This window comes from Podarcis liolepis, assembly GCF_965112155.1.
Source record: "Podarcis liolepis genome assembly, chromosome: 8".
Classification (NCBI taxonomy): domain Eukaryota; kingdom Metazoa; phylum Chordata; class Lepidosauria; order Squamata; family Lacertidae; genus Podarcis; species Podarcis liolepis.
The window spans coordinates 44,239,054-44,383,232 of record NC_139560.1 but is presented as its reverse complement, the minus strand read 5'-3'; the positions used below and the strand labels follow the sequence as shown (position 1 = coordinate 44,383,232).

The 144,179-nt window shown below is 42.3% G+C and overlaps 3 protein-coding genes across 9 annotated transcripts; 1 reads left to right on the top strand and 2 right to left on the bottom strand.

The window, feature by feature from the left end:
- Positions 1-47,547: 47,547 nt before the first annotated feature.
- On the bottom strand, positions 47,548-71,328 carry SS18 (SS18 subunit of BAF chromatin remodeling complex). 4 transcript variants are annotated; one of them, XM_083517788.1, is made up of 11 exons: positions 70,842-71,151; positions 68,214-68,290; positions 66,838-66,922; positions 61,160-61,313; positions 59,628-59,849; positions 58,563-58,730; positions 57,635-57,739; positions 55,300-55,392; positions 54,477-54,593; positions 50,587-50,720; positions 47,548-49,173 (listed from the first exon to the last, which is right to left on the bottom strand). In XM_083517788.1, exons 1-11 carry the CDS (start codon positions 70,908-70,910, stop codon positions 49,147-49,149), a joined length of 1,251 nt encoding a protein of 416 aa, XP_083373914.1. In that variant the 5' UTR covers positions 70,911-71,151; the 3' UTR covers positions 47,548-49,146. The 4 variants fall into 4 exon arrangements, with proteins under 4 accessions (XP_083373914.1, XP_083373917.1, XP_083373915.1 ...); XM_083517791.1 differs by having other exon boundaries at positions 61,160-63,294; positions 63,654-66,922; positions 70,842-70,988; XM_083517789.1 differs by lacking the exon at positions 55,300-55,392 and having other exon boundaries at positions 70,842-71,177.
- Positions 71,329-81,366: 10,038 nt separating this feature from the next.
- Positions 81,367-84,316, bottom strand: LOC310713517 (malignant T-cell-amplified sequence 1). Its single transcript, XM_083517815.1, has 2 exons — positions 84,184-84,316; positions 81,367-82,226 (listed from the first exon to the last, which is right to left on the bottom strand). The coding sequence occupies exon 2, from the start codon at positions 82,077-82,079 to the stop codon at positions 81,534-81,536; it is 546 nt and encodes a 181-aa protein (XP_083373941.1). The 5' UTR covers positions 82,080-82,226; positions 84,184-84,316; the 3' UTR covers positions 81,367-81,533.
- Positions 82,244-134,430, top strand: TAF4B (TATA-box binding protein associated factor 4b). 4 transcript variants are annotated; one of them, XM_083517737.1, is made up of 15 exons: positions 82,244-82,606; positions 94,083-94,231; positions 94,826-94,930; positions 95,970-96,137; positions 96,226-96,348; positions 97,473-97,562; positions 98,210-98,866; positions 100,755-100,887; positions 102,860-102,965; positions 107,714-107,883; positions 110,899-111,029; positions 112,154-112,279; positions 114,385-114,441; positions 122,534-122,641; positions 132,785-134,430. In XM_083517737.1, exons 1-15 carry the CDS (start codon positions 82,567-82,569, stop codon positions 132,926-132,928), a joined length of 2,307 nt encoding a protein of 768 aa, XP_083373863.1. In that variant the 5' UTR covers positions 82,244-82,566; the 3' UTR covers positions 132,929-134,430. The 4 variants fall into 4 exon arrangements, with proteins under 4 accessions (XP_083373863.1, XP_083373861.1, XP_083373862.1 ...); XM_083517735.1 differs by lacking the exon at positions 82,244-82,606 and adding an exon at positions 84,394-85,187; XM_083517736.1 differs by lacking the exon at positions 82,244-82,606 and adding an exon at positions 84,417-85,187 and having other exon boundaries at positions 100,755-100,836.
- Positions 134,431-144,179: the final 9,749 nt, after the last annotated feature.

Sequence of the window (144,179 nt, the reverse complement as noted above, 5' to 3'; positions counted from 1 at the left end):
AGATATCTGCCGTTCCACCAGCACAATTAACTGTGGAAGGGGTAACGGCAAGATTAATGGGCGAGTTGGATAGAAGGGAGGCTTGTGCCATAAGCACTCCTGTTTCCAGAAAGAATGAGGAACACCATATGCAAACCTGTGGTGATACAACTGCATTTAAAGCTGCAAAGCGTTGTTGGTTCTGCAATAAGCAAGGACATTTTGCAAGGGACTGCAGATCCAAAAGAAAGCAAAGTACTCCCAAGCCTGTTTCTGTTCGTCAATCACGGTCGTCAGCCCAGCAGCCAGCATCGTATAGTAGAGACAGAAACGAGCCGCGAGCTTTTCACGCTCGGACTAAAGATCGTAAAAGAATTAAAGATGCCAAGTGGAAGTCTTTTGTTATCGACTCAGGAGCATCTCAGCACGTCTGCAATGATCGAAGCTTGTTTATTTCTTTCGAAGAGGAAATTGGTAATGTACATTTAGCCAATTCACAAGTCTTGCAGTCACTTGGCAGGGGTACCGTTAAACTTGACTCTTTGAACATTACAATAGCGAACTGCATTTACTGCCCGTCAGTGGACAATTTATTATCAGTAAGGTGCTTTGCTCATCAAGGGATAACTGTGCGTTTCTTAAAGTCAATGTGTGAGTTTTTCGAGGGGAACAAACGTCTATTGTATGCCCGGGAATCTGATGGTTTATATAGACTGTATTTTCGCACCTACTCCCAATCGCCTATAAATTGCAGAGCAGCACAGTCAAGCCAGGAGTTGAGGAATGTAAGGCCACATTCTGGGTGTATCCACGTGGCGCACAGAATTCTGGGACACCTGAATTTTGCTGATGTAATTAAGACAAAGAATATTGTCAATGGCCTCAACTTAAAACCATGCAAATTCTTTATGCAATGTCTATCCTGTTGCAAGAATAAGATTAAGGTTGCACGCAAGGGTAGGTGCTCAGATAGGAAAGTAACTGAGCCATTTGAGCGTGTACATTGTGATTTAGTTGGGCCACTCCCACCATCATTAGGAGGTTCGAAGTACTGGCTTACCCTGATAGACCAGTATAGTAGATATTGTTGGACTTATGCAATAGCTGAGAAGTCACAAGCATTTGAGAAGTATAAGGTTTTTTGCAACTGGGTAAAAACGCACTTTAACAAACCTATTAAGAATCTGTTTTCTGACCGGGGCGGGGAATTTGTTTCTGAGGATTTTGAGAAATTCCTGGAAGCGCAGGGGACTACTCATGAGTTATCTTGCCCCCGAAGTCCCTGGCAAAATGGGCTTGTTGAAGTTGTGCAGCGTGACCTGCAGGCAGGGGTTAAAACTTATTTGCACGATGCTAATCTGCCCAAAGCTTTTTGGGCTGAAGCACTCAATGCCTTTTGTTATGTTAGAAATCGCAGTTATCATTCTGGTTTAGATGTCACCCCCTATGAGAAGCTGTTTAAAAAAACGCCCTAATCTGAAATACCTACGCATTTGGGGTTCAGATGTAATTATGCATTATCCCGCTAAGCAGAAATTGGGTGAACGTAGTGTTCAGGGAAAATTAATGGGCTACCAGCAGGGGGCGTACAGAATTTACATACCAGCAACTGGCAAATTTCATATTACCAGAAGCATGATACAAACTGTAAATTGGAATGGAGTTGCTGTTTTCCAAGATACTGATGGTATAAATGATACTGAGGAAGAAGAGGAAGCAGCAGCAGCAGCAGCAGGAGGAGGAAATGGTGATTCTGAATTAATAGAAAAAGACAAAAAGCCTGTTGAATCTGATAATTTGTTTGATGATTTAAAGTCACAGGCACCCGAGGGGAGGTTAGATTCTCTTGAGTTTTCTGACCGTGAGCTTAGCCTACAGGCACCTCTACAGTCTGACAATGATAATTTACAACCTGAAACTAGTAGTTCACTGAGTCCCATTAAGTCTGAGGAGTCTGACTCTCCTTCCGGACTGAGACATTCAGATAGAAAGAGGCAGAAACCACAACGTTTCGCAGATGAACATTTTAATACTGTGTATGCCAATAAGGTGGCTTTTGAGCCAAAAAGCTACAATGATGTTAAGAATTTACCTAAGCACCAAGCTGTAAATTGGTATAAAGCTATGAACTCTGAGATAGCTTCTTTAAAAGAGCATAACACTTGGTCTCTCGTACCACAAACCCCAGATATGAGACTTATGGATTCAAAATGGGTTTATAGAGTTAAAATGAATGACAAAAATGAAGTTGTAAGGTACAAGGCAAGACTAGTTGCTAGGGTCTTTCAACAAATTCCAGGTGAAGATTATGATTTGTGCTATTCACCAAGTGTAAAATACGAAACAGTTAAGCTTTTGTCAAAAGATGCATCACAATGTGGAAAAGCCCACTATGCAATGTTTCTCTGCTCTTAAGAGAGTGGTAATGTACCTTAAACATACCAAACATTATAGGTTGCAGTTTACAAGAAGCACTTCCAAAGGTTACACATGAAAAACATGTACAAAGTATGCTTTATGTTTTTGTTCCACAATGATGAACCGCAGGGGAAATGTTGAATGGTTTCTTTAAATGTAAAGGTTCATCATTGTTTCACTCCATGTGTATGTCTTTAAGGGGCCAGAGCAAGATAACGAGAGCCAGCTTTACAGCTGTGTAACATAGCAGGTGCTGCTGAGTTGTATTTGATTAAGGTGTGTCAGCATTTGGGTAGAGTATATAAGGAGCAGCATCTAGCTCTCCCATTACCCTGGGGGATGGGTTGGTGGTTGGGTCTGGTTTGTTGATGTATTTAGTGTAAATGGAGTTTTTGTTTTTCTTATTAAAACCTTCTTTAAGTTATTTTTGAGTCCTTTCTTTTTAATGCATGGTCTCCCCAGCAAGCTCTCTGCAGCGTCACTATACTGCAAAAAGCCAACAAAAGCAACAATACAAGTCCAGAATTCTCAGACATTCCTGCTTAACATCCATCTTTGGACTTTCCCACTCAATACGTAAAGGTTGAAGAAGGTGGAGCTAGAGCACATGCTTATGTACCTGCTTCCCAGGTAACATATAAGAATGCCTAGAGCTTAAGTTACTTCCAAATTGGCATGTGTGAAAACTCTGCTCGAGTTCTAAAACTCAAGCCCACCATATAATCCAATAGGCCAATTGCTAAAAATGATGTATGGGCACAGAAATCACCCTTCATATATATATTCCTCCTCTCCCATTTATTATTTATAGTTTTTGTGCCTGTTTATTTATTTATTGCATTTGCAGGATATCCTTCCTTGGAAGAGTTCCGAGCAGTTCTCCCATCACTATTTTTCCTTCACCAATGACTACGGTATGTTAGGTATATTCGGATCTGAGGTGGTGACTGGTCCTAGTCCATCCAGTAGGCTTTATGGCTACGTAGGGATTCAAGCCCAAATCTCCCTTCTGGTAGCTCAGTGCGCTAGCTCAAGACTAGTGAACCTCTTTTGGGGTCAGTGGGCACATCTGGAATTGGGTGCTGGAGGGGTGTGTAGCATATAGGGTTGCCATAGGTCCAGATTTTCCCGGACATATCCAGAATAGTGCAGTCAGTGGCAGTGTCCAGGTGGAAATCGGGAAAATTGTCAGGCGAAATCTGGATGTATGCCAGGCCATGTTAGCAGTGCCATCTTAGCCATTTCACCATAGAAATAGCTCAAAAGCGGCATATACCCCCCCCCCCCCGATTTTTTCCCTAACCCTCAAGCTCAGCATCTTTTGTGTCCATATTTTCAACCCTACATAATGTAAAATGGCTGTCACGTGTAAAAAAGCAGAAAATAGAATTACAAAATAGCGTGGGCCTGTCCCCCCCCATTAAGCCAGCACAAGAAAAGGGCATCTATATGAGCCATCCTCATTCTCACACCTATTCTAGTTTCGCACCTTTCAGAACGTATGCATGCAGTGTATATTGGGTGCAAAATCTGTGGAACTCCATCCCAATGAGATTAGATAAGCATTGTCCTTGCTGGACTAAGACTTTTTTGTTCTGGCAGGTATTTTAAGGTTGTGTTTGGTTTCATGATTCTAATTCTGATTATTAGCCCATTTTCTGTGGATTGTTTTTATGTACACCACTTAGAAATGTGAATAATTAAATGGCATTGAAAGAAAAAAAGAAAGAAAGAGAAGGAAATCATGCTGCCTATCAAACTGCCTTGATTTAAGTGAAGGTAGAATACTGGTCAAACCTAGACAGCATCTTAAAAAGCAGAGGCATCACCTTGCCGACAAAGGTCTGTATAGTTAAAGCTATGGTTTTCCCAGTAGTGATGTATGGAAGTGAGAGCTGGACCATAAAGAAGGCTGATCGCCAAAGAATTGATGCTTTTGAATTATGGTGCTGGAGGGGACTCTTGAGAGTCCCATGGACTGCAAGAAGAACAAACCTATCCATTCTTAAGGAAATCAGACCTGAGTGCTCACTGGAAGGACAGATCCTGAACCTGAGACTCCAATACTTTGGCACCTCATGAGAAGAGAAGACTCCCTGGAAAAGACCCTGATGTTGGGAAAGATGGAGGGCACAAGGAGAAGGGGACAACAGAGGACGAGATGGTTGGATAGTGTTCTCGAAGCTATGAACATAAGTTTGACCAAACTGCAGGAGGCAGTGGAAGACAGGAGTGCCTGGTGTGCTCTGGTCCATGGGGTCACGAAGAGTCAGACATGACTAAACAACTAAACAACAACAGAATACCGGTATCAAATTGTGACTTTTTCAATTGCTGCAGTTGGAGGATCCACATTCCTACATGCATGGAAGAAATTATTTGCTCTATAGCCCAGGTATTTCACCCAGGTAATACTATCTGCCCAGACAAAGATAATCCAAAGCCTCCTTTTTACATGAACTCATTCTGCCTATTGCCAGAAATGGCTTGTCTCTAACCTGAGGCCAATAGATGCTGGGAAGTAATTAGTTGTAGTGCTGCAATAATCCCTGAGTAAATGTAAGGGTAACACATATTTGTGTTGAAGGTGAAACACTTGTGGTAACAAATGCCCCCTTTCTCTGAATAAAAAGGTATTTACATGTATCATGCATCAATCAGGGACTCATTACCAGAGTTGTCTTCAGCTCCCTGAGCCTTGGTCTTTCATGCATGATTTTGGCACATTATGTATGTTTCTGCGGATAATTAAGAGAACATCACAAAATAAACCGAATGCACCAGACTGAACTGAGAAGAAGAATACAGGAGTTCATGGCCCTCATCTCTGTTTACCTTTAGCACTATGTCAGCCTGGTTCACCAAGCTGGTGCCCTCAAGATGTTTTGGACAACAGCCCCGTCAGCAGCAGGTTGAGGAAGGTTAAAAAAATAGTTACATAAAAAATAGCTGGAAGGATAAAAGCTAGCTCTTTGCCTCTGTTTAGGTACAGGACAAAAATGGCAATCCATATTGAATTCCCTAGAATTCCCCCTAGAAAAAGGGGTTCCAGTACTCACCATGATCCTCTTCCTTCCCCCTTTACTCTCTCTCTCTCTCTCTCTCTCTCTCTCTCTCTCTCTCTCTCTCTCTCTCACACACACACACACACACACACACACACACACACACACTCCTGTCCCCCCTCAATCAAAGCCCCACTTTGTGCACCCCCTCTCCCTTCTTCAACCTCTCCCTATTTGCTCTTCTCGTCCACCCAGCATCCTGGCCTACCCCTTCTCCTTCTCCTCTCTTTCTCTCCTCTCAGCCACCAGCCCCCTGCCTGTGCTCACCTCTACAGCTTTCCACAGCCACAGAATGGAGGGTGGTGATGCTAGCAGCAGAGGCTGCTGCCTCCTTCCAGTTCTCTCTCCCTCTCCCTCCCCCTGCCGCACAGACATGGAAAGAGCGAGCAGAGATGAAAGAGAAGTGGCACTTGCGCTTGTCTGGCCACTTGCAGCGCAGCGAGGCAGCGGCATAGCAACTTGTCCAGGGGCAGCTGAGGGGGAACAGTGCAACCTGTTGACTGAGAGCGGTAGCTACAGCCCCAAATAAGGGCCTCCTTTTCCTTGCCATCACTGCCTCAGCCTCCTGCTTTTTGCAGGAAGCTTTTAGCCACAGTTGCTTGCTCTCTCTACCCTCCATTTACCTTATCACAAGATTTGGGGGGGTGGGGTGGGAAGGTTCCTGAACTGCGTTGACTACCACCAGAAAAAAGCGCTGATCTATAATAATAATAATAATTTTTTATTTATACCCCGCCCTCCCCAGCCAAGGCCGGGCTCAGAGCGGCTTACAAGCAATAATAAAAACAAGATGAATGATTACAACTTAAAAACAAAAATAAAATACAACATTAAAATAATGGAACATTAAAATATTAAAATGTAGTCTCTAGTGATAGTGACTAAGTAAAGGTGGTGCCAGAAAAATTAACAGATATTAAGATTCAGTCACATTAAGATTCAATGAAATTTCCAACCCAACTTGGCCTTCAGAGTGTTTAAATTCTTTTGAATAGAAATATTTTAAATATTGTTTCTACTACAGCTGAAGTTTACTGTTGTTTTTCCATTTGAAACCAAGACTGTGTTGTGTAAGTGTATTTGTAAAAAAACAGCCATGACTGGGTCTGTGGTTCAGGTCAAGGGGAGGTTAACCTTCCCTCCTGTGCAACAGTCCCAATGAAAATCTCCCCTGTTATTGGCTCCAAACAGCTTGCTCTCCTGGGGCAAACAGTAGCTTTAGGGTGGCAATTTTCGTGCTCATTGCATGGTGGCCCCTGCTTGGAGAAGCATTTTTGCCTGTGTCTATGTGTATCAAAAAGAAAAGCAACACAATGCTGAGGTTGTTTTTGCACGCCAGAGAAAGCAGAACTGTAGACCTCTCACAAACAGGAACCATGAGGTAAATTTTTGAGGAAGGGCAACACTGGAGAAAATGCAAATGCCCAGAATTTCCAAGCCAAAGTATTACTGACTTTGAGTTAGGCTGTAATCTTAACCTTACTTACCTGGCCATAAGTCCCACTGAATTCAATAGGACTTTCTTCTGAGTAGATATAGTTAGGATTGCGATGCTAGTGCTTTCAGAACAGAAATTAGAGATGGAGGTACAATTGTTTTCATGTTTCTAAGCACACTTTACCCTCCGTCCTGTTTTATGATTCAAGCAATGGGGTTCTCTTCCACACTTCCTGGGAATCTATTCCCCATTCTAATAGATCACACTGTTCAGAATTTTTTTCCTGATGTTCAGTCCAAATTTGTCTTTGCTCAATTTCATCCTATTATTCTTCAATATGCCCAGTGGAGGCTGGTGAAAACAGAAAGAGAATAGACAACCCTGACACATTTTGTGTCCTTGGAAGCAATTTGCAGCAGCAGGCAAAGCAGAGGAGTCAATTCGGAGCATTCTGTTAGCGAGAGAGAGGATCTTAGACTTAGGGCATGCCCTTTCACACAATGTTTCTGATGAAAAACTGAAACGTAGAAAAGTGTGAGGTGGGGAGAAGCCATTACTTGTAATTATGTTGCTAATTATTTTATATCTGAACAGCAGGACACTAGAAAACCCAGTGGGTGTGCCTAGCCTTTTGCATCAAGGCTATAGGTAGGCCACAGGGAAATCAACTTGAAAGCTCATGTTGTGTTTTGGCTAGTAAGACAAGGAAGACCCTAATTCAAATCTCACCATAGTCCTGAACTCACAAAGGCTGCATTCATATGGCCCTTTATTCCATCTGCCTGAAATTTTCTTATATCAATTTCTGTGATCTTTCACATGATGTAAAACCCACTTCTGGAAATGTAGTGGAATCTAGCAGAACTAGTTTCTGTCTTAATTTTTTCCCATTTCCCATTTCAGATTTATTTTTTCCCCCTGAAATTTTCATTTCATTTCCCATTTTTTCCCATTTCTGTCTTTCCCTCAGGAAAAAATAAATTTGCAACCCTTGTAACTCAGAAAACCATAGGATTTTCATGCTGTAATTTTCTCACAGTTTTCATGATCACACCAACACCGCTCATGTGATGAAATTTGGAGAGGTATCCTGGCATACAGGTCTTTCTTGCCATTTAAATTTTAGCATGACATAGAAGTATATAAACCAAAAGCCACAGATTCATAATGCAACAAGCAGTGCTGTATTAGGAACATTAGAAATTGTGGCAGAAGCACTAGCATAATAACCAGTAAAGCCAACACAACTAAGCCCCATGTCTGAATGCAGCCTTGGTGACCTCAAGCAAGTGGTCATCCCTCAAGTTCAGTATATGTGTATATGTGTAGTATTTCAGATCTGTGCTGATATACTGCTTGGTGTGAACTTGCTTCCCAATTTTTTTATTTTTTTTAAACCCTCAACTGTGAATTTTGATGGCAAACATCATCTATCCCTCTGGGCTCAATCTTATGCCCAGAAGGAGAAGGCAAGGCAACTGCAGTTATTCAGCATATTTTCACTGAATATTCAATATATTCAATATTTATTGTCCTTTGACATCTAAAGATTTTGCAGCAAGAGTTCATTTGGCAGTGACTAACCAGTAAGTCCCCTTCATGGATCCCTGCCTTGCCACGGCGAAGGGGCTTGAAGAACTCAGAGAAGCTATGAGCTATGCCGTGCTCATAGGCCACCCAAGATGGACAGGTCATAGCCAAGAGTTTAGACTAAATGTGATCCACCTGGAGAAGGAACTGGCAAACCACTCCAGTATTTTGCCAAGAAAACTCCATGGACGTAAAAAAGGAGAAGCTTTGAGAAGAAAGTGAGAGTTTCCAAGGCATGCTCTGGTTCATGGAGTCACTGAGAGTCGAACACGACTAAGACAACTAAACAACAACAACCAGTAAATACCTAGCATGGTAAGTGCCTAGCACGAAGCAGTCAACATTTCACAACATGGCAGTGAATATGTAGTAGCAATTAATATTTCACAGTATCTGATAGTTATATCATTTAGTAGGTTTTATATTTAACTGTATTCATTCAGTTAAATTGCTGAATTCGTCAGTTTTCATTTTTGAAATTCAGGTGTCCAATTTGAGATCAACTTTTCTGAAATGTTGTTTCAGCTCTGTTATCTGTAAAGACAATGACAGCTCAAAGGAGAGGCACAGACTGGTCGTGAAATTTCTATGATGAGGTTTCAGTGAAGTTAAGAGTTCTAGTGAAATATTGTGAAATGCACACTTCTTTCCCCCCGCTGAAATGACATGAAACAACCTCCTTGGACTTTTCTTTGAATTTGACATTTTTGATATATAAACATTTAGTCTTTATCCTAATGAGTCAGCAGCAATCCCTACAACGCTACTTATGACATATTTTGTCAGTTTGACAATGATGAGTTGCTGGGGTGAAAATAGATTACAACTAGTTTTGCACTCAAATTTCACCTTTTAGCATATATGCTAGCAACTAGCTGAGCCATTATTGCATTGCTTCAATAATATTTTCTGTGAGTGATGAAACCATTGACATAACTAGAAGTGGAGGCTCTATGCTCACAGCATCAGGAGAAAACGATTTCTGCAGCTTCTTGAATGATAGCCTAATGTCTCTTTCATCTCCTATAAAATGTGCAATATACTAAACAAGGAAAAGTGAAGAAGCATATGGATTTAACCATGATACATATTCTTCAAGGAGATGGAGAGGATTGTATCCAGGTTTTTAAGCAAGCAGTTTGAAATGCATATGATAGAATGACTATCGAGAACCAGAATTTCCAGATGAAATGGGGGAAAGGAGAATGCTAGGTTAGGGCTATGATTTTTATTTTATTGTTTTACCCTGATTGGCCATATTTCCTTGTGGGGCAACTAGTCAGTGGTGGACAGGACCAGAGGCCAAAAATGAGTGGAGCAACATGAGCTATAATTCTTAGATTTGTACAGGAGGACATGCAAAGTTCACAGTTCTCTACACACCCCTCTGATTTTCCACCCAGGTGAGCATGAGGCATTGTCCCAGTTCAGGAACACATCTGAGCCAGACAAAACTATTGCGCAGAATGTGGAGCATGGCCAGTGAGATGTGGCCTGTGGAGTGTTCTGAGGAGCAGCTAAAGAGACCTATAGGGCCTCATTTGGCATCCAGGCCTAAGGCTCCCCACCTCTTTGTTGCATCATGAATAATGTGAAATATTTTGATTTGACCTGTGATTATATCCTTAAGGAATTAGGGAATTTTGTAAACTTAAAAAAGACAGCAGCATAGCTAGCTTTTAAGGAAAGTTATATTTAAAAAGAGATCTGAACCAAACCAAGTTGGGAATTTAGCATGTTAAAGAGTCACACTGATATGACATGCACTGGCTTTATATTTCTTATTTCTTGGAAGAACGTTCAGAAGAGCAAAACTGAAGTATATCATATTTGTTACCTTGATAGAATTTATGTTAATAACCATATATGCAGTCTGAAGCTTCTGCTACTAAAACCACATTTCTATTTTGTAGAATGTGATTTCTGTACATGGTGTTACAATGCAATCCTATGCATGCTGACTTTGAAGTAAGTCCCACTGTGTTCAATGATAATTTCTCTCTGGGACATATATTTAGGAATGCAGCCTTAGTTTTTTCTTTTCTTCTTCTTTTCTCTTGGAAACACTGTAACCTCTCTAATGAAAGGGCACAACAAGGCCTACAGTATTTCCAATATGCAGCTATCTGCCAAAAATTCAGCAGTAATTTAACTACATTTCTCTTCCTTTCAAGGAACTCCCATAGCAGTAGAATTCACAGCTTGCATAGCTTTGATCAATCAATCCATCAATGAATTGGCTATGCTTCTAATACAAGGGCTTAGCTGCTGGAGAAACTCCAGACATTACAGAACAAAGCAGCTAAATCTATGTTGCGGGTGTGATCCAAGAATTCCCAGTCAATCAATCTTTAATCTGCAAGACTGGCAACGATCACAGAATTAATACTTTTAAAGGATCATTTATCATCAGTGAGATTTGAGGTGCAGCCATGGGACCATTTCTCTAAAAGCATCCACCCCACATCTTTCTAACACCTACTTCCTGCATAGAAACATAGGATAGGAACATTTTCTCTCATGCCGATATGGGTGCCTCTATTTATCTGTTTCAGGTCTGTTCTTCTCCCCTCACCCAGCTCTGTACTGTGCCCTTCATTGCTGGAAAACACCTGTACGAGCTGCTCAGATTAAGAAGCATATAATTCCCTGCTGGTCATACAGAGTGGTTCTCATTTGTGCAAATGTGCTTCATTTAGATGTGCTCCATTTAAATGTGCTTATTTGAGATATGCATTCTATTCTATGCTGACCACAAGCAGGACTCCAAGGGGCATGATGCATACCTGAGGGTAGCTTTGTCAGAAAACTAGCATGAAGGGTTTGGATGGAGTTTCAGCACCTTGGATAGCTCAAAGCAGACACTTGCTCTGGCAAGATCAGGCTCAGGCCTTCCTTGGGTCAAGCTACAGTACACTTCCCAGGCTGTCTCTTCCTGGCGAATGGAAAACCTTAAAAGGTAAAGGTAAAGGTGCCTGGAGCTTAACACTCTGTCACTTGTCAATCAGCAAATGCCTTATGGATTGCCTTCACTGGTAAACATGAGTCCCCTAGTGTAAATGGGCCTACTTTTAGAGTTGCACAGAAGAGGGAATTTCAGCCAGTGCATCTCATTGTGCTCAACTGAGAAAAGCTGTGGCTACTAAAATTGCCTCTTTAAAGGTAGGACAGCCCTCTAGTATTTTTGGCCACCCTGGAATCTGAATGACATGGAAAAGGAGAGAGAGAGTTTTCTGCTAACTTAGTAGCCAGCTACATTTTGCTTATATATGAATTATTTCCAGTTACAGTATCCACAAAAAGCCTTCACTAGTCTCTTAGGTCTCAAGATATTCTACGTATGTCTCAATTTGCATGTTCTGAAATAAGGGGTGGCCAGCGCAGCATCCTGCAGACATGTCTGGACTCTCATCATTGCTGATCATTGCCATTGCTGGCTGGGCCCACTGGGCACAGAAGCCCAGTAACACCTGGGTGGCTACCGGCACCCCATTTCTATTCTAACCTCTTTCTACTTTGCAAAAGAGAAGAAACGGGAGTGGTTTGGAATTTATGGCTACAATTCCTGCTGCTGGGAAGAAAGAAAAAACCAAGAATGCATTATAGAAATGCCAAATTGAGTAAGACACTTGGACAGGCAAAACTCAGCTAGCATAAGAGAAATTAGCCTTTTTACATAAAGTGGTAACTATTTCTACTAGTGGTATCAAGGGTCTCATCATTCATTGCCCAGAAATGAAAAAACACACACACATACAGTGTCCTTAAGGGTTCTTCATTCATTTGTAATTCTCAAGATTACTCAACACTGTCAAAATCAGAAGTGTGTTTTGTAAAAGCCAACAAACTGTGTTTCCCCATTCTTCAAATGATACATTGCACATCTGCCTTAAGGAAATTCATTATTGTAACTAAAATTCTAAACATAATTTTTGTATTTTTTTAAAAAAACAACAGAAACAGTCCATTGACACCCTATAGAAATTAAATATTAAAGAGCCAAACAACATATGATAGCTATTGCAGAGTGCTCAAGTTGGCTGCGTGGTGGGGGAAGCTTTGTATAGTTTTCTAAAAGAAAGCAAGGGGAACTTTAGTGGACATTAATTGGAAATGAATTTTAAAAACTCGGGAGCATGAAGCTACATATCCTGCTCCTATACCACTGTTCTTCCTTCCAATGAATTAATCAGTCAGTCAGTCTGTGAGCACTTAGAAAAGGATGCTGTGATTAATAAGACCCAGCATGAGTTTCTCAAAAACAAGGGATTGGGAGGAAGGAGATGAACTCAAACTCTAGTTCTTAAGTTACAAAATGCTGATGCAGCCCAGACGAATAATGGCCAAAAATGCCATATTATTTGAGATTTCTTAGGAAATGTCTCAGATCAGCACTGTATACTTCAGGGTGGATCTTATATGTAGATTAGGACACACAGATTTGCATTAACTCACAATATATTTTTAGGGCTCCTCGACATACTCTGGAGCTTACTGTAGATAACAAGGTCTGTCTAGCCACCAAAAGCCATGGGATGTGGGTGGTGCTGTGGGCTAAACCACAGAGCCTAGAACTTGCTGATCAGAAGGTCAGCAGTTCAAATCCCCGCTACAGGGTGAGTGCCCGTTGCTCGGTCCCTGATCCTGCCAAACTAGCAGTTCAAAAGCACGTCAAAATGCAAGTAAATAGATACTACTCCGGCGGGAAGGTAAACGGCGTTTCCGTGCGCTGCTCTGGTTCGCCAGAAGCAACTTAGTCATGCTGGCCACATGACCAGGAAGCTGTACGCCGGCTGCCTCGGCCAATAAAGCAAGATGAGCACCGCAACCCCAGAGTCGGCCACGACTGGACCTAACGGTCAGGTGTCCCTTTACTTTTTACCTAGCCACCAAAAACCCAGCAAATTTAAAGCTCCTTCCTCACCCTCAAACAAGGCTTGTCTTTATTTATATTTGCTTAGGATTTCCTCAATACTGGATGAGAAAAGAAATATGAATCAAAATGTATTACAGGTCCAGTCCATTGTTCCACTGCAGTGTTTATGATTCTGAAATACCGAAGAATAAGCATATGACAATAGAATGAGTGGTGTGTATTTGTGCGTGTGTGTGTGTGAGTGAGAGAGAGCCAGACAGAGAGAGAGAGACCTACTTTTCACTTTAGGGCTTACAAAGGTTCTCTCCTTTCCTTTATATTTATGACTTTTAAAGGTTCCCTCTATATTATCCCCATGCCTCCAAAATTGCTAAAAACAAGCCAAAATAGTAATTCTTATTAACTGCAGTGACACCTGCACTGATATAGTCAAATCTGGCCAACAGCGGGTCCCCCTGCTGTTTTACTCAGCTGGCAGCCTGCTCCATCTGTGGCAGATGCTTCTGTTTTGTAATTCTTCCAGCAGACAGACACTTTATGGACTTTTTGAAATTCCCTTCAAGAACAGCACCCTTCTGTCTAACAAGGGCCATTACACCAGATGAAGCAATGAAACAATCATGCAAGGTAACCAGATGACAAAAAGCAATTTTGTGATGAATGCATTTTTAAAAATAAAATTTTGTTATTTCCACTCTCTGCTCCCACTACAAGACTGACTACGATTCAGCCCTGGTTCTAAAGATCAGGAGTTGCTGCTAGAGCAACTGCTATTAGCAAAGTTAGCTCACTTCCAGCACAGCCCAATGAATGTCTACTCAAATTATTCCCAGGTAAGTGCGAAGAGGATTGCAGCCTGAAGCTGCAATTCCAAAATCTCATACTTCCAGAGAAATCTAAATTATGGTAAGTAAGTGAGATTATTAGCGAAAGTCAGAGAGAGGGCTTGCCTGATCTCAGCTGAGGGGCCTCAGAAACCTTCAGCCAGCCCTGTGGTCTGAACCATCTCAACCCTTCCTTAATGCACTGATTTTGTACACTAGTATGAACAGGTCATTTGGGAGAGGATACTTCCCCCCATTTGTATTTAGGAAAGGAATGTGTTCTTTGCCATCACACTCCTGTTCACAGAGAAGTAAACTGCTTAGCTGTGAGTGTTATTAGGTGTATATACAGCAAGGTATGCTAGAATTCACAATGGCAGAACTGGATGGTGCGGACCTGCCTTTAGGATCCATCATTGACAGGTTTCTGACCTGCAGCCAAGATATACCAAACCCATCCCAATGAATCCATGTAAAGATTAAGACACTATTTAACATGAGTTAGGAGTCTAGAATCCGGCTGTAAATTAGAGGAAAGAGCATGTCTCCTTGGCTGCTGCCAAGCACATTAGTGCTTCATTTCAAATAATTAGAAGTAATTTTGTAAAGGACATGAAAGTTGCCATTAAAGAAAAGTGAGGGGAGCGATGGCTCATCACGAGCTATTCACCACATTGTAAAAGCTATGAGAGAGTTGATGGAGTGGTGCGGTTGGGAATGCTTCCGTACTGTGTTACAGGCTTTTTGCCTTCCTACCTGCACCTTTTGAAAGACAATCACATTGTTGCGGGGGCAGGGGAGGGAGAATACTGGAGTCTAATCCAGATTCAGCAGAGGACACACTATGTTGGTAAATTGAAAGCACGTGGGGAAATTATTGGCCATGCAATTAAAAGCATTTCTAGAATTGTTAATTGCATGGTAATTGAAAGTCAAACAGTGTCTATTAAAAACAAATAAATGAAGATGTCAATTAGGAGTCCGCAGAACCAACTACGTATCAGCAAATATTCAAAAGGAAAGTCACATCTTCATTGTAAGTGGGATACTTGCTCTCATCCTTTTAATTTATTGCCGTCATCACCATCACTGTAAGGTCCTAGGGCACGTTACAGAATTTTAAAATACAACATTAATTAAAACAGTTGAAAGCAAATTACAGTGACAAAAGTAGTGGTCCAAAAAGAGCCCATCTTTGGTGTCGAAGTGTCTTCAGCATCCACCAAAAACTGCACAGTGAAGGTGTCAGACATGCCTCTGTGGGGAGGGAGTTCCACAACTTAGGGGCTGGCCTTCTTTCCAAGTAAACTGAAGTCTGGGTAAGTTTATCTCAAATAACTTGAGCCTACGATGGAGGGATTCACAGCAGTAACACCCCTAAAGGGTCTTGTTTCTCCCATAGCTGCAGCCTTGGATTCAAACAGAAATCAAACATGGCCCTGACTCTCTCCAGCTTGCTGTTTCCTCTGGCTCACATCACTGCCAAACTCTGTTCTCAGCTCTTCTTTCTTTCTGTTGAGGGAGGGTGCCCCACCCATTTGCTGTCTTGCACCAAGCCCCTTAGTCTCCCATCACCTCACCAGGAAGCTAGTTTACCTATTTCCTGGAACTGGAAGGCTTCGTTAGATTTTAACACTTCCTGGATCCTGGGATTAGATGGGTCTGGCACCCCTCCCCCTAAAACCCCCTCACAACAGTACTTTTAATATTTACGGCAGTTTGCTGAAGCGACCAAACGATACTGAATGAGATATTTAGATGATTGCGGGATCCCATTGTAAGCCTTCAAAAAATTGCTGAAATCAATGAAAGTAGACAGATGTTTGGGAAAGTGACACTTAAGCACAATGTCTGCAAAATTTCAGAACCAACAAGGTAGGGCAGCCACCTTCCTAATGGATAAAACTGATTCTGTGTTCATTGGCTATTGATCGGAACCCAGATATTTAGAGGAACCCATGAGTAGCAGTGGGATCATGCCTGCAGGCATGTGTGCCCAAAATGTGGGCATCAGTCACTTTGGCGGGAGGAAGAGGAGCCTAATCTAAGCTTCCTAACAGGGAAGGAAGGGAAAAGATGGCCAAGCATTTGTTCAGGGCTGCCAAAGTTGACCATTTAGCCCTGTATCTGTTGAATATGTACCTGTCACACAGCCGTTAGTGGGTGTATATAATGCTTCAAAACACTATATAGCTTGTTTTCTGCTTTTGAGGGTAAATGTCATGGATGCTGAGAAGGCTCTGTGTCAAAAAGGAGCCTGTCAATGTATGCTATTTCGAGTTCAGTAATAAAAAGAATAGTTTCCAAGTCAGAGCTAGGAAATATGCACGAAACCCCATTTGTTATTGGGGCTGCATGCCTATCATGCATTTATTTAAAGCACATGGCTTTCCCCAAATAATCCTGGGAACTATAGTTTACATCTCACAGAGCTATAATTCCCAGCATCCTTTGCAAACTACTGTTCCCAGGATTCTTTGGGGGAGAGAGGTTCTTCAAGATGGGTGTTTGTTGTGGGGTGGGTGCTTCTCATGCATGCAGTGTGTGTGTGTGTGTGTGTGTGTGTGTGTGTGTGTGTGTATGTGTGTGTGTTTGCTTGCAACATCTACATGTCACTGGCATCAAAATGACAGGCCATATTTCTTTTCTGTTTGATCTAGATAACCCTTCCCAGGGAAAATCAAGTAAGTAAAAAAGAAAAGAAAAGGCTGTTGTCAACAACCCATTTGCAATATCTCTTCAACCTCCGTGCAAATTAAGCTCTCAAATGAAAACGCCCAATACATGCAGCAAATTTTTTCCTATAGAAAATATACAGAATTGTAGCCATTGTTCTTAAAGCATGACTTTCAAAAGTATAGACCAGGAGGAATCATTTTAGAGTGTGTGTGTGTGTGTGTGTGTGTGTGTGTGTGTGTGTGTGTGTGTCTTTTCAGAGTTTTCTTTCTGTGTGAAGCTATTTCACCGCCTCCAGACTTATCTAAAGAAGCATTCCCTCCCCCGACCCTGCCCAATGCATTGGGAAACCTGACACGTTGAACTAATCTTTAATTTATTGATGTACCACTTCACTATGAGATGCTGTTTATCAATAAATGGCTTCAGTTAAGAAGCTAAGGTCTAAGAAGTGGTAGAAGGAGCTTCCAAGAATATATCAAGCCTTGCGGAAAATGAAAATAAAAAGCTTGTGAAAGAAAAAATTGACGTTTAGGAAAGGAAAGAGTAAACAAACAGGACAAACTGACAATCTACAATAATGGTTTTCTACAGAAAAGCAACGTTAGGGATTTTAAATGCTTATCCCTTTTTTTTGCATTGTTGTGGGTAATTGCGGGCACAATCCTGTACTGAAGATCCACCCATCAGAGGCTTTGCAGCATAGCAGACCACAAAATATGCTGCCACCATGAGACAGATGTGTCAGCAGAAATCCACCTGTATGCTGGTGAATCACTCTGTGTCTGAAATGGGGCAGAGTTGTGACCAAGGCATGACAGCACAGGAGAGGAACTCTGCTTCTCGTCCAGACAAGAGATGAGAAATCTGTGGCCCCACAAATGCTGCTTTACTTCAATACCCATAATATCCAGCCATTGGCCCTTCTAGCAGGGGCTGATTGGCACTGGAGTCCAACAACATCTGGAAGACCACAAGTTCTTCATCCCCTTTGTGCTATCAGCAGATCTTAATATCCTGACAAGAAAAGTTACTTGTGGTATTGTGGGTTCTACATATTTCAGAATTTGGGATAAAGAGTTTTCGCTGTATTGGCTCCAGATAAAGAGAGAGACATTAGCTCCTAATCATTAGCTTTTTAAAAATAAATAAAAATAAATTCCTACTGGAGAAAGAATGTTCAAATGTTCATTCCAAAGAAAACTAACATGGGAGATAATAAATATTTCTCAAATAATGAATGGAAATGGAAAAGTGGAGAGAGAAAAAAAGATTTTCTCCCCCATTCTTGCTCATAGCACTAAATACTTGGGGTCACCCACTAAAATGGATTGGCACCATAATAGCTCTTCACATAATAATTATGGAATTCACTGTTGATAACTGCCAAAGTAAGGAGCATCAACTAGACCAAGGACTGGAAATCTCAGGTCCAGGGGCCAAATTCAGCCCCCACCCAGGCATCTTGATCTGGCCCATGGACTCTTCTAAGGCCACACCCATTCCCCAGCCACCACAGCCCAGGACATGCTCCCTGGAAAGTTACCCAGAAGGGAATGCATAGCTGAAATATATTCTCCAACCTGAAATAGACAATTTCATGGAGATTACATGGCTATTAGCAATGATAACTGAGTACATATTAATAGAATGATAGAGCTGCCACCTGGTCTAGCTTCCTCCCAAACCAGAGCTAAAACATCCTCAGCTGATGGCTCTCTTGCCTTTGCCTAGCTCTCCAGCCACTGACAGCAGCCCCTTCCTCTCCCTGGAGCTGGTTCCATTATCATGTTGGCCATACCATTAACAGCTTTTCCTAACTAGACACATGTAATTCTGAACAGGAGTTGCTGAGAGTCAAATCTTGAGGGTGGCCTGTTGCATACATACCCTGCTTGTGGGCTTCTAGAAACATCTGGTTGGCCACTATTGATGCTACTGGACCATATGAACCCAGCAGGCCTCTTTCTATGTTTTCCAACAGACATCCTGTTGCCATTTTGCATGCCCCTACTTCTCCCAACCAATAAAAGGCACCAGCATTTCTATTTTGACAGTAGCATATCAAACTACTGTGCTAGCTATTTGGAGAGCGTTTGCACCATCAGTGCCACAGCCATATTCGAAGAATGCAACAGCATTCTAAACAATCGAAATATTTCTCTCTTAAGATCATTTTAGAAACCTTTGCACTGTTCACTCTCTCTGCAAAAATCCTAACCCGTTTGTGTCCCTGCCTCATCTGAGTGAATGTCAGACATAAAGTGGATTTCATATTACACAGAAGGTATTGCAACTGTTCAAATATTATGGACGTCTGTGTGAAAAGTCCCTAGTTGAAGAGTTCCTCAGCTACACCAGTGTTGTTCTGATTTGTGCCTGTCCCATTTTTGTCTCCCTGCCTCCACCAACAAAGTCCGTCTCTTTCCAATAGGCAGATTGCCTCTTAGCCCATGCTTCTTGTGCTGTCAGTTTCTGTCTGATTGCACTCACAGCTAGCACTTGTTGGTCTTTGAAAAATTGACAGAGATTTCTTGGGGCAGCCTCAAAGATAGCAGAAGCTTTGGAACAGCGAGCAAAGGTGGCAACACGGGTGACTGGAGGAGAAGAAACACTCTGTGTGCTCCCAACATAACATGCATTTTTACTGAACTGCTAACAACAAGCAAGCCTTCTGTGCATTTGAGAGAACATAGGTGTGCCCCTTTTATTTATTTATTTACTAGCATCCTTGACATGTGCATTAATCATGAAATGTTTCGCTGTTCAGTTTGGGGGAGCTGCGAGTTTTAATGCTAGAAATTAGAGTTGTTTTACTTCTTTAAAAGACATTGTGGAAAACTTTCCTTTTTTAAAAAGGCAATTATCATAAATAGCACAGGGATATTGGAGCAATTTAAGAGATGGGAAATGCTTTAGTGCTTTGATTTCTCATTTACTCTTCACCACGACTCAAGCTCCTGACAAGAGCCGGCAAACAAAGGGCCTTTTCCTCCACTTCCAGCTCTAGATTCCCACTGCTTCCCTTCCAGCACTTGCAGAACGAGATACTTCTACTGGTTCTCCCAAAAAACTAAATGCCCAGTCTACAATGCAAAAAATCAATACTAATAGTAATATTAGTATTGTAGGTATTATTTATTTCATTTTTTGCCCACCCTCCACCAGACACACTTTTGTGGGAAGGGAATTCCACAACTTGGGGGCTGCCATAGAAAATTCCCTCTCCCAGGCTGGCACCTTCTGAACTTCTGAGGGCTGCAGAACTACAAAGAGGATCCCCTCTGTTGATCTTAACACCCAAGGAAGTGGTCTTTCAGATATTTGGGGCCTAAGTCGCTTAGGGCTTTAAGCAGTAACATGAGCACCTCTAATTGAAATTTATACAAGTACTGCCCTGCAATTATTTGTAGATCTCCACTGTACATTTTTGGGAATAAATGGTTTGCATGTTGTTTTGTTATCTTAGAGGGGTTGGATTCAGACTCAGGCTGGCATCCTAGCCGGATTGGAGGCACTGTTGCACAGGCAGACAGTGTTGCATAGCCCAAGGGAACAGCCAGCAGTAGCAGTCAGGCCAGTTCCAATGGGAGGCGAGGAGGGAAAAGGGAATAGGGAGAAAATATCTGAACATGTTTATTGTATGTATGTACATGAGGGAGAGTGAGCTAGTGAGCGACCAGGTTTGTGTCTCAACTTCTTATGTGTAAGTGTAAAATCTGTAAAATGGCTTCGCTCTAAAATCTAAGCCTTCCACAATTCCACATTATATAGCACAATTCAAAGTGTCGGTGTTCAGTTTTAAAGCCCTTAACAGCCTCAATACCTGAAGGAGTGTCTCCACTCCCATCTTTCAGCCTGCACACTGAGGTCCAGCTCTGAGGGCCTTTGGTGGTTCCCTCACTGCAAGAAGTGAAGCTACAGGGAACCAGGCAGAGGCCTTCTCGGCAGTGGTGCCCACCCTGTGGAACGTCCTCCCATCAGATGTCAAACAATTATTTGACTTTTAGAAGACATCCTTGTTCAGGGAAGCTTTTAATGGTTGGTGTTTTATTGGGTTTTTAATATTTTGTTGGGAGCCTCCCAGATTGGCAGGCATATCAATAATAAAATTAGTAGTAGTAGTGAACTTTGCCCCATAGTTGTGTTTTGCCCCAGTTTCTTGAGTGACCTGCTCTGTCAAAGTTCCCTCTCCGTGCTCTATTGGCTGCCACTAGGGGAAGAGAAAAGAGACAAGCTTTCCCACCTATCTGCTTATTCTACAGCAGAAAGCAACCCCCGCCCCCCATAATTAGTTAAAAGAAAATAAGCTCCGTAGCAGGCTGCTGTGTGTTTAAGTGCAGAGCCTTGTTTGGCCTTAAGTGTGAATTGACCCTCATCTGGGAAATAAGAGGGTTCTTTGGCTTCATGTTTAATATGTATCCGCTGATCTCTCCTGAGTCCAGCTGCACTTACACTCTAAGGCTTATGTAGTTGGCAAAGCTGTCCATCCACTTAGGACCCGAGGAAAACTAAGCATAGACAAGCTCTTCCTGGGAGAAATTTATACGTCAACAGGTTTTAACGTATTGCACACTTCTTGCTGAAAGGGAAATGGAAGGGAAGCCAAGTTGGGTGAGAGTCTCCAGTGGCTTTTGTTTCCACCATCAGCATATTAGGGATTATTTGCTAAACTGTAACAGCAGCAACAAAAAGGAAAGGGCGGGGGGGGGGGACTCCCTTGGCTGCATTTTTAAAAACCGCTTGGCTCCAGAGAGCTCCATGAACAGTCTCAGAAGACTACTCTTGAGTAAGTAATTTGTAGATTTTCAGCTCATATTGTTAAAACAACAACAGCAAGGCCATTAAGCCATGCGCAAAGCACAGTGTTCATCCAACCATCACAATTGCATGTTAGGCTCAGTTCCAGAACAGGGTGAGGGCTTGGCCTAGGAACATGGGAAATAGTTTTAAAAATAAATAAATCCCTCTTCAGGTGCAATGGAAACACAGGAGAAGGGGCAGTGGGGAGGAGCTAGCTGGTTTAACGGTTAACTTCTGAAGAAGAAAGACTTCTGTACTCATGAAGGGTCCTTGCATGTTTTAGAAGAACAGGCCTCCTCTAACCAGAGTAGACATCCACATGTTTCGGGCTGGGGTCAGGGATGACTAGACCAAATGGTACCTCAGGCAAAGAGCATCTTCAGCATCTCTCCTCCATTCGTGTAACTTTTTAAAAATACCTTATTAATGCCTTGTTTCCCAACGTCAATGCACAATTTGCATGTGTAATTTATTCTGTTACGTAAAATAACACATTCACTCATGGATATATATATTGCACTCACAATCACACACTTTCTCTCTTACACATACACACTGTTTAATGGGCACAGCTGCACGTTTCTAAGAAATAACAACAGCAACAACCATTTTTATTATTATTTATTTAACATATTTACATACCAATTGCCCTGATAGCAGCCCACTGGTTTACATCAGCTGCAACTAGTTTCCAAAGGACTGTCTGAATAGGAAGGTCTTAACCTTATATAATTAATAATTATAGAAGTAGTTTAATGTAATGCTGACTATGCAACTCTGCATTTCTATCTTTCAAGTAAAGATGAACTGCTTGTACTACGTATTTGCTTCACCAGCTAGGCGGATAGTTAAGTAAAGGTAAATGACCCCTGGATGGTTAAGTCCAGTCAAAGGCGACTATGGGGTTGCAGTGCTCATCTTGCTTCAGGCTGAGGGAGCCAGCGTTTGTCCATAGACAGCTTTCTGGGTCATGTGGCATGGCCAGCATGACTAAACTGCTTCTGGTACAATGGAACACCGTGACAGAAACCAGAGCGCACGGAAACACCATTTACCTTCCTGCCACAGCGGTACCTATTCATCTACTTGCACTGGCGTGCTTTCGAACTGCTAAGTTGGCAGGAACTGGGACAGAGCAATGGGAGCTCACCCTGTCGCAGGGATTCGAACCGCCGACCTTCTGATCAGCAAGCCCAACAGGCTCAGTGGTTTAGACCACAGCGCCACTGCCCATGACATGGGCCCCCCAACTCTGGGGCATTTGTCTACCCTTAAATATGGCCCTGAGAAGGGAATATGTTTCCCAGAAAGCTTGAGCCTCAGTTTGCCTTATTTTAAAAATTTAGGCACTACTCCTGCTTTAACATTTTTATCATGCTTTCAAGGGTTCAAAGCACTTCAAATCAGGAAGCTGCCTTCAGACACATCCATTCATCTAACTTAGTACTATCCATATTGACTGGCAGGAGCTCTCCAGGGTTTCAGATTTTACCCATCCTATTCAGAGATGCCAGGGATGACCTTTTGCGTGCAAAGAACATGCTTTACCAATGAGCTACAGCCCTTCCCTTTAACTTTAGCTATTTCAGTAGGCTGTGTACACATGACAGTTTAAGATGGATTTGGTGCAGCCCATATCCACATGCATCCTCCACGTGGCATTTTCCTCACCCAACTGGCATTCCCCCCCCATCCCTATTTAATTCAGATTTTCTCAATCCCAATCCGCAAATAATGCAGTCAGGGGTGGGGGAATCCAACATAAAATTGTATATTACCCAACTGTGGACATCCTGTAATGGATTTTGTGGGAAGGTGTGTGTGGTATTTTTATTTGTGTAGTGACAGGGGTGTGGTCTGCTGGTGGGCTTGGTGAGAGACACATATTTGGGTTTTTTTAAACCCACTGTTCTGTGCAAATCTGGAACATCAAAAAAACTTGGATCGCCAAAATAAATTTTAAAAATGTAAACAAAGACCTCTGCCCACAATGGGCCACAGTTTTCTGAAACGCAGAGAAGATGGCAAGCTACCAATTGAGGGGAGGGGGCAACAGCACACAGAGTGAATTCATTCACACTGTTGTCCACTGGTGTGGAGGGGAAACACTGAGACAGAATTCAGTTAAAACTGCTCAAGTGTGCATGAACCTGCACAACACAGAAAAATCAGATCTGGGCAACTCACGTGTCCGTTAACACTCTTGTGTGTCCAAAAACCTGAAAGCTACATCAGTATAACTCCCAAACGGTATATGTGAGGCTGAGGATACAAAAATAGAAGGTTGCCTAAAGCCACAGAGTGAGTTCATTGCCGAGATGAGATCTTATTCGGGGACTGCACAGTTCATTCACCTAGTCAATGCACTATACTCCCCAAAAGTCTTTCTAAATTTGGAACTGTCAATTTGTTCCTTTTGCAGCTAGAGAGCAATATTCCATATATTTTGAAAACACCCACATTTGAGAGTCTGAAGTTATTTTCACATTGTTACTCCCCCCCACCATTTGCTCCAGATGAACACACATACAAACTTATGACTCCTGCTTTTGATAGCCAACAAAAAAAGATTATCAACTGGCTGAACTCACCAATGCCCAGGAAACAGTTTCTATAGCAACACTACTTAAAAATGCAACAAGTTTTCTCCGAATCATTAAAAAAAACCCTATGTATAAGGATAAATAAAACTTTATTTGTAGTTGTTTACTAACATTTATAGAGACCTAATACTGTTGGATGCCAAATTGTTGCCCTTAAGTCTGACAGTCTTAGGACACTGTTTTGCTTGTTACTAATTAACAGGCTGATTGAATACAATATCCTGCAACAAGTGATGTTTTGAAGTCAAAGACTTTCATCCAAAGACCCTTGAGCAGGAGGGGAAAGCACAAGGTGGCCCTGTGATTCCCACTGAATCCATCTCTCTGCCCCCCCCCCATCCCTGTGTAGACCCTACATCACATTTCATACTGCTCTGGAGTATGCCACCAACAGGTCCTTTGAGTATACACATTTAAGTATACACATTATTTTTCCTGATCCTCAATGGTTTGTTGAAATCAATCTCAAATGCCCTGACTGAATCAGGAGACGTTGCAAACAGATGGTTTACAGCAGTGCCGACATTCCTCAACACAAAGCATAAATAGCGACCCTGCCCACCCCAATGCCAAAAATATAGAAATACAGAAATTAATTGACTACTTCTGACCTGCTTTGTGGTGTAGAAAGGCTCTACCAGGGTGTTGGACACGGTGGGGTTCAGGCTGGATGCAACAGGTGCTCTGGGAAGTACAGAGCTCCGAAGTTACTCCTGCAAAAGAACAAGGAATAGTAATAGCAGGAACAGCCTGATTGTTAGCACCACCTCTGCTGCAACAGGCTGCTCTACGTAAAGGGGCCCAGTCTTCTCTATCATGATGGAGCTGGGACAGGGCTGGTTCGATGATGATTCAGAGCAAGGCATCTGCCTCAGGCAGCAGATGCTGAGCTATGGAAAGTGGACAGAGCTGTGAATATCATGTGGCCTGCCCTGTACCTGCTACACTAGCCAGATGCCCTCAGGTGCAGTGAAGATACTGGCCATATACCAATATTGAAGTAAGATTCCTCTACCAGTCCAATTGGCTTCTGTATGCACTTTGGGGGAGGGCACATGAGTTGTTGAAGCTCCAGTCTTCTGATGACCTTGGAGTCAAAGGATGATGATACCATATCCCTGGGCCAAGAAGTGGGGTGACACACTAGCCCCAGAAGTTCATCTGGTGCGTTTGGGGCTATTCGTGCATTTCCTTCCCTTCAGGTCTGGAGTCTTTGCTTCCACCACCTGATGAAGAGGAATCTGACTCCTGGTCCCTGACAATTTCTGCCATTTTATAATACCTTCCAATCACCCTTCTGAGGTAGGCCATCTCACACAATAACTTAATGGCTGGGCCACATTCAAATGTAATGAATAAATGAGACCAGCACCATCAGTCTTATATGGTTGTCTTTTCATGCAACAGAAAACCACCTGAAAACATTATTTCCAGCAGCTTTGGGACTTCAGGCCTAAAAAGTATTTTTTCAATCCACAATATTATTCAGGTCTTAACTTAAGCAGCATACATTGGCCAACTGGAAGCTGTTCCTTAACCACAACGGCAGTGATTGTGGGAAGGATTTGGCCAGACATGTTCTCTCCCGGAGGCCAGAACCTCATAGTCTGAAAGGCAAAAATGGGCACTTGCATCATATAATACTTTTAACCCTTGACAATATCATATATATATATATATATATATATATATATATATATATATATCCTTGCTGCATTGCTTCATCAACCTGCTAGCTCTAGTTGACACATGAGTAAAAAGAAAATAATACAGAGATTGGGATCTTATTATGCAGCATCCCTCTTCTGCCTCAATCTTGCAGATGTTTGGGTCCCAGTGTTACATCTTAGCGGATGGAGTTAGCAACTGCTATAATTAAGCAATACAGTACCATTAAGTCACTTGAGAGGGAATTAAGAACTAAACTATCGCTCTGTGCCAAGGAAACCAAGACACTGAGTTGATATCTTTATTCAGCATATGAAAAAAAGTTTTCTTTCAAGTTTAAATTTTTTTAAAAAAACAACAACACTGTGGAATTTTATTTTGAAATAAAGTTATAATATAGGCAGATTGTGTGCAGATTGGGGAAAGGGGGGGTTAAGAGGGGGCCTCCACCTTGCTAAAGCCCAGAAGTAGGGGAACAGAGGTAGTTCAGGAAGACTGGAGGCTGAGTGGGAAAATGGAAAGGCACAAGAGGTACCGGCCTGCTCCCTAGGCAGCTGATTCCTTTGAGCCAGCAGGAAGTCTTTGTGTGAGCATTTGTGTGAGCTGCTCAGCAAAGCTATGGATGCTATAAAGGCAGGAAAAAGTTTATGCCACCATAGGGGGCTGCCAGGGTGACCCTGATCAAATACAGGACCTTGTTGGTGGTGGTTCCCCATTTCTGTAATGCCATCCCTGATGAGGTGTGTCCGTCTCTCTCATTAACAACATTCAGGAACAATTTTTAATATATTCCTGTTGACCCAGACATTTGATGGCTGAAAGAGACTGTTCCGGACAACCTTGAAATTATTAGCTGCAAGGGTTTGTGGCTGTCCTTAAATGTTTTTAGATGTTCTTAATGGTTTAGATGTGGAGGACAGAAGTGCCTGGCGTGCTCTGGTCCATGGGGTCACGAAGAGTCAGACACGACTAAACGACTAAACAACAACAATGGTTTAGACAGATGGATACAAAAGGCCAATGAAGAACATGTTCTCTGGCTCTCTGTGATCAGGGAGGTAACTGGAGGGCTAAAGGTACCAATTGTAGCAGGGCTGATTTTATTTGATAGTGAAGAGCGTAAGGAGACTTAACTCTTTCCTACCTCACTGCAATCCTGATAAAAGTCACACGCGCAGACTGCATTGGGGAAGAAAAGGTTAGCCCTGCATACAGACATCCTGAAGACAATTGGGCCTTCCCATGCCTGCTATTGGTTTTTTCTTTATAAAACTGAAGTCATAGCTAGTTTGGCCCAAGAGGTACAGCAGAGAAAGAATGTAGAAACAACACCCTTTCACTTAATCAAGGCCAACCTCATGAGGGTAGGTAAGGAGCGTTTTTTAAAAGTTTATTTTCTGAACCACTATTTTAATGTGACTGTGAGTTTTAATGGGAGCAGAAAATATCTTGGAATGTGGCTGCACTCCTCTAAATCAGGCCAGAATGAAGAAAAGACACCTCTACCCTCTCCCTTTAGAATAAGAACGGTACTAAAGTAATGCCACACGGCTGTATTTGTCTCTTTAAAAGATACACAATTAGACTATTTGCAGTGACAGATGTGGAAAGGACACAATATGAACTCCTGGCAGTAAGCATGCCGCTTTTATTGTGAGCGTTGACATCAGTCAGTTTCTACAGCAGGGCTCAAGTATACAACATTCACAAAGGTGGCAACTGATGGATCCAAAAATTGCTAACGCTAAATGATGCCCTGCAACAGGAATACGGATGAATTGTGCTGATATTTACAAAGTGCAAAAGGCTGTTCAGGTTGCTTTTGCTACTCCATCCATAATACCTGAAGTGGGAGTATATAAGGATCTACTTTGCACTGAGATGGAACATGACTCCCCCGGCCACAATACGACACGCTCTGAGGGCACTCTCAGACAACAAGTGCTTGTTGTAGGATGGGTGTTCCTTACGCATGTCCCTTCCCTTTCTTTGCAGCATCCACATAACCTTGTTGACATGAAAATGCCAATCCGAGCACAATTCAAAGTATTGGTGCTGACCTTTAAGCCCCTAAAAAGCCTCGCCCCTGTATACCTGAAGGAGCATCTCCAACCCCCATCATTCAGCCCGGACACTGAGGGCCAGTTCCGAGGGCCTTCTGGCGGTTCCCTCACTGCAAGAAGTGAGTTACAGGGAACGAAGCAGCAGGGGCAAAGGAAGGGGGTGCGGTGGGTGCGGGCCAGCCCAGGTGTCACGACTGAGGCGGGTGACAAAATTCCAGCCAGCAGTCACCACAGGGTCTGCAGCGTGCCCGAGCCATGCATCTCTCCTGGGAGAGATGTGGTGACTTGGACGAGTGCAGGCTCCACGTTGCCCAAACAGTCTGCCCGCTGCCTCCCCACCCAGCTATAGGGCGGCTGAGTGGGAGGAGGCAGACAGACTCCAGAGGCCCCACAGAGCGTCCTGCCCCTATGGGCGGCTGAGTGGGAGGAGGCAGACAGACTCCAGAGGCCCCACAGAGCGTCCTGCCCCTATGGGCGGCTCGCCTCCCCCTGGACATGCTGCCCCAGGCACCTGAGTGGCTTCCTCCGCCACTGTGAGGCAGAGGGCCTTCTCAGTAGTGGCACCCATCAGATGTCAATGAAATAAACAACTATCTGACTGAAGGCAACCCTATTTAGTGAAGTTTTTAATGTGTGATGTTTTATTGTGTTTTTAATATTCTGTTGTAAGCTGCCCAGAGTGGCTAGAGAAACCTAGCCAGCTGTGAGAGGTGTAAATAAATTATTATTATTATTATTATTATTATTATTATTATTATTATTATTATTATTATTATTACTACTACTACTACCCAAAATGGAATTGCTCAGGAGAGGAAGCACCCACATTTTCCCTCCCTTTCAATGTTGCTCCCATCTAAATGGTTGGGGCTCAGTGTGGTCCATCAGTCCATCCATCCATCCATTGCCTATGAAGCACCTCAAAGCAATTTCTAAATACAGCAAAAATAAATCCAAAACAAACTGCCTGCATAAAAAGCAATTTAAAACAATTAAAATAAATGCAGATATAAAAGCAATTTCAATCCAATGTAGGTACCAACTGTGATCTGCATTGTGTTAGGAGGCCTGTTGATAAGGAGGGCACATGACAGGTATGTGTTGGGAATGAGTTCCAAATGGAAGGTGCCACTACACTAAAGGCCCTGTTCCAACAATGTGTGAAACATACCTCCTGATAATGGAGGCCCTCTCCTTCAGAGGTCAGTATATAAGGAGCTGACTAGGGTTCACACCTACCGGTATTTGCCTTTAAATTGGTCGTTTTCATCTCCCCACCTCCGCCATGTGTTCCTTCCCTTTGTTCTCTCCTTGTCGCTTTTAGTAAGCACGTTTTCATGTCTGCCAAGCAGCCATTTGACACAGTAGTAAACAGTATTCAGATTTATATGTTCAAGTAAAAATTAAGATAAGCAAACATAATGTTGTGTGCAGGATTTAGCTAAATAAACGCTGGGTTAGAGAGGTTTTGGTTCCTGTGCTGTGCCTCCTAGTTCTTCTGGTTTGGCAGATGGACTCAGCAAAGGCATTCTGAAAGTCGTTTGGTGAGGCCCTTTCAACTGGATGTGCCAACAAGGGATGGCCTTTTGAGTTGTGGGTGAAAATGGTGTGCCCTGTTATTGAACTCTGGTCCCAATGATCCTGATGCCAGGATTTTGCACCAAAATACAGAGCTCTTTTCAGCCCACGTTTTGGTTTGTTTCTAATTATCTCCAGAAGCTGGATCCATCCAGGTCCCCCTGCAAGAGTTTTGCAGACCTAACACTGCCTTGCCCTTTGCAGCGAAGCCATTTCAGTTACATGGAACAAACATTCTGCCTGCACAGATATTCTCTTTGCAGCTTCCTGGATTCAGGAGTAACCTGCATTTAACTTCACACAGACCTTAGTATATGCTCCCCTCTGATTTCCATCAACAGTTCAGCATCCCTTCTTGATGGCCATCCAACATGCTCTTAGCTGCCTGCATCCGCTTCACCGTTTTTGCCGGTGGTGTGGTGTGATAATTTTTAACTGTTTGTCACTCTGCCCGTCACTCACCTGCCAACTGAAATGTCGTAGAATCAAGTCTGCCCAGCAAATATCTTGCAGTATTTGGGCTTGCTGTAAGTCTCGTCACACCCGTTGCTAACTAATGAATGTTTGTTTTACCTGAGCCACCTTTGTCCTGATCCAAAATGCTACCGAAACACTTGTTGCATTGTCCTGAAGTTTCCAATTGACTAGTTACAATAGATTTGTGATGGCATTCAATGTATCTGGGTTGCTGTTTTCTTAAAGCAGCCACTGGATGGGATGTGTGTGACAAAGGCTGGGTGTGGAGGCAGAGAGGCGGGAAGGGGGTATAGGGAGGTATACAAATTTAATAAATAACAACAACAACAACCAAAATGGCACCTGTCAGGGAACTGCCATCAGAGGCAAGAGGAGAGGTAAGACGCTCCAATGATGCAGGGGAGGGAACTAGCAAGGAGAGTGAGAGAGTTTCCGCTGGGGAAGGAAATCCAGGGGACACCAGGGAGAAAGGGGATGCTGAGAGTACTGCGGAGGGGAGGCTCAGAGACTCTTCCAGTGAAGTCAGCGGAGAGAGCACAGGACCTCCGCTTGGCACGCCCACGCTGCGCAGAAGGCTTCCGCGCAGAGAATCTAGGAGGAGACTTGGAGTCAAGTAATTTCTATGTTGGAAGAAGTTTAGGAGACGCCCACTGACAGATTCTGCCAGTGACCGAGACAGTCGTGTTGTAAGGGCTGTCAAACCAGGGAAAGGTTTAGCTATACAACCAGCTTGGAGCAGTTTGCAGTTTACGCACAAGCAACCCTAATTCCCATTACAGCACCAATTGTAGCTTTCTTCCCATGGTAAATAGCAGATTCAGGGAGGCAACTGTGAGAGTGTTCACTGCCTCCTTCCCTTTGGTTTAAGACTTTTGGTTAGGCTTACTGACACTCTGCTCCCAGGGGTTCTGGTGTGCACTTTATTCTTCCTGGAGAAAGTACTGTACAGGACTCTTCTCACTACAGGGCACTTATATTTACTGTATTGTATATACCTGCCCCTCTTTAGTTACAGAACCCTCACAGTTATGTCCTTTGTTCATGGGGTTAACTTCACTCTGCTTATCAGTAAGTATCTCACTTGCCTGTGATCAGTTCCTCTTCAAGGTTGGTTCATGGCACTAAGGTACCAAGAGCATTCCCCTATTTATCTCCTTCGAGGGAAACTTGCTCTCAGTTGTGTGTTAAACCTTGATCTGCCTCTCTGCAGCTGCACCAACCCCTAGATATCAGGCCAAGGGGACAGAGCAAGTGCACACCTCAGCCAGTGCTTCCTCACAGCAGTTTTATTTAGAACTATAGAATAAGGAAAGAGCTTAAAACCCTTACCATGTGCCACAGTTCCAATCCTCATTGGGCTCTCCAGCAATATATATGTTTTAAATCAGTCCAGATACATGAAATTCTGCCACACATTTAACATGACAGGGCTTTGGCCTTTAAATTGATCTTTCCACACCTGAAGCAATCTTTCCGCACCTGAGCTAGATTGACTAACGGTTTGAGTCAGTATAAGGCAGCTTCTTATGTTCCTACACAGGTGGAGCGGATGGTCTTAAAAACAGGGCTGGCTGCTCTGCTTACCAGAAGGCATAGTATGAAAACAGAGGAAGGAGAAAGCAGAGGGGATAAAGAGCTTACTTGATTCTAGGCAGAGTTACAGAGCTAAGGAGCCATAAATTAGCCTTGTTGAAACATAGACTGGGCCTCCGCCTCTTGTCACAACATTGTGATGGCAAAAGTGGCTGTTCTGCCACTGAACCCATTCATAGCCTTCTTTCAAGGCTCAGGTAAGTCTCTGACTGCTTTCAATGTCTGGATTTGGATGCTTAAGAACCACCTGGTGTTGAGCTTAGAACAGGGGTTGCTAACCTATGGACCTCCCAGTCTTGCTGGACTATAACACCCATCATCTCTCAACATTGTCCCTGCAGGCTAGGGTTGATGGGAATTGTAGTCCGGCTCCGCCCCCCAATAAATCTGACTAAGGAGGCGCAGATTCAAATCCTCCCTCAGTCATGAAGCTGACTGGGGGAACTTAGTGACTTACCTGTCTTTCAGTCTAGCCTAACTCATGGGGACGTTGTACGTCTAACATGGTTAGAATCATGTTTGATACCTTGAGCTCATTGGAATAAAAGGTGAGATATGAATGTAATAAATTGAATGAATTAAGGAGGGGGGGGAGAAGAGAGATGAAGTAAAATCTTGTACAGATTAGCTGCTTCTTTGGAGCAGAAGGGGGCAATGTATATTCTCCTCTGTTCTTGGGGATGCTAATATGAGTCGGCACTCACGGCATTAAAGGATATTTCTTTTGGTGCCCAAAGTGAAAGTGGTAGCTAATTGCTACAAATTTTGCCAGCGTGAACAGAAACCAAGGGAATCATCATTACAGTCTATTGCTGCTCTGAGGGAACTAATTGTTACATGTGAATTTGGAAATACGGCAGATGAGATGATTAGAGATCAGTGTATTGAGAAAACACAATGCCTCACATAAGGCTCGCCTTTAGAAGCAAACTGGAAAAAGCCAAAGCCAAACTGGGGTGGCTGGAGAAGAAGTAAAAAGAAACAAGGTGGGGAGCAGTAAGGCTGGATATAGGAGGTACAGTGCGAGTACTGGAATCTCTGCAGAAGTTCCAATGGCAACCCAGGCAAATACTTACAAAGGGAACCCCCAAGAAAGAAAGATTGCATGTCTATCTAGGAAAAAAACCACATGCTTTTGTTGTGGACCTATGCTGCATATTGCAAGCTACATAAGGTATCTTGTAATGACGGTTCAGTGCAATCACTGTAATAAGGCTAAATATTCTCATAATTAATAAAAGGGAAGGAAGTGGTCTTTCACATATTGGGGAACCAAGTTGTTTGGGGCTTTGAGCATTAGTGTGAGTGTCTTGAATTGGGCCCAGAAACAAATGGCTATGCTGTAGCAGCTAGTCCAGCTAGCGAGTGCATGCAGTTGTGGTGCCAGATGCTACTGCTTTAAGTTGGGAGAAAATTAGCTCCACAAATATAGCAGGAGCAACAAATTGTGTGCGCTGTTCATGTGTTTTGCCAAGCTTCAGGAAAAAGTTACAGCCTATTGAACAAATGTTGGACACCGGCTCAGCTGTTTCTGAACTACTCTATCTCATCTACTTGCCGTATTTTAGAAACGTGTCACTGACTGAAGCAAAGCTACATGTCATGCTATTTGGAAATAACAGCTTACAACTAAAATAGTGTATGTTGCTATAAATGTGACTTTTAGTGCATGTTATGTGCTTGCAAAGTTCCCCCACCGTCCATTAGTTTCCAAAGGGGCAGGTGTTAAAATAGTAGTAACAAAGAGCATTGTATCATCTTAAAATACTATCTGATGGCATATGCTCACCAGATAACATGGTGCTTTTCTCAGTCTCAGCTCATCAAGGTATCTGTTGCATTTAACAGACACTGCACCTTTTTTTTAGCCAAATGCCACTGCAGTACAAACATCAGTCTTAGCTGAAATGGAGGATCATTTTGAGTAGAAACTTGGTTGAGCAACTATGATGTGGCATCTGTAAGACAGATGTTATGGCATATACCATTTTTAGATGAGGGTGCTATATCAGAAGAATTTAAGAATCTACTAGATACAAACATTCCTGAATGTTTTGATTGATTTGGCTGAATGGGTTTCCTCTATAATGGTATTGGTGGTCATTATATGAAGAGGAGGCTATGGAACTTTGTGTGGGTTTCAGTGAGCTCAATAAACTTGACAGCCATCCACAGACATATTTACAATATTCTATGAAGCAAACATGTTCTCTGCGCTTGATTTGTAGTATGCTCACCACCAGGTTATATTGCATGAGCGCAACAGAAGCCTCATAGCATTTATTACACTTGATGAACTATTTCATTTTAAAGATGTTCCGTGTGGACTTGTATCAGCACCCAGTGCCTTTCAAAGAATGATGTTGCTAATTCTTAAGAACCAGCATGGAGTCCAGTGTGTTATTTGGATGATATTACTGTGTTTGAAAACACTCCGGAAGTGTGTGAAAATAATCTGTAGGCTCTACTAAACTGCATCAGTGTGCAGCAGGTCTGATGCTTATCTAGGTTATATGCCAATTGGTGAAAACAACTATTTTTCCTCCCTGGGACATACAATTTTACCAGCTGGACTAAAACCTCATCTCGGTGGTGTAATAACAATCTGAGATGCACCTCTTCCAAGAGAAATAGAACCCCAATGGTCCTTGGTGGGCCTTATCTCATAGAGCTGGAACCAAATGGCCACCACGCACAAGCCATTTCTCCAAATTTGAAGGGGGTGGGGAGTAGAAATTACAGCAGGATTGTGGAAGGAGAGGGATGATTTAAAGTTTCCTTCTCCCTACAATGCCCCCTGTGGTGCTCAGGTGACTGGGAAGCAGCTGAGGGTGGGAAAAAGAAGGCAGGACAGCAGAAAAATATTAATCTTGAGCCCCACCTCTCTCTCCTGCTGCTTGGGTGATGAGTGGGAGGGCTTGCTGTGAGCCATGTAAGATTACACAGTGGGCCAAAAGCAGTTCATGGGGTGCAGTTCATTTGCATACTTCCAAAATAGAGATAGAAAAAAGGCATGTATCTTGGAGGCTGTGCCTACTGACTTAAGAATGTATATATTGCCCAGAAAATACACAGAATTCAGTTGATATATGCACATTTCTATAGCCCTGTTGTAGATTTTGTACCTGTACTGTGTTAAGGTAGCAGGGGCAGGGCAGTTGCTGTGGAACTGCCCTGCCCATTCCTCTGTGGCTTGTCTGGGCTGCCTGTTCTCCCTCCTGCCTTGGCCATCCCCACCTGCTGTTTTGTTGTCACACTGCAGTTCACATGGCTGCTTATTGGCAGCCACGTGTACTGCAACATGATGACATTCTTACAATTTTATTACATAGTTAGATACGGCAACAAAAAGGCAATTGAATAGACAGACAGAATGGAACATGTACTTCTTGAAACTGCTAGGACTTGACTTATGTTGGGAAATCAATTATAAATATAAAACAACAATGTGCTGAGGCATGCATGATAGGGGAGTTAGCACCAACCTCCCCCCATTTCTCTGAAAGAAAGTAAGGGGGAAATTAAGAGAATTTCTTCATTTAGAGCTGGTGTTGCGAACTGCTCTCATGCATCTAATAACTGAGTTGCTCATTGTGGCATCACTGAAATTTTCTTTAAGGTAAAGTTCTTATTTGACATTTTTCCGCAGGGCCTGCAAGACGGAGCTGTTACGCCAGGCCTTTGAGCAGTTTGACTTACTTTCCTATGTATAAAACAAGCCCGAAGGAGGCCCCCAACCTGCTCACAGGTCCTTGCATGATCAGTGGAAACAGTTGGTCCTGGCAAGTATTAATCACTCTCAATTCCAACCTGATAATTGCCACCTGCCCAGATTTTAACTTGTCTGAATTAATTTTAAGATGTATTTTAATTAATTAATATCTGTTTTTATGCATATTGTGTTGTTTTTATGATGTTAGCCACTCTGAGCCCGGCCTCGGCCGGGGAGGCCAGGATACAAATAAATTATATTATTATTATTATTATTATTATTATTATTATTATTATTATTATTATTAATAATTCTGGCTGTGAGAAAATGCCCCAATAGGATCACCTCTTTTGCATACAGTAAGTCTTCTGTTGCATGAGATTCTGTAGCTAAACCCAAACAGAACTGCACACAAGTTCTCTTTGAGAGACAAAAATGTAAACAGAATTATTACACAAAGGCCTGCTGTAGCCTGGAACTTGAGGTGGGGGAGGTTTTACATTTGGTGAAGGACTGTTGGTTGCTGTGTTTTTCTGTAGTTTTCTACCTCTGTTTATCTAAATTCTTTTTGACCTTACTCACCTGCCTCTTCCAGCATCTTGTTCTCCGGAAGAAAGCAGTAGTTAAAAGCAAATGGCATATTGATCAGCCTGGATAAAATCACAAGCGACACTTGCAGAGCATCCCCAGTAAAAAAAAAAGTAATAATTATTTGGCTCAAAACTCTTTTTGCATAGACCTGGAGAATAAGAAATATGGAGTCAAACAACTTCTCTTGCAGAAAGTGAATATACACCTTTTGAACTCAACTTTTGGCATAGTAAGAAACAGCCATGCATTTTTTAAATCGTCAGAATGTTAACATAGCAAGGTAGACAAACACTGCTAATATAAATAGTTTAGCAGGAGGAACACCAGGGGGTCTGGCAGTCAAAATGAACAGCCATCAAAGAAAAACTCCAGGCCAGAGGTCTCCCAACTACCACAAGCCAACTTTGACAGGTGGACTACCTGTCAGTTACCTGCCCTCTTAAAGACACCTGTAATTGACCCTGATCTTCATTGACACAGTAGTGGATACAGCAACCTCCTTTGAAGACATACTTTTAGCACCAACCACCTGGTTACTGTAACATAAAAATAGTTATAGGGAGCCTCTATGAGATCCATTTACAGGTCCACTTTGAATTTGTCCTTCAAACAAAATATATTTTCCTCTACAAAGGAGTAGCCAATGGCCAGGGATGATGAGCGTTGTAATTTAGCAACATCCGGAAGGCCAAAAGTTCACCAAACCTGCTCTAAATGAAGAAATTCTCTAACCACATTATCTAAATGGAGTTCCACCCCAGCCCTGCAGACACGTGTGGTTAGAATCCAAACAGCTTCTTACAAATGAAGAAAGCAAGCCCCTGGTGTAGTTGATCCCAGCAGGGCTCTCTGTCAGTGCCAATCACCTGAATGACACTGGCAGGAAGCCCCACTTGCAAGTTCACTTTAGGCTGCCAAATGTTCCTACCCAGCTATACCTGCCCTGCACCTGATGTCATGTATGATATCAGGTGTAGGCCAGGTGGGTGTGGTTTGTGCAGAATGACCTTGCAAGCCAAATTGGCACCCATGCTGGGCCTGAAGAGGGCGGAGTTTCCCTAACACAGTTGCAGGGCACAGTGCTTCTTCTTCGAAGATAGTTCTTCTCCCCAGTGAGATTGTAGCATAGAATCGCCCTTCGGAGTGAACTGCCATTCTAGACTCTGCCAAACGGCTTACAAAGTGAAGGCGAATTCACACAAGGAAGCCCATTGCTTGATGACTTCAATATCTTCAGTGGGAGGTGATGTTCAGTCTGTTTTGGATGGCATTGCACTTCCGCTGAAGGATCAGATTCACAACAGGGATGTTCTGTTAGATCCAGCCTTGACTTCACAGGTGCCCAAATGGCTTCAGTTGCACAAAACTAATGCTGGTGTACCAGCTGCAGCCCCACTTGGGAAAAGAGAACTTAGGCACAAATATTTGCACTCTGGCAACACTATCATTTGAACTACTGCAGCAACAGCTGATGCAATGTGTCAGTGCATCAGGATGTTAGCCAAAAGGTTGGTGGTTCAAGTCCACCCAGGGATGGCTGTGGGGGTCGCTGGCAGCTTCCCTCACTCTTGTTAGCCAGCTGGAATTGGATGGGATATGCTTGAAGAACTGCTCTAGACCTATGAGTTACTTCAGTCCCTCAACGGTCTGTACCCCTCAATCCATTCACCAAGAGATTTGTCCAAATGTGAACCTAATTGTGAATAAGTTTTCCCTGGTTTTGTTTTGTTTTTGTAAAAAAAACTTTTCTTGTTTGACCTTGCCTGAGACTTCCTGAATTGAAGTTTCCCTCACACAAGACCCCCACAAGAAAGCTTGTGGTAAATTGTAGAAATTTGTTTAATTGGTGTACTGTGTGGTGGGTCCACTATATTTAATTGGGGACAGTTAGCAGAGTGAGTCTGCTACACCTCCACTCAACCTGAGGGCAGTAGACTAGCTTAGGGGACAAATGACAAGCCACATGGCACACATAGCCTTGTCTTCCCAATGCATTGCCACCACTCACCCCCGCCTCCCCAGCATCTGCCACCTGAGGCAATGCCCACCTTGTGCCTAATGTTATGTCCGGTCCGGTCCTACTTACTGGCTGCCAAGTCCAATTTCTTTTCAGCATGCAGTGTGGAGTGTTTTACCCTTTCAGGACTATTAGTGTAAAGTTCTGTTTTAATGCTAGAATGCTTCTTGCTGCATTGAGGAATGTATTATATCGTTTTATTGATTTTTGGTTTTTTCCTTGTTTTACATTTTCTCCGCAAGCTGTTCTGGGAGTCCTGCTGGACCGAAGATAGAAAATTTTTAGGTAAGCAAATAAAATAAATATGTCTGTTTTGATTGTAAATGTGTAACCACAGCCTATCAAGCTACATTTCAATCAAATATAACATGATAAAGAGTCTTCCGAATATTTTATTTTATTTTATAAAGCCTGGGACATTATAGGCACCATACAAATGAAGGAGTGCTACAATAAAGTGTGACTCATATATGTAAAACAGCCATTGCAATATCAAGAAGTTGATAAAGAATGCCGATCCCATGGAGGATAGGGCTATCAATGGCTACTAGACAAGGAAGCTATGTCTTTCCTCCACAGTTGGAGACAATATGCCTCTATGACTGGCTGCTGGGAATCACAAGTACAGAGACCACCCTTGCACTTACGTCTAGCTTGTGGGCTTCCCATAGTCATCTGGTTGGCCACTACGAGAACAGGATGCTGGGCTAGTTGGTCTTTGGTTTAATTCAGCAGGGATCTTCTGATGCCCTTATAAGAACCACAGGCAGAGCTTGGCCATGTCATCCTTCCCATATACAGATGTCTGTAAAAGAGCATGTGGACTACGCATAAGTTCCATGTGACTGTCACATCTGGTTTATTAAATTAATAGTCCTGCGATCTGGAAAAAATACACCCAAATGGAAGTGAACTTAGTCTTGACCCAGTGCTCAACAAATACATATCAAGGTGTGCTTTTCTTTTTTGCCCCCATTAAAAATGTGATCCTGCTGCACTTGGCTGGCTCTCGAGTTTCTATAGTAGTCGGTCATCAAAGGGTAAAATTGTGAAGTATAGTTTATAGTTCAAAGACAGAGGGGTTGGCACTGCCAGGTTTTTTTTGGGGGGGGAGGTTACTACCAAGTACTATTATTTTATTGCTATTTACAGTTTTAATGTGGAGCTTTTTGATCCTCACAAAGCATACATTCAGAGAATGCTGTAGAATCTATACAGCAGATGGTGGATGATAATCTGATAATGGGAATACCATTTTTTTCTATAAGGGGGAAAAACTGTCTTAAGAGCTGGCAGATTGAATTGTTGCAATCTGGGCCAATGTATGCTATTATTGCATGGTCTATGTTGAGGGAGAATAAACATATTTTGTTTTAAATCCTTAGTGGAAGGTTTCTTATTACTTGGCTATCTGTTGCCTGTGGAGGATACCTTAGTGTAATAAGAAATAAGAACTATTTCATACTCTTTTTCTACAAGAGGCCAAGAAAAATACCGTATTTTCCGCTCTATAACACGCACCCAACCATAACACGCACGTAGTTTTTAGAGGAGGAAAATCCGTAGGCATGCCACCCATATGCATTCCCTCCATAACACGCACAGACATTTCCCCTTACTTTCTAGGAGGAAAAAAGTGAGTGTTATGGTGCAAAAAATACGGTACTTATTTAATCTTAACATACTATACCAAATTTATCCTTTGATGAGTTTCCAGACTTTTCACTTTTAGTCCTGTACCACAAAAAGTGATTCTTCATAGCAGTCAGATAGGTAGCTAGAGTGTGGTCTGAGGGCACTTGATTGAAACTCCAAACCAGCTGCACTCCACTTTTCTGGACCAGAGAACCACCCACTAACAGTGTCTGTGTCTTGTTTTGAAAAGTGAAAGTAAATTTATAAGTGGGTACTGGAAGGTTGAGTAAATTTTCAGGTGGGCTCCACTTCAAAATGTTTGAGAAGCATGAGCTTAAGATGAGATGCTGATAGGATCAACTCAGTCTTCCTCAACTCAGTTCATCAACTGTACCATGTCCAGACTGAATTTATTAGCCTTCATTCTGTCCATAAGTAACTTCTGGTATAGGAACATAGGAAGGTACCTTATACTGAGTCAGACCACTGGTCCAGCAAGTCAAGGACAGGCAGTTGCTCTCAAGAGTTTCTGGCAGGGGACTTCCCAGTCCGATCTGGAGATGCCAGGGATTGAACCAGAGACCTTCTGCATGCAGTGCAGAAGCTCTACTATGACTTTCACTGTTGAGGTTTTTCACTGCCTCGCCATAATCAGTTTAAAAAAGAGAACCTAGAGCTGGGAGTCTCTCACATACCAGTTACACTTCACCCATAATCCACTAATGATTTCTCCAAGCCATTTCATATAGACAACATGAGGGACAAGATATTGCTGTGCTGGATTCTGCAACCAAAATGTCTCTGGGCTGAGCCAAGCTTGGTCGCACCACAACCTTCTGGAGCTCAATCTGCCCTATTTATTCAGCTTTTTCTAGTCCTAGTAGACAAATGATGCAGTACTTAAAATATGAGCCCGTAACCACTTATAATTCTTCTCTCCCACTCTCTTTCGAATGCATAGCTGAATAAAAGTGAATGTGTCTGAACACGGAATATAGATGCCAACTACTATAATCATCCAGCTGTTGCTATCTGCTGTGGGTGGCAGAAGCCATTTGCAGTGTCGTGGTCATTTCAAGGCAGGCAGATCCCTTTGAACCAGCCGTGTCACTTATCCTCTGTGCAAACATACACCCAGCCACAGTTCTGTTAGAGCAGATTGGCTGCCCCTTGTGTTCCATTGAAGCATCTCTTCCGGACGGACCTTTCTCCAGTGAGCATCTGTTTCGTGCCTTTACTTGCTAATATTTAAAGAGCCATTGTTTCACCTTCTGTGATATTCCAGAAGTCCTCTACAGGGTCCTGGTCACTGGAGGCCACTTGGTCAGCCATTTAGGTGCCCTATGAAATTACCTTAAAACTGTCCCAGATGACCTGCTACCACCACATACTGAGTTACAGAGAGCAGCAGAACTCAGGTATAGGTTGGTCTATGTAAAAGAAAGCCAGCTCAGGGGGTGCAATATGCTCTCCCAGAATCCTCCAGACCAGAGCACCTTCAGATATTTAAAAGCATTGAACGTATTTATAATAGAAAATAGCACCTAAAAGATATAGCAATTTGATAAAATAAGAAATAATGGTTCTGAAACGCCTTAGCTTGACAACCAGCACTCCTCTTCAACAGCTATCTAGAACACTGGCCTTTTAATCAATCCTTCCTCTCTCTCGGATCCTGCTCACTAACCCTGAAGACAGTCTCCTCTCAATGTCCAGCTGTTTCCTAACTGTCCTCCTCCTCCTCAATGCTTTCGAGCTATCATTCACTCCGATGCCACCCACGATTCCTGCTGCCAATCATTCTTCCACTCACTCTCCCTTTAAGCTCTCCATCGAGAGTTCAGGCAGCCTTCTATTCTTATTCTGAAGGTTTGGTAGGAAAGATCTCTCTATTCTCGTGGCCCTCCTGCCTGAAAGTGCTGCCATTGCAGGCACATCTCGGTGTGCGCGCCGCTTGCCTCACGAGCAAAACATTGCCCGCACCCACCTCGCTCCGAGAAAGAAGCAGTATCTGGAACTGTAGAACTCAGCTTAAATATTATTTTCATACAAAAACTATGGGGGAAATTGGCAGAGCCCAAGGTTTTAACTGCTTCGTTCTGCTCTTCCGAGCATGAAGATGGTGCTTTAATAGGCATTTCTATGACACTCGGCACAGTAGTATCTGAGCACCTACTGATTTTCAGAGCAGTTCCGGCTTTGCTTTCCATTTCTAATCTGAGCTTTGGCACCATCGGCTCCCTCTCCTGCGTATGATCGGACTAAAAATAACACAAAAAAACACAACTCAAATGGGAAAGGAACACACACACACACACTTTAAGACAGTTATTCACCTGTGCAGACAGACGCTGTTTCTGGCTGCACCCAACTCTGGCCTTGCACACTGTTTCTGCTGCCCAAATGAGGAGGAGGAAAAGGGAACTCATTTAAACACTTTCCTTAAATATCATGTCTGCATTTAAAAAACCCATTAAAAATAAATCATTACAGCCTAGAAGTGTAGTTTTATGGGAGCAAGTCATCTACGTTGCTGGTGAGCTTGTCAAAGGGCAAAAGAATAGTGGAAATCTGTATCAAACTGCAATATTTGTGCTATCACTGGGTATCAAAATACCTTGGCAGTCTCTGGAAGCTTTCTGCATGGCTGCAGTCTTTTGCATGATTATAGATGGATCTATATGGTCACAGAGCATTGATTATAAAGAGTTGAGTAAGCCTGTAAACCAGGGCTTTAGAAATTCGCAAGTAATAAAATTAATAATCATAATACATTGCAGAATCTCAGTCTGTTAGGTTGTCATTTGATCTTGACGAGTAAATTACTTGTATGCATCTTTCTATGTATACTGTTTAAAAGTTATATTATTTTAAAAATTGCATTAAGTTGTTGAACATTACAAAAATGCTCTGATGCACCCCACTTGACTGTAAAAATAAATTTGGAAGTTTAATCCCATGACAGTGAGGACACATTCATATGGCGACTTGGAGTGGGCAGATGTGTCTCGTTCCAACCCCTACAGTCTCAACTTGAAGCCTTTTCTTCCTACTGTCCATTTTATCTAAGATGAACATAAGAACAGCACTGCAGGATCAGATCAAAGGTCCGTACTTAGTCTAGCATCCTGTTCTCACAGTGGCCAACCAGATGACCTTTGGAAGACTTCAAAACTTGAGACCACCTTCTTTAAGAGAAGCCAAATACAATTTTCTCTCTAGATTGAATTGTTTTTAAACTTTTTTTTTAAAGATCAAAGGTGATGGTTGGCAGAAGTTTTGTTTGAGAAACTAGACTTTTGGAGCAGATAATAGTATATATCTCCTCCCCCCCCCCTTTAGAGAGAGCGAGGAGGGGGGGGAGTAATCACTGTTTATTTAAGAGAATCTAAATCTAAACTCTTGGAGACAGCATTTGCACTAATGCATTTTACATTAGTGGGCTACATCAGGAAATCCTGACTTTTAGTGCCAAGGGGGTAATTAATATTAGAACATGTTTGCAAAATGATTGTGTTTATGTGGGAGTGAAGACTAAGTACTAACTTGTATGGATTAAAACAGGCATACCTGCTGTGGAGGTGGTGAAGAGGGAAATACAGAAATAAAGAGTAATGCAAATCAGGATTTTCCCTTCTTTTTAAAGACAGAGAGCCATGATCTTCTTTTGAATTTAGTCTCGCTCTTCAGTGCTTTGCTATGTAGCAGCTTAAATGTTTTCTTGGGGAACTATATTCCTAGGGGTTCAAAAATTGGACATTTTTCTTTACTTATGGGCCTCAGAAATCCCATTAAGAAACACTAAATTTGCGCATTATAACTGTTTTGTAGAACATTTTTCTCCAACCCAAGAAGCCCCACAAAGCACAGCATCAAGTTAACATATGGGTCTTAGAGCTTACCCATGTTTCTGTTGAGGGCAAACTCTCCAGTTAAAGTCTGTGTCAGATTTGGGACTGGTTCCCCATGCAGCTTGAGACTGGACAAATATGTGAGATTGGCTAAGTAGCCACCACTCTTTTATGGGTTTTATGTTCATCAGTGAAGCATGTGAGATTCCAGTGTGGGTGCCATGCCTCTGGTTGGATCCAGAGCAAGTATGGTCAGCTTGGGTCACTGAAAACACTTTCTCAGAATCCAGTCCATTAAATCAGTCCTTCTATTATTTTCTGACTGCTACTTCATGAAAGAGTAAGCTGTTACCTGTAAAATCTTATGTCAAAATATATCAACAAGTCTTGAAGGCACCACAGCATTTTGGGTTTCTTTCTCTCCTACACTGTAACTTTGCTTCAGGTGCTTCAAGAATTTTTTTCCCTAATCAGTGGCACAACGGCAGTTACTAAACTAGGCTAAGAACTGTGAATGACCACTTTGAATAGCAGTTGTCTGTGCTGTGTTTCATTTCATTCATTATACACACAACTACTGGTATATGGCTGCAGCTGAAGCTAAGACTTCATGCATCTGATGAACTAGATTGTATACCATGAAAGGTCATGCCAAAATAATTTTGTTGGCCTTTGAAGGTACCACACATCTGCTGCTTTTGCTGAGGCAGACCAGCACTGGAAACCGTTACAATGGGAAGCATCTATTTCGAGGTCATCTCAGTGATTTTGATCTGCAGAGCTGTAATGATATTATCATCACCACCACCATCATCATATCACTAAACTAGAAGACAGCATATGTGAAAAGTCAATCACAAATAGCTCCAAAACCACAGGTTTGTAGTGATAGACACTTTGATCACATGGTGGTTCTTACACACATTCAATGGCTTAACCTGGTCCATTTGGAAATCTACCAGTGAAAGGGGGAGGGGAAATGACTTCCACAATTTGTATAGCATAAGAAATTTGTTTAGTTTAACATTAAGAAAGCTGGTTAACATTGAGAAAGCACTCTACCTGCCTGGCCATTCTATTTATTTGGAATAGTTTTCAAAGGTTTGCAGAGTAAAACTAGGAAATAATTTTACTCTGTTTTGGTAAGAGTTTCTCTTATGTCCTCTTTATGGAATAGGATGTTCCTTGCGTCTTGTAGGCTTCACTGAGCAGATGGTAGTAACAGCTCCTAGCTCCTGGAACTCTCCGAGACAGCAGCTGTTGTAGATGCTGGAGGAATGGATATATATATATATATATATAAAAACAAACCACCCCTCCATGTACATTAATTTATATGTGGAGGTTACTAGCAACACAACTCCAAAGCATGTTTACCCAGAGAGAAATGTTGCTTTGAACAAGAAAGGCTGCTTTCCTGCCCAAACCATGGTAGGTCCTTTTTGGCGAAACTATGCAGTATCTCATGATCAGTCTCAGGCTGACCTCATTATTACCAGATATCTCCAGAAGACCTTTTTAATGTGCTTATTTCCTGTACGGTTTTGTTTCTGGCAGAACTTTCAAGGGCCCTGGAGAGATGAACTCCTTAGGAGTTCCAAGTGGAATGAGTCTGGCTGCTCAATAGTAGTGGGAGACCTGAGCCTGAAAGTGGAAGCCCATTATCCAAACGTACTAGGAAGCAAGAGTACCAAGGAAAAGGTAGGTAGGAAGCACTCGTTTGCCTTATTATTTATGCAAAAGGAATCTTTCATTTGGATTTGTAGAATATCTTGCATGGAAGGAGGCACCTAGGTGAGAGCCTTAGAATATGGGCACCCCAAAAAGTGTGGTGCAATGGGGCAGATTTTAGCTATGAACAGCACTGGCACTGAAACTACCCACAGTCATGCAGAGAAGAGGGAGAAGTGCATCAACTGTGTCTGCCGGGTCTGAGAACAAGTGCCAGACACCATGCAAAGAATTCATACTAATGCCCTGGACCTCAGTACCTGAGCTCCCCAAAGCAGAGTGGCTAGCACAAAAATTGATAGAAAAGTTAGCTGTACAAAAGTCCAGAATCTTACTATCAAGTGGGATACCTCTACAGGACGATTACAGACACACAAAGTGCTCAAACAAGGAGTCATGCCCCTTCAAACAAAGACAATCATGCACAGCTGCTGGACTTAAGGAAGGACTACAAGATGCAGCAGGAGGGGGAACTTGTTGCCCTCCAGATGTTGCTAGCCAATGGTCAGAGGTGATGGAAGTTACAGGCTATTTCAGCGAGGGCTGATGGGAGCTGCAACAACTGGAGGGCTACAAGTTCCCCAATTCTGAGCTAGACTGGTGAGTATATTGGCTTTTGTAGCACTTGCTAGTGAGCAGGGACCTTGACTACAGAAAAAAAGGAGGCGCAAGAAGGGCATTTGCAGCCTTTGGGGCAAGTTTCTTTGAAGTTCCTAGAGAATCTAGGAAACCAATATGGTTTCATGATCTATACTGTAGATCACAGCCAAGCATTCATAACCAGCACAATCTTCTAGCATCTCTTCCCAGTGATGAAAGCCACCAATCAGGTCAGATATGATTACTGCATCCAGTCCCTCTTATGATTTTACCTGTATTAAGTTCCTAATTATCTTTGCATCCCGTTACTTAATTACAACTCTGTTTCAGTGAAGTTTTCTTCCCTATCCTTGCTCCACTGTGGGCACTGTTAAGTTTAAGTGTTCAGGAAATCACCAAAGGTTTGGTGACAACATGGGAAAAGAACGTTCCAATAGGGAAGGCTGGGAATAACTTACTATAGCCCTACAACCCAAACTGTGGATAAAATTTCAACAAATGACACTAGAAACCAGTAATTATATAGACTAGTAGTACATTTCAATTATCTTTTTTCCCATTAATTCCTCTGTTTTATGCAAAATCCTAATCTTCCTTCATTGCTTTTATTCCAATTTTATATTTTTTTTGGCAAGGGACTTTGTCAAAGGCCTTTTGACAATCTATATTGATAAATATAAAAATCACCAGTATAGCACACTAGAATTCACTTCACTACAACAAAATGGTGAAATCCTATTCTTAACATAGGATACCATGTTACATCAACTTCATTCTGTGTGTGCATGTGTGTATACATGATTGTATAAAACCAAGTTAGTCAACCTGGTGTCCTCCAGATATTCTTGGACTCCCAAGTTGCATCAGTCCTAGTTGCTGTATATATAATACATATCCCTAAAAATTCAGGTGTAAATAATGTACTTCTGTTGAACACCCCCCCCCCAAATTATATACCACTATTGATTTCCTCTGCCCATAATTATGTAATTTATATTTTTCTGCCAATCCTGGCAGAAAATTTTGGGTTGGATTTTCATTTGCTAAAGAATAGCCACTTGCATCAACCGTTTATCACACTTGTCATTTTGCAGTATTCTTCTCTCTTGGTATTTTACTTCGTTTAGATTTCAAAATACATTAAACAAAATGCCAATAATCAAAGGGAAGCCATCTCTTAAGTTGTTGTTTTAACACAATATCATAGGAATAAGGTAATGTTTGTCACCACCAATTAAAAACTTTTACAAAATAGGACCGTTATAAAACAATTAAACCTTGAAAATGCATTATTCCCTTGGAGAGAAACCCTGGAGGAAATTCTGCTTATTAAAACTGCAATTTTAGTTTCCATTAAAACTGAGAGTAAGACAACAGAAGATCGGCTGGAAAGACAAATTATTTCTTAATGTCAGTTGAGCTTATTTTAAATGAGATAACATATCTATAGCAGGTTGGGTTCAGCATGTTTTTTTGTCTCAACTCATTTATCTAATTCAGTCATCTTGATTATAGTCTCATGGACCATCATTTTCAGAGAGAATTTTGTAACAAACAGCCTACGCACAACAACATACTGATTACTGAACAGTTAATTCTAATTAACTTGGCTATGGGAAGAGAATTTTGATAAAGTTCTAGAATACAAATACTATTTGGTTATCCTGCACCAACAACTACAAAATAAAAAACTGCAGCAATGCTTGCAAATGAAATATCAGAGTGAAACAGATCTACTTTAAAGGAGCAAATGGAAAAATTAAAATCACAAATAATTTATTCTTCTGTTAAGAGTTGATGGAGGAGAGTTTTAAATAGCAATGAAGTACACAGTGGTGGGAAATTGGCACAGAACCTAGAAGCATTTAGTTCATACCTATGTTCCTCACATTTTCAGTTCAAAACTTGATTTTAATTTGCAACCAATATAAAAAAGAAATTTGTTCTGAATTTAAAATTATGAATGCATCTTTTTGTCTTATGCATTCAGGTACAGCTTATCATGTAAAAATATAGCAACACATAATAAACATATCTAACTCCTGGGCCAATTTTAGTTATATTTTTAAAAATATTTACCAAGACAGCCTAAATGCATGTATTTCTGTGCAACACACTCTATGGTGATGCACCTGAGCAAACAATTGCAGGTTGATCTCAAACAGTTTTGTGTTCTCTATGGCTCTGCTGTTAATCCAAGTGATGGCTAACTCACACGCAACACTAAAAATTAATGCAGTTCACAATGGAGTTTGGCATTTTAAAAAACCTCACTAGAACTTGGTCTTGGTCTCATATTAACCAGTATGAAAATGGACATAAAACAACAAATGCCTTCTTTCTTAACTCTCATATGATAAAGTTTAGACAAGGGTTTTACAAAAGCGCCTATACTATTTTTGTTACATAGAAATGATCCTACTAAAAGTTAAATACACTTATGAAATAAAATACATGTCGACCTATCTATAATTTGTTTTTAAATACTTTGTATATTCAAGCCAGGTTAAATGAACACTTTTTAAAATTCCTTGTTACTGCAATCAGAAAAAGATCACAGCTTGATTTATGTGAAACCATTACAAGACACTTACAAATCCAATCTGAACATTTTCCTGTTACCAAAATAATAATATTACAGAAAATTGCCACTGCTAGAAACCATTTTTACAAAAGAGCTTTGCACAAAATATTTAAAAATTAATTCTTTATACTAGACTGTGTTATTGTCCATGATCATCCTGTCATTAAATAGATGGGGTATTAATTCTGCATACCAGTCTGTCAAGAATGTATGTTGGGCATCTCTCTCTCATACAACAATGAGACTAACACAATAAAGAATGCATCGTGTGCCAATCTATATGGGTTTCTGACCTTGCCCAGTGCGTAGTGTACTGCCTTGCATATTCCATATGAAAAACATAATATATAAAATATTGCTGCTGTAAAAATTTTCCCCTTCCCCTTACAAAAGAATCTGTGGAAAAATATCAAATTCCCTTAACCTTCATAAACATACAATGCTGTTCACACATTTCAGCTTGTAACAGTTTGTTTGATGTACAGTTCTAAGCTCCTTGCAAAATTGAGTATTCTCTGTCCAATATTGCCATCTAGAGTACAGATGCAAAATTATTTTAGAAAGACTTTCACTTTTGTTTATAAACTAGTCCAGACAGGCAATATACTGAAAAGCAGCCATTTATCAACAATGCAGGGTTGTTTTTTCTTCTGTTTCTCTTGTTTCCCAAACTAGATAGACTAGAATATTCTCTTCAAAAGGAGATGTCCACAATACTGAAGAGCAATACAGCTGCTAAAATTTACTGGTTATTTCCTGATTTTTGTTTTTCTTTCATTGTTGGTAGTTTCCATACTGCCCCTAAGAAGAGAGAGGGAGAGAATGAATGTAAATATACTGTTGGTTTCCTTATTTTCCTAGAACAAAATAACACACCTGGAATATGTCCCAAAGTCATAAGACTTGCACATACCCCTGAATTTTCACTTCTTCTAAAGCTAAAGTAATGGCAAATGGGATATGTTTCAAAATTTCAATTGTAAACTTGACGCTATCAATTTTCTTAGAAACTAGAACTGGCAATAAAGACCTTCAGACTTTAACTTATTGTTCTGGCATTCCAACAAAACCAGCAGATTGAATCTGCTCACCATATTTAAACCCTGCACCTTCAAAACTACAGTGTTCCTACAGTGGCTTACAATTAAAACAAAAATACAGTATATAAATATATTAAAATATAAATAATTAATCTCGCTGTAAACAAGTGGTACAGTGACAATAAAGTATTTCTATTAGTAGCCCCTGTGGGATGTATTCAACTAAGTTTCACTCAGAGCAGACCTAGTGAAATTAATGGGCATAACTTAGGTAAAGGTAAAGGGACCCCTGACCATTAGGTCCAGTCTTGGCCGACTCTGGGGTTGTGGTGCTCATCTTGCTTTATTGGCCAAGGGAGCCGGCGTACAGCTTCCGGATCATGTGGCCAGCATGACTAAGCCGCTTCTGGTGAACCAAAGCAGCGCATGGAAACGCTGTTTACCTTCCCGCCGGAGCGGTACCTATTTACCTACTTGCACTTTGACGTGCTTTCGAACTGCTAGGTTGGCAGGAGGGGCATAACTCTTAGTGTCCATTAATTTCAATGGGTTTATTCTGAGTAAGTTGAAATTAATGAATATGACTAATTTAATTGATTAATTTCAATGTGTAAACACTGAGTAAAATGCAAGTTGGATACAACCTGTATCTAAGAACAGCACCAAAGCCCAGTAGCTAAATTAAATTTATTGTTTTAGTGAAATTGTATTCTTAATTTTACTCAGGCCACTTTGAGTGTTTTGTAAAAGCTGACTAGAAATGATTTTTAAATAAATAAAACAGCAGAGTTCCACCTCTTGATTCTCTGTGGCCTGGAAATATTATAAAAGTCAGAAGACAGATAAAGCTAGAAGTGAAGTTTTTATGGTGTTGCATTAAACCAACCTGCATACACTGCAGGACAGAGGGTTACATGGCACACTGAACAGCTGAGCATTTGTTAGAGACCAATAATGCACACTAACTTTGAATTTTGTTTTAGAATTTGACTTTCAGTAAATTCACTAAACATCAGTTTCGTCAGATTAGCTGTAGCCAATTTGTTCTTTCAAAGAGGGCTAAAGAGGATAAACTATAAGCCTGCAAAGACTGAAAACTGAAATGTGTAATAATTTGTACCTGAAATGACAAATTGAAAGCTAAAATATTAAAATGGGAATACAAAAACTGCACCTGGTCATATCCATAAGGCCTCTGTTGTGGTGGTTGTGGGGGCCCAGGCTGCGTAGGCCGATATCCTCCGTACTGCTGCCCTTGCCCTTGGGGATAACCGGAATACTGAGGTCCTGGAGCATTTTGAGAAGGACCTGAAATATTTTATAGAGCAAAACTGAACAAGGATCAACTCAAACCTTAAAACTACAAAGTCAGAAACAAATCATAATCATCAAACCATTTCTTTCAAAAAGTCAGAACAGGCTGTTGATCACACCCATGGGCCTTCTAATCCAGCTTCCCATTCTCACATTTCCAACTAGATGCCGTGGGGAAACCAGTAGGCAGGACTGGGTGCAACAGCACTTTCCCTGCATGGGATTCCCAAAAATGGGCATTCAGAGGCTTACTGCCTCCATCAGTGGAGGTAAAAAAAACAGTCATTGTGGTTAGTAGCCATTGCTAGCCTTTATCTCCATAAACTTGTATAATCATCTTTACAAGTTATTCAAGTTAGTGGTCATCACTACCTTTTAAGTGAGATAATTCTGTAGCTTAAAAACAACGTGAAATACTTTTGTCTGTCCTGAATCTTCCAACAATCAGCTTCATTGGATACTCTTGAATTCTACTAATATGTGAAAGGAAGACAAACTTTTCTCTATCCACTTTATCCACACCGCACATAATTTTACACCTCTATCATGTCCCTTCTTATTCACCTTTTCTCTAAACAAGGAAGGCCTAAATGATGCAACCTTTCCTCATGAATCATATAAAGTTCATGACTCTTCCTTGCATAATATTATAACTCCAGGTTTGCAAGAATGATTTCTGCTATCCTCCAGGTTTGCAAGAATGATTTCTGCTATCCTATCCAGATTTGAAAGATACAAGTCATTTTATATGGTTATCTTTCTTCTTTTACAAACATGACAATTTTGTTAAGCTGAGCTCATAGCAGTGACTTAACAAGGCCAAATTATAATTACCATGTCCCTCTGTTTAAACTCTGGAAAAAAGTACAAAGAATACAACCCTTCCCCCTCTTAATAAATACACCCTGTTGTTTTTGATTTCTGGCAACCAGTAAGAGTGTGGGTATGAGCCTAGCAGATAGATGCCCACCAAAGACAAGTGAAGAAACTCTTTTCAAAGCTTTGCTTGTCACTTTCCAATCTATCCGCCTTTTCAATAGCTTTTGGTGGCGGAATCTCTTTGTTCTACAATTGGGGAAAAACATTAGAACAAAGCTGTTGGGATCTAGTGTCCAAATTCTTTGATGCCTCCTATAAAGACTCTGCAGGATCCAATTAAACTAAAAGAGCTATGAATATCTAAAAATCAGTAGGGGAACTCTAGTATATAGCCAAGTCTATTTACGCAGTTATTAACTTAACTTGATCCAACACTAGGAAGCATATTTGTTACATATCATATAGTGAGTATGTATCTACAAGCTGACACATTTGTCATTTTGCACTGGTGAAAGACATCGATACCTTCCAATATCCTCTTTGCTCTACCGAGGAAAAAAATACATACTGCTTAAAGAAGTCTGTTCAACAAAAGCTGCAAACGTGTGGTTTACATCCACAGTACTTGGCCTCCATACTGGGTCAGATCACTGATTTATCTAGTCTCTCTCAAATACAGTAATATTAACATTTCAAATAATACTATGTTATTGGCTTGTTTAAAAGAGAATGCTGTTTAGGATGGAACCCAGCAGCTAGGAATTAAGTTAAAATTCAAGTCTCACAATGAATGTAAGTACACTACTGAACACTGCTTGCCAATGCAACAACAAGGGCTGTAGAGGGAAGGCTTTCCAGAGATGACAGATTTGCTCACTTTGTCCTACTTGCCTTATAGAGGATATCACTTCAATGGTGTACCTTAAGACACCTAAATGGATGCTCAGCGTGATGTCTGACAACTTTCCTCTGAACAGCAAACTCTCATGCCGTATCACAAACTACGCTTGGAAGTCCCATCTGTTTCAAAACTAGACATGGTGCCAGCAATGTGGAAGGAAAGACTGGTGTTCAAGGAACACCTGCTAAAAGCCTTCTTGGGCACAAAGTACTAGTACTGCAGTAGTCTGGATGCTGACCGATGTTTATTATATAGCAGTCACACTATAAAGGCTATCTAAAGTTGAGTTTAAGAAGGTACTGGTCCTCCGCAGCAGCATCTGCTCCAGCTGGTATTCAGGGATGGTGGGAATCTGTTTTTCCAGATGTTTCTGAACTACAACTCCCATCATCCTTGACTTACAACTTTATACTGTAAACCACCCTGTGATCTTTGGATGTAGGATGGTATAAAAATTTACTAACAACAACACCCTTACTTTTAGATCTGGTATAATTGAGGCAGTCTCATGTTTGTTTAATAGGCAAGACTGACTGTTACCAGTTGGGTCCATTCAATGCTGTAAGAACAAAAGGATGCTTCCCCACTCTCTCCTTTCTACTGCAGCCCCCTGAAAAGCATTTCCTGAGGCCTGGGAAATGGAGCAATGGGGCTGCAGTGGGAGGCTGGATATCGGAAAGAGCAGGAGACAACAGCTGGGTGGGTATTGCTGCCACTTACCTAGATGCTGCAGGGGCAGGGCTGTGCAGGCACACTGGCAGTGTCAGTCCAATGGTCCCACCCTGCCCTAGCATTGTTCAGGTAAGACGGCAGTGACAGCTGTGTTAGGAGGGCAGCTCCACACCAAACCAGCCACTCTTGGGAGAGTGCAAGTTACCTCTACCCAATTCTCTGCCAGCGCCCCCAATGGCATCTGATGCCTTTGTCTTGGGAAAAGTTTTTCAAGGGTGAAAGGGGCTGCAGTGGGAAGGGGATGTTTCAGAATTCCCTTTATATAAGCATCCTTGTACGAATATTGCATTGGATACAACCCAATGAATTCCTTAACCAGGCAGAAATTTGTTCACAGAAGCTTCACTTCAGTGACCTTCAGTTTGCGTGCACAGATTGCAGTCTGCATCTTAGGCAGTTATTCAATGAGGATGAAAATATCTATATTATGTTTGCTTCATATTGCAAAATGGTTCAGAGCAAGGTTAGGCACTGATCTTTCTATTTATGTACGAAACAGATTAAAGCTGTAGAAAATATTAAGAGATGCTGAAATTAGAAAAACTAGCACACCAGCAACACTGATTTTGAGAGTTGCTCAATTTGAATAAAAGCAAAAGATAAAACACACAAATGCACTCTATCACAGTCTGTTTCAATTTCAGAATTTATAGGAGACCAAAAATATTGTTTTAAATTAACGTGAAGGCTGTGATCTTGAGTTTATTTCACTTGGAAGTTATACAGAAATAAACAAGACTAACTTTCAAATAATGACAATTCAAATGTGTGTATTAGGCATATTCTACCTACGTCCTTCCCAATTACTGTGTAGGAAGGGAACTGAGCCAAAGGATGTCAAAAATGATTTTGAAACTGCTGCTTTCAAATGTTACTTTTAACAGAGTGGAGAAGTGTTATTTGAAAACAATTTTTTTCAAGGCATATGGTTTACTGGTTAGTTTAATAACAGAAGTGAAAACTCCCCATCCTCTCCCCATAGCCACATGGGGAGTGTGTGTATAATCCTGCTTTATAAACTGCCTGTGGATTTGAACCTTCTGTGACTGTTGGTTCATAAATGCTCTATTGGTGCTGGTAAATTGACATTTTGGTTCCACAGGCAGCTACAAAAGGATAAAGGAGTAAACTAAAAGCAGAAAGCCCTGTAATGGGGAAACTGTAGCCTTCCAAAAATGGCTGGATTTCACCCCCCATCCTCTCTCTGACCATTGGCCATGATGGCCAAGGCTCATGGGAGTTGAAGCTCAACTATATAGGGCCATAGGTTGTATACCCCTGACTATATATTTACTCACCATAACCTTGCTGCTGCCCAGGGTAACCTTGCTGACCTGGATACTGCTGCTGTTGATAGCCTTGCTGCTGAGGCGGTGCTTGGTAGGCTTCTTGCTGCTGAGCATATTGCGCGTTTCCTGAAACATGAGGTTAAGCAAGGACAGTTAAAGGCACTTTTTCTAGTTCTTTCCCCACTTGTTTTAATATGCACAGTGAACACCACAAAAACAAAATGAAAATCCAGTCTTGATTTCAAAAACTGAACAAAACCAAGAAAACAAACAAACCAAAACAGAAGGAATTAGGCCAAACAAACTGCAGTTAAAGCCAGATTTTGCAAGGCTAAACTGCAGCATTTTTCAGCATCTCTGCCAAATGAGCATTAAGTTTACTGGAACGTGATGTCATGACTTGATAATGCCATGACTATGCTAAATAAATAAAAAAAGGACAAAATTAAAGACAGCTACAGAGCACAAACTAGCTACACAAATCAGCAAGCTGTTTCCTAATGGCACTATATTTGTATGTACACATACACACAAAATATACAACTGGACCAATGGATTTATGTTTAAATAAAAAGGTACGATTTGAATAGATGCTAACGGTGTTTTAGTCATTTTACTGCTGTTAGAAATGACAAATTAAGGTTTAGATGTTGCAAGAAACTATTTTGAATGCTTCAAGTTCCCTGCAGTTCTCAACAGCCAGCGACTAGTAGTCTACAAGAGCTTTGCATGGGCAGGAAATAGGTTATGTTGTGCAAGATTTCGTTCCTTTGTGGAAGGGAAGAGGAAAAGGAATGTATGTGCGCATGTGTGTGTGAAGGTATATAGATACCTCCTTCGTAGTAATGTTGGGAGGAATCCTCATAAGGCCTATCGTAGCCTTGTTCAGGATACGACGGTTGCTGATAACCGTAATCACTATGACCTACATCAATTCGACAAGAGACAGGAAGAAACGTTAATGGCCTCTGAGTGAAAATCCTAAGAAGTTTTCATCTTACTGAAAAATCAGTGTCAGCTGGAAATACATTAAAAAGAACCTTCAAATTGATTTAGAAGGATTTACCAATAGGATTTCCTTTTATACGGAATTAACACGTGATATGAAAAAGTCAGCTAATGAAGTAGTTCTAGCAACATCACAGTGAGGGATAGTCTTAAGCTTCTGATCATCTTTGTTGTGGGGGGGGGTGGGGAGTACTTTTGTCTTCTTCTTTTTTTTAAAAAAGCATTTAGTCCTTTCACATGTAAATAACCTGAATTTAATTAGAATGAACAAAGAAACCAATTATCATACACCTGTTCTACTGATTTCCAATTCAAAAGCATATGCTGCTAAAAGCAGCATACACTACAATGAACTTCCGAAAAACTTCATTGCTTTTTTTGTATGGCATATCTAAAAAATAATACTTATCTTCCCCTGCCCCAATGTAACTATTATCCACAGCAATCCTTTTTTTTGGGGGGGGGGGACACAAGCAAAAGGACAGCTTTCCTTCCAAATTCTCCTTTATCGTATAAGCGCAATGAGTAAATGCTATGGACACCTGCCATTAGGATCCAGTTGGTAAAAGAAACATCCTACCTGATGCTTGCTTTAAGTTCTCACATATTTCTCCTGCTTGTAATTAGAAATCTACTTCATTAAGTAATATTGACCATGGTCAGTAATAATATGCTTCTTTTAGTTAAAAAGTAGTACTACATTTTTCAAAATGCTTTCAACTTTTGTGGCTACTATCTGTATATAAAATCATTCCTGATTATAGGCATCCCAAATTTTAATCAACTGCATATTCCATATCCTGTTACTTTTTATCAATTAAAAATGCCTTTTCATAATTAAAGACATGATTTGCAGATCATGTTATACAGGACAACTCTTGCATTTGCCAAACAGAAAAGAACAGAGCAGAACATAGTGGCTCTAATTCATCTAGCTGCAAATGGCCTTTCGAAAATGTTCACAAAAGTTACCTATGCCACAGCTGAAAACATAATTTTATGTATTTTATACCATTTATAAGCCACTCTATAGTTTACGTTATCTTGGCAGCTTACACTTTTGGTTTGGCCTTGTGCATAACATCTAGCAGCCAGATAAGACACAGTATGACTTCCAAGGGGGAGGTTGTAGCAGTGATTGATAGAATTTGAAAGAGTGCTTTTGTGTGACTCTGCCTTACCATACTTTTACATGTTACAAAACTGGCTCTAACTTGAACCATAATTAGGGGTGTGGAAATCTGATTTCCTGACATGTGGATTAAGTAAACCATGAATATGATGGTGATGAATGATAAAAATGTGGTAAAATACCAGCAAATTCTATCTGCACACGTTAAAAAAACACACCACACAATTAATTTGCAACAAATAGTTGCTCTGAAAAAGATATTATATTGTGTGCCACAAATTAATGTACAAAGTGTCATGTTAGCTCTTACAGTAGCAATGAATCCATCAATATATTTTTAATTTGCCTTTACTACCATACATTAAAATTGAATTTAAAAATTTCATTTCCTGAGGAACATCCTTGCATTTCCCTATAATATACGATAAGAATTTCTAATTTAAGAGAAAATTTTACAATGCTAAGAGCCAGAATTTGTACTTCCCAAAATTATGTGATTTCCAATATCAGATGTTAAAAGGAAAAATGGAGTTATCTAGAATTCTGCAACAGAAGCATAGAATGCAGCCACGAACTGGGCCAAAGTAATTGCAACTGCAGCTTGCTCTTTAAAACACACAGAGAGAAAATACTTTGAAAGCATATTGGTTGTTTTGTTAACAGCTCTTAAGTATTGAGCTTTAACATTTCTTTTTATAAGCAAAATGATATTGAAAAGCAGACATAGTACATGACTGCACCAAGTGTCCTACAAACAGTGAAGAATTTAATATATCTTGAGCCAAAAGAGGGAATTTTGATAAAATCTGTATCAGGGTACTAGAACTGAAGTTACAAAGTTTATACTTTGAGTGAGCTGTAAAATAAAGTTATCCGTAGGGTTTCAGATTACTGAACTTAAAAGCTTTAGTAAATATAAGAAGTGTTCTAGTGATCAGTTGCTAAAAGTTGTTCATCAAATAGCTTTATATATAACTGGTAATGGGCAGGTATGTAAAATGGGAAAATTAATATTATGAGAAATTACCATCAGGGTAATATTGCTGGTTCATGCCTTCTGGAGGACCTTGTCCACCATGACTGTATTGGTCCCCATAATAGTCTTCCTGGCCTGAGTACTGCTGTGGTGGGCCTGAAAAACCACAACCAGTCAATATGTAAATAACTTATTTTCTCTGTTAGCACGCTCACTAATTTCTCAGTTTACTATGAGAAACAGTCCTCATCTAAGACTTCCCCCACCCGTGTCACTGTGTTTCAGAAAGCATACTTAATGCTTTGTGACTAAACAGGTATGTATTATATATATACAGTAACTTGACTGAATTATATACCCAAGATGATGCGAATATAAATTTCTAAAAACAGAAAGACAATATCTATATATGTGTATATATATATACATACTTGTTGCTCTTAAGAAAAGAAAAAGTAGATAGTTGTTGAAAACCATCTCATCTTGTCTAGTGTGAAACTTGTCAATTCCACTCTACATTAGTACAGATTGTACAGTATTCCATATACTGAACATAGATTTAAGCGAAGTTTTATCTTTTTATATAACTTTTGATTATAAAAAAATAGAACAGAAAAATATATGTTTCAACATTTAATTCCAAAATAGTGACCTTTTGGCTTCAAGTACTATTTTTGGGGAAAACATAATAGTACAGGATTGGAAATAGCCACTTGTTTGGGGATTTGCCTTCATGTTCTGAGGCAGAAAAGCTTTGCAAAAGCTAACTCTTTTAGGCCTGAAATGATAAACAGAGCAGGCGGGTGCACACGTAAAATTGTGTACTATAAACTTTTGTGGCCTTCTCTGAAAAGTTTAGATAAATACAGAATGTATGTCAAGAATATAGATAGAACAGGATATAGGTAAGAAAAGCAGCTGAAAGTTTTTCTTATGTGTTAATTAATCAAGTGGTAAAATTGGCAACTTTGAATCTTACCTTGCTGTGGTGGTCTGTATGGAGGAATCTGCCTCTGTCCTATCATATGGTTTCCTTGGTTAACTTGACCCATCATTGCCATTGGTGGCTGCTGTCCCTGATAATGTTGCCCACCTCCCTGGGGCATGTTATACTGTTGTGAAGGCGGCTGCTGGTGCATCATTGGGCCTACAGTGAGAAAAGCCATAGCAAAATTTTATGCATTCATTCTAACTATAACCTACATTCAAGACAAAAAAAAAAGAAACATTAACTTTTCTAATTATCAGCTTTGACAAATAACAATTTTGGGGCACCAGAAACACAAAATGTCTTGCAAATCATTTTCTACAAGATAAACAAAAAGTAGTTTAAGACTAATATACAAAATATAGTAGTTAATAGACAAAAACAGATAGGGATAGGCAGAACCTGCTCAAAAAGAAGGATGGACAAACCTTATACTGTAAAGTGTTGAATATGCTAGAAAAGTTTCATTGGCTTCAGCTGACCTAGCATAGTACAGGATCTTGAAGACTATAATCTAAGATTTCCTGCAACACAACCTTGTGTTTGCTTTAACAATTTGCTAAAACCCTGCTTCAGGTCCTCTGTGTGAAAGACTTGGAAAACCTGTCAACATATAATTTTAGGTACCTTTTCTCTTTATTATAATCACAGTGGTGTGCCAACTCTACTTCTTCCTACCTACAGACTAAAACCTGCTATGATTTAAACAGTTGTTCACAGAAACCTTGTTTTTACTGTGTGGCAAACTGTGGAAAATCCAAGTTGCTTGGATTCACAGCTGCTCTGTCTGGCTCACTTTGCTTTTCTGAACTCTTAACTGATAAAAAACCCTATTTTTCAGACATTTTCAACAAGTAAAGATCAGAAACCAACTCTACTTTTCAATAGCATAACTCAGTTCCAAATAAACACCTTGAAATCATTTTATCTTATTTGATGAAAAGGAGGAATTTTATGCTGTGAACCACCCTGAGATCCTCAGATGAAGGGTGGTATACAAATTAATTAAATAGAAATAATAAAATAATAATAAAGAGTAGAAATTTATTCATTTACCTTGATTTGGTTGCATGGTTATATTTGGTCTAGGACCATAGTTTGCCATAGGCTGTCCTTGGCTCATTGTCATCTGATTCTGTCCAGGCATGCTTTGAGAGGATGGCACTGAATGATTATAACCTCCCATGGACCCATGACTATTTGAAGGCATGTTCATGGAACTGTTTGTCATGTTGAGCTGGTTCGGTCCAGGCCCCTGCATAGGCATGTGATTAGGTCCTTTGAAGAAAAATAATTTCTATATTAATGTCTTGAAACACACAATCACAGAGCTATGATGCTCATTTAGAAATCATCTAGGCTGCTCAATAAGGTTTGTCACTTAAACACAACACACTTAGAAGACTGAAATTTCCTGCATATTTAGTCATACTAAAGAAATAAGGTTTTGCATCACTGTTAGCATTTCCTACATTGACTAAAGCTTTGTACATGCTGAATGTAGCACTCTATTGATGACCCAAAGTCATGTTTATACAGATTTGAAACATTTTAATTAATACCCGAAATGGTTAAAACAGTGGTATGGTTAAACAATGGAATTTGTTGACACAAGATGTAGCGATAGCCACCAACTTGGATGGCTTTAAAAGAGCATTAGACAAATTCATGGTGTATAGGACCATTAATGGCTGCATTCTCCTCCATCCTTGGAGGCAATATGCCTCCGTATACCAGCTACAAGTGGAGGGAATGCTGTTGTTTGCACATCCTGCTTGCAAGCTTCGCACAGTGATCTGGTTGGCCACTGTGAGAACAAGATGCTTAACTAGATGGGCCTTTGGTCTGATCCAGCATGGCTTTTCTTGTGGTGTTATGGTATTCAAACAGTAGGGTCTCTTTGATGAAAAAACAACTAATGGTGGGCATTCCTTCTTCAATGACATTTTGTGTGCTATTGCCAATCTTTCCCCAGAAAAATACAGCCTAATAAAACTGATAAAAACATGGAATACTGTTTTGCTTTTATCCTGCAAGCACTGACATGTCACACACTTTTATTCTGTAATAAAAACTTGACTTCAAGTTTAGAACGGAAAAAATCATGTTGAGGTATTGTACACAACTTGCTTGATATACAGCCCTCCATTGTACCATACAGAAGATTAGTAGAAATTAGATTTTCTGTCTAAGTGACTTTTCCATCAGCTTCACCTCTTACATATCACACTAACTTAGATGTGATAGCATGAGATAATCTTTCAGTGAGAATTTATTCAACCACAAGCCAGTGCCTTTCTTCAGAAAGCCTTCTAAACACAGCTGTAACTGTATGGTTTCAGACAGACTAAATTTAGCCAGTTCTGTTCAGAGGAATGCTGTGTGTCAGCTACATCAAAGCCCAAGGGCAGCCTGATAAACACAGAATACAGGTCACATAGCTCTGTAGCTAACAAACTTAGAGAGCTTGTACTCAGGGGGCATTCAAAGCAGTTTTGTCATCAACAATCTTCTATCCCTTGAGCCCACATGTTGTTTCAGTTGCTGAGCAACCCTGGTGTTAATGTCTTCTTGGAGAAAAAACTTACCAGGCATCTGGCCGTTCATCTGGTTCTGCATGTGCGGGGCAGGAGGGCCCCCACCTACCATACCATCTGAACCCATATTGTGAGAACGTGGAGGTGGGGGAGGGCCGCTCTGACTCATTCCTCCTGGACCCATTGGCATATTCTGTGTGGGTGGCTGAAAGACAATTTAATGAAACAGAAGAAGTTAGTACAATAAATACCCGTCATATACATGTGGTACATTAACCAAGTTCTTCAGCATCTGCCTTGCTTCTGATATATTCAACTTCCCTCAATACCTGGTAAGGCTTTGCAGCACAGCACTATCTTCCAGTATGACTATTCCAGCACAGACTTTCTCCACACAATTCAGGCTGTTTATAGGCTGTTTATTTAGAATGTCAACCTTTTTATCTGTACCTGCTACAAAATAAATTCAGGATTTTACTTTAATGTTGAATATGAAAACAGACTCCCTAGGAAGGTGCTGGTTTCTAAGCAGTTTGAATGGCCATCTGTCATGGATGCTTTAGTTGAGATTTCTGCGTGGCAGGGGGGTGAGCTAGCTGACTTCAGGGTGCCTGTGGGGAGCATGAGACTCTTAATTGTAAGGTTGTGGGTTTGAGTCCCAAGTTGGGCAAAAAGATTCCTGCACTGCAGGGGGGTGGACTTGATGACTTTTGTCATCCCTTCCAACTCTACAATTCTATGATTCTGCTCAGGGAAGAGCATTCTATTGCACTCAAAGAAGAGGAAGCAGGCAATTTTTGCTGATTCCCCCCTCTACTTCCAACCACCTGAAAAATCTGCTCTGGAGGGTTGAAGAGGTGTGTGAGGTGGTATGCAGAATTACAGAGAAAATCTTCAAAGATCAACTCCCCTATTACATCAACAAAAGGCTTAATGCAAAAGTTTAGAGGGAAAGGAAAATAAAGGTATATAAATGCATGGCAGCCTCCTCTAGGAAAGTCAAAGAAGGGAACTTCAAAGGACAGACTACCCATCATACTTCCCATGAGAATCTCCCACGAACAGGGAAGGCTCTTATCATACAGCTGTGTAAACAGACCTGTGAAGTAATCATGAGACACTATTCCCAAGGGAAACTTACCATCTGGTGTAAACCCTGTATATACAGGGGGCATGATGGTGCAGTGGAAGTGATAAGTGGTGGTGGGAGTCACCATGCTAAAAAAAAAAGGTAAGCCTAGAGAGGAAGACTTTCTGCCCTGCCGTTTGCAGCAGAATGGCAGTATTTGCAATTTTAATACTTTTTAGTTTCTGGTTTTGGCCCAGCAGCTTTAAGTGCCTCTGAACCCAGGGGGACCACATACCCTCGGTAAACTATTTAAAACCCACGCACTCTTACCTTTTAAAAAAACCTACTGGGTAATGGGAAATGTGATGTGGATGGCCAATGCGAGGGATGCAGAGACAGCTGGACTGCCCTATACACTTGAGACAATAGCAAACTGTTAAATTTTGTTTGTTGGATCTTCTATTATACCTAATCCACCAAAACTATTCTTTTTTCACCACATCTACCTGAAGCATCTTGCACCCAAAGACATATATTGTCAATGTGGCACACCAAGGGTGGCAGTGAAACATGTAATCTAGTCATGCCCTATAGTGGCAGAGTTCTGGAAAGACGTCATTGTCTGTGTTAACTCCATCCTGGGAAAATCCTGAAAGGTCCCCTGCCTGAAACCCTGATGAACTGCTGCCAGTCAGAGCAGACAGTGCTGAGCTAAATAGATCAATGCTCTGACTCAGTAAAAGGCAGATTCCTTTGTTCCTAAGTTTCATTTCTAAAATGCATATTAGACCTGAAGAAACTATATAGCCATTCTTGTGGAACAGCTAAGTTCAGGACTGAGGTTTCAAACTTACACATCTTTCACAAACAAGATTATTAAGTGTACTTCTTTACCTAAAGAGTTGAAGTTTCCTTGGTACCCACTATCAGATCATGAAAGTCAGGGAGTGGGTTACTGAATTACCAGCAGCAGACATAACAGGAAAGAAACTATGAGTTTCACTTTTAACTAAGACACTGGAACTAAATGTGTGTAGATAAATACAGAAACAAGAGAAACAAGATTCTGAAACTTGCATCAATTCAGTACATGTCAATTCTTTTAAATAGAGAACTTCTAGTATAGGATAAATAGGGACGCGGGTGGCGCTGTGGGTAAAACCTCAGCGCCTAGGACTTGCCGATCGCATGGTCGGCGGTTCGAATCCCTGCGGCGGGGTGAGCTCCCGTCATTCAGTCCCAGCTCCTGCCCACCTAGCAGTTCGAAAGCACCCTTAAGTGCAAGTAGATAAATAGGTACCGCTTTATAGCGGGAAGGTAAACAGTGTTTCCGTGTGCTGCTCTGGTGCCGGTTTGCCAGAGCAGCTTCGTCACGCTGGCCACGTGACCCGGAAATGTCAACCCTAGAGTCTGTCAAGACAACCCTAGAGTCTGTCAAGACTGGCCCGTACGGGCAGGGGTACCTTTACCTTTTACTAGTATAGGATAAAGATTTTTTAAACATTTTAAAAATCATACTTGGTTTACATGGGTAATAACCATGCAATAAATACAGTCATTCATGCTTAAGGAAAAATATGTTTGGATCCAATTTTCAAAAAGCTAAGGCATCTAAAAACACTAAATAAGCAGGCTATGACTTTTATGGATGTTAAAGATGTTATATTAAGAAAAACATCTGCATAAAAGTGTCAAGGCAACTATTCTTTCAGACATTAGCAGAATGTTTAAGTTTGAAGAATATTAGTTTTCCCAGAGGACATGGCTGAACAAATAATTTGTTTGCTTCAAGAAGTCGATAAAGAAAAACAGGTAAGTATAAAAGAATCTGTTTTCAGTTTTCTTCTTTAGGTGTTCAGCTATTTTTTAAAAGCCCTAGCCTTTACATTTCTTCCACTCTTTCATCCATTGTCTATTTATTGCCTAACTTCTAATTCTTTTGCAATAAGCGTATTTTTTTAACTCTAGGTACAAGAAAGATTTCAGGTAGTTGCAAGCAGAGATGGGCAAATTCCCCATGCCAGGCTTGGAATTTGTCTTAAAAAACTGTTCTCCTAAAATGTAGAAAGAACTTGGATCGCCCAACAACCCCTTCCCTTCCCACTCATCTATCCATCTCTCCCCACCCACCGCACAAAAAGAATTGTGGCAACAGCAAGGGGAGGTAGAGACATCTAGTATTTTGCTATGGGTGCAAAGCAGATGCAAGAAGCACTGTGTAGTGCAACTTTCTCAACACTGGCAAAACTAGAATTCCTAGAACACCGTGCAGCTGGCATGCAGCCACAATAGTATCCTTTCTTCCCTGCCAGAGAAGCATATTTAAGAGGGTGGGAGGAAGGGACAGTCCAAGTTCCTCTCCCGCTCAGTTTATAGGTGGAGAATAGAAGCCAACCTAATTAGTCTTCCAAGCTGTATTTGGATAAAGTTCAAATTTATTATGAATAACAAAAGTAGCCAACCTGGTACTCTTCAGAAGTTTTGGGCTACAATTCCCATCAACTGGGAAGCATGACCAATGCTCTAGTCTGATGCGAGTGGCACTCCAACAGCATCTAGAGGGCACCATTTCAGCCACCTCCCAATTACAACAGGTCTGGCACCAACAGTTGCCCAAGTCAGGCACTCGCTAAAAATGTGCCCCTCGCCAGCCCAGCCTGCTACCTACGAACGCAATGGCTCCAGCTGCTGGTGTGTGGAGGCATCACTTTGTGTGAAAGTCAAGTTTGGTTCTCATCCATGGCAGCTGGCTAACCACCATCTCTACATCCCTATCTGGCCTAGGAGTTTCTTGAGAATGGAAAAAGGGCTCCTTCACAAAGCCAGGCATTTGGGGAAGGTGCTTAGGTGTTTGGTTGACCACAGCAGCTAGATAGACTTTAACAATTCTAAAGCTTACTTTTTGTGTTCTAAAAGTCCTTCTAAGCCACTCTAGCAAACTGCAGTACCACCACAGGCATTCTTGCGCAGAAAGGCTGGATCTTGTTAATGGCTTTTGGTCTTCTCTAAGAACCAAGGTGCCAGAGACGTTTGCTGCAGTGGTGCTGCTGCCACCATAGAAAATATTTTTTTGAAAAAGAGGGGGTAGTGGGGAGACAGTGTTGATGGTGCTGCACTGTGCTGTAAAGAAAAGGGTGTGTTGGGGACATCAGCAACAAAAACTAGTATGGAGGTAACAGAAAACAGTGATGTGTTTTTGGTTAACGACTCTTGGTAAGGCTGAATTTCCAAAGGTTTGTGATGAGGTACTATGAAACCATAGGACACAACCCTAGTGTGTTAAGTGGCATTTTCAACCAATAGAATATTAGGGTAACTTGCATTAAATGGGTTGGCTCCAAATAACTGTGGGTGGAAGGAAAATAGCTGCAAGTGCTTGGAGAAGAAGTTGTATTACAGCTCATGCAATGCTATGCTAAGTAGATTCTATAGCAATTATCATGCTTCCACTTGTGCAAGTAGTTATGCAACCTCTTACGCAAGCAAAAAATGGGCACCTTTGAATTTAGCTTTACTTTCCCCATGGAAAACCCTAACATGAGATCCCAAACTGCATCAGAAAAGGGAAACCAAAATAATCAAGCTGATGGAGCAACTCGTCTGAGGGAAGATTATAACCTTTGCACCTATTTAGTTTAGAGAAGATAGAGCTGTATGAAATTAAGTATAGTATAGAGAAAATGGATAGAGAAAGGTTTCTCTCTCTCTTTCTTGTAACACTAAAACTCAGGGAAGATACAGGACAAAAGAAAGTACTTCTTTACAACGTTAAGCTATGGAATTCACTCCCACAAGAGTCAGTGATGGCCACCAAACTAGGATAGCTTCAAAAGAGGATTAGACCTTTGGCCTGATCCAGCAGACTCTTCTTATGTCCTTATGCCCTTCAGCAACTGGAAGAATTAGTTGCATGGAGTTAGTATTTTAAAAACAAAATGTATCACTGTACCATATCCATAAATAGACTTGGTAATCTGTGCTAAAATAGTCAAGGTACAATCTATTTATTTATTTTATTTATTAGATTTATATACTGTTCTTTATCATAAGATCTCAGGGCAGTTCACAGGATAAAAATAAGTAAAACGAAACAGCAAAACAAGAATCCCCCTTCCCACATACACATTTAAAAGGCTGTGGAATAATAATCAGCCAAAGGAACGTTTCTGCCTGTCGCCTAAAAACATATAGTGAAGGTGCTAATCAAATCTCCCTGGGGACAGCATTCTACAAATGGAGAGCCGCTACAGAGAAGGCCCGTTCTCATGTTGCCACCCTTCAGGTCTCACATGGATGAAGCACACAAAAAAGGGCCCCCAATGAACTTAGAATCTGGGACGTTTATATGGGGAGAGGCGGTCCTTCAGGTACTGCGGTCCTGAGCCATTTAAGACTTTATAAGTCAAAATCAGCACTTTGAATTGGGCTGGATTTAATTATGACTGATCCTGTATTAAGAATTACAGCCTTTTCAATGAAATCAAGCAAGGTTCTATTTTAGTAATATACTGCAAATAGAGATATATGGGGCAGAGATGTTTGTTACAAGGTAGAAGATGCCATGCAGAAAAATTAGTACAGATATTTGTGATTAAACTTTTCTTTAGGTACATTTTTACATTAGAAAGAGCACACACAATTGTCTTTACAAGGTACTTACTGGTGGCAGTATAGATTGCATATTTTGATTGGAGTCTGCTATTGTGGCTAGGTAGACCAAGTTTGTATGCAACAATTGCTGATAACTATAAAAAAGCAGAGTATGTTTACAGTTTAAGGTTAAAGATTCTCATGTCACTACTGTCAAAAACTGCCATGTAGCTCTTCTAACGGCAGCCTCTTATGAAGACTTTGTACTGGGCTACACTTAAAAACAACTCAGAAACAGGAATTGGTGTAGAATACTCAAATTTTGGTCTCCACACAATGGCTATTAATTAGTTTTAGGCACCACTTCTAGGTGCTGCTTCTGACATCTTAAAGCTCTTAAAAGCCGTATTCCCATATATCCGAAGTACATTCCTGTGTAGATGGTTGATAGTTGAATGAGGTCTTTTGGGTAATGCTGGTTGTAGGGACCACACCATTGTCTTAACTTGCCTATTCAAAATTTTACACCATGATGGCCCACACATATGTATGTGCTTGTCACAAAACAGATATACCAGGCACGTCCAACTTTCAAGACTGCGATCCACTCCCAGTATAAAAAACTGGCAGTGATCTACCCATTGTCATTGGAGGGGTGAGGAGTGTGCATGGGGTGCGTGTGTGGAAGGAGGTGGCTAACTGGACGCGGGGGGGGGAGTTTAAATGGGGGGGAGGAAGGGGAGGCAAAAGGTCTCTCTCTGAGAAGCCAGTCGGCTTCTCCCTCACCCCAGCCAGCCCTTTCTCTCTCCTCCCTCCCTGCCAAAGGGAGCTGCACAGTTGATGCGGATCCCAATCCCTCCTTCCCCCTCCTCCCTCTGTCAAAGGGAATCACACAGCTGATGTGGATCCCGATCACAATTGCCCTCCCTCCTTCCCCCTCCCACCTTTCCCCCCATTGTCAAAGGGACCCAGTACCGGGGCTGCCACAGCAGCCAGGCCGGGGGGCAGGCAAGCAGACAAGGAATGTTGCGGCCCCCGGGCCGCTGGGTCTTGTAGCTGCTGCTGCCGCTGTCACGGCCAGGCCGGGCGACATCCCTTGTGCTTCCTGCCCAGCCCAGCATTTCCTGCTGTGGCGGGACCCAGCGCCAGAAGGCGACAACATTCCCGTGATTGACCAGGATCACTCCCACGATCTACTGGTTGCTCACAATTGACATGTCTGAGATATACTAACAAGCTAACTGAACAGAAAAAAATATTACTTGTACCAACCAATACTATACAATAATGCTATATAAGCAGAAGTTAGAGATTATGCACTTGCTTGCATAATGTGTTTTGTGCACCTGAAAAACCTGTTCTGTATGCACAGCACATTATTTTAGAGCATGGTTAAAGTGAACATGGCAAGAGTGAACATGAATTACATTCAGGTAATTAACTTACTGAGAGCACTCTGAAGTTTTGCCTTTGTTCTGGTAGTCCATTATACACTGAATGAGATGGTTGTTTTCATCCAACATCTGTAATAATAAAACAGATTCTCAATAAGGTCAATCCATTCAAGCACCCACTGAACTCTATTCTTCCGAATCTCTTTTCTTTTTGAAAGTTTAGCAAAAGACCTTTTCCTCCTTTCAGAGTCGCTGCCTATCATGGCAACAGGATTACTGATCTCAACTGGAGCTAGATTTTGTCACAATCTGTCTTTTCAACCCAGATCATAAACTTTCTTGGTCCCTCTTGTGGAATCCAGAGTTCAGCTTCATTACCACCGCTATTTATCTGTTGTACTTTTTCCTCAATAAGGGGGAGGGTACAGCAACTATGTAACTGATTTTCCCAGTGTCCCTTTTAGCTATCAAGAACTTCAAGTTCTACCACAATCTTAAGCATACTCAAACTTGAATAGTGGTATTAAGAATGGCAGAATTAGAAAAGTCAAGACAACCTAAAATCAAAGAAGCTTCATTTGAATAAGTGTGGGGAATTACAGTAGGTATTTTGAAGCAGTAAAACACTTTACTTTCCTAGTCATACATAGATTATTCCTTTCCCTCCCCACCCCCATAATAATTATTTACTCATAATTTTTAGAAGGGAAAAAAATAGGAATTTCTGCTTTCACTTCATTTTTCTTGTCTTATGCAGTCACTATAAAGACAAAAAAAATTCTACTATAACTACTATTACTTCAGTTAGTTAAAAGCATCAAATTCTTGATTCTGCACTTATGAAGTTAGGTACCAGAGATAATATAGAACTTAAAATTGTGTAGTTTACTTAAACAGAATCAATACTTAAGCACCAGTTTGAGCAAATGAAAGTACTTCACATATATTATCTTATTGTAATTGTGAGACCACCACTGATAGATCAGTCTTATTAGTTCCAAACTGCAGATGGGGAGGATGTGACTTTAGATGAAACTGTATGGTTTGAAAAATCCACCATGCCCAAAAAGAAATGTAACCTCTAGTTCAGCCATTTAGAAACAGTTCTGGGACTTCAATGAATTGGTGTTAAAACTGTAGCCTCAATGTCTGCAAAAGAATGCAGACCATCAAATTCTTAGTTAACTACCACTGCCATGAATTAAGCAACACCAGAAACCATAACATCTATATGCTTTCCACAGTGATCTTTCCAGTTCTGCAAGTGTTTCCACCGTCAGGTTTCTCAAGTTTTCAACAGTACTTTCGCATCACAAATATATCTTTAGCATCTTAACAGTCCCATACCCTATTACTAACCTATCCATAACCAGCCCACCCTCCTTTTCCATCATTTCCCCTGAAGCATAACAATTTAACTTACAGCAACTCTTTAAAATCTCCACTCTTCTAAACTACTTAACTTACTGTAAAAGTACTTCAGCTGAAACATACACCTCCAGATGCAAGTTCTTTTAATTTCAACTGTTCCCCAATTTCATACTGAAACAGTAGGTAAGAGCTATGATTTCTCTTATATTCTGCCTTCACCACTGCGTTAATCCTGAATACCTGCTCTTATATTACTCAGTAAATAATGATTTGCCCCCCCCCTCAGTAGATCATGAGTTAGCAACATGCTGGATGCTGTGGGCCTTTGGGGTGGGGAGGAGAGGTAGGAGAATCACTTATAATTAGTGGGGCATCTCTGACATTTTCACATGCATGTAACAAGATTTTCTGCAGTTTCTTGAGCAATTCCAGCTAATGCACTCCTCCTTCCCCTCCCCTATAATCCATTTAGCTCTACGCTTCCCTTCCACTCCATGATTATGTTGTTTGGGGCCGCTGCTAGAGCTTTCCCGATTTCCAACATTTTATTATTATTTATTTCATTTATACCCTACCTTCAGGGCCTTCAAGTGGCATGCCATGGTTCCCCCCTTCCTCATTTAACCCCTACCCACCCTCAAATAACCCTATTGAGTTCGGCTGAGCTGAGAAGCAGTGACTGGCCCAAGGCCACCCAGAGGCCATCAAGACGGAGTGGGCATTTGAACCCTGGTCTCCCAGGTCCTAATCCCACACTTTTAAACCTACTACTACAACCACACTGCCTATCTCGACGAATGCAAGTCACAATACTACTACTACTGACTTTTAGAAGACATCTGAAGGCAGTCCTGTTTAGGGAAACTTTTAATATTTGATGAATGATTTTGCTGGAAGCTGCCCAGAGTAGCTGGGGAAATCCAGCCAGATGGGCGGGGTATAAATCATTATTATTATTATTACTATTACTACTACTACTATTCAAAGTGGAAAGTCGGTGCAGCTGTGTTGGATATTCAGGTCACCTCCACCCTACCCCTCCCGCCAACCCCTTCATAGGGGAAGTCACAATAGCGGCCTACCTCGCAGGGCTGCCACAACTGCAACCCCTCCATTGAGCGGGGAGGTCTTGGGGCAGGGAAAGAGAAAGCGCCACATTAAAGCGGTTAAGGACTACTTTTGGGGGCTCCCAACGTCCCGAGCAGCCCCAGGCGCGAGCCGGGGCGCCGACCTCCCTCACCCGCCCCCCCTGTAATGAGCCCCAGCCCCGGCTTCGGCAGCCTGGCCCGGCCTAGGCCCCTCAGCCCACCTTCTGGATGGCAGCCGGCGTGATCTCGCCCTTCCCCCGCTGCCTGGGGGCTGCGAACGCCACCGACATCTTGGGCCCCCGCGCGAAGACGGGCCTCGGCGCGCACCGCGGCGGCTCCCCTCTCCTCCTCCTTCCTGCCCCCTCCCGCCTCTGAGGCCACAGCGGCGACAGCGGCGGCAAAGCCCTGGGAAGAACAGCAGCGAGCTGTGGAGGAGGAAGCGGTTACCCGTTGGGCCGAGCCATCGCCACTCTCAAAACAGGGGAGGGCACGGAGCAACGTCCTGGCCAACGGCGACATCGGGCGCCACCGTGCCCCGGCGGTGCGGCGCTGCTTTCGACTCAGCTCCTCGTAGCTCCGTTATCAAACGGAACGGTCCCCGTTGCCGTCCGGAAAATGCGCCCGTGATGACTGTTAGCGAGCGCACCCCTTTGCTGCGATAATGGTACGTTCCTACCCGACCTCCTTCGAGCGATGACAAATGTTACAGCCCCAGAGGAGGGGGCGGTCGGGAGAGAAGTTCTCTGTTGATCTATTCCCGCCCCTGCCTCCCCCCCCCCCATTTCCTCGCATCATTGGTCCAGCCCACTCTTTTCTGAGCCTGGCGTTTCCCTTTCAAGTCGCGAGACGCAAAGCAAGCTTCCAGCTCGTGCGGCTAAGCGAAACCCTCAGTCCCGTTTCAAGTGGGATCTTTGCTGTCTCCTTCAATGCACTGTTTCCTTCTTGGCTTGAAAGGGCGCGGGATTAATTTGAAACACACATGCCATATTTTGTGGGGGTTTTTTAAAGTATAGTTGTGAATTTTATTTTTGTAAACCGCCTTGAGGTTGCTATTGTTGTTTTACAATTATTTTACATTTTACAATGTTGTTTTACATTTTAAGAAATTGAATTAATGTTTTTGAGGTTTTATATTTTTTTATATTTTGTTGGAAGCCACCCGGATGGGCAGGGTACAAATAATAAAATTATTATTAATAATTATTCAAATACGTTGGTGCGAGTCAGGGTTGTCAACCCTCCCCCCCCCACACTTTTTTTTTTGGCACAGCCTGCCAAGTCAGCAACTGAAGCTGAACTTCTTGTTGTGCGCCTAGGGTTGCCAGATATTTTCTGGCGAGGCTCTTGTGCCAGGTAGAAGATTAGGAGTTGAAGCCTTTTCTGCCTTGGAATCATAATTATAAGGGAAACTTATGTATATTTCTACCAGCCAGGGTGCTGTTAAAAGAAATAGCTCTACCACAATAATATACACACACCAAAAAATACTTAATTTCCACCTGTTCTTTCAGCAGCTTACAATGATTTCTTGTTTAGTCTTTATAAGATGCCCAAAGCAAATAGTTGGTGATGCTTCACATATGACAGAAGGATGGATATTCCAAAGTTTAAGGGCAACAATGGAAAATGCCCAGGTCCATGTCCCATTATGTTCTGGTGCCACAAGTAAAATTTTCCCAGCTACAGGAACTGATTTATAAGTTGGTAACCTGAAAACTGCTACTTGTGGTAAGGTGCCTCACCCAGCAAACAACTTGCTTCCAGCCCTTATTTTGGGAGGTTTTCCTCTGCTTCTACCTGATTACTTTCCATTGGTACTTCATTATATTCATTTTAGAATCAAAAAAGGAATGGGGAGGGGGAAATCTTGCATCTCCACGTGCATGGTACAAAAAAAAAACAAATTTTATAGAATAGATAAAAATAATTAAGTCATGAGTTTTGGCAAATGTCAGGGTAAAAAGCAGGAGACAGAACAATTATCCTGTTTAAGCTACAGCTTTCAAAACAGTTTCGCTTGCTTTAATTTAAGGTAATAAATTCACACTGAGTAGTCAGTTATCAATTCTGCAAGTATATTCCTGTTTTTACTCTACTTATTAATAGTATTACAGCTGGCCATGCAAAGAAGAAGAAGAGTTTGGATTTGATATCCCACTTTATCACTACTCTAAGGAGTCTCAAAGTGGCTAACATTCTCCTTTCCCTTCCTCCCCCACAACAAACACTCTGTGAGGTGAGTGGGGCTGAGAGACTTCAAAGAAGTGTGACAAGCCCAAGGTCACCCAGCAGCTGCATGTGGAGGAGCAGAGACGCGAACCCGGTTTCCCAGATTATGAATCTACCGCTCTTAACCACCACACCACACTGGCTCTCACACTGACAAAGACTGCATTGCAGCAGTCTAACTTCAAGACTAGAAAGACTGTAAAGACATTACCAATACTGTGCCTCTAGTCTGCAGAATGTTGCCAACAGCCTCATATATAGATGTTGAATGGTAAACATTCTGAAATTGAACCATGTTGCACCCAGCAGAGAAGGTGCAGTTATCATTGTTACATTCTGTGATGTCCTGGTTAGGGACCCAGAAGAACAATTTGATTCTGATCATCTGAATGTCTGTTAGTTTCTGCAGCTGTGCCACCAAGTCTTCATGGCCAGTGGTATCATAGGTTGCAGAAAGGTGGAAGGGCATCCACAGACTACAGTTTGTCCTGTTGCCTTAATTTGCAGAGCAAAAAGGAGGATGCTGTGATGGTCATTCAAAGCAACTAGAGGAGAAGAGGAGGAGGAAGAGGAGGAGTTTGGATTTTATATCCCGCTTTATCACTACCCGAAGGAGTCTCAAAGCGGTTAACATTCTCCTTTCCTTTCCTCCCCCACAACAAACACTCTGTGAGGTGAGTGGGGCTGAGAGACTTCAGAGAAGTGTGTCTAGCCCAAGGTCACCCAGCAGCTGCATATGGAGGAGCGGGGACGCGAACCCGGTTCACCAGATTACGAGTCCACCACTCTTAACCGCTACACCACACTGGCTCTAAATGCGATTTGTCTCAAATTTTACCCCTGAAAAAGAGGGTGTGTCCTGGAAAAAGAGGACACATGGCATCCCCAGGGAAACAGAAAATGCTGAGGAAAGCCACACAGGCACAGAACCTGACAGGTATATCTAAAGCAACTGAGCTACCACTTGCTCAGCCAGCATCTGGAGGAGAGGACAAAGGGTGAGGAAAGAGCTGTCAGTGGAGGAGGGCCCTTTCTCCATCCTCTGGACCCCTGGACCACTCAACTAACCTGCTGTACTTGAACTGGGTGTGGAGAGTACAGCTGAATGGGACACAGCTGTGGGGCAGCCTAAGGATGTACCATCCAACTTGGACCTGCCCATAAAAAGCAAATCTAGAGTGAGAGACTAGGGTTATGTCTGCTGTTTCCAGGAACTCTTTTCATTGTGAGACTTTTGTGGGTGAGCTGAAAGTTTGTTTGGACCCTGGGCAAGAACCCAGAGCCTGAGAGGGAGGGTGTGTCAGAAGGTAAATGAATTGACTGACAAAAATACAGAGTTACATATAAAAATGTTACAGTAATACAAAGTTAGTTATATATATAAAATACATCAATATTAGTAACTTTGTATTATTGTAACATTTTTTATATGTAACTTTATTTTTGTAATATTTTGTTTAAGTTGTTTGTTGTTGCTTCAGTTGTTTGCTACAGTTCTTAGATATATTTTAAATATATAAAGTGGTATAGAAATCATCACTAATCAGCCTCCCCATTACAAATAATTTGATTGGCATCCAAATCCATTTTGGATTTTGTTCCTGACTTTCTCTGGGTTGTGCCGATAGTCACTGGCTTAACAGATAATGAGGTGCCATAGCTTGGCTCACGAGAGCAACTTTGTAGGGTGAGATGATGTACTTTCCTTATGATGCTGTTTTACTGCATTGGAGGGATTTTCTGAACAGGGAAATATGCTCTGAGTTTATTCCATTTATTGGTTTCTTTTGTCTTGCCCAGCTTTTTCAGCGCTGACATTTATGATTTGCATTTGTTATTGGGTGGAATATTCAGAGAGTAACACTTGAAATATGAGCCCCTGTGTCTCGATATAAAAACGAACTTACCAAGCAACACAGCACATTTGCAAGGGCATCGGTGTTTGAGATCTCTTCCAGAGAGATAATAATGAAACAAGAGACAGTCACGGCGATGCTAAATTTTGATTCTGTTCTGTGACATGTTAGTTTGCAAATATAAATATTTTAGAATAAAAAATACATGCCACGTTCACCAGTCAGCACTAATGGGAACAAGTGGCACAGTCCTAGTGACAAAATCTTCCAAAGGCCTGACTTTATTTTTTGAAAGGGAGTCTCCTACTCATAAGGATGCATACATAAATAAAATAAAAAATACAGCAGTGTTGTGCCTAACTTCCCCCAAGTCTTAAAATCTACCTAGGTTTTCTTTCTTTTCTCTTCTTTTCTGCAATTCATGTCTCAATCAATTCTATGTATCAATCAAGGGTAGAGTGCTCTTCTGCTTGAATGCTGCTTGCAGGTTTTCCACAGGCATCTGGCTGGCCAATGCCAGGGTGGGATGCTGTGACATCACCTGATCCAGCAGGCTCTACGTTCTTAATCACATTTGTATGTCTTCTTTTCTCCAAAGGGCTTGTGGTGGTGTATGTGGTGTCCACGGCCAGCCCAACACATTTTGGCACCCGAGGCAAACCACAGACTCACAGGCCCCCCAGGTTAGTGAGATGGAGTTAGTGGTGTCAGTAAGACACTGTGGCTTACCATGGTGTTCAAACCAGGTCATTGAGTTTTATGGTTGAAAAGGTACGTGAATCCATTTCCCAGACTGCTATGCTACACTTGCTTGCTTTCATGAGAGGGAAACTTCACACCTTGTCAGTGCCTCTCCTCTGCCTCCATTAGCAACCCAGAACAAAATCTGGCTCGAGTTCATCCCAGCAGAAGACACCAACTCTGAAGTGAATCTTTGTTATCCTCACATGCTCCAATGACACATCTTTTTAGATTGCCTCCATTCAAGACATCATCCCTAGCTAGCAGGACCAGTGGTCAGAGATTATGGGAGTTGTAGTCCAACAACATTTGGGGACCCAAGGTTGTTCTAACATATATTAGCTTGTTTTGCGTGATTCAGGGTTGGGAACTGGGCTCTTTCCATACTGCTTACATCACAAGCCACCTACTGCTGCTGATTTCATAGGGTGACTTCTGAAGCATGTGATTTGTATTGTGCCCTTGTCATGTAATGAATACCATGGAGCAGTCTTCCCCAACCTGGCATCTTCCGGATGTTCTGAACTACAGCTCTCATCATCCCTGATCACAGGACATGTTTGCAGAGGCTAATGGGAGTTGGTGTCCGAAACAACTGGGGGGCAGCAGATTGGGAAAAGCTGCCATGGGATTCTCTTTGCAAAAGAGAAGTGCTGAAGACTTGGTCCATGTAAATCACTAATCACTGCTCACAGATCCTAAATGGGGATTCCTTCATTCCTTAGGATGAAGTGGTGTGCTTATGTTATGTGACTAATAAATCATCATCATAATAGTGGCTGCTAGACATGTCACTATAGTGTGTAGTTTCGAATACAAATTTGTGTGTTTACTCTTCAGGCTTGACTGTATTACAATATGAGTGTGTCACTTTCCTTAGAAGGTTTTCTTAGGCTCAGATTATGTGTACAGAATTTTCAGACCGATGAGGTTGCTTTGTAGATGCATGCACAAATGTTGTTTAATGTTTGCTCCTATCTCCAGTGACATTCTTGTTGATTGCTACCAACTATGTTAGGGGTAGGCAGACTTTTGGATCAACTTTACTTTCTACTGGAACCCCAAGATGTAGCAACTAGGTGCAAAAGACATATAACAGATATGACAGGTGCCATCTGCCAGAAATACCCTTCCACATTCTACATATGACAAACAGACAAATCTCTACATTAAAGAATAGACTCAAAACTGAGTTCTGAAATGGCAATATTAAAAATATCTCAACCTCCCAGAAAAAAATATTTTCCTTGTTGAGGTCTTTTGTGCAGTCTTTTGTGTGAGTACACACTGGCTCCCAATCTTGGATTTCTGAGTTTATTTCTATGAGCAATCCTCACTTGCAACCCTGGGGACATTTTAAAATAGCTTCTTACTGTGTACAAGAAGCGACTTGTCCAGATAATGAGATTCTTCTTTCTGTAGCCTTTTATTTTGGCATTTCTCTACATCTCCCCTCCCTTTCCAGCCATTCTTCTGGAGCATGGAGTCATCTGGATATGTCTGTTCAAATCTAGGAGACAGAAATCTCCGGGACTTAAGTTATTAATGTGCCCAGCTGATTTCAACGGTGACCAAGCGCAATAAACTAAGGGCTTTTCCTCAGCCATAACTCAGTTCTGACAACGCTCAGGTGGGTGCCATTGCCATTCTAAGAGAACGAGGGAGATGTTCATGGTGAGTTCCAGCACTTCTTTTTCTAGAAAAATAGCACTAGTTGTATTCAATGCTGCCGTTCTACTTGTTCAAGACTTCTGCTTGTGCAGTGGGACTTCTTCCTCACCTCTCCTCAAGGACCTACAAAACTGTTCTATAGGGTTTCTCAACCATGTGGAAAAACATTTTGAGAGTGAACGGGTGGGGGCTGCAGAAGAGAGGACAAGGAAATTCCATCGTGCAAGCAAAAGCCTATTATGCAAGCGGAACAACAGTGTTGAATACGACCTCAAATCTGGATTCAACTCAGTGTGTTTTGGAATGGTCTGGCACAAAGAATCATGGGATATCATGGACTGGTTGGATAAAGAGGAATGGTGGGAGGAACCAGCTGGGGAACCCCCAAAAGGAAGAAGGCTCAGAGTCCGGGGACTGGTGCTGGGATGACAATGAGTGGTCAGAGAGAGAAGAGGGAGAAGCCTGGGAGGAGGAGGTGTCAGAAGCTGAAGATGGTAACAGGACTTAGTGAGCTGGGGGAGCCTGTGGCAGAGAGGAGGCCAGAAGATGAGTCCAACCGTTGAAGAGGCATGAGTGTCTTCCCCTCCTGCTGCAACAAATTCCTCTCCCGCCCCCGCCCCCCCATGTCTCCCAGAACCAGGAGAGTCATGAAAAGGGTGGAGGAGATGTTAGCTACACACAGTTGCTGTGTCAGATTGCTTGGGGAAAACCCTGGAGAGGAGGGGACTTAGGGAGCTGTGGGGAGGCGGGAACTTGCAGTCTTAGCAACTGCTTCATGGGGGCAAGTCCTGCCAGAAATGAGTTGCTGTACTCATTAGGCCTGACACTCCTGTGTAGATCCTGTTTTTGCTAATAAAGAGCTAACTCCAACTTTCTCGGTGTGATTTACTGCTAGCTCGCTCCTGTCTTGGGACCAATTAGGAATCAGCCAATAACCCCTATAAAATTTACTTGCTTTCTCCACCTCAAATCATGAAACCATGTATCAGTTGTATATTAGGCTTCACAGTGTGGCAAAACAACAACAGGAAACCCTAGCATTTGCTTTGATGCAACAAAACCAGCTATTATGGTTATGAGTGATTGGCTAAATAGGAGCTAAACAAACTACACCTGTATAGAATTGATATAAATTATTCTAACTGGCAACTGTGCCTTTCAATTGAAAATTCATGAAGTGCACAAGGTGTCCCCTAGCATCTGGTGGTACAACGTTATGTGACTTCTGTTGTCTCTGTCTCTAGACTGACAATGCTGTGAGCTATAGTAATTGATGCTAATTTATAATATACTGTAAGAAGCCCCATATTGAGAACATTATGGGTATGAAAGGGTTCTGGGAAAGCATATGAAAACATAATTTTGTGTATTATTTAGGGGGAAATTACCATCCTAATTTCCACAGTGTGACAATCAGTTTTGTTAACATACAATTCTGAAGAATAGTTTTTACAATTAATATTTCAGGGAAAACATACTGCAGCTCTCATGATTGCTTCTGTGCATCTGCCACAGTGGGAAAGATATACTCAAGGCATAAGAAAATTAAATGGAAAAATATGGCACATACACAGAATTTTTAGGAGAGGGGAGCAGTTTCCTCACTTGAAGCATGTAAACTATTTTGTTAATACAAGCTGTGAGTAGCATCCGCTTCTGTGTCAATTCGCTTGTTTTTCTTCATGCAGTCAATAATTTTGGTTCTTCTGAACTGAGACAAGTCTGGCCATAGATCTACGTAATGTGCAGTCTGATCCTAATCACGTTTACTTGGAAGTAACTCCCACTGAGCTCAAGGTAAAGTGCACTACAATCCTACATGGATCTACTCAGAAGGAAGCCCCGCTGAGTTCAACAGGCCTTAATCCAAGATAAGTGTGTATAGGATTGCACCCTGAGAGCTCTTAGGATCAAAAGTTCCTAATAAAAGAATTGGCCATTTTATTATATATATTTCATCAGAATGTATTACTATCCTCTGAACAAGCATACTAACTTAACGGTGGTAAGGTGAGGAAAGATGATGAGAAGTTTCATTTACCGGTAACAAATTTTGCTTGGTGCACAACGGCCTTCCTCAATCTGCTGCCCTCATGATGCTTACATCTGAAGGAGCGTCTCCACCCCCATCGTTCTACCCAGACACTGAGGTCCAGCACCGAGGGCCTTCTGGCAGTTCCCTCACTGCGAGAAGCCAAGTTACAGGGAACCAGGCAGAGGGCCTTCTCGGTAGTGGCGCCTTCCCTGTGGAACACCCTCCCACCAGATGTCAAAGAGAACAACAACTACCAGGCTTTTAGAAGACATCTGAAGGCAGCCCTGTTTCGGGAAGCTTTTAATGTTTGATGTATTATAGTATTTTACTATTCTTTTGGAAGCCGCCCAGAGTGGCTGGGGAAGCCCAGCCAGATGGGCGGGGTATAAATAAATTATTATTATTATTATTATTATTATTATTATTATTATTATTATTATTATTATTACAGCTGCCATCAGCCTCAGCCAACATGGCTATAAAGGATGAGACTGATAAAAATTTCCAAAAACTACTGGAGGGCATGAGGTTGGCAAAAGCTGTTGCACACCAGCGTCCTGAGTCTTATAAACTTTGGACAACTGAGATATGTAATCACATTCATTTTCTCTGGGCCTGGTGATTTAGAGGAAACAAACAGAAATTTACCACAGCAATCCATGCTGTGTCCAGTACCAGAGAAGGGGGGGGGGGGGCTGTTGCAAGGCAGTTGTCTTGGAGAACCTTAATACAGAGCAGTAATACAATGGGGTAACTTGTTGCCAGTAATCTGCTCCTTTGAGCAGTCTGGCTACTGCATTCCACTCTAGTTAAAGCTTCTGGTTGAAATACACGGGTAGGTAAAGGTAAAGGAGAGGGACCCCTGGCCATTATGTCCAGTCATGACCGACTCTGGGGTTGCTGCACTCATCTCGCTTTATTGGCCGAGGGAGCCTGTGTACAGCTTCCGAGTCATGTGGCCAGCATGACTAAGCTGCTTCTGGCGAGCCAGAGCAGCGCACAGAAACGCCGCTTACCTTCCCGCTGGAGTGGTACCTATTTATCTACTTGCATTTTGACGTGCTTTTGAACTACTATGTTGGCAGGAGCTGGGACTGAGCAACGGGAGCTCACCCCGTCACAGGGATTCGAACCGCCGACCTTCTGATTGGCAAGCCCTAGGCTCTGTGATTTAACCCACAGCACCACCCGTGTCCCTCTGAAATACACGGGTAGCCCCACATAAAGTACATTATGGTAATCAAGCCTTGAGGTTATCAGTGCAGGCACCATTTAGCCCAAGAATGTGGAACCTGTGGCACTTCAGATGTTGTTGGACTCCAACTCTCATTGGCCCCCGACACCATTGCCAATGGACCCAGATGACAAGAGCTGCAGTCCAGAAAGATCTGGAGAGCCACAGGTTCCCCATGACCAATTTGGCTCTTGCCAATATCTGGGCTGTTGCATTCTGTACCAGCGAAAGCTTCTGAACTGTCTTTAAAGGCAGCCCCATGAAGTGTGGGGTGGAGGAGCTGCAGATTTGGGGGCGGGGGGGGGGGGCTGGCTTGAAGACCAGATGAAGCCTGTGTATCTTCAAAAAAATAGTTGCATGAATATTCCCTAGGAATCACCATTAAATCGTTGTCATAATTTTTCAAACTCTCTAAGGAGCATGGATAGGCTTATAAAAATTCATACAGCAAAAGCAACTAAATTGGATTTGTCAATTCACTTACAGGTTGGCTTATTGCTTGTGTTTTAAAAGAGTCCCTATTTCTTATCACTTTTATATTTCTGTTGGACAAAGCAACATGTAAAACCCAAGCTTCTTACACAAACCTAAAAAAATGATCATGGTACGGTTTACTTACACTTCTCAATATTGGTGCTTGATTCCAATTCCATTTTCAATAATTGAATAGTAACTGTGACATGTTCATGATGTCCCAAAGCTGCATAAAACTTGTATGTCTTGTTTTTTTCTCATTAAAAAGAATTTAGGTGCACTGCACAAGCGAAGAGGGGGGAAAAACACCTACAATTATATTGTAATTGCTTTTCCTGAGTAGCTCAGACCAAGGGACTCATATTGTTGAAAGGGAATTCACCAGTCTTGAGCACTTCAGACAGATGGAAAACAATATACTGAATTTCAATTCAGCAGGAGACTATAAGTTAAACAGCATATCATCTGAACACAATAACAGCAATTCTTTTGAAGAATTACTAAAGTTGTTTGACGAAACAAACTTTTATTCACATGCCATTTCTACTTGTTTTTCCCCCCAGCATTCATTTGATTTATTTAGCATCACCACAAAGTTTACATTTAGCCACACTTTTTAAAAGAAGAATTAAAAACAGGCCCAGCTGAGAGGCAATGGATTCTTCCTGCTTCTTCACTTATACGTCTTCATATGCCAGAGACCATCATTCAAATAGTGGATATTCTCAATGCCAATTCCTTTGTTGACCTTCTCAATATCCTCTGCCGACATCTTCATGACTCCTACACACAGGGCATGTTGCTTTCCTTCGGCCATTATTGCCACGATTGTATCAGCAGCAGCAGGATAAAGTTTAGCTCCTGGAGACGTCAGACCAGGGCACATGATATTTGCTCCACTAAGTACAAATTTAATGGCTCCTTTATCAACTTGTTGATGTGGTAGGATGAACGGATATTTATGAAGTAATCTGAGCGTGGGATAAAATGGTCCTTCCCTTTGCTTGAAGAACAACAATTCTCCATTTACTGTGAGGATTTCTATATGTTCATGGCAACGTACTATCTTCACAGGGTCTTTCTTTGGCATAATTTGGTTTAGCCATGGTTCGATTCCAGGAAACTGGTCTATCAGCTGGTTCTTAATGCCTTTAATAACAGACGTTTTTAGCTGGATGCAGTTGGACACATTCTCCTTTTCATCAAATTTTTTGAACATCTTGGCGGGGTTTCTGCGAGAGCACTAAGAACCAAGGGCCTGGAAGGCCAGCGACTAACAGCAGCAGCAGCAGCAGCTCCCACGCAGGCCCTGTTCCCACTCTCAAGCCCACGCCACCATTTCTACTTGTTGATTAGGAATTGGCAGCTGCAGATAAGCAGAAAAATGCTAGACTGTGTTAACCGATCACAGTAATAGGAAATATTTAAGGATTAAATTACTAACACACTGGGTCTGCATAAGATGATGAACAGCATGAACCCCAGACACAGAATTGGCAATGTTCTAAAATGCTTAAGGGTAGTTCTTCCTGGTAATGTTGAAACTGCTTATTTTTCTTTGAAAAACTTGTCCTTTAAATCATGTTTCTCCATTGTTACCCTTATCTTTTAACTTGAGGAAGGCTAAAAGGTCCACTACTTTGGGGGTCATCACAATACTGAAACTTTGTTTGAGATTTCCAGACAGGAAGAACATACCTTTATGGATGGGGGAGTGTGGAAGGAAAGCGAGAGCCCACAATAATGGTGAGCATAAGGCCCCTCTGGGTGAAAACCAGGTGAGAGATGGGGTGGAGATTCTGGATGTTTAAAGATGAAGTCTCAGAACCACACTATTGGATACAAGTGCATTGTCTGCAACATGTGATCTACTTTCTTATTTCTGAATTAGGGATTATTCTCTCTTCTGTTTAATTTGAAGCTGCTAAACTAGGTTACCATATGTGTATTGTTTACTCGGCTACGAGTGATTGCCAAAGAAGCAGCAGCATCGAATGGATTTATTTTTTGTATTTATTTGCTAAATTAACGTTATTTCTAAATGTTTCTAAGATTTATTTTGAATTGTGAAATGCTGTAAGCTACTTTGGGCATAATTTGTGGGGACGTAAGTCCCACTGAGATAACTAAGACTCCCTCCTAAAAAGGTTAAGGGACCCCTGACCATTAGGTCCAGTTGTGATCGACTCTGGGGTTGCGGCGCTCATCTCGCTTTATTGACTGAGGGAGCCGGCGTATAGCATCTGGGTCATGTGGCCAGCATGACTAAGCCTCTTCTGGCGAACCAGAGCAGTGCACGGAAACGCCGGTTACCTTCCTGCTGGAGCGGTACCTATTTATCTACTTGCATTTTGATGTGCTTTCGAACTGCTAGGTCGGCAGGAGCAGGGACCGAGCAACGGGAGCTCACCCCGTCGCAGGGATTTGAACCACGACCTTCTGATCGTCAAGTCCTAGGCTTTGTGGTTTAACCCACAGCACCACCTGCGTCCAGCAGTTTGTTGAGGAGCAACAAGAATGGCTAGTGACCAAAATAAATAAGTAAAAATCCAGTAAAAATCAAGTCAGTGTGATTATAAACACAGGCATCACAAGAGAGTTCAGTAGTAGGTGGTCAAGCAGTCTCTGCAAATGCACAGCTCTGCCCCACTTGCAGTGATATAATGTGCCACTTTAGTTGTTGCAGCAGCTAGTAAAGTGGCAGCATAAAATTGCACTGCCTGACAGTTTTCGCTCTCTCAAAACCACATCCATGCTTATGTTTTTAAAAAAGCAAAATGAGCACATTTAAGAATCGTTTCATTAATCTATAAATGTCTGCAACAAATCAGAACAGCCTGCCTGTCCTCAAAAGGATGCACCCTGGTTATTTTTTAAGCCTCGTGGCAAACATTGAAAACCACTAACTACTTTGTTAAGAGTAGCCCTAATACAGTAGACTTGTATTTAACTACTAGCCTGGAAGTAACAAGGAAATGCATGCAGCTCAGTGCAGGAAATTTTATGCAGAAAAGTGAGCAGGTGGGTGGTGGAAGGTTAGAGCTCCATTTCCTTCCTCTGTACTCTGAACGGAAAAACAGCAAGCTGCTGTGTTATTCACTCCTCCGTTACTAGTAAAAAGCAGCTTCTTCTTTGCATGCTAGCAACCTTTGGGGTGCTTATTTACAAGGCTGCAGGGGTGCCTGTGGATGTGCACTACGCCGAGTCCCCAAGTAATATCAATTTAAAGAAAACACCGCCCCAAAGCAAACCTATGTTCTTCATTTTAAAAGTACAAATCCCAAAATTATAGGCATTTTGTTGGCATTACCAACTCCACTTACTTCCTCGAATGCAACGTGCGCCTTCGGTGAGTGAGGGTGTTTGGGTGTAAGAGAGAGTCAGTGCTTTCGATTTCCCCAATAACTTTCCGCCTCCGGCGTCCTTCACCGGCGCGGGGGTCCGTTCTATCTGCGTGACGCCGCGCGACGCCGCCCAGCCGAGGTTGCCCGGTGTAGCCAATGAGCCTCCAGGAGAGCCAGGGCGCGTGCGCCGGGGAGCCCCGCGTGGCTATATAAACATGGCTAACGGAGAGCCGAGCCGCTTGGGGGCTGTTCCTCGGGGCGGGTCTTGGAGGCGGCGCGGGGCTCCGTAGGGCGTTGCCGGCTCGCGTGCGCCGCTGTCCTGGCTGGAGCCTTCAGGCGAGAAGTGCCTGGCGCTACACGTGCGCGCCTCTGAGGAGAAGCCGGCAGCGGCTGCGTGACCATGTGTTTTCTGCAGCCCGGTCCCTAACTCTTGCTTGGTCCGCGAGCGGTGCAGCCTCTGAGGCAGCTTGTTTCGCTGGGGACTCTGCCGCTGCTTTTGCCGCATCGTCAGCTGCGGAAGCTTCGCCGGCTCCTGGGCTGCTATGCTGTGGACTCGCTCGGAGTCTCCGCAAGGCTCCTGCACTTTCCGCCGCGCGCCCTCTCCGCCATGACGACCCCGGGAGCAGCCGCGCCGGGGAGGGTCCTGCCCTCTGGGTCTCCTGAGCTCGCAGCCTTGGCGGCCGGTCCCGCCGCCACCGCCGCCGCCTTGAATGGGACCGGGGGGCTCCGCGAGGCCCCGGCTGCGCCGCCCGCCGCGGCGGTCGCCTTGAACGCCGAAGTTCCCCTCAGCAGAGTCCCTCCTTCTGTTGCCCAGCAGCCCCGGGCGGCGTCTGCTCCCGCGGCGGGCAAAGGGGCGCCTCCGGCTCAGCAGCTCCCGAAGACGCCCGGCGCGGGGACCAGGCTGCCAGCCCCTCAGCCCGGAGCCCCCAAAGCCCCGCAGACGGTGACGATACAGCTACCTGCGAACTTCCAGATCCCGCCGGGTGAGTTGCCTTCTCCCTTGCCTGGCAGCGCTCCTGTTGGATGAGGCCAGGCGCCCCCAAGTTTTGTTTTGTTTTGTTTTCAGCTAACGGGTCAAGTCATCAGGGAACTAGTGGCGAGTTGTGGGCATCATGGTGGGATGAGCCTTCCAAACATGAGAGAAGGGCCGGTTGCTTCGTGATTCTCATGCAGACGGTCCCAGGTTCAATTCTTGCTATGGGGGACGGGGGACGGAGTAGCCTTCATCACGCCTTCTGATCTTTCGCAGCACCTGCCCACTGAATGTTGATGGCACCAAAATGCCAGCCTGTATCTCTGCCTCCCCCTCCCCCCGCATTCAATGCAAATTCATTGGGAAAATCAGATAGGACTTTAAAAAAAAATGTTGCCAGCAACCCATCTGCAGTATCTGTACTGTATGGTTCACAGCATTAAGTCTTTATATGGAAACACACTGACTCAATATAAGTGAACTTTTTTATGTTCTAGAAGTGTGACATAGACTATCATAGAAGTAAAGGGAGAAAGTTAGTATTGTAAGCCCTTTGAAGTTTCACTTTCTAATCGCAGATCAGTGACTTAAAAGTTCCCAGTGCACTCACACAACTGCATATTTGTGTGAAATGATTCCACTGAAATTGCTTATCTAAGTTATGCTTGTGCCACATATAATAAACCGAAATGAACTTTTTTGCCTGCCTGAGGTAGGCTTAGTTTCCTTCTCTTCTCCCTGCCCGCTTGCAAAGTTGTAATATACTTGCAAAAGTTTTTCAAAACGTTTTGACACCCAAGCTTTTAATGTCGAAGTTTTGATAACTTGTGCGATTAAAATGTGTTTTGAAGCTAGCTTCAGCTTTGAGTTGGTATCATATTTTTCTAATTAAAGTTCTATCTTTTTGAGAAATTGATACTGCTCTCATTTACCCAGACTTCTTCATTACTTGACAGGTGCAGGTGGTAGGTGTTAAAATGAGAGAATATTAGGAGTTGGAACAAACTGAAATATTAGCTGTTAGACTTTGGTATGGCAGAATTTCTGTGTAGCAAATGTGACAATACAAAAATAGTTATCTAATTAGCACCCCTGGCAGGAGTGCCACTGCAGGGGCCTGTTCAGACATTGCTCTTCTTGTCACCAACAACATATGTCATGAAGTCAGGAGCAACTTGGTAAGTTTCAGTCTTGTTCCTTGCTCCCTTGGTATGCATGAAAGGGAATGATCACCCTGGGAGATCCTGCAGTTCAAACTGAGTGTGGGTGACCTTGGAGTCGGTAGTTATCTATATCTCATGGTGCTCCTTGTCTTTTTGAGGAAACATGGCAATGCACTGATTTTCCTGCCCTAATTTTGAATCTGTGCCAATGTATCTGTTGAAGGAAGGGCACAGGTTGGTAGACTCCAGAGCAGCTGCAGCTTATTTCCTCCTCATTTGTTTCATATACATTTTAACACTTTGTTGTTTAGTCATTTAGTCGTCTCCGACTCTTCGTGACCCCATGGCAGAAAAAACTCCTGCATAGTGGTGGCAGGGCTATTGTTGGTCACACACAAACTTTGCCACAACAAACATTACTTGCCATGAGTGCCATTGACTGAGTGGCTGCAGGCCCAGAGCAAGTAACAAGTTGAAAAATGTACCCTACCATTTTATCCAAGTATTAATTGTTGCTGTTTGCCCCTGCTGCTAGCTGTGTTAAGGATGACTTGTTACATCAAGGCAACCTGTAGTGTCTTCACTGACAACATCTGAGCATTACTGAAGGCATCAGTGATAGGGAGAATTTGCTGGAAAAAATATCACTACTATGTTTCTACATAATGTTTTCAGTTTTAGAAATTCATTGTTTCATGAGATTAGCTGCATGAAAAAAATACATGCTGAGCTAGGCAGCTAGAATGAATAATAATGCTAGTAAAATGTGCAACCAAAGTCGTGATTTCTTATGACTGTTCCCAAGAAAACACAATTACTTATGCAAACAGGTATTCTAGCATGCTAAAATGAGTATTCGACACCTTAATTTCCCCCCTCAAGTCTAATGTGTGTGAATTGTAACATCTTAAAATATTTTGGAGCTGTATCAAAAGCTGCATATCTGCTCACTAAGATTTCTGGACATGCAGTTGAACTTCTTATTTCTCTGCAGTCCATGTACACCCTTAAAATCAGCTCTAGAGGGTTTTGGGTGACCCTCCAGAGCAGATTTTTTTTTTTTTTTTTGCAGGGGTGCATTAGGGAAGGAGAAGAAACAAAATCCCATGTGTACAGAAATTCACAGCACCCCAAATAATGAGGGCTGCAAGAGCTGGTCCAATCAGCAAAAAAATTAACTGCCCTTCCTAAAAAATCAAACCATGTACCATATGGCTTTCCTATGGAAGGGAGTTCCAGGGAATAGAGGCTGCTATAGAATAGTGTTTACAAGCATTTAAATACAGTCAAAACTCTCATTATTTTTATTGAAACATAACACGTTCTTAATCAAATATTTCTATTCATCTATTTTGAGCTGCTGGAAAGAGTTGAGGTTTTTATACAGCATGTTAAATTAACATGGAGCTCCTTTTTTCTTCTTTTTTAATAATGTAGTTAAGCGTGGGGACGCGGGTGGCGCTGTGGGTAAAAGCCTCAGCACCTAGGGCTTGCCGATCGAAAGGTCGGCGGTTCGAATCCCCGCGGCGGGGTGCGCTCCCGTTGCTCGGTCCCAGCGCCTGCCAACCTAGCAGTTCGAAAGCACCCCTGGGTGCAAGTAGATAAATAGGGACTGCTTTCTAGCGGGAAGGTAAACGGCGTTTCCGTGTGCGGCTCTGGCTCGCCAGAGCAGCGATGTCACGCTGGCCACGTGACCCGGAAGTGTCTCCAGACAGCGCTGGCCCCCGGCCTCTTGAGTGAGATGGGCGCACAACCCCAGAGTCTGGCAAGACTGGCCCGTACGGGCAGGGGTACCTTTACCTTTACCTTTAGTTAAGCGTGATACATCAAACCATCAATTTAGGTCGAAGAGGCATCATCTGATTCAAAATTTTCCAGAAAGTCCCACATCACCGTTGGACATAGCCATAATATTTTTTGTTTTTCTAAGATTGCACTGCCTTGAAAACAGTAGCTGATATTGCAACCCACATGAGCGAGACATCCTTGAATGCTCAGCCTCAATGGATTGCCATATGTAGGCAAAGCTTGTTTGTCCTTGTCGCTACCTTTGCCTGTCTACCACGGTGATTTCCTTTATTCCAGACAAAATGCAATTATGTAACCCAACTGTGCTGATGGTTTCCAGATTTTGTCATGCTTTCTACAACAGTTTAAATTGGCAGCATGAATTTATGCATCTGCAGTCTCCCTCTGTGTCTTAAAAAAAATCCAGAGAGTGGCAGACAAGTAAGAACCTGTACACGCATCTCTAGGGATAGCATAGGATGAAATCTACTTACTGTGCTTTGGCATTAAAAGTGACTTATGTGAGGACTAGGACAATTACCTAATTAACACATGCACTCTCTATTTTTTGAAGAAATTTTTGTTTAGATGCAAGCATGAGCTACAGTAGTCATTATCGTGGAAGAATCATCCCCTTCTACTGGGGAATAATGCCTCTTCCATAATGCTGATAGTATTCGTACATTTAAGACAAATCATTCTGATTAATTGGGGGCATCGTTTTAGTTTTGCATTTTTAAATCAGCTAAACTTGTCAATTAATAAAAATGGGATTCTGCAATAGTGTCAAAAAAGAGGGTAAAATATAATATTGGGTAGACGCTCCACTGCACTGTAAAGTCCATGTGACCCACAGTAAAGTCTGTAATGAGCAGCATATGGACCACCAGCAGGCTAGTGCTTAACTATAAGGCTGGCTGTATGCAAGTTGCTGAAACCAAATTAGAAATTGTATCAGCAAGGTTGTCTAGAAATTACTGGGTTTTGTTTTTTCTTTCTGTTTGCTACTGTTTTCTGTTTGGTTGCTACTTTTTCTTGCTTTCTGTTTGCTACTGTTTCTGCAACTTGCTTCTTTTGACTCCTTTTGTAAACAGTTGGCTGAATAGCACATGTGCTTGACTGCTCTGGGGAGTTGGATGCAGTTTGCCCCTTCCCCTTAAAAAATACTGCAGATCAGGGTTTCCCTGGGTCTAGACTGGGGATGTCTAAAATGCTGGTGGCAACTATTAGTACAGGCTAGAGCTGCAATTCTCTTAACTATCTTGCAGGGAGTGTCAAGAGTGTTGTGTCATCACAGAAAAAAATGAATGGGTGAAGGGGGGCGGGGAGAGGACAGCAGCATACAAGATGAAAAGTTGCTGCAAGTGTGCCCTGTGTCTCAAAAGGCTCAAGGCAACCTTCAAGAAGAGCCTCTGATCAAACACAGACGTTTAGTCACACACGAATAATAATTTCACAAAGTCAGTAGGATGTTTATTTAAAATACTACCATTATTCATTGTTCATACAGTTGAACACACAAACACAATAAAGCAGTATTTCTTTAAACTACAACTTACTAAATCATCAAATACACCGGCACCACTTTTGGGTGAAAAGTCACTTTTTACATGCTGTCAAAAGTCTGTTGTCATTGGTACTGATTGCACCTCAAAGGCCAGGGTATTCCAGAGTTGTGGAGGGGCCTGCTATTGAGAAAGTTGTATTTATTATACAGGATTAATAATGTACTGAAAGAACTTATGTGCATTCTGCACTGGGAATAGTGGTTCTTCCACACTATTATTGTCATTACTCACTAAGGTAACTATGCTTGAACTTGGCTGAAGAATTGGGAAGTAACATTTTCTGCTTTGTAGTCAGCAAAGGCTGGTGCTCTGAAACAGCAAAATTGTGGAAGCTTATGAGCCAGACTCTAAAGAGCAACATTCCCCAACCTGGTGCCCTCCAGATACTTGAACTGGACCTCTCCTCACATCAGCTGCAGCCAGTGAGGCTGTGGGGGGTGATGGGCATCATAGTCTACACCTGAGAGCACCAGGTTGGTCAAAGGTTGCCCTTGAGCAGGGGCAGGGTAGCCAAGTTTGCTGATGGCACTAAATTGTTCAGGGTGGGTAAAACAAATGGGTTGTGAAGAGCTCTAAATGATCTGTCCAAATGTAGTGAATGGGTGGTAGAATGGCAAATGCAATTATGTGTAAGCAAGTGTAAAGTGATGTAAGTTGTAGCAGAAAAAACCTTAATTTCACATTTTAAGAATGTGGGGTCTGAACTTTCTGCTATGAGGAAAGGCTAAAACATTAGGGGCTTTCTCAAGGGTTTCAGAAAGTTTTCTGATGCATAGGAAATTTATCCAATTAAGAATTTCCCAATTTCTAAAAAAAAATCCCCACCCCTCCTAATTTCCCAAATCTTACGATGCGAACCATTGAACTTTCGGCCTTTAGCATTCAAAGGGAACTTGTCATAAGTGCCTTTGTAGAGGTCTCAGCTGATTAAGCCACTCAGTAGCATTTTACTGGGTTGTGTTTTGAGGACCTGAGTGTGCTCCGCAACTTACTTTCGTAGTTATTCTTCCCCATGCCTGTCTAAAATGCAGGAACGGGTAAGTGGAGGCAACAGAGGGAAATATTAAAATTGATCTTAAGTTCTCTGGCTCAATAATAGCTTTTTGCTTTGAAAACCAAAGCAGAAGTATATACAAACTACTGCACAAATAGTTCTGTTCAGATAATTCCTGGTTTGGGGTGGGTGGGCGAGTTTAGCAGTTATTAGAAAGATTTTCAAAGCTGATGAGCAATATAGCAATAGCCAGGGTACCTGCGCAGTGACACTTTTGTTGCCATTACCAAACACTGCCTCCTGTGGAGAGAAGTAGCAAATAGGTTTTCTTTTGTTAATGTGTTGCTTACCTGTTCTTGGGATTCTTCCAGATGTGCACTGTCCCCTTCCTTTCTATCCTCAGGGACACCCAGCCTCCTATGCAGCTGTTCTAAGGCAACAGACATCAGGCCACCACACAGAGCGCTTGTTTTGGTTCAACCCTAGAATTGTTTTTCCAGGCAGGTGTTCAAATGTGGGCAAGTGTTGTAGACTAGCGCTAGATAATTCATGTTCTCAGGCACTTGTGATATATGCTTAGAATTTCATGAAGGGAAAACACACACTTAACTTGCTGCACCATTAGATGGCAGTGTTGTACAACTATGTTGCAGTTAGCGGACAGGATTATAACTATTGCAGAGCCATATGCTTCGCTCTTAAGGACATTTGGACACATGATGCGAAAAGTGCCTCTTGGCCTTTTATGCAGCCCATGTATACAAGTGAAAAATAAATGTAGGGTAGAAAGTAGAACAAAGGCACCAAAGCTTTGTGGCACCCAGGCAATCTACACCCTATGTAGATTGTGCATTTTGTACTGAGATGTCAAAGCATTTTTGGTGTGTGTATGTGTGTTTACAGCTAGGTCCTGTGCATGCATACTTATGAATAAGTGTCAGCTTGCTCTGTAAGCTTATTTAGACATGTGTGTTTAGGATTGCAGTTTCAGGCTTGCAAATTGCAGATGAGCATCAGACCCCTAATTTGCAATTTTGCCTTCATTGATACTCCTGTACCCAGCACTTCTTTACCCACATCTTTGGGAGTTGCTGATGGTTGGAAACACTTGGATGTTTCTTCCTTCCTCTTTTTATCTACTGCTACTCTTTTTTTTTTTTTGAGGGACTCGGGTGGCGCTGTGGGTTAAACCACAGAACCTAGGACTTGCCGATCAGAAGGTCGGTGGTTCGAATCCCCGTGACGGGGTGAGCTCCCATTGCCTGGTCCCTGCTCCTGCCAACCTAGCAGTTCGAAAGCACGTCAAAATACAAGTAGATAAACAGGTACCACTGCGGCGGGAAGGTAAATGGCATTTCCGTGTGCTGCTCTGGTTCTGCAGAGTTTCCACGTATGTTTACCAGTCCCCCTCCTCTTTTCTTTCTTCTGCCTTCTCTTCTGTTACTTGTGCTCTAGTTTATCCTTCCAGGCTGTCTCGGATCCTTCTTCCTCCCCCAACTTGGAACTACACATACCAATCAAACCTTTTCTCTAGCAGTGGTCTGTAGCTGAGAGAAGATATCAAAGGCTGGCCTTTGTTAGGCTCTCGATTTGCTACCTGCAGAATAGCTGAGGGAAGCATTGGTGGGGGTGTCAAGAGCTTTGAGACAGTTGTTTCTCCCTAGAGTTAAAGGGGTTTTTGAAAGAAGGATCACTTGATAGCATTGTAATAGACAGCCATACCACTCTCTTTAGAAACAAACAAGCTTCACAAGGTTTCATGTTGGTTTTCAAGCTGCCTTGGTTAGAGGTGACAATAGAGCAGCACTTTCAGCTCTCTAAGTTCTTGTTCTCTAACGGCACCTACCATTTAGAGGATTTAACAAGTACCCAGCTATTACTCCTGAAATTATTGTAACTTTAAACGCTCACCGCCCCTATGTGGAAAGGAGGAACATACCTTTCTGCATGGTTTCTTGGCCCTTTCATGGATGAGTTGGAAGCCTTATTAAAAAGTATATTTAGCAGGGGTGGGGAACATTTGCCATAGGACAATCTTGGCTTGCAATGCCATTTCCCCCAAATGTGGGGCTTGTGATATCAGCTAATGGGCACTAGGGCTGGGTTAAATCCTGTTGTTGGCAACATGCCCCTGTTCCAGCGGTGAATAGTTTGTGGAAGTAGGATTAAGAAGAGGAGTTTGGATTTGATATCCTGCTTTATCACTACCCGAAGGAGTCTCAAAGCGGCTAACATTCTCCTTTCCTTTCCTCCCCCACAACAAACACTCTGTGAGGTGAGTGGGGCTGAGAGACTTCAAAGAAGTGTGACTGGCCCAAGGTCACCCAGCAGCTGCATGTGGAGGAGCGGAGACGCAAACCCGGTTCCCCAGATTACGAGTCTACCGCTCTTAACCACTACACCACACTGGCTCTCTGGGGAGGGGTGTGTGCCTATGAGGCAGACTTCCCCTTACTACTTTAATATCATAAATGTGGATAAGTGCCTTAAAATCGGTATTAAAATGTTAGATTCTAGAGTTGTGTATCTAATTAAAAATTCCTGATTTGAGCAAAAGAAGGCCCTCACCTTTTTTTTTTAGAATGAACCTTGTCTGGTGAAGAATATCAAGCATGAGATTTCTTGCCTAAAAAGAAACACATAGGTGGTCTCAGAAGTGTGCAGTCACACAGCATTGTCTATCAAGACTATGACAATTACTTTTTAAGTATGGTAGGACCTCCCCTTGGGTGCATCATGCTCCAACATTTTGGCCTTTTCAAAGGCAGGTGAAAACACACCTTTGTCCAGACCTTTGGGGCTGGGTGTGAGGAGCATTTTGACTCGTTTCTCCTGGCTGCATTTTCATTTTGTTGTTGTTGCCGTTTGATTTCGTTCATGATTGTTTTGTGTTGATTTTATATATTTGTGGTTTTTAAGTGTTTGTACCCTGCCCTCGGACCCCTGAGTGAAAGGGGGAGGGTTATAAATATGTGTAATTAAAAAATATTTAACACAGAAGCCGTTGCCAAAAGCAGGACTAACATTGTGGTGTGGCGTGTCTTAACATCTCTATATTGCAAGCTGCGAGAGCAGAGATGCATGACTAAACTAAACCAATTCAGAATTTATTCTTAAATATGTTTGATGGATTTTTAAAAGGTCAAACAATAAGCTACGTCTGTCATAACACTAACTGGAGCACAGCAGGAATGTAGAAGTCTGCTGTTTAAACAGAGGAGCCTAGAAGGGAAGTGTGCAGTACTATAGAAGCACTGTAATATTGCATAATTCATGTACTGTTTATTCTGCTGATTTCTTGCTTAAAAGTTTGGACTATACAAACTCAGATTTATGTACTTGCTCTTAAGAATGTACAGTGGAAGGATCTGATAGTATCTTCTTTCCTGCAGGAACGGTTCTTGTCAGAAGCAGCACTGGACAGCTGATGCTGCTGTCCCAACAAGCACTTGCTCAAGTTCAAAGCCAGGCCCAAAAGAACCCAATTGTACGACAATCATTGCCTGCAAATGCACCTACAGTCAAAATACAGACTGTACAGGTAAATTACCTCTGTAATAGCAGTTTTGTTGTGTGTTTCTTCTGCTACTATAGCTTTTCACAGGACTTGGGTCAGTGTATGTCTTTCTCAGGGATGTGGGTGCAGCAGTGAAGTGAATCTAGTCTAGATGCAGGAATCATTTCCATTTTCTGCTGGCACCACTTGCTCATAAGTAGGAGATTAAATAACTTTAAAATGTTAAGCAAGCCTTAATTGCCTATATAGTACAGTGATTTTCTGTTCTTTCCTCTGCATTCAACTTGCTCATACCAGCTATCATTGTTACTACATGGATGGGAAAATTTCAATACTTAGAAATAAAAACACTTGAACAGTCATAGCCTGAAATGCTTCTTAAGTCATAGCATTTCTGCCTATCCATAGAAAGAAGCCTTCTCTACTTGGCATGCTACTGGATCCTCTTCTGCATTGTTTGCATCTTCCTGTTTAGAAAAGACTTTTGCCCAGCCTACTTGAATTGGGACCGATAACATTGATGTGTCCAGTTAGAAGGAAATGGTGCTTGGCCACTTACCCAAGATTTCATTTTGAGGCTTTTACCTAACAATAAATTTTCTATCATCTTTCTGAAAGAATTCTGGAACTCAAGTACTGAAAGTATCAGCTGCTCCTCATACAGCAGTGACTTGGACAACACCTTCTGTTAATTCAAATGTTAAGAAGCCTGCTGTAATCCAGGTATGACCTCCTTGTTATTTTCTGGCACTTAAACATTTTAGCCCAATGAGTCACAAATCTAATAAATGGCAAGGTGGCTTTATAAATCATGCTGTGTGTATCTCTTTAAATTTTTTACATGTACCCAATGGTGCACTTTGTGGGACGCGGGTGGCACTGTGGGTTAAACCATAGAGCCTAGGACTTGCCGATCAGAAGGTCGGCGCTTCGAATCCCCGTGATGGGGTGAGTTCCCGTTGCTCATTACTTCTCCTGCCAACCTAGCAGTTCAAAAGCACGTCAAAGTGCAAGTAGATAAATAGGTACCTCTCCGGCGGGAAGGTAAACGGTGTTTCCGTGCGCTGCTCTGGTTCGCCAGAAGCAGCTTAGTCATGCTGGCCACATGACCCGGAAGCTGTACGCCGGCTCCCTCGGCCAATAAAGCGAGATGAGCGCTGCAACCCCAGAGTCGGTCACGACTGGACCTAATGGTCAGGGGTCCCTTTACCTTTACCTTAATGGTGCACTTGCCAATGTAACTCAAAACATACTGAGGAATAGGAAAACTGCCCCCCTCCCTAGTCATCTGCCTCATTCAAGTTGCCATATGGATTGGGTTAGTCATCCTTATTCCCCAGCCTATGGTAGTGTCTAATGCCTGAATCTGACTGCAATAAAGCATTAATTGCAGTAAAGCAATAAATACCTATAAACACTGCTTTATGAGCTCTCTTCAGTGATGGTCATTCTCAGCTTCTGGTGGTTGATGGAAATGTGCACGGTTGTTAGGATTACTATCTGTCAGACAAAATCGTTATTGCTAAATCTAAATGTAGGTTCACATGAGCTAATCTGCATGCATGATGTTATGTGTATCTGTTTGCTTTCTCCTAAAAGTGTGAATGGGAGACATTGTTGGAAAGTTGTGTTGGAGGGTAGTAGACACCAACACCAGTAGAACAAAGGTGCCTTCCTGATACTAATATTAATGTAGCAGCTTTGGTTTTGCTTTTTCCTGTCAGAATTGAATCTAGCTACTTAAATGTTTAATTTCTTCCAGTCAATAGCATCAACAAATAATAGCAGCACCACAGTTGTGGCTGCAAAGTCCTTGATTACCGGACCAGTGGCAAAGCCTCCTGTTTCTGATTGTTCTGTGCCCTCTCTTGCTACAAAGCCAGTCCCTGACACAGAAAGTAGGCCAGTAGCACAGGCCAGCATCTCTAAAGTAAGTGCAAAGTAGTCTAAGATTGCCTACCTTTCCCAGTATTTCAGAACTGAACAGAAGTTAATTTACTCTTTTGGCTTCCTATCAGGAAATGCTGGAAAATGTGGAAAAGTGCAAAAACTTCCTAGCAACACTAATAAAACTGGCATCCAGTGGGCCTCAAGCACCTGAAATGGGGCAGAATGTGAAGAACCTGGTACAAAGTCTGTTGGTAAAAGTTCATCTGCAAGTATTTGTGCCCTGATCCTAAATGTATTTACTCAGAAGTGATTTGTGTGCACACAGGAAATAAGGTGTGAAGTACGGGATGGATTAAGTACATGGGGGCATACTAGAGGCCACAACGTCATTGGCTACAGTGCACAGTGGGGCATGGCATAAGGCAAGGATCCCAGTCATCAGGCAGCCTGGCTGCAGGCCAATGTTCCAGTCCTAGCTTGAGTACTGGGACAACATTCAGAGGGATGCAGGATTCTCACCATAATGTGAGCCACTCTTGCAGACCTCTCAAACAATGAAAGGCTCCTTTTCCCCCAATAAGTTTTTCTATATCATGTTTAGATATGCATGTGCCTTAAACAGGGAAGTCTTGGTTGCAAAATGAGTTTGCATATAGGGTTGACCTATTTCAAAAAGTGAAAAATCTGACAGTTCCCATATGTCTGGGTTTTCTTGGACATTTTTAGTGATTTTTGGAAATTCCGCACAGACTATTTCCAATGGTCGAACCCCAGATATGTCCGGGAAATGGCATACCTAGCATTTGCAAAGCTTTTAGGCTTCTGCAGCATGCTCATTAATGTTGGAGTGTCATAATTTCCAGAAGCTGATCCCATTCTTTTTTACAGAGTGATTGGTGTAGAGTGTATGACATGGCAATGCTTCTGTAGCTCTGTTTTTGCTTTTCCTGAGCATGTTCAGAATAGGCAAGTTAAATACTGCCTGTTATAGTAGCACATGCAGCAAATACAAATTAGCTGCTTCTGGATACAAACTAGTAGAAATTTGACTCTCTGCAGTCTGTCTCTCTAGTCATGTGGCAGAAATATTGCACAATTTTTTTTACCACCTTGGTGCATTTCCAAGTTTGTAGTAACAACTTAGAAATCTAACTTATTGCCCACAGTTGCTGGTTCTTAAACAGTGAAGAATTCATCTTAGATTCCTTTTGGGAGCCTGCTGATACTGTACACTTTCTTCAATTTAATTGTTGAATAGAATATTCAGTGTGTGAAATTGTTAGTACTGGAAAGTTAGTGAATTGGTGGGTTCAGTTTAGGCACATCTGGAGAAACGACACGTTACATTTGTGCAACCATTTCCTTTCCTATCTAGGAAGCCAAAATGGAACCAGAAGAATTTACTAGAAAACTGTACATTGAGCTAAAGTCTTCCCCTCAGCCCTATCTTCTCCCTTTTCTCAAGGTATGTCTAAATGAATTTGCTCCCCATTTTAAGTATCAAAGTGGTGATGGTCCTTGATGGTTGGGTGAAAGGTTGTTTTGAAATGTCAGGAGAATTAATTTGTAAAGCAAAACACACTGGGACTCAACATGAAGTGGTTGGTGTGGGAAAGTGAGCCCTTCCAGTGAAATTCTGTCCATGCCTCCATGGTGTTTTGATAAGAAATGGGACCCCCATGTCTGTGATATTGGACCATCTAGTGTGAGGCTAGCTGGCACAAACCTGCATGTACCATTTGGTTAACTTCTACCCATTCAGGGGAAACTTCCTGCCCATTCAGGTTCTTGTGGCTTCTCACACATGCAACAAGAGCAGGACTTCAGGACCAGCTTCAGAAATGTGTCTGGGATGTTGTCCAGTGTGCTTAGGTCTCCTGTCAAAGTGCAGATTTGTTAATGATTGCAAAGACAAACAGCCTGAACTTTAGGAAGCTTCCTTGACGATCAGATGTGATAATTTGTATTGTTTAGCTGGTCTCTGGTCTGCTAGTTTTTTTTTAATGTTTTATCGGTGACATTGATACTGTTCAATGAGACACAGTGCAGTGTCAATGGTGGAAGGAAAATGCAGGATCTTAATTTTTTTCTATTGCTTTCTTCCTTGCGTAGAAAAGTATGCTTGCCTTACGGCAATTAATGCCTGACGCACAGGCCTTTATACGGCAGTGTCTTCAACAATCAGGACCACAAACAGCTCCTCCTATTTGTAGCACAGCATCATCCGCTTCTTTGGTACCTGCTGCCAGCACTCCTGTGACTGTGACCTCTCTTAAAATTCCGACGGGGATACCCTCCCAACAGACTTCAGGCCCAGTCCTCTGTACATCAGGAGTGACAAGAGGATCTGGTTCTCTTCAGCTTGTTCAGACCACTCCTGTTTTGTCAGGGACACTCTCCCTTCAAGGTGCCAGTCCCGTTCCCTCCACTAAACCGACTACTGTGAGAGCTGTACATCCAGTCTCCTCCACTGCAATGGTGGCAACTGGTACCACTTCTCTCCAGGTTGTGAAACCAGTCCATGCCCCTGCAATGTCGTCATCACCTGCATTTGCTGCTCCTAGTTCTGTAAAGCCGCCATCTTCTGCTGCAGCAACATCTCTACAAGCTCTGAAGCCAACCTTGACTACTGCTGCAGCAACTGCTACAACAGCAGTGACCGCATCTCTCCAATCCATAATGCCAGTTGCTGGGAAACCAATCACTATCAGAGTTGTCCACCCCAGTTCTGTCCTTTCCCATTCAGCTCAGACGTCACAGGCTGTAAAGGTAAAGCAGTTGATAAGTTTATCTTGCTCTTGATCTGTAAAGCTCTGAAGTTTGCTAACCTTAGCAGTTCAGATGAGCCAGCAATTCAAAGGCAGTTTATCAGCAAGTAATTAAAATGGCACTTGTGCATTTGCCCCTTACGTACCTTGCATAACTTGACACCTGAGATGTCCATTTTAAAAGGTTAATATATGAGGAAAGGGGCAGTATGGAGATATGTGAGTACTAAGCAACATTGAGGAATATATCTGTCTGATAGTAGTCCACTCAATGTTTAGCACCCATCTCCATGAATAAAACTCTGGCAGATACTAAACAGAGCAGCTTTCTAGGTATTTGGCAATGTAAACTAAGCATTCCAATACCAGAACTTTACTGAGCATGAATACTTGAACTGGGTGTGTGTTTGCACAGTTCACCCATTCTGTGTACTTGACCATAGACAGACCATTATATCTCGGCCTCATTCCCATAATACAGATTGGGGGAATACGGTCTACTTTACTGGGTTATTGTACGGATTAAAGACTATGTTACATACTTTGAATGTTCAAGGGCTGTACAAATGTTGAATGGTGATGGTTGACTCAGCTCCCCACTGCTAAGTCTGTCTCATTTGAAGTCACCATAGGTACTGTTGTTGGATATCCCTTTTCTCCCTGATCTACCAACTGAAGGAGATGTTAAAGTTACTGTGCAGTTATTTTCTGTTTGATAAGGAGAGCAGGAAACCTTTCACAGAAAGATAAAAGAAAGCACTACTTCATGCAGCACATAGTTAAGCTATGTTACTTGCTCCTGTGGGAGGCAGTGCTTTAATAATTCCTGAGAGTTAGGGCTAAGTGACAGCAGATGATGGGATCTGTAGTCCAGCTGGAGATCCAAAGTTGAAGAAAACGTCAATATTTCGCTTGGCAGTTTTAAAATGCCCATCTAGTTCTTATTTCTAGAGGTTCATGTCACTGGGAAGAATCTAATTTCCTCCCATGGAAATGGAACAGTTTTACCCTGATTTTTTATTTTTTCACGTTTGGGGTGGGGGTGGGGTTAAGCATTTCCTGCTTTTGGCATAAAGTTGACACCATTCAAACTTCACCACAGAACCCCTGCATCAGACTTGTTAGTATTCTGGAAAGCTGTTGAATATATGGGAGCAGGAGAGGTTAGAAGGCACTTTTGGTCTTGTAAAACATTGGGGGTACATAATGTCTTTAACTGTGAGCCATGGCAAAATGGCTTCTGATATTTGCCCTTTTGAGTCGTAGCAGTAGGTAGCTTTGATCTCATTTTATGATCAAACAGATTTATTTAAGATAATTTCATCCTGCTTTTTGACATTATCCCCAAAGCAGTTTCATGTGTTTAAACCAACATCAAACGGCCAATAAAACAGTAAAAAAATTGAAGAGGAGCACCAGCGGTTTGACACAAGTTCATAAATTCACTAGATCCACAAATCCTTTCTGAAGCAAATTCCAGCTGTCCTAAACAGGAAAGACCAAGGGGAGAAAGTTTCATAATCTCATTGGTGCCACTGGGAAGGGCCTGTTCCATATTGCAAACTTTGGCACCTCTGATAGAAGGGAGAACACTGAGCAGTGGTTCTATCGGTGTCTTTTAAGTGTGCAAATAAGTTTGTATTGGAATGCTCACAAAGCACGTGTCCTGCCAATATGATTGTACCCATAATTGCTGAAAGAGGGGGGAGTGCAGTCGGACTTCTTAAAGCCATTTGACATGCTAATGTCGTTTACAAGCTTGATCTTGGATGACTTGGTCAGCCCTGATGCAAGTGTCGCACTTTCATGTGCATGACTAACTTGATCTAATATTGTGACTGTTTATGTTTGCAATGTGTGCTGAGTACTTTTATGTGTAACTTTTCCAGATAGTCCAGCAGCCTTCAGGAAGTATCTTGAAAAAAGTGGTCACACTCGAACAGGCTTCACTCCATGCTGTGAACAAATCAGGTGAAAAAATGCCATTAAACACATTGATCCAGTCTAGTCAGCTTCCTGCAGGTACAGTTCAGTTATCTGGCTGATTTCAGACCTCATGCCCAAACCATAGCTTGGATAGTTTTCTGTGAACTGCCTTGAGACCTCCGGGTATAGGGCAGTATATAAATTCAATAAATAAATAAAATAAAATAAAAATTGATTTGAACCACAAAGTGCACACCATGCTGTTTCCACTTTACAAAATGTATCTCTCTGCTTGGTGAGTGTCCTTCATTTCAGTGGTACAGCTCAATGTTTTGTCTGATGTCAATAAACGGGGAATTCCAAAGTGTCCAAAGTTTGTTTTCTTACAGCTCTGGAACTAGTATTATGTGGCACCTGTAATGGCGCCAGTTCCACATATCAAAGTGGTTGAGTGGGCACATTTGGTTTAAGGTGATCATGGAAGTGAACTGCTTCCTAGCCATTAAGGGCTTTATATACCAATAGTAACACCTTGAACTTGGCCAGTTAGGAAAATGACAACCACTGCAGATCTCTGAGCAGGGGTGTTGCATGCTGACAGATTCTCATTCCTGTCAGCAAGTGAACTGCAGCTGTATTCACTAACAGCAGTTTCTGGGTGAAGCACAAAGGAAGCCCCACATAGAGTTGCTTGGCTGCAGTAATTCAACTCTGAAGTCACCAGGTTCACAAAAATGTTTTAAACGGGGATAAGGTAGGCTTGGGCATCTCTGTTAATGTTGCACACTGTAGTTAATTGCAACATGTTACTCAGCTGCTAAGAAACCGGCACTTGTTGCCAATTTTCCAGGCTCAAAGTTGTAAACAACTTGGGCCAAAAATACATTAAGAGTTTGTCTGATTCTATGTTCCATCTGGATCACTCAGATCCTCTGATGAGGAACTTCTAGTGGTTCCACTTACCTCTGATGTTTCTTTGGCCTTTACTATGAGCCAGACCTTGGGTGTGGCAGTTCCAGACCTGTAGAACTCACGTCCAGTAGAGATTCAGAGGAACCATTTCTTGCTATTTTCCAATGTCTTTTGAAAACTATGTTTTTAAGATGAATTATCTCTTTTTAACCTTTCAGTATTTGTTGTTGGTTTTTAATGTTTTTATGAATGTGTGGATTGTATTCCTAAATGTTGTATACCAATTTGATGTTTTTATGAAAGTCTGAACTATGAATATGTAAATAATAGGTGCCATGATACATGGAAAAACAAATTCCAGTATTTGTTTATGATAGCTGAGCTTTGGCTATCATGATGGTTTTATGATGATAGGAATGAACCCGGATGAGCCTCGGGCTCCTGAAGTTCCCCTCCTCTCAACAAGGAGTTCAAAGCTCTACTTTCCGTTACAAACCATCTATAACATTAACCATTTTAGGGTTAAGATGTAACACTACACTGTGAATAAGCAAAAGCTTCTGTTCTGTCTTCTTGGCCACACTAGAAGGTGGCCAGGAGTTTTGAGGAGGAGCTGTTTGCCCAGGCTTGTACCATTTCCCCTAAGCTTTCTCATGATATCCTGAATACCAGAAGTGCATTTTCCCAGTGATAGATGCTACCTCTTGAATATTGGCACAGTACTATCCATTGACCCATCCACAACCTTTAAGAAAGATGCCTGGACCTTGCACAGCAAATGTATTAACTGTGCTAAAAGCAGTTGTCTTGAAAATCACTTGGAGAGTTGTCTTAATTACAAGAGGGAGCAGCCTTTGTTAAAGGCAACAGTTACAGATACCTTTGATGTTGGAATATTCTTGGCTATAGCACAGTTGTCCAGGTGTCCCATGTCCTGATAAAATAACTCGAGCAGATAATGTGTATGGGAACTGCATTTTGACCTTGAAGCAAATATGCAGCTTTCATTAAAAAAAAAAACAAAAAAAAAAACCCAGAAAAAATCCTGGACACAGTCTCTCCAGATATCTGTTCTTGGGTGCGCTGTGCGCTGAATGTCATTAAGGATTTTGCTTTCTGCTACGGATTGTTCATCTTTTTCTTTTTCTTTTTTTAGGTTCTGTTGTGAAACAAATTACCCTGCCAGGAAACAAAACCCTGTCGCTTCAAGCATCTCCTGTTCAGAGAAATAAAATAAGGGAGAACGGAACAAAATCCTTCAGGTAAAAAATAAACAAAGTCGGAAGTTTGTGTACTATTCAAAAGCCTGGCTGGGAGGTGGGGTGTGGGGGGTGGGGTGGGAAGCAAACAGCCACAGAGAATCGAGTGATGCCTAAATAAATATTTAAGATTTCTGATGGGAGTTTTTGCTTCCTTGGTTCTGATGTTTTAGTGCTAATGAAAGGAAAAGCCTAAAATTTGCCCTGCCAGCTGTTTCAGATATTTACATTCCAGAGCTTGATTGGGTTATATGCTCCTGAAGTCCAGGCTTTTATTTATCTAGCTGCTAATCCTAGTTCTTTTATTTTGAACTCCTTATCCTGTCTTCTAACTGTCCAACTCATTAAAGGAATTCGCACATTGCAAAATATCAGTATTGCTACCTCACTGAAGGGAAATACAATTTAAGTCTGTGGGAACTAAAACTTCACACATTTTAAAGAGTTTTCTTTGGATTTGAGATTGCTTTATCCTAAGCAATATGAATAAAATGCTTGAACAAATGATACATTTGTGAGCGGATTTTAATTGCACACTTAATATTCTAAAAAATATTAATGAAATTAGATAATTCAGTCAATTCTTGTTAGAACACTTAGAGAAAAAGTAATTGTAATATAACATTATTCCATAAATTATGAACAAAGATTGTATTTCACTGTTCCTTGATGAAAATAAGTCAGCTTCATTAATAACTCTACATACTATATTTTTCTTAGTTATTCTGTTGGGGTTTGAGGTAGTCAAATATACTGTATTAGATTTAAGCTAATTCTAAATCAGCAAACTCTATTCCTTTTAAGTAGCCCAGCAGCTTTTTTGTAGGGTTCCGAAGGGTATCATACCCGTTAGCTGAATCTTAGGGTTTAATACAGACTTGAGATTTATTAACACATTTCAATTGAAATCAGATGTGTCTAGTTGTCTGCGGTTGTTGGAAAAGAAGCTGTATTTGTTTTCATCACCCTGAAAAATCATTTGAATGTGGCCAGTAACTGGAACGAAAATCCCTTTCAGATTTCTGTTGCATAGAAGGCTCAGACGTTGACACATTAGTGTAGTCCACTCTTGGGGCAAAAAGTCACTCCAGAAGATCTTGGCCCCTTCCTTTATTGGGCTGTAGCCTGTCCCCTTAAACTAGTGCTGTGCTACCTTTTGGTGTAATAGCACAAGGATTTAGTAGAAGTCTGTGCCATGCATAAAATGTTTTGGGTTTGGGGAGGGAGGCAAGGATGTCAGTGGCATCTTGTGCAGAAGGGGAACCTTTGACTGTTCAGATGTTGTTGGGACTACAACTCCTGCCATCCTGGACCATTAGCCATGCTGGCTGGGGCCGTAGGGCAATAAGTATGGCATTCAGCTAAGTTTTAGACACTTCAATGCACATAAGGTAGTCCCAGTAAGGTAGGCCCTAAGACTCTGGCAATATCTGGTGGAGGGCCGTAGGTATAAGATGTGAGAGCAACTCTACTAATTTAGTGCTAGTATACTATGGCAGGGATGCAGGTGGCGCTGTGGGTTAAACTGCAGAGCCTAGGACTTGCCAATCAGAAGGTCGGCGGTTTGAATCCCCGCAGTGGGCTGAGTTCCCATTGCTTGGTCCCTGCTCCTGCTAACCTAGCATTTCAAAAGCACGTCAAAGTGCAAGTAGATAGCGGGAAGGTAAACGGTGTTTCCGTGTGCTGCTCTGGTTCACCAGAAGCGGCTTAGTCATGCTGGCCACATGACCCAGAAGCTGTACGCCGGCTCCCTCGGCCAATAAAGCGAGATGAGCGCCGCAACCCCAGAGTCGGTCACAACTGGACCTAATGGTCAGGAGTCCCTTTACCTTTTATACTATGGCAAAAGACTGTAGCAAGGGAGCTTTTCCCCTCCAAATGTGGAAGGTTAGGGTAGCTGCTTTAGCTGTAGTGCAGGAAGTTTCTGTTCTCACTACTACTTCTAAGTTGTAGCATAAGGGCTGATATCCCAGCAGTTAGCAGCATCAAATGCTCTATTGAACTTCTACCATATAATTAAAACTGAAAGATAACTGTGATAATTCATGACTGTTAAGGAAGATTATTTCACTATCTCTGTCTGCAGATTCTAGCTGGAAGTTACACTACCTACAAGAGACTATGTACTTGGGGCTTGGGGGACTTAATGCTTTCCCCAAACTCTGATCTGTGGATCACATAGAGCTTCATTCACGTGGTGCATAGGGTGTCTGTGGTTGAATGTGGAAGGTGGTGCATACATCACGTTAAATATTCATATTCATTTTAATTGTATTGCTATTTCTTGGTTTCATTTCTTACATTGTGTTACCATTTGAATTCTACAGAATTCAAATTGTAATGCAATAACATACAATATATGGGTAATAAAAATATGATCAAAATCATGCAGCACCTAGCACAGCGCATTAAAATCGCTACAACATGCAGAAAAAAACATTAAGTTGGTCCACCAAGACCTGTTGCAATTTTCAGGTGGTCCATGGTGAACAGCATTTGGGAGCCATTGTTTTTGCAGCATCACACTTCAGTAAAAAGAATGGCAATCTGAAATCCTTCATCCTAAAGCTGGAACAATCTTACTTTTGTCCAGATGTCTTAATTTAGCTTTTTACCTGTGTGAGAGCTTTCTTAAATATAAAGAAAGACAATGAACACAGATGAGTATGTAGCTGCTACCAACCTAATCCTAGATTAAATTTTAAATTGCTCCATGCAGATTTTGATTAGCAGCCTCTGGCTGGCATCTTACAGGCTTTAGCTCAAGCCTGTCCTTATTTTTAGAACAATTGTGTAATTAAAATAGTGAAAAGTGCAGGGCCAATATTTGAACAGCAGAGGGTGCTAAAGACTTGTTTGTCACGTTTTTGTGTGTTTCTTCATTGAAAAGTTTACTAAATGAGAAAACCAGGAGGGACTTGCTTCAATTGGAAAGTTTGATTAGATCAGTGTACTCCACACTTAAAGACATAGTTATGAGCCAAACTAATAAAATGCTTAAGTAGAGAAGCAACTTCTGTAATTGACAAAATAAATGTCCCAATATTAATGGTTTCTGTGGATAATCCATAACTACCACAGGAGGAAATATTATTGATGTTGGCAGTCAGTCTGATACTGGGGATTCGGTCCCAAGCATACCTGCTTGCTAGGTCCTAGTGAAAAGATCAATTCATGCCACCCCCTAATCTTGAGCATGTTACTCAGCTGACCCTTAAGTGCATTTTTAATACCATGTTCACTAAAATATGAACAAATGGGTTCAAGACCAATCCCAACAAAATCCCACTTCTTCTTTTTTCAATACTTGTAACTCTCTTTTTTTGCTTGCTGAAAGTATTTTTCCTTGTGGTACCATATCAAATGCTCTACTAGAATGAACTAGAATGGCCCCAGCTTGCTTATCAAGTTCTCTTAAATATTAGGTTAATTGGACAATTGAACTCATGTTGAAATATACCCTTGTTACTCATTTTGTTGTTGTAGTAAAGTTCTTTTAACCATTACATAGACAAGTTCAAGTCCTTGTTTCTCCATTTCTTTGATAACCTTAATTTTTAAACGAAAAGATTGAATACTTTTCTGACTTGACTGTGCTTATTTTTCTATGTGATCTTGCTCTTGGCAAGCTTAAAGTATTGGGCCTACCTTGAAGGAGCCGGTGCTGTGTCCACTGCTATATATATAAAAAAGCTCGCCCTGGATTCCCTAGTCTGTGGTAGTCATTGGCTGGTTGTGGCAGAGCAGCTGCAGGCATTATTGGATACAACCGATAGTCTGATCCCATTTTAGTCTGGTTTCAGACCTGATGTTGGGATGAAATCAACCTTGGTCTCCCTGAAGGGAGAGCAACAAGCAGAATGCAACCTTTGTGCTTTTGCTTGATTTCTCTGTGGCTTTTGATACCATCAACCATGGACCTGAACTGGCTGTGTGACATAGGTGTCAGGAACATTGTTTTATGCCGGTTCATGCTACCTGCAGCATCAGTTCCAAAGAGTGGTATGGGGGGGGGGCGATGTTTATCAGGCCCGTGACATTTGTTATGAGGTGCTGCAGGGAACTCTCTTGTTCCCCAGTGCTATTTAACATCTATATGAACCCATTGGAAGCAGTCATTGGGGGATATGGAGTCATGTGTTATCAGTATGCTGGTGGCACACAGCTCTGTTTCTCTACAATATCTAATCAAGAGCGGCTGTGTGTGGCTGCAGTTGTGGGCTGTATGGGGGGGGCAATAAACTGAGTTTAAGCCCTAGCAAGAGAGCATTTTTGTGGGCAAGTGGTTCTCATGTCCAGACAATAAATCAGTTACCTGTTCTAAATGGGGTTGAACTTCAGTGCTGCAAATTGCCATTTTCCCAAGAGTTTTCCCTCTGCGGAATTTTGAATTCTTTACAAGGACGTTCCCACTTGCTTCTCTGATCCTAATCTCCCTACCCACAAAGTCTCTTCAGTTGTTGTTGTTTTTAATGTCTCACTCAGCCCTCAAACTTCTAATCATGGTCAGTGACGACTTTCTCAGGAGCCTTCACTTTCCCGCTTATGTCATTTGTAGAAAACGATGCCAAAGTTGCCAAGTTTACCTAAACATTGAACTTGCAATGCTAAATTCTAGCTAGTGCAGATCAAAGAAATAAAGCAGCCTGGTTAGTGACAGGACCTACAGCCATGTTGGTAAGCACAGTATTTAATAGAACAGTTTGCCTTTATAACCAAATACAAAATATAATAGAAATTTTTGCTTGTAGAGATGAAGATGACATCAACGATGTGACTTCTATGGCTGGGGTCAACTTGAGTGAAGAGAGTGCATGCATATTCGGTTCGAAATCTCAAGCAATCGGCGCAATTATCCGGTCTTGTCCAGAAGAACTCTTCCTTTCATCAGATGCACTGCAGAAGAAGATCCTAGAAATGGGTGAGAAAATTGGGGGGGCAGCGGGGGGGGGGAGATACTTCAGAATGCAAAACAGGCTGCATAAATCTTAACTTTGACACCACCTTTTTCCTGAATGTACTGGTGTTGCTCTGTAATGAGTTACGGAACTTGTATTTAAGCAGCCAAATTTTTAAATAGCAAATTAGCTTGGATCGCAGCAGCACTGAAAGTGAGATTATGAAGCAATATTAATCTTAAAAATGGGAAACTATAGATTTTGGCCAGTGCTTTGCAGTCTTTACTACTCAGTGCTAATGTATAGTTAACACACATCTGTTTGGTTAACACATGCAGTCAAAGACTTCAGCCCCTGCCCAAGAAATCTTGAAGCAAGAAACATGGGAATTGGGTGGATGACCTGTTCTTGCAAGGGCTTCATTCACCCTGCAGGAACAGGTTTGCAGCCTGGGAGTACCTATAGATTCCAGCCTGTCACTGCATCCCCAAGTGCAGTCTGTGTGGCTAGGAGTGTTTTATGGCTGTTTAGGGACTGGGATAGCCTGGCTACAGCTGTCCATGCTCTGTTGACCTCCCATCTTGACTACAGCAATGTGCTTTCTGTGGGACTGCCCTTGAAGACTGTCTGGAAGTTGCCACTGGTGCAGAATGCAGCTGCTAGTTCAGTGAGGCAACACAATGTGACTGTCATCAGTCCTGAAAGTGCTGTGATAACCTACTGGACTCTGTTTAGTGTGTTAAATACCGCATACACAGCCCTATGTGGCTCGGGCTGCAAGCCATCTTGGACCTATAATCAACAGAGGAGACCTGATTTGTTGGCGGCACCCAGTTGATATTTATTGCTGACAGGGCCTTCTAGGTGGTGGTTTCCCATTTGTGAAATCCTTTTACTGATGAGATGTTTGAGGGTTTTGTTCTATTTCTGAGCAGGCCAGCAATACATCTTTGAAGCAGTAGATCAGAGAGATGTTCCATGAGCACTTTGCACTGGTGCATAGGCTTCTGGGGCCATTTGACCAAGCAGCTATGAGAAGGATAGTGCCCAACTCATCAGCCAGACAGCAGAGAGACCCAACAGCAGTGCTTAAGGCAACTCCCACTATTGGTACAATTAAATAGGAGGGGATGTTCTAGGGTTGTCTTCCCCTTAAACATCTTTTTGAGTGTGTGCACCTTTCACCTATGGTTGGGGTGGGGGTAGAAGGTGCAGGTGTGTCTTGGCCACAGATTGCTCCCGGAAAGGGGTTATGTCATGTGAAAGTCTGTTCCAAAACCATCTTGACTTGGATTCCCAGCTTTTCTCCCCTGCCCCAAAATGGCCTCAGCCAGAGGAAGGAGAATGGCAGAAGCATATGGCCACAAACTGAAGTTGGGTGGCTAGGTCCTACAAAGCCTAAATCATCTAGCTGCAAGTGTTTCAGATATAGAGCACAGACGCTGTTTAGTAACGGGGACTTTGCATGCAAAACCCAAAGAGTCAAACATTAGAGGTGTGAATTTAATACCGTACAAGTAGCATTTTTCATTGTCCTTCATGGATGAAACTTGGGCACACACCTTGGTTTAAAATTTAGCATGGCCACCAGGGGCCAAACAGAATTGCTTTGGAGGCTGCATTTGGCCCAAGGGGTGCAAATCTGCCATCTCTGCTCTAAACAAATCCTAGTTTTCTTTGTTTCCCCAAATCTCAACATCTTAACTTCAGCAAATGTTTGCAAGCTACCAACACTGAAGCTGCTTTGCAGTGGCGTAGCGTGGGTTGTCAGCACCCGGGGCAAGGCAAGTAATTTGCGCCCCCTAACCCTAACCCCCAGATGTTGCGCCCGGTGTGGCCGGCCCCCCCTGCACCCCCCACGCTACGCCACTGCTGCTTTGCATAAGTGTAAAGTGCAGCCTAAACCAAATGTTGGAATATGCTTTCTGCCCATAAACAACTTAATGTAAAAGGTGACCATTTTAATATTAAAACAGTAGCGTGTCTTAGTCTCTGCTGAGGTTCGTGATAGCAGCCAGCAACCCCTTGCACACCTATTTTGAGGGTACATTTTATTCTTGGCATGAAATATGCCTTTTCTGCATTAGTATACTTGTTGTTTTAAGTTCTCAAATCTCTGAAGGGGAGAGAGTGCAGGTTCAGGAAAACGCCTTTGGGTCTGCATTTAATAGTAATTTTGCTTCCATGGCACTGAATTGCCTGGGCAGCTGCTACACCTTACGAAGCCTGTGCTGAAAGCAGGGTCTGTTGTCAACCAGAGGAAGCCTTCATTAGTTACATGCGCTACTGCAGAGCACTGCAAAGAAGATGCTTAGCCTTAGTGGTAGGGTTCAAGCAGCTTTCCTTAAAGCAATCTGCCTCTGTGCCATTGCTCTGAAAATATTAGGGGGAGTGAAGGGATGCAGAACGAGAGAGAAGCAGAGCTCACCCAGGCAAGCTGCAGTTATGGGTGAAGAGGAAAGGGGGCTGCTTTAAGGCCCTATTGGACTTAGCTGCTTTCCAAGCTGTTGCCTTGAGACGCTGGGTCAAGCTGCCATATGCTGTTGGCTGGACTGGAGTATAAAAAAGGCCCAGTATGTTGCGAAAAGCTTCTCAGTTCATTAACATGTCAAGATTTAACAAGCACTGTGTCAAAACAGGGCAAAACGTAACTGTGCGTGTGGTTTTGTGTGTTTTTTTTAATTACTGAAATTAACCAAATATGGCACTAATTTCTACAGCTACTACTACTTCCTTTCTCCCAACCACAAGGCTTGATTTCTGTATTCTTATTAACTTTGTCCTATAAATGACCTTGCAAGGAAAGTGATTCTAGGGGCTAAGTGAAACAATGTCTATTTTCTGAAGCTGTAGGCTAGGTTTTATTAATGTAATGTCTAAGATCTTTGAAGTTGTGGCTTTACCAGGAAAATCACAATCTCCCAAACCTTTATTCATAATGGGTATGACTTCCAGGGGGAACAGAATGCCTGCTGTGCTAATTATTTCAATTATCAGCTAGTACTAAAACACGTAATGGATTTTCTCTGCCTCCACAGGTAAAAGCCATGACATTACGGAAGTTAATTCAGATGTTCTGAACTTGATCTCCCATGCTACACAAGAGAGATTAAGAGGGCTTCTGGAGAAACTAACTGTAATTGCTCAGCATCGTACGATGACCTGTAAGGTAAAGGAAATAATCATTAAGCTTCTTGGTCTCCTAACAGTCTTGTTCCAGTCGGTGGTTTTTAAAAAATTAAAAATTAAAAAAGTAGTTGTATTGGCATCCTATATCTGAAATCTGCCTTAAAGTATGCTTCCTCATGGATGCAGGAGGTTCTAGGCTATTAGGTTGTAAGAATAAAATGCAGTCATGGAAATGGCAATAACCAGAAGAAAGCTACCACATACCAATTCCACCTACTGGTTCATTTAGTCCAGTGTATGTCCGCTTTAGATCAAGAAGATCAGAAGGTTGGCGGTTCGAATCCCTGCAACGGGGTGAACTCCCGTTGCTCTGTCCCTGCTCCTGCCAACTTAGCAGTTCGAAAGCACGTCAAAATGCAAGTCGATAAGTAGGTACCGCTCCAGCGGGAAGGTAAACGGCATTTCCGTGTGCTGCGCTGATTCGGCAGAAGCGGCTTATTCATGCTGGCCACATGACCCGGAAGCTGTACACCGGCTCCCTCGGCCAGTAAAGCGAGATGAGCGCCGCAACCCCAGAGTCGGTCATGACTGGACTTAATGGTCAGGGGTCCCTTTACCTTTATGTCTGCTTTAATGGGCAGCAGTTCCAGGCTTCTTTCTTAACTAGAGTTTCCAAAGATTCCTCCTGGGACTGTCTACAAACTCAAGCATGCACGCCTGTCACTGAGGTACACCATGCTTCCAATTATATGCCCCCATCCTTCCCTGCCTTTAAGTGTCTTCAGGCATCAATTTAGTTCAGTGCTGGGCCTGTTTTCTGAGCTCGGAAGCTTGAAACTGGACATAGGCAAAAATGGTTCTTGTTTTTTTGTGGAGGGGAGGGTTGGAGCGAATGGCTGGTTTTAATAGCTAGTATAGATAAGCTAACTGAAAATCTGGAAACGCTTTGGAGGAAAGCAGCTCTTAATGGAATTTAAATTTAATAAATAATAAAATAAGCAGATGCAATCTTGGTAAGCAAATGTGCATTGAATTTATTTTAAACTTGTCTATTACGTTAATGCAAGCTGACTTGCTTTTAACATCTAGGTTGGGGCCAGTGGTCCATGTTGTATTTTAAAACAACCATAAATTCTCTCCTCCCCCCCCACCCCCGCTTTTTAGGGGAATGACAAGTACACAATAACTAGTGATACAAGGGCCCAGCTTCGGTTTCTTGAGCAGTTGGACCAGATCGAGAAGCAGAGGAAGGATGAAGAAGAGAGAGAGGTGTTGCTGCGGGCAGCCAAGGTGAGAGAATTGTTATTTGCAGAAGACTTACGGCAGCTAAATATTCCTAGACCTAGATGCTGCCAGTTTGCTGCAGCTGAAAGAACTATACAAGCACATCCATGTAGGAGATGGGTATTTTACAGTAATTGGGTACCTTGAGAAGTTGGACCTCAGAGAAGGGATTCAGAGGGGTTCTCATGGACTCTGTGGATCCCAAGGTTTACCAAAAAGGTTCGAACTCTGGCAAAAAATTTCCGCAACAGCGGACTACAACTCTCCATCCTTCCAATATTTTCTATAATAATTTTTATTGTATTGTATTGTATTTATGCCCTGCCTATCTGGCTGGGTTTCCCCGCCACTCTGGGTGGCTCCCAACAGAATATTAAAAACACGATCAAACTTCAAACATTAAAAACTTCCCTAAACAGGGCTGCTGAGTCCAAACCTGTTGTAATCTACGGACACTTCTTGCATTTGTGTGTTTTTGTATGGTGCCAGTGGGCCCCCTTGACACTTGAAATGCGTAGGAAAGATACCCCATAGAAAAAAATAAGGTGGATGTTAAAAGCAAATAGGAAAACGTCATACACTTTGGTTATATTACTATTTATCACTATTTCAGAGTTGTTGGTAATAAGCCTATGTCTGGGCTGTATGACTCTAGACCATTTACTGAATGATGCTCTTGCTAAAAACAGAAATAGTACAAAGCCAAAAATTAGAACTAAGATGGTGGGGAGTTCGTAGCCTATCTTTCTACTATTATTTTTTGTTGCTTCATGTTGAAGACAAAAATGGATGAGCAGCAGCTAGAGAACACTTCTGCTTCCGTTTCTTAAACCACTTCAGTCATCTCCCACCAGATTTCTCAGTTTTTGGCAGCTGGTACCTCTTGCCAGAGACCTCCATATTGCATGTTCATGGGTCTGTGCAGAATGCAGTAGCCAAGCATAGAAGTGCAGGAAGTTATCTCTTTATATAGCGTTCAGTGTGTCTAACTTGGGTCTGATGAAGATGTAACTCTAGCCTCCTGCAAACTACTGGGCAGGGGACTGTATCTTGGGACAGGTGAATTCTAGCTATGATTTGCAAGGATTGGCAACCTTCCTGGAACCACAGGTCAATGGTGCAACAAATATGAATTTTACCTTTGTACAGTAGGGCAGTTCTCTCTCTCACACACACCCCTTTCCCTATCCTCCGACGAAGCAAGCAAAGTTCAAGGACAGATTCCAGCCAGGCAAAAACTCTCAAGAAGAAGGTATGAAGTAGGGCTGGTGAGCAGCGTGGCCTGGGGAAATGGGTGTTTCCTGGACAGAGTTTTGAGGGCCAGATAGAGGACTGAAGAGGCCACCTTTGGGCCCCCCCCCCAGGCCTGAGGTTCCCCATACATGCCTTAGAATTAACTTAAAGGGTACATTCCTATTATCCCACATTAGATTTCAGGGCTGGCTGACTGAGCTTTGTGTGGCCTTCAGCAAGTTGCTTATGCACTGAGCTAGGAGCTTCAAGGTTACACCAATTTGCTAATGGACCTAGAAGTCTTTCCTTCCCCTACCGGATGATCCACTGGTAGCTGCCTGGGACCTATTAAATGTAACCTATTATAATTCTTGCAAATGACCTAGTTTAAAATGGCCCAATATAGGAACTGAAAAAATAGGCTACTTAAGGAGGCCTTCTGCACGCCCATCAAATATGGTGCCGGATCTTTTTATCTCCCTCCTTGCTGCTTTTCTCATTTTCCCAAGTGTCTGTTGCTGACATGAACATCATCACGCCTAGGCTGGACCTGACTGACAATGTTAGCATCATTTTTAGTTCAAGCTTCCTCTGGGCTAGAATGGAGGCAGCAGTCCCTGATGAAGAGAGGGGTTTTTTCGTGTGTGTGTGTGTGTGTGTGTGTGTGTGTGTGTATCTGTGTGTGTGTGAGAGAGAGAGCCAATCTGGCTTGAGGCATTCATTCCCTGCAGCTAAGATTTCCAATCAGAAGAGAAAATTGTAACTTATTAAATATTTAAAGATAATGTTGTGTTTGGGTGCTAGTAATTTCTATTAAACGTCTTTCTTTCTCTTCCTCTCCCTCCCCCCTTCTTTTCTTTTCCTTTCCTTTTTGATAGAGCCGTACCAATAAAGAAGATCCGGAGCAGCTGCGATTAAAGCAGAAAGCAAAAGAGGTATGACTTTTTCAAGTCCCCACGCTTTGCCTTTGTGTTCTGAGGGAAGGTTGGCAGCCCTCCTCTCCTGGCAATTAGGTCAGGGTTTATTTTGCTGTTGCATACCATTTGCAGAGGCCTTGGGGAAGGACAGGAACTGCTACAGGCAAGGGCAGCACTTCAAATGAGGTCAATGAATTATGAGCTCTTAACATTTTATTTTCATAGTTTACAAAGAACTATTTCTAGACAGGCCTAAACTATACAGCAGTGCGTTTGGTAGGAATATAATGTGGGATTAGGGGGGGGAAAAGAGACTTTGAGATTTAGCATCTGGGACCGTACAATAGGCTACATTTTTCCAGGGTAATTGTTCGTTTTGTAAATCTGATACTGCTTATAATTCTTTGGCTGGGAGGCGGTACTGGGATTTAGTTTTAAATGGAAAACGCCTCTGGCTTTTAATTTTCTGGGCCCAGCAGTTTTCTGTTCTGGAATGGAGCCCTTGTTTCACGCAGTTCATGTTTAGCTGCAGGGGTTTTAGTTTATAGCTTAGACTGGTTAAGCTTTTACTCCCAGAGGCCTCTGCATAGCAACTGCAGAAATCAACAAATAAGTTCATTTATGTCTGCTGCAGCCTCCTCTCAGTAGCTGACTTTTTACATTTCCCAATATCCATTTCCTGACTTTTCTAGCCGGAGAGAAAAAAGCTCCACTAATTGGAGCTTATTTTAATTGAGCCTTAATATTGGATCTCACTGGAGTTGCCCCCAGAGCTACTGGGAACAGAATTAAATGAAAATACCTAAGGTTGAAGACTGTGTGAGTGAGATTTTTTTTTTTACTTGACCTACAGATTCTTTTCCCCGCTGAATAAATCAAGCCTGTTCACATTTCTGATTAAGGATCTGACAGCAGACAATAATAAAGACAATTGAGGTGTGAGATGTGTGATACAGAGCTGAAGAAATTGGTTTCTATAGTTACTTGACTGATTCCATGCCATTTTTAAGGATCTCTGTGGTAAATGAGTGGTTTTGTTTTTTTCCTGAGCAATCTTTTTCTTAACTGTGCCTCTTGAACTATCAAATTTGTTGTTGCTTAACATTGCTACGGTTGGCTTCTAAGTGCCAATAGTAGTAGCAGCAGCAGCAGCAGGTTATTTATGAATGCTTTAAAGGGCCCTCATTGTTTGGATTAATGTAGGAGGAGAGGCAGTACAAATGGCAATCCCATGAAATGGTCTCGGCATCTGTGCACCAGACTCCAACCAAAGTAAAGGAATGCCCACAGAATGCAAGGCTGAGTGAGGGAATTTGGACCCTCTGCATCAGAAGGTTTCCTTAGGCGCTTTGATAGGGATTGACGTTGTACATCAAAATATGCATGTTACTTACAACTTACCACTGTTACTTGCCTAATGCTACTTCGTCTCTGCCCCTCTAAGTTTTGCTATCAAGACAGCAGTTCCCTATAAGATACTCTTAATGGATATTTACCTTTAGTTGTGCACTTTACTACCCTAAACCTTGTGGGGAGGAGTGACTTAAGAATGGTGCATCGCCCAGTTATGGAAATGTTTTGACTTTCTCATACATAACTCCATTAGTCTTCAGTAGTGCTTTAGAGTGCAAAAGGTGAGCTGCCTGCCCCAAAGAGCTTACAATGCAAAATTCAGCACCATGGGAGGAAATGGGAATAATAAATAAAGTAATATGCCATTTCAGTTACGTATACTCATGCCCACACCAGAAGCACATTCAACCGGAGGAGTCACTCTGGTTCATTCCTCATGGAGGCCACCGGGCAAGAGGCAAGGTGTTAACCTAATATCATGCAGTACCCAGGATGTAGTGAAGGGGGCAGCAAATTTTTCCCCACAGACCTTGTGGGGGGCTGGACTATATTTTGAAATATATATATATATATATAGAGAGAGAGAGAGAGAGAGAGAGAAATATATATATATATGGGACGCAGGTGGCGCTGTGGGTAAAACCTCAGCGCCTAGGACTTGCCGATCGCATGGCCGGCGGTTCGAATCCCCATGGCGGGGTGCGCTCCCGTCGTTCAGTCCCAGCGCCTGCCAACCTAGCAGTTCGAAAGCACCCCTGGGTGCAAGTAGATAAATAGGGACCGCTTACCAGCGGGAAGGTAAACAGCGTTCCGTGTGCTGCGCTGGCTCGCCAGATGCAGCTTGTCATGCTGGCCACGTGACCCGGAAGTGTCTGCAGACAGCGCTGGCTCCCGGCCTATAGAGTGAGATGAGCGCACAACCATAGAGTCTGGCAAGACTGGCCCGTACAGGCAGGGGTACATTTACCATATATGTATGAGAACAAATTCCTATACCCCACAAATAACCCAGAGATGCATTTTAAATAAAATCACACATTCTACTCATGTAAAAACACGCTGATTTCCCAGGCCTTTGTTTGCCTACCCATGATAGTGTTTAAGTGTTGCTGGACCACTTGGGAAAAGTGGCCACAATATGTAAGGGGAAAGTTGCTTGGAAATTTCAGCACTTGCATCTGCCTTCAAAAGATGAAACTTCTCAAATAAGGGGATTAGTTAAAAGGAAGTTGAAGGGGTGGGTCAGGTGGGTCAGACCTCTTCAGGCAGCTTTGAAGTTTCTTTTAAATCACTGCAGTAGTACTACAGACTAGAATGGTGATGAACAAGTGCCAAGAGGATTCAAGCAGGCATAAATGCCAAGGTCAAGGAAGCTATAAATGGGAAGGGTTCCTTAAAAAATAAAGTCTTATCCAAATGAGGGGGGAAATTCTCATAAATGAGCATAAACTGAAGCAAGCAAAGAAGTAATTTGAGAAACTGATGGCTGAATACATTATTTTTTAAAAATAAACCAGGAACAGGAAAAGCTGCTAAGCCAGTGTTTCCCAAACTTGGGTCTCCATCTGTTTTTGGATTACAACTCCCACCACCCCTACCTAGCAGGACCAGTGGTCAGGGATGATGGGAACTGTAGTCCAAAAACAGCTGGAGACCCAAGTTTGGGAAACACTGTGCTAGATAGTAAGTTGAACTTTTTGACAACAAAGGTCTAAAAGCAGAAAGATTGCAGAGTCCATATGTGAATACTATAGGCTGTAAAATGGCGTTTGGTTTTACAGTGGTGCCTCGCAAGACGAAATTAATTCGTTCCGCAAGTTTTTTCTTCTTGCGAGTTTTTCGTCTTGCGATGCACGGTTTCCCATAGGAATGCATTGAAAATCAATTAATGCGTTCCTATGGAAACCGACTTCAGACCAGGTCCGGGGACAATCTGTCCCCCGACCTCTTCTGAAGGCTGGGGGGGGGGGAAGTCTTTGCTCCCCCCCCCCCACGGCAGCATTTTAAAATCGCACCGGACAGCGGAGGACTGCGTTTCTCCGCTCCCCCGGGAGGGCTTTTAAAGGCAGGCAGGCAGGCAGGCAGGCAGGCAGGCAGGCAGGCAGGCAGGGGGGACAAAGATTTCCGCCCCCCGCCAGCCTTCAGAAGGCTGGGGGGCGAAAGTCTTCGCCCCCCCCCCACGGCAGCATTTTAAAATCGCCCCGGACAGCGGAGGACTTCTCCGCTGTCCGGGGCGATTTAAAAGCCCTCCCGGGAAGGCAGCCAGGGGGGGCAAAGATTTTCGCCCCCCGACAGCCTTCAGAAGAGGTCCAGGACCTCTTCTGAAGGCTGTCGGGGGGCGAAAATCTTTGTCCCCCCTGCCTGCCTGCCTTTAAAAGCCCTCCCGGGAGAGCGGAGAAACGCAGCGCGTTTCTCCGCTCCCCCGGGAGGGCTTTTAAAGGCAGGCAGGCAGGCAGGCAGGCAGGCAGGCAGGCAGGGGGGACAAAGATTTTCGCCCCCCCGCCAGCCTTCAGAAGGCTGGGGGGCCAAAGTCTTTGCTCCCCCCCCCCCCACGGCAGCATTTTAAAATCGCCCCGGACAGCGGAGGACTTCTCCGCTGTCCGGGGCGATTTAAAAGCCCTCCCGGGAAGGCAGCCAGGGGGGACAAAGATTTTCGCCCCCCGACAGCCTTCAGAAGAGGTCCAGGACCTCTTCTGAAGGCTGTCGGGGGGCGAAAATCTTTGTCCCCCCTGCCTGCCTGCCTTTAAAAGCCCTCCCGGGAGAGCGGAGAAACGCAGCGCGTTTCTCCGCTCCCCCGGGAGGGCTTTTAAAGGCAGGCAGGCAGGCAGGCAGGCAGGGGGGACAAAGATTTTCGCCCCCCGCCAGCCTTCAGAAGGCTGGGGGGCGAAAGTCTTTGCTCCCCCCCCCACGGCAGCATTTTAAAATCGCCCCGGACAGCGGGGGACTTCTCCGCTGTCCGGGGCGAATTTAAAATGCTGGCGGGCGGCAGCGAAGCCTTCGCTGCCGCCCGCCTGCATTTTAAAAAACCTCGGGACAAAGGAGAAGTCCCCCGCTGTCCTAGGGTTTTTTTAAATGTTGCTGGGCGGCAGCGCTGCCGCCTGCCAGCATTTTAAAATCGCCCCGGACAGCGGAGAAGTCCTCCGCTGTCCCGGGGTTTTTAAAAAACCTCTCCGCCCCCCGCCAGGCTTCAGAGCAGCCTTCCGAAGCCTGGCGGCGGGAGGAGGTCCGAGGACAGTGGGCAAGACGCCCTGTCCCGGAGATTTCCCTATGGGCTTTCGTCTTGCGAAGGAAGCCCATAGGGAAATTCGTTTTGCGAAGCGTCTCCAAAACGGAAAAACCTTTCGTCTAGCGGGTTTTCCGTCTTGCGAGGCGTTCGTCTTGCGGGGTACCACTGTATTGCATTTTTCATCTTGTGTATTTGTTTGGTTTTTTTGTGTGTGGTGTTTTTTTTTTTTTTTTGAATGGTTGAGCTAGAAGGGACTTTGGAGATCTAGTCCAACCCCCTGCCTAAAAGCAGGACCTACAGCATCCCTGATGGATGCCTGCCCACTTTTGCCTTAAGCACCTCCAGCAAAGGAGAGCCCACCAACTCCCAAGACAGTTTGTTCCACTGTTAGTGGGGCAGCTGTTGCTATTAGGAAGCTTCTCCTAACGCTTAGCCAAAATCACCTTCCCCGCAATTTCCACCTATTATTTCTAGCACTGCTCTTCTGGAGCATCAGAGAACAAGTCTGCTCAATCTTCTGTGTGACAGGTCTTCATATATTTCAGCCATGTACAACACGTCAATTGCGAGACCTCGGTGGACCGCGAGGTTGTTTCTGGTCGATCGCAGGGCCTTTCTCTGAGCAGCGCATGTGGGGAGATGGAGGGAGGCACGAGGGAGGTGGGGGGAGGTCTGTGTGATGCTGCTGGAAGAGGGGAGGTGGGTTTAGCCTGGCTTTCTTGATGGGGAAGGGGGCAGCTGCCAGAGCCACAAGGAGGAGCTGCTTGGGAAGGCTCCCTTTGATGGGGGTGGGGAGAGAAGCAGCTAAGGAGAATCACGGAGCAAGGAAGGAAGCAACTCAGAAGGGAAAGAGTTAACAGAGAGAGAGAGAGAGGGAGAGGGAGAGAAGCTGGCTCCTCAGATCTGTGCAAACTAATATAAAAATATAGTTTGACTTTTCTCACTTGTTTAGTTACTTGTCCATCTAGTAACTATTTGGTTCTGTCGTAATGATATCCAAACATAGCTACTATATTTGTGAAATAAAGATCCATTTATTTATTTAACTTAAATGACTTTGGAGGGTGGTAGATCACTGCCAGTTTTTGATACTTGTTGGTAGATTGCAACCAACTTTAGGTTGGACGTGCCTGATATATTTGAAGGCCACTATCCTCTTTCTCCATTATACTCTCTTCAAGCTAAACATACTCAGTTCTTTTGTCCTGGTTGCCTATTGGACACATGACAGGTTTTTTCCAAAGGCCTCCTTAAAATGTGACACCCAGACTTAACACAGTTCTCAGTTTGGAGAATAAAGTAGGTATACATTTTCCAATAAAACCTTCCATCAGTCCATGAAAGCCACATAGTAGCCTTTGTTTCTATAAACTCTCAACTGCAGTTGTTCTTTTTGTGGGCTGTTTGCTGTCCCACATGAGAATGCACCAAGTCAGATTTGCACACCATGTAAAACTGCACAGTTCAAAATCGGGATTGAAAGTTCAAGTAGATGAGACAAGAGGGAAGCGCATACAAGCCTGAAACTTTCCATGTCTCATTCATGCCATGAGAGATTAGTTTCCCATTGCATCTGACCTGAACTAATGTCACTCGTTTTACATATCAAATGGCATGACAGGTGGTAATAGGTGCAACAGTCATTGGATAGTTTAGTTGCATTTGAATCTCCTGTTGGAAGGGCAACATGGAGAGGAATTCTGCTGGCTAAATTTTGAGCCTACGAGGGCAAAAGGTTTCAAACAAGCTTCCCTTGAATGTAAAATGGCACTTGAAGGCTGTTTGGGGCCTTCACTGCCCTCTGGAATATATTACTTCTGTACCTATCAGGTGGATAATGCTTGCTCTGTACCATAGTGAAGTAGATAATGCTTTCTGTTTATTAAAGCACATTAAGTATTCAGAATGCCCTGGTGCATGGGCAAAATAAAACAATAGTTCAAGTGACCATCAACTGTCTAGCATCTGTAGAGTTTAAGCCTGCACCGTCAAAAGCAACAAGTCAATGTACTTCTTCCTAAACTAAAATACTTGCCCTTCCTACTTGTACTGAAATGTGGTGGTGGTGGTGTGTGTGTGTCTGCAAGTTTTATGAAAGTGGAAAAATCCAATTTCTGTGAGATGGTAAGGAAATCTTTTCTTAAAACTGAACAGGAGAACAGAGCAGTTTCCCCTTCTTAAAAATTGCTTCATGTGATTACAGCTATGCTGCAAATGCCATTTCACCATTGGGAAGGGCTTAAAAAAAATGTGCCTCCACTTTATTTGTGCTTCAGGTCAGATTAACTAAAATGGTTATTGTGTCACCTAGAAACTCCTGACTGCTTCAAGACCAGACTTTTAAAAAACCTATATATTATTATTAAAAAGGCCAGCAGCAACAAAGACCATTTTACAATTTCTGCAACGTTTTCATAGCAATTTGATCTTTACACAGGTTTTTTAAAAAAATCTTTGTACTTGTAGCGGATGGAAAAATCGAAGAAGGGAAAATGGGCTTGAAATGCTTTCTGGCTGGCTTCTGATCTCAAGACTTGTCCCTTCCGAGCAAATATATAGTAGTGTTGAGAAGTCTATAGAGTACTAGTCTTGAGACTTGGTGGGACCTTGCTTCATCTGGTTAAGGGATAAGTAACATATCTATCCTGTGGTTCTCCAGATGTTTTGGATTCCCAGCTCCCATACTCGCTGGCAATTGGCCATGTTGGCCAGGGCTGATGGCAGTTGCAACAACATCAGGAGTGCATGTAGCTATCCCTGCTGTAAGCTGCTATAGCTGAATTAATCCCTCGAGGCAGTTGTTTGGGGTGTAAAGGCATATGGGGGCTGGTTCACATAGCACAACTGTCTGTCTGCAACATGCAGTAAACTTATTTTTGTGAATTGGCCATGGCAGATTTAACAGGTTGGAACTTGATACCTCCTGTGCAATACTTCTCAGTAGAAGTGATTCATATATTTGGATCTTGTCACAGTGCAGAGTTCTCAAGTATCTTGCATGTATGTATTTGTGACCTGGTGCTAAGAGATGTATGCGGTGGCCACAGAGTACCAACCTGCAATGCTCTAGCCATCTCAGCCTATTACAAATAGCAGCCAGAATGAGGTTTAGGTAAATATTCATAAATCAAAACTGCTTCCTGCAAGACGGAGGAAACATAAGCTAAAATAGTATTATAGATTCTTTCAGAATAAATTGCATTTTTAATAAAGGAAATGGAGAATGGGATGGTTAATTTTAAAGAGATTATTACATACTTTCTTAAATGGCAAATGTCCCAATGAAGTATGGATGTTTTTCAAAACAAATGTATACTGACCTATAGAATGATGTCCCTAAATATGCTTCTTGTTGAACCTTTTTATTGCTATACAAATGGGAGAACAAGCAAACAAAAACACGCTCAGTTCATGAATTTCTAATTGTAGAAGACTGGCCAAGGCTAAGACTAACTGACTCAAGTTGAGCGGTGACTTTCAGGGTACTGCAGACCAACCTACTCATAACTTCCTCTTTTCTTCCTAAATTAGTTGCAGCAATTAGAACTTGCACAAATGCAGCAAATGGAGGCTAACCATGCAGCTCTGGCAGCCATTGGGCCAAGAAAAAAGAGGCCACTGGATTCATCCGGACTGGAGGTACGTGCAGTAACCCTTCTTGGTTTAATATCTTCCAGCTGAACTGTGTTTCTGTTTTGTATATTGTTGGAATTTCACGCGACTTGATATTTATCAGTTTTATCTGCAATGAAGCAGCCTCTTGGCATCCGGAGAAGTTCTGCATGATTATGAGTTGTGTTCTGAAAAGGAATGGTGTTTTACTACTCCTGTAGTAAAACGTAGCATGAGGCCAAGGGTGGCTAGTGTCTTTTCCGTTGGCTGTGGTTGTGCAAATATCATGGGCATCATTTGGATGATATCTAAGGCAAGCCTCAAGTCTTTTCCCACCTATCTTGGATGTCTCACAGCATTTCAGAACTCTCATCCTGAATCTCATCTCATATCTCTCTCTCTCTCTCTCTCTCTCTCTCTCTCTCTCTCTCTCTCTCTAAGTTCCCGAATAATGAAAGAAAATCCATTTGCTCTTGTTATCCCTCCTGCTTCTGCATGATGGTGAATGGAAAGTTCCTGGGTTTCCGTCAGTTGAGAACTCTTCTTCTGCCTAACTATTTTGGTTGCTGTTAAGTCTTGATATAAAACGGATATTTTAAAAAAGGAAGAATGATCATCTGAATACACCCCCCCACATTATAAAACTAGCCAGCTATTTCAAAGAAAGTTAAATTGAAATACCTATTTGCCTTTGCTAACATGGCGTACTCCCGATGAGGTTGGACTGGAGCACCCATCGCCTGCGAATGGAGGACACCCACGCGGGATGTTTAAAACCAATGGCTGTTCCCTAACAATGTTGCCCAGAATTTTAAGGATGTTCAGGGGACAAGTGAGCTCTGGTATGATACTTTGCTTCTCAGGGCAAGTATGGTGGAATAAAATTTTGACTAGCCAACAAAAGTGAATCAGTCCACCAACAGGGATATTATCTTGCCTTTGAGCTTGGGTGTGTGCCTTGAAATTTTAATAAATTAGTGGCTATCTTCTTGCAGCCTGTAGAATGAGCTTTTATCTACCTTAATTACTGCTAAAAGATTTAAAATCATGAGCTTGGTATAACAACTTTCCCAGGTCCCTCCCTTAACCATTCGGCTTTCATTAGGTAAATCATGGTGTTTACTATTAAGTAGGTGAAGGCTACAGCAGAGCAAGGTAGTAATTATTCTTAGCTTTTACTTTTCTGTAATTCTAGAGGATAATATAATGGCTGCCCCTTAGACATATTCTTGCTGTCACTGATGCTGTTCCTACCTTATTAAACACTTGTGCTGTAACCCTACATAACACTAGATGAAAATGCCAGTGGCAATAGAGTTATACATCAGAACAATAGCATCCAACATTTTGTGCAACATAAAGGGAAGCACTCATTAAGGCATGCTATGCCTACACTTTGCATCTTTATAAGGGTGTCTATAAAATATGCAGCAAGTCACATTTGGTTTCTAAGCACCTATGAGTGATGCTCCAAACATAGCAGAGGTGGGGGACCTGTAGATGTTGATGGACTCCAACTCCCACCATCCTGGCCTTTGGTCACATTGGAAAGGACCTATGGGAGCTGGAGTCCAACAACATCTGGAGGCATGCAGGACCCCTATCCCTGCACTACAGAAATTAATCCAGGTTGGCCAGAGTGGACTTTCAACAGGGAGAGACAACCAACTGCAGCTCACAATGTTGCGTTAAGACTTAACAGTTTTAGGTGTATGAAGAATATATTTTGGTATTTACCTACAAAAAAAGTAACATGACCCAAGGTGAATATTTGAGAGTGATGGGGCCTGCTTTCTTGAATATAATTTTGCCAAGTAATTTGAGACAGACCATAACTTTAATATCACTAGATATGGGAGTGGGGGAATATTGCCACCAATATTTGCCAGCCCATGCTGCAGAGGCTTAGATTTCTAACCATGAGAGGAAGAGTGGCATGTGTTGTAACATTATTTACAGTACACAAATCACTGGGAGCTTTAATCTTTTACATAGATGCTGGGACTTCCTGTGAAAATTCCTTTTTTGTTTGTTGGATATTAGAGTGCTAAAGGGTCCAGCCGCTAAGCAGTTTGTTCCAACCAGTGTTGAAGTGTCCTGGTTCTTTGCTGGGGTTTAGAAATGGTGAGGTGTATTGTAAATGGATCTGAAGAGTTATGACTATAAAGTAGTTTTTAAATCAAATAATCTCTGAGAAATCTTTTTTTTTATAGAAGCAGAATGCTTGCAGTATACGCATAACAAGGAAAGCAAAACATCCTGATGAGTAAACAGTGTTCTGTTCAGAGATGAAAGGATGGCCTTGAAATGGAAGAATATGGCTTGGGGGCCTGTACACACTAGGAATCACCAAAAGCATATTTTGAGAAAACATGTCTAATTTAAATATGTAGAACTATATCCATCGAGTGCAAAGATACTTATTTTCTAAAGCTGTTAAATGTCAAAGAGCTTAAGCAGTTTGACACACATCTGACCGTTTCCAGTTATTTATCTTTCTAGAAGTATTAAATAAAACTAGTGGTAATGCACCAGAAGCATGCATTTAATTCATATATATACAGTTATATGGATAGCTAAAGCATCTTTTTTTTGGGGGGGGGGGGAGTGAACTAGTTTATGTGGCTCATGCCCTTCCCAACGTGCCAAGTGTTTTGGGTAAACATCTCCTGGGAAGGCTGCCATTATTACCTGAGGGCCAGGTCACTTTTTCCAGACTTCTCTTTGGCACTTTCCTGTGAAAGCAATTAAACTCTGTCCAAGGAAGTCTTGCCATTCATTGCCACATATAGAACATTAGTTGGTGGTGACGTTCCAATCCCAGGGTTCCTATGAGTACCCTGTTCTGTCTTGATGCTGCCATATTGACTGCATAAGCCTGGACACTCTTCTCCTGAAGATTAGAGGTTTGATGCAAGATTTACCTTTCGATTTGATTCTTCAAAAATCACATTTGCAGCACTGTGCCTAGTTGTTCATATCTATGTGAAATAGGGTTGATAGCTATCTCTTCGGTACCAGTGTGTGCACCATACCTGACACTACTGGTGCCTTGGCAAAAAACTATGGGGACAACCAGGTTGTTGCCATGATTGTGGAGCTAATGTTCTGTACTCCTTAACACAGGCACAGGGTAGCTAGAAAGAAACTTGTGTCTTCGTAACAGTTCGAGCCCCCTTGAGTGCTGACTCTCGTGGTTGTGGAATAATGCACAAATTGACTGACTTTCAGCTAATTGTGCAGACAAATGTATATTCTAGGACAGGAACCTACTGCTGCTCCATCATCCTTGACCGTAGGGCATGCTGGCTGGGCTGATAGGAATTGTAGTCCAACAGCCTCTGGAGGATTGCAGATTCCTTACTCCAGGTTCAGAAGCTTGTCAGCTGCCTTGACTTGCATTCTGACTGAGCCCCCTCAATTGTAAGTGCTTTGTGCATCTTGGGACTCTCTGTAACTGAGACACGGTCTCATTGGAAGAGACTGGGAAGCAACAAATGTGTTGTATGTCACATCTGTCAGTGGATGGTGGAGTTTCAGTTTTATCTCTGAATTTCGTAGAAGGTTCTCAGTTTGGGCCACACTCACGACGTCAGATGTTTGCCTGTAAATTGGCTAAAATATTCTAGGCTGCCATTTATAGGTTTAAGCAGTGCAGCTCACAGGCCCATAGAATGCCATTCCTGTACAGAGATGAACTTAATTATTTTCTTGTGTGAAAGATATCTGCAATTTAAATGACTAATTGTATTGTAGCTCTGGGCTAAACATATTGATAACACAAACGTTGATGACATGTGAAGGGTCAAGAGTTTTATAATTTAGTTGATGATATATTGCCTAAAATGATGTGGCAAAGAGCCAGAATATTTCAGTTTAATAATCATCTATTAAGTTAACATGACACATTTTGTACAGTATTTGTTACCTCCAGGTACAGATTAAGGATCTGATGCAGCCACAGATAGTGACATGTAAGCATGAATCTTGGGCATAATCATGAGTAAACTGACACTACATTTCCAGTAATTTGTCTCAATATGTAAAACACTCTGTTGGTTACATTTGAAAGGACTTGTAGAAATGTCACAATGTAAGTTGGGGGAGGAAAGCTACACAATAGAATATTAATACCTAGTCTCTTGCAGATCTTTGACAGTTTAGTGAAGTTCCAGCATGAGTGAAGATAATTGGATCATAAACATACACATTTATTCCTAAATTGTTCAAGTGAAAACATGTCTGTCATGCCATGAGGTGTCCCAAGAGTTCTCATTCTCCTTTTTAAAAATCAAAAGTGCTGTATAGTATTTTAGTTTACTTATTTTACTGTCAGAGAGCTGTCTTGGAGACTTTTTCATCCCAGTAAGAAATAGAAGGTCAACTGAAGTTCTTTCAAAGTGTTCAATATGGCACATTGATGGAGCATCTCACAGTGGTGCTGCGGGCACTTGACCTGTAGAAGAAGGAAAAAAAAGCAGAATTCTCTGGTTTGAAGCATGTTTTCCACTTTACAATCTCTTGGCAACTGAAGTTCGTTTCGTTTTCAGAATTCTGGTTTCATTGTGAAATCCTAACCATGCATTGGCTAATAAAAACCTTAAAGGGAGTTGTCTTACATGTGATTTCTACTGGTTTTATTTTATATTTTTAAAAAGCCAGTGTAGGTTTAAAACTTTTTCAAAAAACAAAATGCAGCACAGCATAAGGTTGTCATATTTCAAAAGTTAAAAATCCAGACACAAAAGCTGTTGAGCTTTTTTTTTGTATTGTTTCATTTGGCCAACGCTTGCTGCATAGATTTCTCATGAGAATATTCTGCAATTGACTTGATGGGGAGAGTGAAAGAAATTCCACTGTTTGGCTAACTCAAGCTTATCTGCCAACGGTAAATGAGAAACAAGGGTGGATCTCCCCTCTGGACTAAGACGAGTTATAATTGAGACAAAACTGTTGGAAACAAAGTAACAATAATCAGTTAAAGGATTGTTGGTGAAAAGGCAAATAAGTAACCAGATTCCCCCTAGGGGGAATTCTGTGAAACTACAATGGATACAATGGCTGTGGAAGGAAAGTTACTAGTGGAAATCGAAAGGATGTTTCAACTGGTGGGAATCTTACAAGAGCAGAGCTTGGCCATGAATAAACAACTTGAGACTATGACCTTGGGAACAGGCAACTCTGCTCTTTGTATTGAGGACCTTAATGAGAAAGAATCCACAGCTGATTGGGAAACAATATCTACAGAGCTGGAAGAGACTAAACAACAAGAAAAAGAAGAAGTAATCCTGGGAAGCAACAACCAAAAGTTGACATCTGCGGAATACAAGCAAGGAGACGATGGGAACATATCTACCACAAGTCTGCGAAAGACACAGAAGAAGAAGGAGGAGGTCCCAAGACAAAATGGAATACAGGAATTTAAAATAAAGAAATATGATTGGGACCTCCGTTTGGACTTAGACTTTGAAGGGATAGACTTTGTGGAAATTCTTCAGCAGTCACTTTGGAATCTTCTTGTGGGAAGAGGATACATTTTGATGGTGAAAGAACTTTTCCCAGACTTGACGACTGACATAAAGGACTACCAACAGGACAGGCGAAGAGGGACTGAAAGAGATTTGAAAGCCTCGGACGTGAGGAACCCAGGCTGAGAATCTCGAATTTGGATTTTTATTGGGAAGGGACAAAAACCGGGGATGGGAGGGAGGGAAGAAGAGACTCTTATAAACTCTTAAGACTTCTAGGTTTGGTTAAGATGACTCTTAATTAAGATATAATGAAAATCGATGGAAGAGAGCTTAAGTCCAACTTATGAAAATCAATTTTTATTATAAAAAAGGTAATAAGATGAACAAGATTGTTAAGAGGAGAAACACCAACTTGCTGATATAATCTTGAAACTGGGATGCACGAGGGGAGGTGGGGGGAAGTCAAGGAACAAGGTTAGGAAATGGGGATTTGCTGATTTTATACGTGTTTTTGTCTTTTGTCTTCTTTGTGTATGTTTTGCCTTTATAAAAGCAGAAAACCAAATAAAAATTTTATAAAAAAAAAAAGAGAAACAAGGGTGGATCTCTTACCTGGCGTGACTTCATTACATGTATGTATTGCACATGCATAAGAAAACATTATATAAATGCTTTTGGAACAAATTGCAGAACCTTTAAATTTAATTCTCATTCTTCTGATCGTCTCTTGAGAATGGATACTATATAATTGTATTTTTGCCCCTTGAGTATTTCTTGGACCAGTGATGATTAGCGTAGTCCATCAACCATGTAACATTATTGCTAACGTCTGTTAACTTTGTATTTGTCATGCTAACTATTAAAAGAAAGCAGCAAATTGTAGGCTGGATTCAAGGGAGGATGGTGTCTGTGATACGACTCATCAGCTTTCTTATACAGCAGCAGGAAAAACGAAAACCTTGCTACAGCTTCTGATTCTCACAATGTGGAAAAGTACACTTTTATTTATTAAATTTGTATCCTACCCTGCCGCCCAAAGGAGGCCAGAGCAACAAACATCAAAATGTTAAACAATACAATTTAAAGTGAAATGAAAACATACTTTAAACAACCTAAAAACATTTTAAAGCAATTAAAACATCTAAAAAACATAACACGCATACCAGCTTAAATCAGAGACCAATCTGGTTTTGTATATTATTGGGGGGGGGGGAGCCCTAGATAGGATTTTGCATGACAGTTCTTTTATTTTGGCACATAATGAAAGGCTTGGATAAGTCTCCCAGATTTTATGCCAATCTTCCATTTAGAGTTCAGTTTGCACATCTGTTTCCAAATTCTACATGTAAGCTAAAAGCTATATGGGCTATTGTGTGCATTTGATTAAGTTATCATATTTATCTATTTCATAAAAATATTTCTAGACTGCCCCTCATAAAATATTGGGGGTGTATGCATCAACATTTAGAAGTACAATAAAACATAATATAAAAGAAAGACAATATAAAATAATCATAAAAATGATGGGCTCATCCTGACAAAGTTTAAACAACTCCACACCCAGTGTGGGAGAAGCTCAAATCTGTTGCCTTGGGAAAGTTCCCTGAGAGAGACTCAAGTGTTGCTTGGTTAAATAGATGTTGGAGGAAAACTTCACTTAACCTTAACCGACACGCATGGCCAGTAAAAAAAGAGGCGATGGTACTGTTTCATCACAAAAAAGACACTGCTTATATTTGTGCTTTGTGAGACAACACGTGAATGCTACAAATTCAGTACAGTGGTACCTCGGGTTACATACGCTTCAGGTTACATAAGTTTCAGGTTACAGACACCACTAACCCAGAAATATTATCTCGGGTTAAGAACTTTGCTTCAGGATGAGAACAGAAATCGTGCAGCAGTGGTGCGGCCACAGCAGGAGGCCCCATTTAGCTAAAGTGGTGCTTCAGGTTAAGAACAGTTTCAGGTTAAGAACGGACCTCCGGAACGAATTAAGTTCTTAACTCGAGGTACCACTGTACTTTGAACAGAAGAGAATACATGGGGAAGATATGTAAATTACTGGGCAACCTTGTCTCCAGTCGTATGAGTAGTCTACTTATTGGGCCTGTGAAAGAGAGGTTAAAATGAAGGCAACACAAAAAGCAGGACAGATATAATAACCAAGGGTTATATGGTCAGTAAAAACTTGAGATGACAGGGAGAGTCAAGTTAAATTATGCTGGGACTGGTTTACGGCATGTATGTACATGTTCAGACACTCTCCTCAGATTTACAACAGAGTGACTTACTTTAATCCCTAAGTAATTGCAGCCAGCACCTTCCAACATGGAAGCAGTGGAAGAGGTTTCGGAGCAAAGGGTGTAACATATGCTTCAGAAATTATGCCGTGTATTGAGTAACTGCGAAGAACTAGGGCAGGCAGTCTTTCTCCATTATCTTAATCTACAGAGAAAATCAAGAGAATTGTTTGCATGGTTTAGGGTTGGCATCGGGGGAGAGCAGGCCTCTTGTGCTTTGAACCGCTGTGTGGCAGGCAGAAATTGAACAGGTGAAGTCCTTTCTAGTATGGAAATGCAATTATTACTGTTTTGTCAGAAACATTGCTTGCTTGCACTTGGCTTCTAATTTATGTTTGTCACCTTCACCCCACGCAAGGGAGGATGTAGATTTGCATATGATTATAAGCATACACAAATATGTGTGCTCTTTTGTGAGTATGGCAAAACCCATAATCCACATACGTTGTACTGGTTTAAGAAAATCGAAAACAACCCCCTCATGCTTGCCCTCAGGTTGAAAAGATTCCCCATCCTTGCATTGCACACTAACCCACAAGGAAGCCCCACTGAACTCGAACATCTGAGTAAACCTTACATGGGCTCAAGCTATGACTGTTCTCAAGGGTGGAGAGATGGATCCAGATATGGAGATTGCTCATGGGGAATTTTGAGGTTTTTGTCCTTTACACTTTGTTTTTCAAAGGGCTACATGAGAATGAACAGGTTTGTGTGTGAATGCTCAGTTTTAAGCCCTCTAAGCTGGTCTCTGTTTAGAAAGTAAATACTTTCCCCTCCCTAAAGTTATTTGACTTCTGAAGGACATGGCTATTGGATTGCTGAGGAATCCCCTGAGGCTTGTTTCATTTGTAATAATGCCTTGAGCTTTCTGCTGCATCCTGTTGGAGTGACCTCCTCTTCAACCCTGTAGTGGCAGCTGTGCTACAAAGCTAGCCCCCCCCCCCGCTTCCCCTCCCCGTAAGGGGTTGTCTTACTTTGAACTGTGACCCTTTTGTGTCTTACCAAGACAAGAGGGACCTCTCTCTCTCCCTGTACATGGCTATGATATTTCTCCCATGCCTATTTTGTTCCAAGCCACTGAACAAATGGAAAGCTTCAAAACGATGGCATTCTTATTTCAGTTTTCAGCTGGTGTTGTCTTTTATCATGTTAGTGGGAGAAATAGTCTTCCTTTTGGGAGAGAAAGCAGGTATCAACTTAAGTCAGTTTGCTGATGTCAAAGTAGTAGCAGTAGCACTTCCTATGGGTATACTTCATGCCAATTGCCAAGCATTTAAATGTGTTGGCTTGTATTGTTTCCCTACTTTCTAAACAAGTCTAAAATTCTTTTGTTCTATATCCTTAAGGTGGTTTGGATTAAATAAAAAAATATTTCTGTCCCACTTAAAGCTGCCCATCTGACAGGGTTGTCCCAGACACTCTGGGTGGCTTCCAGCAATAATGAAACCATATACTAAAGTTATATGGTCAGTTTTAAAAGCAGTGTGAGATAGCTTGACATGAAGCCTAAGAAGGTGTTTGCTGTTCTTCTAAAAATGAAAGAGGCTCTGGCTACCCCATGACCCCTAGGAAAGTTCCATATGCTACCAATGGAGGAGCAGCACATGGACCGTCACACCTTAAACATCTGGGTATTGATAATGGGACCTCTCTAATAGATCCAATAGAGGAACTTACGGTCTTCAAACAAAAACATCTTGAAGGTCCCAGGCCACAGAGAGGTTAGGCTGGGCTCAACCAGAGCCAGGTCTTTTTCGGCTGTAGCTCCGATCTGGTGGAACGCTTTGTCACAAGAGACCAGGGCCCTGCGGAACTTGACATCTTTCCGCAGGGCCTGCAAGACAGAGCTGTTCCACCAGGCCTTTGGCCAGGGCACAGCCTGACTCCCTCCTCTGGCATTCCTCACAGAACTTCTAACCCAATGATTGCCATTAATTTGTTTGGAATTAATTTTATAATGAAATGATTTTAGAATGTTTTATCGTTTTATTGTTGTTAGCCGCTCTGAGCCCGGCTTCAGCTGGGGAGGGCGGCATACAAATAAAATTTATTAGCATCATTATTATTATTATCTTAAGGCTGGGGTGGAATTTTTTGAGGTCTCCTTTCGGATATTCGGGACGAGGCCATTTAAGAGCTTTATCCTATTTTTTCCTGAAGACTCTGAACACAATTCTTTGGGAAACGGGTCTCAGCATACTGAATTGCATGTGTTTCCTTCAAAGACAGCTGTGCCCCATCAAGCAATCACTTGCATGGGAGACCTCTAAAGTTAGGGCAAATAATGAGGGGTGAAGCTCATGCAGTATAAGATCCTATTAGAGTTGCACGTTGTACAGTGAGTTTTATTTATTTTTAATGACTACTCACCTTTTCTCTCCTTTCTCCTGTTCTAGGGCTTAAACAGATCACCCGGCCTTGCGAAACCAAATCTTCATCCACGAATAACACGCATCTGCCTCAGGGACTTGATATTCTGTATGGAACAAGAAAAAGAGCTGAAGCACTCCCTAGCCTTGTACCGAGCTCTTCTGAAGTAACGGCTAGGCAGTTTGTGTTTTGGCTTGCCAGCATTTGTTGCCAAAGAACACCTGTTTGCACTATCTTGAAACCTTGGTTTACAGTGATCACCTGTTTCCTTTTCCTTTTTTCTTAAACGAAGGGAACCACCTAGAACAGTCTACTGGGTGGTTACTAGAAACATATATGCTGCCTGAATGCACTGGAGACAGAAGGCTTCAGGAGCCTGCAAAGTTCAGTAAAAGCGACACTTGCGTCAGTATTTCAATCTGCAATATTATCCCATGAATATTGTGCCTTGTAATGCTGCAGTTGGGGAAGGGTGGTATGACGAATGTATTTAATCACAAACCAGCAAGCAAGCAGCTTGCTAGTGTGTTGCCTACAGGATTCAACCTCGCTAGCTGTCCTAGTTTTTAGAGTTCGCTATAGCTAGCTGGAAGAGAAACCACTTGGGAGCAAGCCAAAGAAGTGCCAAAGTGAGATCTGCAATCTATTGCCTCCAAAGAAAGGGGGACTTCCCAGTGGCATGGCTTGTGCTGCCAGTACTACTGGATGGATGAAGCAAGCTGGAACTGTAAGAGTTCGGGCGAGCAGCTTTTGGAAATGTAGTTGCCGAAATCTGAAAGGCAAATCCGGTGGAACACTTAACACAGGCCGATTGCCCTTTCCATTCCATTTCCAGCATAACAATGACTTTGGATGCGTTCGGTTTTGCATCTGTGCAGACTTTAAAGCAGGGAACTATCTTGGAGCCTCTTGCACTGCTTTATGTAAAGTATAGAATATAACTATTTGATCTCCTGCTTCCTACATTATGGGAATCGAAGAGCAGACATATAATTATCAGGGATTTGATCTTAAACTGGAAGTTTGGATGCGATTCCGAAATCCGATTAATAGAAAAATTCTGCTGTGGCATTTTGTGGGAGAGCACAAAACTCTGCAAGGAGCTGAAGTGATAGTTGTGGTGGACTTTAAAGAGAGCCTGTTGGTTTGCCTGCAGTGAATCACTCCAGAAGACGTTGGTTGTGGAGAGCCATATGAAGACACCTTTTGCACTTTTCTACAAATTCTGCACTACCCTGTGCACATAATGTATAATATTGGGTGTATACTGGGATGGGTAAGAGATAGCAGCTGAATGTCTTTACCATTAAAGTCTTTATTTTTAAAGGCTTTCAAAGCTTTTGGGTATGCCACCTTACAAATTGGGGAAACCGTCTAACTTAAGACACCAGGACTACTGCAGAATGTTGAGAGGCTCTAATCTAGTTAGTTTCTCTGTTAGAAAAACTGAACTAAGTTAGTTAAACCTACACAGTGAATTATTTGTGTGTGTGAAATGTCAGCAAGATACTGGTGGGATAAGGCAGACAGAAGAAGAAAGATAATTGTATAATAAAATGCATAGCTTTACTATTTATGTAAAGTACAGCATTTCCCTGGTTGTGTATTCAGTCTTACTGAGATGTTTAAAATTATTTTAAATACTGCATTAAAATAACTATTTTATTAAAAATGTTAACGAGTATTTACTCCATTCAAACATCAGAGATGGCATTATTGCATCCAGCACTGTTGTCATGAAGAGCTAGCTGTCAGCACATCAAAGCAGAATGTCCGCAATAGCAGAGAATACTTCAAGAATATAGCTCAATATTTGCATATAGCTTGTGTTACGCATTTTTGTCTGCACTGTTCACATGTAAGATGGGAGTTGGGGTCTTTTTCCTCAAGTGCATGTGTGAGAAGTGAAACCGGCATTTCTTCCCTCTCCCCCATCCCATTTAATTACATTTATATCCTGCCTCTCATCAAGGAACTCCCTCTCCCCCAGGCAGTCTCTCATCCAGGCCCTGACCAGACTCAGACCTGCTTAGCTTCTGCAAGGTAACTGCACCATGTACCCTCAAACTAGGCCTGTAAGGGCTTTATGCAATTATCTCTTTACCTAGCTCACCTTTTGTATTGGAACTGAGCTGCAGAAAAATGGCTTGAAAGCAGCAGAACACTGTAAGATGAGTGTTGCCATTTGTGAACTTATATGACTGCCCCACACATCTAGTTTGATTTGTCATTATTAATGAGAACCAGTGTATATCATAGCCTTCCTCCCATGGAAGCCCAAGAGAAAGGAGGAATTAAGCATGTCTTCTGTCACCTTATCACATCGTAAGCCAAGCCAGTAATCCCCAAACATTGCAATAGAGGTGGGCAAGTGTGCTGTGTGAAATTGTGCCCTGTGAGCCCTGAAGGTACCCATTGACAAAGGCTGTTTGCTGCAGCTCTGCACTATTGGCCCTTCTAACCTTTCAGTTGTTCTTTGTGAGTAGGTAATCCATTATGTCAGGGATGGGGAATCAGCGATCCTCCAAATTCTTCTTGACTCCCAACTCTGTACTCCTAGGGATGTCATTCCCCTGAACGTGAACATTCTGATCTAGTTGTTTAAATTCTTCTTGTGGATGTTCTTAACGTTTTGATGGGACCGTATTTAAATTACATATGGATACAGTTCCATCAAAGCATTAAAAGCACCCACAATATACAGTGAAACAAACCTGCTAAAAGTATAGGGGTTAAAACAAGATCATAATGTTCAAGTTCAGGGGAATGTTTATCAAAACAGGTCTGTCTTCAAGATTCAGAAAAATGCCCCTACCAATAAGGCCGCCTGTATTTCTGAAAGGAGGACATTCCACAACACTGGTACCACCAGTGCAAAAAGCCTCTGTGACTCTGATTTTAATGTAGCGTAACTACCAGATATTGGAGGAAACCAATCATGTTGGGTCAGAGGTGTATCTCAAAACACCAGTTGTTTCCACTGATTATGTTTGGGCTTGGTCCAAGTCCTTTCCTGGTGGTAATTTTGTTAATTATCAAACCTTTTAAATTGTGGACTGACAGGTTGTTCAGATAGGGATAACTAGTTTACTCCTTGATGCTGCAATTTAAGCAGCTAAACTTACCTCCAATAACACCAGTAACTTTCATTTGGAGGTCCTGGGACTTGATTTGCTTGGGTCTGAATAGGATGACTACAAAGATTCCCAAAATCTCTTTATTAGCTGACATTGTTATGGGTTCCTTGCTATAGCCAGAGGGTTGGTCCTGTGGTCAGCTAGTGTTTCTTAATGTTAGGAGCTTCTACAAATCCATTAGGTGTAGATATAAAACAAGTTTTGAAAAGGGAACTGTTAGACGAGAAAATGAGCTTGCTTGCTTCTACGATTGGATAGTCCAGCAGCTGAGATTTGCTTCTTTAATGGGAGAGCAGCTGGATGAACTTGGAAGATCCTACACTTGGCCCTTTGAATCAACCATTTTGTGGTGTCAGCTTAATTTGTTCATGCCCAAGTTTAACAGTTGCAGCAGAATCCTATGCCTGTTTACTCAGAATATCCCAGTGCTCAATAGGATGTGTTCCCTGGTATGTTTCTATTTCTCTCACCTGTTTTTGTATTTTTTAAAAAATAGGTTGCTCATTAAATCTATGCTTTCTGTGAACCACTTTGAGCCCTTCTTTACAGGTGGGAAAGGCAAGATATGAATGAATGAGCAAATTATATGTGTAGGCTTGCAACCTTTGTCCTAAATATGGTACTAGGTTTGTGCAGGAATAGCTCTGAATGCATAAAATCCTATTTAAAGGGACTTGTTTTCTGATTCCTGTGACCTTTCTTCTTCTGCAAAACATCTTGGTGTTTTCATTGCCTGAGGATACCCAATGATGGATATCCGAAAACAACTATTGCTGCAGTTTTTGTTTTTTTTTATGTGAAGCCCTTGGGGACTCTATAAACCTATCCCTTAGGAAGAAGTGGCATATTGCTACCAAACTTGGAAGTGGTTGCTTTAAATTCCAAGTCAAATATTGTTTGTTTTTTCTCTCCTCCTCAGACTTGTGGAAAGCTCTTTGAGTGGAGCTGAGTGGAACATTTAAATACTTCTGATGCTACTGAAACTACAGTAAAAACCTGGTGTTCCTAGTTGAGGACTGGTCCCCAACCCTGGTTAACTCAAGAAAGAGGTTTGAAAATCCCCTTACAAGCAAGGCAAGCCTACCCACTAGTAGGAGATGAAGACAGCAGAGGTAGTATCTTAGCTGGAAAAATGTACAAAGGGGGTTAATCTGGGGAACTCACGTGGGGAAACAGTTAAAGCTACTGAGATCTGTTGTAGTCATTGAGGTGACCTTTGAAGAAGAAGCTTGGGATTGAGGAGTGCAGAATAAGCTCAAAAATACAGACTGCAATGTGGGGTGCACCATGCCTCTCCAAAATGAAGTGTCTTCCAAGCATTGCTAGGCTCTAGTCTTTATGCAAAGTATTCCTTACTTGCCATTGCCTCAGAAATCTCCAGCAGCTGGGCTTTGACAGTGGCAAGGCTAATAGTGTAGTAGCCAGGCCCGTCTTACCCGTTGAGGCTAGTGGTGCGAGGCGCCAGGGCGTCAAGTTCAGGAGGGCACCAGGTGAGAGTCCGGGGAACACCGAATGAGCGCGCTGAGCGAGCGTTGGCTCGGTTTTTCCCTTTTAGCCTGCAGGTGCCGAATTCTGCAGGGTGCCAGAAAGTTAAAAGGGAAAAAAATTGAGCCGATGCTTGGCGAGAGCAGCGCGCGTGCCCTCGCTCACTCGCTCAGCGCAGGCCACTTGCTCGGTGTGCTTCCTACAGCAGCTGGTTGAGCCAGGAGGCGCTGCGTCCAGCCTTTGCCTCTTCCCTGCCAGAGGAGCTGCCCTCCAGCCGCTGCCTGCCTCCTCCAGCCCTAAAAAATGGTCAACTCTGGGAAGGGGGGGACACCAGAGAGATCTTTGCACCACGGTACGGGATATGCTTAAGACGGCCCTGGTGGTAGCTCATTCCCAGCCAGGTTTATTGTAGCAGCCTATGACACAAGACTTCAGCATCTGGTTCCTCCAAGATTCTGGATGCTGTAAAGGAAGGGGACCAGCAGAAGTTTCACTCGTGTGCCAACCACTCTCTTCCTCTGTCACAGGTAAGGTGCAGCCGAGGTGTTGATGGCCTGGAAGGGGACAAGCATTTGTATAAAGACTGCTTATTACCTGAATGAGAAGCACAAAGGCAAAGAGCACCCAGAGGCAGCTTCCAGAATGTAAGCATGCCAAGCTAGACCTCATTATGGGAGCTTTATTTTTCTTAACTTGTAATTCTGCCCATCCTCCAGGAGCTCTGAGCTGCCTCTTAGTTTCTCAGCCACTTTCTGTCTTGTAAAGTAGCTTAGCTTAGGTTCTCTGGGGTCTGAACGGAACCTGGGTTTCCCACATCCAAACTGATCATCCTCGCTGCAGTCCCACATGCAGTTGCATTTATTTATATTTTTACCATTTTGTGTATGATATGCCATGAGGAAATGCTAAGTGTTTTGTGTCTTACTACATTTCTGCACAACTTGTGGTCAAACTACTGTTTTATGGGGGATTTTCATAAAGGAACGTGGTGGCTTCTTCACTAATAACAACCGAGATAAGGGATGCATTTTAATTTAGTTTAACAGGCTGAAAGCTGCCTTAGGATTCTGTTTTTCTTTCTTTTTAAGGATGAAGGTATTTAAACAATAAAACAAAAATCTAGTTTGGCCCTCAAAAGTCGCACATAGAATAAAGCTAGTAATACATACTATTGGCATATTAAAATTTATATAACCAATTTGTTTTAACCAAATTCTTAGCCCTAAATTGAGGCTACAGTAATATCAAAGTTAATGAAGCACAGAAGCATATTCCCCAAAACAATGGCTACTAGCCACGGTGGCTGTGTTCTGCATTCACAGTTGGAGGCAGTAAGGCATGGCCCTTTAAAACTGAATTCTGTAGCTGCCGGTGATTCTGTTTTGCTGGAATCTTCCAGTATTAATCCTGCAGGGTGTTTCTACCTTACATCTTCTTGTTTCTGCATTTCCCGCTGATGGTTCTTTAATGTAGCAGCATATTGACTCTAGAACAGAGAGCACTGCATCTCTGCCATTACAAAGGGTCATTGGGAAAGAAATGCCTGACTTGCTAGTCTGCAAGGCAGCAGCCGAGTCTGCAGCGTGTGACTATTTGAAGGACAAATCAGGTGTGTTGCTCTCCTCCCCTTTGGCAAAGAAGTGCTTTGGGGGGAAGAGGAGCTTCAGCATTCCTGTGCTATCTGACCCTCTGCTCCAGCTATCAGCACACCTGATACAGCCACTTATCACTCGCTTCCTCTTCCTTTCACTTCCTTGGCAAAATGCTTTTGTTCCATTTTTTTTGGTCGTCCTGTTAGTACGGCTTGCCTCTCAACTACAACGAAATGTCCTTTGCATATAATACAAAGATGTGATCAAAATTTAAAACCCGGTGTGAACCACCTTAGCTGTGTGCAGCTTGTGTGTGAGTGTGCCTAGGCCTGAGGCCTCCTAGATAAATCTAATACTTGGAGATCCTCTGATAAAAGGTACTATATATGCAAAGTACTTTATAAACATTCATTAGCTAACGCTGGAAACTTTGCCACCAGCAAAAATCTTTTCCTATCTCCCTCAGGTCCCTAACGACACAAAGTTAATGATTCTTCTGTGGGAGCACATTTTAATTTGCACACTCTGGGTTGTGCGAGATCACTGCTCTGCTAGAGCTTTGAGGGGCTGAGCCTCACCAAGCAAATTCAGCTGTGAGAACGCGGTGCAGCTATTGTAGTTAATGTGCACATGACTCTGCCACGGTCTTGGGCAAATCACGGTCCAGCTCCCTCTTCTAGTCTGTAAAATGGGGCTGATCATGACCTATTATGGCAAGGGGTGGGCAGCCAATTATTGTTGACTACAAGTCCTATCACCCCCAGGCCACTGGCCAAGCTTGCTGGGGATGATGGGAGTTGGAGTTCAGCAACAAGGATTCTCCATAGCTCTAAGGAATTTGTGAAGCAAGGATGCTACAGTCTGGATACACTCTGGATACGTACATCTCTGGTTGTGTATCCTTCAGGATGTGAATGCTGCAAACCTGGAAGTATTTTTCCAGGTTTCGCTGCATGCGCAGAAGAGGCACCTCCAGTTGCAAACTCCTCAGGATCCAACTGGAGCTCCGGAATGGATCCCGTGCACAACCGGAGGTACCACTGTACATATATTGGGCATTAGATGGACCATCACATAATGTAAAACTAGATTCCCTCCCACCCTAGTGACATAAACATACTTCTTCAATCTTGATTAGACTCATATTTATAGGTGTCCTTGTATGCTAGAGGAATGTTGGTATACAGGGTGAATGTTCACTATCATGGATGTGATAGTGTCTAGCAAGGCATCCATGGGCCGCGAGCGATTAAAAAGCAGCATAAAGGGATGTGGGGTGGCATCTTTCCTAGGTGTTAGCAACCTCAGTTGGAAGAAGATGGGGACCGTTTTCTCGCTTGTCTCTGTTTCACTCTGCCTCCTGTTGTGTTGGGGAAACACTGTGCAACACACTGAGAATAGAAAGCATCCAGAAAAGTAGTGAACAGAGATGGAAGGATCTATCCAATTTTGGTTCTCTCCATTTCTTATTTTGCTCATCTTAAACCCAGTTTTCCACATTCCTGCAGCAATTAGCAATTTGTGTGTGTGTGTGTATACTGATGGATTTTAGTGCAATTTTCTGCTCAAACAAATCTTTCCATTTTGACGACATATTTTTTCAAGCCATTTTCTCCAATACAATGCATTTTAATATGTTATTTTTGTGACTATAGTCATCTTTATGCACACTTTCCCCCTAATATATGCATTTTTAAACATGATTCAGCTGGAGAAGTGAATTGCAAAATTCAGAGAAGTGTGAGTTTCGAGGGATAGGTGTGTTGCTGTCCACATATTGTTTTGGGAAGTGCCAATTGGATAAACTCATCTTCAAATGTGAACTGAATCTAATTTCTCCCATGTCCTTAGTTAGTGATACATATGGAATGATGTACAGAAGCAGAAGTGCAGATGTACAGATACAGCAGGATGTTTGCCAACATTCCCTTCTTAACAATCTCCACCCAAATCATTTAGCATGTTCCTATGTACTGATGCATGTTTCCAGCTGATGACTTTATATAGATTTTGAAGGTGGTAGCATGCTTTTAGTCTTATGCAGTCTGGAAGTAGGTGCAAGGTTGCTTTTGCAAGAGGTGATAGGAGACTGATCTCTATTTATGCTTAAGGGTTGTAAATAAAGCATATTTGTATGTAGGCCTTCCCTTGGCTTTGTGCCAGCAAGAGCTGTCACTTTGTGTGTGGAAAATGTTGCCAAGAGATTAATGGCTGCCCTTTGCTGCATATGCACTCAGGTTGTGAAACGAGGTATGAACTGTGGCTGTAGCTGAGCAGCTGGGAATGGGGACTGATGGCTTTCCCAGCCGTTTTAATTGCAGAGATGCTGTCTTACTGTATTTGTGTACCTGGCTGTTCTTGTTATGGTCCCCTCTATAAACACGCAGTGTTCATGATTGCTCTTACTGAAGTCTAGAGTAGAGTGGTATAGAAACTAGAATGTTCCTGCTGCTTCGCTGATCAATGGAAGGATATTTTGTGGGCCAGAAGCAGTCTGGGGAGTGCAAATGCACATTTCTGAACAAGAAGTGGGGGGGGGGGCATGTTTCTTGGAGACTGCCTACTGACTGGAGAATGTGCAGATTGCCTGGGGAATATACAAAATGCAGTCAATATATGCACATTCCCAACAACCTGTTAGGGATTATGTGCAATGGCTAGCAAATTATATATAAATTAAATTCATATACCACCCTTCATCTGAAGATCTCAGGGAAGTTCACAAGATAAAAATTCAGAATATAAGCAGAGATAGTACAAAAATAAAACAAAAATGCCCACTCCTCCAAACACATTTAAAAGGCTGTAGAGTATTAATCAGCCAAAGGCCTGGTTGAAGAGAAATGTTTTTGCCTGTTGCCTGGGATGAGCATTCCACAAGTGGGGGGCCACTGCAGTAAAGGCCTGTTCTTGTGTTGCTACCCTCAGGAACTCTGGAGGAGCCACACAAAGAAGGGCCTCAGATGATGATTGCAAATCACAAATGTGCATGTCCATGAGGTCGGGTGAATGTGAACAATGGCTGGTTGTTATGTACATCAACTTGCGTTCCCTTTAACATATACATTAACAATGTTATCATCCAACATTCCAAAGTGCACGTCTAATATTTTTGTATGGTTCAGTTCAAATCCACCCCCCACCCCCCAAGAAAAACAGCTGCCAACATTTTAGGGAAACTGTGCCACATTGAGTGCTGCTTTAGGTTTACTTTTAATAAGTCGATTAGATATACTCTCGCTTGATTTTTGGCATGAGAAGTGCCACCATTAAAGGAAAGTGTGGAAAAATGAGAGATGGAAGAAAGAAAAGAGAGAAGCTGAGATAATGCCAAGCACTCCAATAGATCTTCTTTCTGGGGAGCACTTTTAGCTAGAGTCTGTGAAGGCTAGGGCCAAATCCAGCCACCACCTGCACTTATGTATTATGAGAGGGGTGGGGAAGCTGTGGTCTTCCAGATGTTGTTGAACTCCATATTCAATCAGAGGCAGCCAGCATGGCCAATGGCAGGTTTAATCCCACAACATCCAGAGGGTGAGAGGTTCCATGTCCCTGTAGTAATCCTGTTTTGTGGGCAGTGGCTAAAGGTCCCTCTTCATAGCAGACATAATACTTAATAGGTATTCAGAGGTGGGCACCAGTGTTAATGCCCACAAGCCCCACAGACCCGTGAATTGTCTGCAAGGCCCTAAAATATTGAATCGTTCCAGCTCTTCCTTCAGCTAATTTAAATGGCTGTGCATGATGTGCAACTTCAAAGTGGGGCGTGGGGGGGGAGAGAGAAGAGCTGTAAGGTAGAAAGCTATCATTAAAGTGGTAGGAGCTGTTTCCCCTAAGAAGGAAAGCCTGAGGCAAGCCCCTGGGCCCGCTGTCTTTGCAACCCATCAGACAGAAAAGGACAGCAAGCAGGAACACAGGGTAGCCCTAAGCCTTGCTGGGAACCAGTCGTGGGGAAGAGCCAGCACAATCCAGTTGGGGATGCAGGGTGTGAGAACTCGGAAGAGGAAAGAGTGATCCTGGCTCTGTTACCGTAAAAAAGGTAAGCAACCTGCAAACTCTTAACATGCCAGTTTATTTTTTATTTATTTATTTATTTATTTACGGCTATTAGCCCATAAAATATGTACAAACATAAAAAAGCACAAAGGCTTAAAAACCGAAATATCTGACAACAGAAGGTGGACACTGCGATGCAAGGGTGGGTCATTGGGCAAAGCCAAATAACATGGTGTGGCCCGGGGAGCTCCAAGGGACGGTTCACAGAAAAGGAAAACTGGAGACGAGATCCGACATGCACTCTCATCATAACTGTCCGATTAGATTTTGATGTTGTTGTTGTTTTTTGGTGGTTTAACATGCCAGTTGCCCTCTTAAGAGGTAAGGTTCAATCCTTTCCCTCAGGAATGAGGTGCCTATAGCTTGCTGGAGCACCCTGTGCTGCCTAGCCTTGCCACACATGAATAGCACACTTATGTTGAGTGTGGACCATTCATGGAGCCAAAATGGCACCACCCATACAGAAGAGGGAGGGGTTTTTTGGGGTGGACTCAGGGTTTTGCAGAAGTACCAAAAACTGACTGACTAAAACACCACCTTTGGGAAGGGGGTTAGAATTAAACAGGCCAATGAGTACGCAGAGCCAGCCAGAGAGGTGAAAACAAATAACAGGAATTGTAATGGAGTAGACTGGGAGTGAGCATGGCTGGCTGGCATTCTAAACCAAGACAACACCACAAAGTAACATTTTGTTGTAGGTAGGCCCCACTCCTTACAATAGAACCCTGAGGCTATTACCATTGTTAGGTCTTTTAAACCTTCCTCCATGCTCTTTTCCATCAAATCTATTTTCTTACCCACCTCCCTGAAAACCTTTGTGATAAGTGTTGATTTGTAGCCTGGAATGGGCAAATTTTGCTTTCTCATTTTTCCAAATGTAATTTCAGGTCTTCATATTTTCATATCAGGTTTTGTTTTTTTAACCTTAGTCCTCATGAAAATTCATCAGAATTTTTACTGCAAATTCCTCCTAATATACATATATTTGTATGCAATTTTGCCCAGTGCAATGCATTTTTATTTTATTTTCATGCATTTGGGGCTGGAGAATTGCATTTTGAGAATTGAAAGATAGCTGTTACTGTTGACGTTTTGTTTTTTTACCAGAAAAATCAAATTAGGTATGTTCATGTCAGGGCGGGTATCAGCAG

What these genes read in the sequence shown, in the direction of transcription:
- SS18 (XM_083517788.1), bottom strand. Translation starts at nt 70,910, where the DNA reads ATGTCGGTGGCGTTCGCAGCCCCCAGGCAGCGGGGGAAGGGCGAGATC. An exon ending in AACCATGCAACCAAATCAAG is followed by an intron (nt 58,731 to 59,627) that starts GTAAATGAATAA and finishes TTCTCACTGTAG; the next exon opens with GCCCAATGATGCACCAGCAG. An exon ending in GGCCTTATGGATATGACCAG is followed by an intron (nt 49,174 to 50,586) that starts GTGCAGTTTTTG and finishes CTCTCTTCTTAG; the next exon opens with GGGCAGTATGGAAACTACCA.
- LOC310713517 (XM_083517815.1), bottom strand. Translation starts at nt 82,079, where the DNA reads ATGTTCAAAAAATTTGATGAAAAGGAGAATGTGTCCAACTGCATCCAG.
- TAF4B (XM_083517735.1), top strand. Translation starts at nt 84,812, where the DNA reads ATGACGACCCCGGGAGCAGCCGCGCCGGGGAGGGTCCTGCCCTCTGGG. An exon ending in GAACTTCCAGATCCCGCCGG is followed by an intron (nt 85,188 to 94,082) that starts GTGAGTTGCCTT and finishes TCTTTCCTGCAG; the next exon opens with GAACGGTTCTTGTCAGAAGC. An exon ending in AGACGTCACAGGCTGTAAAG is followed by an intron (nt 98,867 to 100,754) that starts GTAAAGCAGTTG and finishes TAACTTTTCCAG; the next exon opens with ATAGTCCAGCAGCCTTCAGG.